This window comes from Metopolophium dirhodum, chromosome 6, assembly GCF_019925205.1.
Source record: "Metopolophium dirhodum isolate CAU chromosome 6, ASM1992520v1, whole genome shotgun sequence".
NCBI lineage: Eukaryota > Metazoa > Arthropoda > Insecta > Hemiptera > Aphididae > Metopolophium > Metopolophium dirhodum.
Window position 1 is genome coordinate 27,888,437 of NC_083565.1, and position 119,091 is coordinate 28,007,527.

A 119,091-nucleotide genomic window follows, 5' to 3' on the forward strand; every position below is an offset into this window, starting at 1 on the left:
AAATAATAATATTATACAATTAATTCAACTTATAGGCTATAATAAAAAATAACAATATAAAATAACCAGACTGACAAACCGTTTCCGCTCAGAATCGTTTTTCTTATACAATGATATTATAAAATCATTGAATTCAAGTTTAATACAATCCTTTATACATTTACCCACTTGTAACCTACTGTACAGCAGAGCGACATCCACTTACCAGCTTTTTTTAAATATCATATTATTATACCGGATTTATATGCACTTAAAATCTTAAAAATAAAATGTTTCTATGCTCTATAATTTCATCAAATAATCTCTTATATGAAAAAATATTCTTTTTAATAAAAATATATTTATATTGAAAAAATGAATAAAAGTAGTAGTTTATAAAAAATATTATTGAAGTGGGTCACTGTAGTGGATGGTGCTAAATCTGAATTCAATGATATTAAATATTGTATACCTACGAAAAATGATTCTAGCCGAAATAATATAATTAAGTGTATTTGATTGAGTTATTGTGATTAAAGTAATATATTTTACTATTAGGCAATATTACTATTACAACAATAGGTTTTTAATTTTGTTGTTCTATTTATATAATGTATCTAGTTATTTTCATATACCTATAAGTAATCTTATTAGGTATATTTTAATTGTAATCATAATATGACATATCTACCTATTAGATATTCATTATATTTTAGTACAACCGTTCAAATTAAGTTATAACATAAGTATACTTATATTATATTAATATATCAGTAACAGAGGTTTATTTAGTAAGTTATATCCTGAAAGGTAGATATATACAGGGGCGTCATTTCAGATTTTGAAAGGGTGGGGCAACATATTAAATTTGCCGACTTCATAATATTAAAAAAAATTTAGGTTACCTATGTATTTAATTTTATGGACGTACAGACTATCAATAAAATATTTTTTCGGAACAAAACATGTAAGGGATCAAAATTAGTAATGAATTATGATGACATGATGATAAACAATAAAGAACATAAAACGTTTCAATTTACCCAATTAAATAACAACATTAAAGATAGTAAAACATTAATTCGTTTACTTACAGGATTAGTTACCTATCGGCTATCAATAAGTTTATTGGAATAATAATATTATAAATCTAATTAAATAAATACTTATTATTTAATTATTTGTATATTTAATACTTTACAGCAGTTAAAATAACTTACAATGAAAACATAAAATTACCGTAGATGTAAATTATGTAAATTAACATAAATTAAAATTAAAAATTAAACGCATTAAACTATTAATGGATATCTTCGATTCTTAAGATTAGCAAACATATCGACAGCTTCTTCCAAGTTAACATGACTTGCATACTCTCCTTCAACATTAATTACCATTAAATCGCATAATCTTTCATCCCCAGTGTACTTATTAAGAATGATTTAACGCGTTTTAAAGAAGAAAAAAATCGCTCATTGGTAGCTGTAGTAGTGTAGTGACAGGCAAAGTTAATAAAATAGTCAAAATTTTTAGTGTTTCTTTAAATGCGCTTGGAAGTTCCGATAGAGTTTTAAGTATAAAATAAATATCTTGTTTTAGTATGTTTTTATAATATATATTTCTTTCAGTAGGTTATCAAAGTCAAATTATTTAATAATTACTTGTTTTTGGAAATTTTTTCGAGCTAAATCAAAAGGATTATTTGGTGCTCCGACATGTTTAACCCGTAGACGTTTTCCTCCATGTATTTTATTTTCGTGTTTGCTACGATAGTCGTCGTCAAACACACTGCCACAAATCAAACATTCTAGTTTAATTCTTTTTCTTTTTTTTTAAGAAACTTCACTCATTTTAATTACTAAGTAATAAACCACAATCACGTTTGAGTTATGAGTACAATATACAAATATATCAAATAAACAAGCACGTTACGTCGTTACACCGTCCAAAACATAAGCAATTTTTGACTATCATTAATTGAACACATATTATTATTCTAAATTGTATAATAATTAATAACAATAATAAAAGTAATAATACTATATAGTAGTACTGATTAGTGGTTAGATGTCATCATGGATTATGGAAGTCGGCAATATTGGCGTTCGATGTTATCTACACTAACAATTTGTTGTAAATCCATGATATCTATTTTTAGAATTTTTCTTGTTTTGCGCATTAGCGATTATCATAAACCGAGGAGCCAGTGTTTCCCAACATTTTAATAAACCATAAACCATTTAGATTATCTGATTTCTCAATACAAAATAGTAAATACAAATTTAGTATATTTTACAGATTTTAGCATTTGATCACCGGACAAAGAATTGCCGACTTTTTAAAATTTCTTAGAGTAGGGCATTTGCTATAGTCTGCCCCCCCCCAAATGACGCCCCTGGATATATATAATATACATTACGAATCCACACGCGCACGACGTTTAAGTCACGTCAATAATATTGTATACACATTACACATATTATTTATTATTTTACATAAAAATATAATATATATATTGAATTAATACATTAGGATAAAAAAAAATAGTAGCAATTAAACCACAATGTATTAGATATTTTAAATTATCACTTAAATAGTTAAATGTATTGGTTAATAAATTAATGAAACGATTTATTACAATAAAAATATAATATATAATAATCAATGAAGATAATTAAATAAAAAGAACATATTTTTTTGGTTTTAACCTAACTACTAACATTCAAAGTTATTATGATGCCTTGTGAACTAATTGTGGCATTTGAAACGTTGTTTTAAATTTCAAACATTAAAAGTTACAAAAAAAAAACGGAAAAATCAAGTGAAATTAATAAAAATATTATCTCATTATCTGCATATAATCAAAAAACAAATTTTATTTATCTAGATAAGATAAAAAGATACTCTGTATTTTTTTATTTGGATAACACACAATACACTGTATATTATATTATATAGATGAGTGTTTGTGTGTATGCGTGTTTTTGTGTTCCTACGACAAATGACCATACAATATATTGTAATGACGTTAACTGAATTCCATGAACACGTAATTTTATAAAAATGCACCAACTGCCTTATTAGCGGAGATAAAGACTAAAACATAATTAGGGATCCGTTTAAATGGACTTTATACAAACCATATGATATTATGTCATTGCTGTGCGTGTAATATTATTCTCATCGAAGGTTAGCGTGGTGAATATTACGATTACAGCTATTTGACTGAAGCTCAGCCACACGGCACTACTACAATCCGCCCAGAAGCTGAGACACGATTGAGCATAAAACTCATCTTTTGCGACACGATTAAGCCAATTTGTCGGCGTATCAAAAGAAAGCGGAATACAAAAGAAAACCTACACGATTGAGCATATAAAAACTGCAACGTTGCAATTTTTCATTTTAAGCTATATTATACAAAAATATTTATTTAAATAATTAAAATATTTCAAAATATATAACATATCAAAAAATAACATTATTTCTAGTGAATAAAATAGTCACATTTCGTAAATCTTTTTGATAATAATAATAATAATAGTTATGAAAATAATAAAATCAAAATATGATACGAATTAAAAAACGTGGGCAAGTGGGTGTCACTCTGCTGTACAGAAGGTGGTTACAAGTGGGTCACTGTAATAGATGGTGTTAAATTTGAATTCAATGATTTAATATCATTGTATAAGAAAAACGATTCTGAGCGAAAACGGTCGGTCAGCCTATGATATTACTAAGTATATTTGATGATATTATTGTGAATAAAGTAATTTATATACAACCTATTTACGGGGAACCTTGTTTTAAATTTGCAAACCGTCGTTTTCAATACGTATGTTTCAAAAAAAAAAATATATATGCGGGAATCATCGTTTTGGAAGTATTATATTCTTGAATCCTTTCACAGTTTGTGATTATACGTTTATATACATGCACACAACGATTGAGCATAAAACTCCTTTTTTACGACACGATTTATTATACAAAAAATATTTATTTAAATCATTATAATATTTCAAAATATATAACATATCAAAAAAATAACATGATTTCTAGTGAATAAAATAGTCATATTTCATAAATCTTTCTGATAATAATAAAAATAATAGTTATGAAAATAATAAAATCAAAATATGATACGAATTAAAAAACGTGGGCAAGTGGGTGTCACTCTGCTGTACAGAAGGTGGTTACAAGTGGGTCACTGTAATTGATGGTGTTAAATTTGAATTCAATTATATAATATCATTGTATAAGAAAAACGATTCTGAGCGAAAACGATCAGTCAGCCTATGATATTACTAAGTATATTTGATGATATTATTGTGAATAAAGTAATTTATATATAACCTATTTACGTGGAACCTTGTTTTAAATTTTTAAACCATCGTTCTCAATACGTATGTTTTTAAAAAAAATGCAGGGCGTATCTAAATTTATGCCATATTAAATTGTGTATTTGTTATATTTTTCAACTGCTATTGTAACAATATATCAGTGGCCTCGCATTAAATTTTCACGTTTTTTTACCCAACAAATAAAGTTTTAATAACAAGAAGAATAACTAGAGCTATACGCAAAAACCAAAATCGATGTTGTCAAAAACCGATTTTGCGTTAAAATTTTCGTTTTTCCTTAAATTTGTTGTTGTTTTTCACGGCCTCTTTGACCTCCCAAAAGTACTTACTAGAACTTTCCAATCGAACAAGATACTGAAGCTGAAAATCGAACATTATTTTCGACTACTAATCGTGTACACAAACACAAAAATAAAAAAACGCACATCATTGTAAGACCAATACGCTCCGCTCAGAATCTAATAATTGTCATATAAGTTTAATATTTTTCAATTGCTACTGTAACAACATACCAGGAACCTTGTATTAAAGCTTCAAGCTTATTTACCCAACAAATAAAATTTCATTGACATTTATATAAAAAAAACTAAAAAAAATTAAAAATTAAAAATGTCCCTAATATCTTAAATAAAATCAAAATATTTTGAAAATTTTATTAAGCAAATGGATAAAATAAATATATTACTCATGTGTTATTCTCAATATACGTCGTATTGTCTCTGGTCCCCTCTGATTTTACACTTATAACAGCGATGGATGTTTTTTTACTTGCATATTTTCACGATTTTAACATATTTTAACACTTTTTAGTGCATAAGAATCAGTGGCGGTTCTAACATGAATCTATTTTTACATGAGGCGGCCAAATATTAAATACACTATTGTATATTACTCCTACACAGTAACTCATAAGTCATATTGTATAATTCATTGAAATGTACATTATGGATGAAATATTAGCCAGTCGCCAGTGCCCAGTTATGATTAAATCACAAGTCGAGCGATAGCAGTGACAACGGCGCCTAGCTATGTGAGTGTAGTCTCCCATATAGCGAGTAGCTCGAATATATTCATCGTACCCGGTGGACAGCGTTTAGAGGTGGTAGATTTTGAACGCCTCGGTCGCTGTCTTACACATGACGTGCCATTTACACTATTTTACGTGTTTGCGTGCGCGTGCGTAAACGTATCTCGCATGCATTAAGAGGACGTGATACCAGCATGTGTTGTCTCCGTCTTACAAATTGCGTAACATAGCAAATTTTACGCTCAGCAGAACACGTGTAGCTCCGTTAGTTAAAAAATTAGAGTGAATTGACCTGTTATAAAACTTAAAGGGAAGATTATTATCTCGACAATGACATAGGCTTTTTATTATACTTTAATTTTAAAGCGAGTTATGTGTATTTTAAAATTGTAAACTAATTGTACATCTTAAAATACTCGTAACTCGCTTTAAAATCAAAATATAATAAAAAACCTACGTCATTGTCTAGATAATAATCTTACCTTTAAACTGTATAATAGGTTAATTCGCTCTAATATATAAAAAAAAAAAAACGAAGATAAACGTGTTCTGCTGAACATAAAATGTGCTATGTTACGCGTAGCGGAGGCGGCGTGGATCACATTATCAAAAACGACAACGGCTATAATGAATTATAACAACGCTACAGCGACGCGCAGCCGTTCTCGAATTTCGTACAAATTCTTTACAAAAAAAAATAATGCATCCAATATAATGCCCCACTCCCCACTTTCCTCGCACCAACACCGCCACTGATACGCATTCTACTTATAACGTACAATCTATGGTCGGAATGCCAGCGTCGAATACAATCCTTCGCCGCGCCGAGGCGCCATCTGTATCGCCGAATGCCAAAGGAGTGTACACTATGCGGTAGGTTAGTACTCTTAGTAGACATAGTACAGTCGTCGAGTACACTCGCGCCGCGCCCGTTTTGTTATATTTTAAATTCCAACGTTTTTACCGTAATTCTTTGTTTGCAAGGGTTCTTCAATCAGTGTCGCCAATCGCCGAGTGCTGTATTTGTACGACTGCAGTTTGTGACTTCCGACTGCAACAAGTATGTAATAAATTATAACTTGTAATCATAGATAATATACACCGTAAGTTATGAAAAAAAAATACTTTGATGGAGAGGGATAGAGGGTCTAACTTTTTTTTTTATTACTTTCAACAATTATAATTGTTGATAACTATGTTTAGTTTTTAACTTAAAAAAAGGTAATAATTTTGTTAATTTATGATTTAATTGTGTATCAAGTTAGTCGATAGGTACCTATTCACTAAAATAGATTTAAATTTAAGAAAAATTCAAAGAAAAAGTTGATAAGTTTTAAATCAGCAAATGTGAGATAAATTCAATTTTGTTTAAAAAAGTTGAATTTATTGCCCATAACTAAAATAATAAAAGAGTTAGACCTGCCATCTAGTTAACTGTTACGGACAAATCTCGGCGTCAGTGTATATCTAGATTTGTCAAATAAATCAACCTAGATGGGCAATCGCAAGTCGTGGATTTGATATATAACTTGGTATATTTTTTAACGTGGTTTAAAATAATACACTCTAAGCTTTTCTGATATCTTTAAAAATAATTGTTGAGGTTTTCATCAAAATCAATAAAGTAGTTTTGAGTCTTGAGTGTCTAAGCTAGTAAGCTACATACATATTACACACATTTGATCTTAAGATATAGTGTCCTTAATCAAACTTTGTAAGATGTTGTTATAATAGTCAATACCCTGATAGCCATCAATATTTCAGTTTAGTATCAGATATATAAACTCTGCAATACTTGCAGTGTTGCGATTACAAATCAGAACTTAACAGATAAGTATTTGACATATTTCTGATTACTCCCAATGTCCGCTTTTTCATGACATTTCAGTGAAGTCTTTCAGATAACTTTCTATGATTATGTTTCAGAGACATACCGAACCACACATTAAAGTATTTGTTACATTTGAAACATTCGCAATATTATAAAAAATACTAGCTGAAACTTAATTGAAACAAAACATTGGCTTCAGAACGATTTCTATATAATTTGTTATATAATATATAATATTTTTACATATTATATTATATAAACATGCATTTATGTAATTGCATTATGGTTTATATAACTATATGTATTTACTATTTTGTATTTATTTATTTGTATATAACATAGTTATAGTTATAACTATATATGGATACTATTATTATAGCTATCGGTAGATTAGTATATTAAATTCCTATAGTAGAATTATTAATATATAAATATATAATATATGTACGGGAGAGGGCTGTCAAACAATATGAGAGGTTCCCCGACACCTAGAGCTCTAAAAGGAATGGACTGTATGATGAGGAACTCTGCTTACACACAACCGTACTTGTAAACGAAGGGTTCGACTGCAGTGAACAAGGGGTTGGGTAAGACAGGTAAGAAACTTGGGGCAACCAAATAATAAAATAATAAATAATAATGTGTGGTGACAAAAAATATATAATATACTATATTAAAATGATAATTAACAGTGTAACTTAAATAAATGGTACTAGTCGTGCTATCCAATAATTAATAACACACAACAGTTGGGCATATAATGATACTAATAATGATTTAACTCACTCTGAGTATGGTTAACTAATTCAATGAGAATATAATAAGACTCACGGTACCGTGGATTGCAGGAACTGTCCAGCTACACTATTATTGTTACTACTTGCCTATTAAACTTACTACTAACACCAATACAATTAGAATTATAATAGTATTTACTACAGTATTAAGGTATAATATGCTAGTTGAATAACATTTTGACTTTTGTGTAACATTTTAAATTATAAAATTCACTAATACAACTATCTCTGTTGATATAATTAACTGAAAGAAAACTGATTAACATTATGAAACATACACTTCTAATAGCCATTATAATATAAGTTTAACAGTAATAAATGCAACACTATTGTGCGTGTTGTGCTATTGACTAATTCAAAAATACAAAATGTAACTTACTACATCAGACTTCTTAATAATTTCTTTCAACTACAATACTTAACATATTTTTTCGTTATTACAAAAAGATTGATTATAATATACATTTGATAATAGAGCGTCCCACCAGGAGGCCGACGGAGCGTAGTCACTTATAATTAATTTATAATCATAATATAACAATTTTACAATTTTTGAAAAACATAAAATAAGAAACACATTCTATTAATTATAAATAGAATACTTTTAATAATCTATTTATATTATGAAATAATATTACACACATTCCCTTATTTTATAATCATAATTTAACAATACCTATATAATATGGTTGTAAAATAAATAATTTAAATACAATTTCAATTTGTATAATAATTATATCATACAATATATAATCAGCTGATACAAAATACAAATTTTATAGTATATGTCATATACTTTATGTATGATGTCAAAATCGATGTATTCTCATTATTTCTAGCCAAAAGTTTAAAAAAATCACATTCTTTATTTTTATAATCGGAATGTTTTGTTTCTAAATGTCTTAAGAGCAGAGAAGGTTTCATGCAGCTATTCGCCAATACTTCACCACACACAATACACTTAGGTTTAGGATAGTCAAAATCTCCTACTTATGAAAATCCATATTTTACATATTCATCAGGGTATTTTTTCTTTTTACCTTTTTGAAGAACTGAAGACTGTGTATTTTCTGTATGTTGTACCAAATCTTTAGGTAAGTCTTGAGAAGTACTTGTTAAATTAATATTTTCTCCAACTTGGTCTAGTTTTTTTATTGCACCAGTTTTTAACCATTGATCCATATTTATCACAATGTACTTATTTAAATTAAATTACAGAATATTAAGCAACCACCGACAATAATTTGAAAACAATAGAAAATAACGAATTATAAAATATAAATAAGAAAAGTTTTAATATTGTACACAAACTGTGATTGTACACATTATATATTTTGTAAATAAATTAATACATATTAATATGATACGTACCTGCATGTATTACAATCAATTAAGAAATCATTTTTTAATTAGGTATCTGGTACCTCTGTGATGGAGCCTGCCAAAAAGAAACTCAAGATCACCAAAGGTCCCCAAACACCATGGGCATTGAACAAATGTGTGGCTTGCACAAAGCCTTTAGACTGTAGTTCCAAAATTTTGGATTGTCTTCATGGCATGTGCAAAGAATGTTTTAAATCAAATTCTAAAGTACCAGGTGAGGTGTTCTTAATATTCTGCTTATCTAAATATTATAGTTTTAATCATTAAAGGCGAGATAATATTCATCAAACATGATATAATGTGTAAAATTTGGTCAACAATATTAATATGCAAAATAGTTTTAATTCATGTATAGTACTAATTTCCATGCAGACAAAGCGGAATAAAGAGTAAAAATCAATGATTAAAAAAATATAGGCACAATTATTTTTTATATGCATTTAAAATTAAATGTTGACAAAATTCATTAAAACCCCAAATATGTGCAAATTATTTTTCAGTTAGAATTCAAAAAAAAAATTTAATTTTAATAGCTATCATTTGAAAATTTAATACAAGATTCCAAATAAGTTTTTTTACTTTAAACAAAAAAAAGTTTACTGAAAAGTTACACTATAGCTATGAAATATTTATTTTTGTGTCTGTCATCAGTGATGACTCGTCACCTTTTGGAAAAGCTTTGATTCTCAACTTCAGTATCTTGTTTGATGGGAAAGTGAGTATAGTTAATACGTAGGGAAGGTCAAAATTTTCAGTAGTTTTTAAAAACGCTGGGAAAAACAAAACAAAATAAAGAAAAAAACCGAGGAAAAATCGGAAATTTTTATGCAAATACGTTTTTATCAAAAACGATTTTGGTTTTTGGTGTAATTCTAAAACGATTTACCGTGGATAAATTCAATTTTTACTAAATATTTGTATTAGCATTTCATATACACGATAAAATTTCAAAATATCTTAACTCGATTCGAGCTGTTTACAGACATTTTCAATTTTAGATTCTGAGAGAAGCGATGAATGTATTGATTTTACAATGATGTGTGTTTTTTTTTTTATGACTGTCATCACCTATTAGGACAGTAAAAGTGCTTGAATTTTCTTCAACAGTAACTTTTCTGATAGGAAAGTGAATCTAGTTGGTACTTTGGGGGATGAAAGGTAAGCATTTCCCAGTAGTTTTCAAACGCGACGTGAAAAACAAAAGAAAAATTAAGGAAAAACGGGAAGACCGTTTGAAATTCATATTTTTACAACATTTGATATTCACTCGATATCTCATGTAACGATTTTTTTATTTTGTTGTAATTAAAAACGTATGATTGTAGATACTTGAAAATTTCACTGAATGTTTGTATTAGCATTTTCTATACACAATAACATTTTGAAAATAATTTGACTCTTTTTGAGCAGTTTACGGACATTGTCAGTTTTCAATCTTTTTAGTTTTTTTTTTCTATAAATATGAATAAAATTTTATTTGTTGGGTAAAAAAGCGTGAAAATTTAATATAAGGCTCCTGATATATCGTTCTAATAGCAGATGAAAAATATTAAAAATATATAGGCACAATTTTGTTTATAAACATTTAAAGTTCAAATGTTGACAACATTTATCAAATTTATAATTTATTAATTACTTTGTAGTTAAAAATGTATAAAATGTTTAACTTTTATGGCTAAGGATTGAAAATTTAAAACAAGGCTCCACGTAAATAGGTTATATATAAATTACTTTATTCACAATAATATCATCAAATATACTTGGTAAAATCATAGGCTGACTGACCGTTTTCGCTCAGAATCGTTTTTCTTATACAATGATATTATATCATTGAATTCAAATTTAACACCATCAATTACAGTGACCCACTTGTAATCTACTGTACAGCAGAGCGACATCCACTTACCCACCTTTTTTTAGTTTTTTTTCTATAAATATCAATAATATTTTATTTGTTGGGTCAAAAAGCGTGAACATTGAATACAAGACAACTGATATATTGTTACATTGGCAGTTTAAAAGTATTAAAAATACATAGGCGCAGTTTTTTTTATAAGCATTTAAAGTTCGAATTTTGACAACATTTAAAAATGATTTTGTAGATAAAAAATTATAAAATGTTTAATTAGTATACCTAAGGATTGAAAATATAAAACAAGGTTCCATGTAAATAGGTAAACAAATTACTTTATTCACAATAATATCATCAAGTATACTTACTAATATCATAGGCTGACTGACCGTCTTCGATCAGAATCGTTTTCGTAAACAATGGTATCAAATTGTAACAATGGTATTACTATCAAATTCAAATTTAACACAATTCTTTACAGTAGGGGTCTTCAACCTTTTTATGCAATAACCATATTATTTTCATTATATTATTGCACAATATACCTACAGTATAAAACAATTCCATCGGTAGTAAAAAATTTAAATTCAGAAAACCAAATTATGAAGTCTCGACGATTTGGAATTAATTTTCGGCATTTTAAAATAAATAGGTATTAAACTTTATACAATATAGAAACTCACTTTGGACGAAAACGAAACTAACCAAACGTAGAACACAACTGCAATTAGCGAAATTGTTCGATACCGACTCCGGCGACAACCTAACCTGTCGATAAGGCGATAAGGCACAGTAATCGAAATATCTAGAAGAACCCGCGGGTGAAAACCGGCTATTCCCGCCGCCGTCGGGATATCTATTATTATGCGTGTCGAGTCCCTTAGTATATTATTAGTATATAACGAAAAACATCAAATATGCACTAAAAGCATGAAACAAATTTCTATCTTACTCCGCATTAATTTAGATGTTATTAAAAAATATGATAAATGCATAAACATCCACTCCCTATTTATTAAGTATATTAATAATTCTGTAGAAAACTTATTGATGTTTATAGATTAATTTGTCGTAATTAAATTAAATAATTTAATTTACATGTAAAATGTTAAAAACATAATTTTGGGGGAATGGAAAATAGATTCATTTCAAATACAAATTTTGTTTTTTTGTTACAAATTATAATTATTACTTGTTGAATGAATTAGGATACCAAAGATTGAATAAATAATATTATAATAATATAATAATATACATAATTATTTATATGAATAAAAAGTTAAAACACATAATATTCAGAATATATATAAGGTATATTATAATACGTCAAAGCAATTTTATTATAATTTGAGTACCTAATATTTATATTTGATTTACTTTATAACCCAGCTATATATTATGTTTGTTTATCATAATGTTTTTTATGTTTTATGTAGGTCATTTTGTATGCAAATGTGGAAAGGAAACTGGCCTTTCAACCGGACTCATAAATTACTCTTTTATATTTGAACATTTTGATAAAGTAATCATAAATTTAGTTATATTATATATCAGATTTTATCGTTTATTCAGTATACGGGTGCAATTTAAATGAAAACTATGGTTTGTAGTAGAGAGGGTGACTTATTGTACCTATACTACTTAAGTAGATAAAGTTTTAACACACGTTATTAAATACGTTCGACGTTATTAATTATTTATTGAAATCTCTTCAGTAGGTATCTATTGGCGAAACCTTACACTCATACACCATTAAGCCACAGCCCTCTCCGACTCATAAATTGCGCTTGTATAAAATATTATTTAAATATTTTATAAATAACTATTTGATTTTAATTTTTCCTTCGAATGTTGTTTTTAGACTATTTTAAGAAATAATTATACTTACATGGGATACCATAAAAAAAAGTACAAGACGAAAGCCCCGTGTCCAAATTGCGTGGATGTAAGTACATTTACCTATATTATATGAATCAGGAATAAATTAAAATATATCTTTATTTTTAATAAAATACTTATTAAGCACTTTTATCTTTGACACAAATGTCTAAATCAAAATATATAACAGTTTTTTTCATTTTAAAAAAATTCATTAATTTATTGTATTAAGAACTAATTTAATTTAAAAAAATATTACAAAAAAAAATTTCAAGTTGAATATATTTGTTGTACACAAATTTGTGTTTATTTTAAATATTTTAAAACTCAATCCTATAATGAATCCCATATTTTATACATTCTACATTGCCACATAATTCAGTTTTGTAATTTACATTACAGAAAATCATTGAGGTATATTGTATTCCATGCGGAACATTTCATTGTGCAGTATGCCATTTAATGATTCATCAAACTCACAAATTTAAAAATATAAACGAAGTTATGGAGGAGATCCGGTCAAATTTATTTAAAAATAAAGTTGATTTATGGTATGGTTAAAATTTTTATAATTTCAATATATTTTTTATTTTTTTTAATTTATACTAATACAAAACACTATTGTTTGAATTTTTTAAGAATAATACATATTTTTTTAAACAGTGACAAATCAAAATTTGTGACTCTAACAAAATCAAATGCAGAGACAACTAAAGATAAAATAAACACGCAAAAGGGTGAAATAATAAAAAAAATGTGTATACAATATGAAGAGTAAGTATTATCTAATTCAGTAAAATTTAAACATGCTACAATTTATATTAGAGATGTTCCGTGTTATTCGGCAATTACTCGATGGCCGGGTACTCGATATAATATTTAAGCCTAAGCTCTTAGTCAGTACCCGGCGTAATACCTACATTTTTACCCGGACCTTACTCAGTACCTGGCGAAATATTACATTTTTACTCTACTTATATAGTTATAACCAATGGCTGATAATATATTAATAAATATATGCATACCTATAATTAAAATAACAAGAAAAATCTAAAATTCTAGGGTAAAAAATTATAGTTTATTTTGGTACATAACTAGGAATATACATGGGAATAACTGAACCGATTTACAATAGCCAGTTGATTATAAACAAATCATATTTTTCCTCTACGAATTACAAAAATAAATCTTGTGTTTACTGTCTAATGTTTATATAGTTGATACTTGATACTTTGATAATAGTATAATACCCATTTTGTATTTACATTTCTACTCGGCCTATACTCGATATCCGGTTAGTATAAAAATTTTATTATAATTTTAAGTATAATGTCTAATATATAAAATCCTAATTTGTTAAAGGGGACGCTTTTTAACCGCCGTCAGAGGAAGGGGAACTGAGTCCCCTTGCATCCCCTCCCACTTTAACCACTACCTAACCTATATTATCACAAAATATAATTGAAAAAAATTTTACCTGTATCTGCTCCAAGAAATTTTAAATTTTAATGATGTCATATGTTTTGCGCAAACTAAGGTTTATATTCTGCACTCAATAAGCCATAAGATTCACTTACCAATACGTGATGGTATACGATATAGGTATTCCCTAAAAATGCTGATTGATTTTTCTCAAAAGCATAGTACCTATCACAGAAAAAATCCTAACAATCAAGATAATAATTATAATAATAATAATAATAAAGTCCAATTATTGTCGTTCATAGGCGGACCCAGAGTCTTACATTTGAGTGTGTCCGGCCTTTTTTTCTAGTTTTTTTTTTTATAATACAGACTTGAGTGTTTAGACAAATTAACCCGCATTATGATTTTTTTTAGCTCATAATTTTCTTCTATAGAACGGTAATTACTATATAAAATACACTAAAGTTAATAATATATTTTAAGTATCCGACCCTTGTTCACTAACCAATACTATAATATTTATCTATATGGCTATTGGCTGATAAATATAATATACAATATTACTATATGTAATATGTAAGTAGATATTACTTATGATAATTTATTGTTTAATCTTATAATATATTAATTTATATCATGATTTAATATTTATTACTAAATAAACTGAAACCAAACCAGTATAATTTCTTTATGATAAAAAGTATTAGCTTATATTTGTTAATAACAATCGCCTTTGAAATGGCACAAAACTTTTAAATTCTTCTATAACTTCAGAAGCTTCAACATTAACCGTTAATTCCTGTTACATGTTTTACACAAAGTTAACAATAATATAAATTATGGTGTCTGTGAGTTGCTCGAATTACGACATCACGTTAAACGAAATACCAAACTTGAAACTACCAAAGTATTATTTCTTAACCATCGATATCAGCGCGGTGTCGGTTTTCGAGGAAAGGTAATATTTTTTCACTGAAAATAGTTATCACGGTCCGGCTTCTACCACTATAATTATACCGAAGTTTTCGTGTCGACAAAAATAACATTGAATATAATTTAAGAAATAATAGTCGATAAACAAATACGATGTAGTGATTTAAAGTCTAAACATCCAGGCTTCAATAACAATGTAAAATAGCAGTATTGCTAAAAATACATGCAATTATTATTTCAGAGAATTATTCTGAATACTTGCAGTTTTACTTATAAAAAATTGAAATTCAATTAATGTATATTATTAAATGTTATTAATTAATTTTTTTTACATTAGGGTGTGCCTTAACACACTCGGAACACTCCGTAGTTCCGCGTATGTTGTCATTACTCGTTACCTATATGGCTATATCGCCATATCGGTTACTTATTGAATATCATTACGCTATTTTACTGTATTATCTTAGTCCCACAATTGAATGTTTTATTTCATTGACTTGTATTAACATTACACACACTTTATTAAGACAAATGTTATATTATATTAACATATTACAAGCACGAAAGCATGTGCCGTGTATTCGTGTACAAAATACATGAGTTTGTTGTACAATAACATGAATATTAATATTAATAATAATTAATAACTTATTACTATAACATAATGATAATATAATATATCATGACTCGATTTCCGTGTCATGAGTGTTTAACTTTTAAATAACAAAATAATATCATATGCTTTACAGGATTCGTAACGAATTGTCGAGGAGCGAACAAAAAATGAAAAAATATGTAAAGTTGTATCACAAAAGAAAATTGGAGGAGATGACTAAAACTATTTCGAAAATAGACGGATTAAAGGAAAAATATGATTTTTATCTGGATTTTTCTGAGTGCGTCTTAAAGGGAAGGAACAACGCAGATCTAGATATTACACAGTACGGCACATATATTATCATTGAAATATTATATTATAATATATTAGATAGTAATCTTGGTACAGGTGTTAAAGGAATTCTGAGAACATATTTAAATTCATCATGAAGTTAACTAAAAATTAATTTTTCACTTTATTATAATTTAACGCTTAAACACTTAAAATATCAACAATATTGGTCTAAACTAATTAATTAACACATGTAATATGTAAGAAAGTAAATTTCAAATAAGCTTCATCTTGACTATAATTAAAATATTTTTTCAAAAATGTTATTGGATTATTAGGTTAGTTATTTTATACAATTGGCAAAAATTATAATATTATCAACCGTTATTGATACTTTTAGAAAAAAAAACAAAATTATTAATATTTTTGTAGTTTGATCACTTACTAGTGTACGCACACATGCACGCAAGGAATTAGAAATTATTTAAAATGTACCTCCTTAAAAAGGTGGGGCACCGAATAAGGGTAGACAAATAATCAGTTTTGTTTGATCTGATTAACGGACTACGGAGATTGAATAACCCTTGTTCCTGATCTCCCACTTGGAAAAAACTCATAAATCTAATGACTTTGACGATTGTTGCTTAATGGCCCATAATGTGCCATATTACACATTATTTTTATAGAATTAACTGTGTTTAAATGCTTAGCTTTTTCCAACTGATTTGTTTCATCACTTTCATACAATATTGGTTTATAGGATCGTTTTTCAAACCCAAAAACAGTGGACAATAACTGTGTTATCTCCTTGTGATGTGTAATACGGTAAAAACCGGTGTCCATTCTTTCCTTTGTCTTATAAGTTATAATAATAATTTTCGTATTTTACGGGTTAATAATACACGTACAATTTGTTATAGTTTGGTCAACAAACCACTGGAGAATGTCAGAAAAGATTTTTCAGATGACATTAGAAAATTGCATTCAACTAATCCGAATATTGATTTAAAAGTCAAGTTTGACGGTACACTGCATCAGTTAATCGAATGTGAGTATATTAATATATTATATCCGTTTGTCAAAAACGAATGGACTAATGCTGTCAGTGTGAATCGGTTGATAATGCATAGTTTATAATATTATATGTTCTGTAGCTGTTAAAAGAATTATAACTCATGATCCACACAATTATTATGAAGAAGAAATTAATGAAATTAATAAGAACGTGGATATTACATCATGTCCGGAATACCTCGATGCCACTATGGTAAGCTTTAAAACTTTAGGTACAAGTACAAAATATTACAAATAATCGTATCGAACTTGACACTTCCGCGGTTCCACTAAATCGTATGGATGTGAATAATTGAACATTCAGTAGGACATGTATTTTTTAAAATAAAACCTTGGTTTTAGGTTGGCCATATTGCCATAACAAATTCTGTGATATTATACCATCAGGCATATCTGTTAATTCTTGGAATAGGTACAATATATTCAGAATTCAGATATTATTATGTAACAGAATATCATTTTTGTTTCTCACAAATTATAATGTTTCAGCACACTGAATGGTATTACAAGTGTTGGTACAATATTAATAGTGTTAATAATAATTTTATAGTATAAGTTATATATTGATGATAACGAGATAATGGCATTGATAATGAGTTAAATAATTCTTGATTGTATTGTACAACAAATATTAATTTGAATAATTACAATAAAAATCAATAGTTATCGCAAGTATAGAGTTATAATATAGATGATGTTCAAGATAGGGGGGAGCTTGGTCCCTATAAAATCATTGGATACTATATCCACTATTCAGAGTATAATTTACTTAATTTAATATACTGCCAAGATCTAAAATCATAACAACACATTTATCTTCTTAGATTTCATTAATAGTTTTAATAATTTGTTTCAAACTTTCAAAGTATATATTATAATTTATATTGTTCAAACGTAACTTACTAGTCTTGTTTTATTCCTGGTATATTTGAAAGTGCCCTTTTTAAGGAGGTATATTATCTATTAGCATCTTGTATTGGAAATAATATTTGTCTAAAATTTAAATAAATAAATAAAATAAATCATTTTTCTTTATCAGTTTTGGTTCCCAACCGTCGCGTCGGCAGAAAAAAACATGTTAATTTTAGCAAATTGCGAGCTATATTATATCCTGTCCAGCGAGAGAATTTGAATTATGTACCAAATTTAATTAATTATTGTTAGTTAATAATAACAATGATATTTTTGATGCAATCAGTAATAAGTTATAACAATAATGTATTAGGTATTTATTAAAAATTCCATAACATTACTGAAAAAATTATTATTAATAATTGATTTAGCGTAGTGTATTGATATTTGAAAAAAAACAAAATATATAATAATAATAATTTAACAAACATTTTGACTTAAATATATTAACTAATGGTAAATTATGATGAACCAATTATTTTAAAAAACTCTTTTCTTATAATTAGAGTTAACAAATTAGGAATTTTTCTTTCTTGTACCAATTTTAAAATGCACACAATTAACTGGAGAATTTTTCACCAAGGATTTTTTATTTGGAATATTTATGATTGAGATTTTTTTTCCGATTACCTACCTATATGAAATACTATTTTTATTTTTCAGAGAGATAAATCCACGCCGCTAACTATAGTTGATGACAGTGAAATAAAAAAAATAACCATGTTTAATAGCGCCCGACGGGAGACAAAACGTTTGCAAAACATTGGGACAGGAGACTTGAAAAGTGAGTATAGACTATAGTTATTTACTGATGGGTTACACTTGGGAGAGTTAGTAAAAAAGTCGGGAAGTTAAGCATATTGCTTTTTATATTGTTATTTAATAACAACAATTTTTTTATGGAATTAAATTGTCATTCCTCACTTAGTAATCCAAACAATTTAATAATGGTTGTATTAAACATGTTCTTGTATACTAAAAGTAATGTTGATATACCTACATAAAAAATATTACTTTAAATAATAATTAAAAAATAAAGTATACAGCTTTTATATGAATTGAATTTTTTTTAAAGTGACTAGTCCAGCTGTAACAATAACAGCAACGACAACACCAACAACAGAAGCAATAACAACAATATCAACAACAACATCATCAACATGGATGGAATAATAATCTTCACTGACCACCGTTTTCTATAATACATCTCTGATGTAATTATAGTTTTGGACTAACCATAATAAATATCTAAAAAAAAACAACAATTTATTTTAGGATGTAATAAATAGTTATGTGTTAAGTGTTACAAGAAGCTATCTTTGATAACTAACAACGAACAAATAAGAGGTATTTCTACTTTAACCAACACATTTTTTTGCAATTTTCTTCCAAACATAATATGCGCCTATCTAGTTAGGTTCCACACATAAATATATATCTAAATAATATTCTTGTAAACATTTTTTAATAGTATAACATAATTACGGCAAGATTTTGAAATATATCCAATTCAGAAAATAAACTTTTTAGCCTCAAAAAAATTATATATATATGAATAATAACACCTTAATAGAATACTTAGTTAACAAAAGAGGTAAAGATAGGTTTTACAACTTTGTATGCAAAAAAATATATAATTAAATGTGTATATAGTCCACCGACCGAGTTTCGTCAGTGCTCCACATCTCCCACCAACTACCCGCTATAAGCTAGTACTACGGTGTAGACGTGTAGTATAAAGTTAATATAAGATAATATCATAATATTTTTATCAATGTACCTATTGGCTATTGGCATTCGGGCAATTTGCCTAGGAAGTTGGGAGTCTTAATTTAGCGATGTATTTATGATATTTTTAATTGCCGAAAGAACTATTTCGGAGGAACCTTGTCTTAAATTTTATAGCTTTTTAACTTAGTACAAATAAACCAAAAAAAAGAAAAGATCAAAAATATTTTTGCTGATTTAAAATACATTTGGTAAAAATTTCAAGTACCTATGGTTATTCATTTTTGAATCACAACACAGTAACAAATATTGCCCCCAATCCACCCAATCTACCTTGATCCAAATTCCTACAAAAAAACCTCGATGTTGAAAAAAATTTTCTGTTATGATATTTGTCTTCACACACAAAAAACAAGTATAAATATCATTGTTTACCTTACCTGTAGATTGGGAACAAAAAATTATTTTCCAACACTAAACACTTATAGTTTAAAATTTATATGATTTTTCTCAAAATATAAAATATTTTTAAACTTTTGTTTAACATAGCAGTAAATTAAATAGTTGTAATTTTTATAATCATTAAATTTCTGTAATAAAATAATGGAAAGTGAAGACTGAACTGTTCAAAATAAGGTTTTCTTTTTATTTACAAAACATAAATGTACAAAAATAACTATAATTTATAACAGGAAACACAAAAATACTTAAAATTAAGCTCTTAAAAATAATAATATAATACGAGTTGGTTAAGACTATATATGAACTGTTTCTTGGAATGGTATCATTGAAAAGTGTTTCTAATTACAGTATCACATTGTGGTTGAATATTGTTTGCACCCAATAGAATATTTAATCTAAAACATTTTTTTGATTTACACAATAATTGTGATAATTGTGTGAAAATAATTGTTATTTTTAATTAAATCAATTACAAATAAAATAATGACACTTATAAGTATAATATAAGTTATACTAGAGAGCCTTAATATAAGAGAGAGTGGCCAACTTGGTGAACTATTGGCTAGCTGTTATCATTGATAATGGAAGCCATTAATTGTCCAAATTTTTTTACATGAAAAATTAATTTTAATAATATGTAAGTATTAAAATTAACTTGTGTGTTATTTACCTTCATTAGTTTGAACAAATACTACCAAACCTGTTAATTGTAATTCATATATTGGTTCTTATTTTATTAGTATGTTATCTCAACTTAATTTAAATGCTTATGTTAATGTCTCCAACGATCCTGATCCATTATTGCCTATTGATAAGAACCACCCTGCGTTAAATATATTGTTTGACTGTAATCAATTTGACCTTCTTCTAAGAACCGAGTCATTCCATGATTTCAAAAACTGTTATTATATTAATATTATTAATTATTTAGGTGACTCATTCTCAAATCAGGTTTTTAATTCATCTGACGTTAATATTCTTATTAATCAATTATATTCAATCATTTATAAAGCAGTTGATAATTTTGTCCCAATAAAAAATATATTCCAAATTTCTTTCCCTAATTGGTATTCTAATAAGCTTAAGTTGTTGATATAAGAAAAGAAATTGCACATTTAGCCTATAAGCAAAATAATAATATAATTGATTACAACCATTTTTCTCAGATACAAGCTAAATGTAGAAGTCTAGCAAAACTTGATAATGACAACTATATCTTTAAATCACAACTTCTATTCAGCATAATCCAAAAGAATTTGGAAATTTGTCAGTAATCAATGAGATAAAAACGCCTTACCAAAAATTGTAAATTTTGATTCTGTTTCTGCAGGTAATGGCCAAGATATTGTTACCCTTTTGCATCTTATTTTTCTAAGGCCTATTGTAATTCAACTCAAACTAATTATCAAAATAATAACTTAAATTATAATATTATAAATTCAACCTTTTCTTTTAATAAATTAACATTCACTCAAGTAGATGTATTTAATGTAATCTCTAGTCTACCTCTTATATCAAGTAATTAACCTGATGGTATTCCACCGATTTTTCTTTACAATTGTAGATTCTTTTTAACGCTGATTTCAACTAATATTTTGAATACCTCTCTTAATAAAGGTATTTTTCCTGAATTCTGGAAAACTTCTTTTGTTTCCCCAGTCTTTAAGAAAAGCGACCCATCATCAATTCCAAATTATCGACCTATCTCGAAACTTTCTGTTATTCCTGAACTATTTTGTAATTTAATTTCATCTAAATTAACAACCATATCTTCTTATTCTCCATATCTTTATTAAAATCAACATTGTTTTATATCAAAACGTTCATTATGCACTAATTTATCTTGTGTAAAAAATTTAATACTTAATTCATTTGATGCTATTTTACAAACAGATAATATTTATACAGACTTCTTTAAAGCATTTGATCGTGTTAATCTTGTAACATTGTTCTGTAAATTACAGTATTTTGGATTCTTTGATCTTTTGCTTTCCTGGTTTCGCTCCTTTCTATCTGACCGTTTTCAAAAAGTTGAATATCTAAATTTTTGCTCTCTTAAATTTAGTGTTTCATCTTGTGTTCCCCAAGTTGGCCACTTGTCAACTCTCTTTGTTAATATTTTCATAAATAATTTACCTAATGTAATTAAAAAATCTGAATTTTTTTTATTTGCTGATGATACCAAGCTATTAAAAATAATAAAAAATAATCAAGATGCTACTGATTTACAAACAGATTTAAAAAATGTACAAAATTGGTGTGAAAGAAATTATCTCTTTTTAAATATTGAAAAATGTAAGGTTATGCGTTTTAATTTAATCAAGAACCCAATTATTTTTAACTATTCAATTTCCAATTTTAATCTTGAACATATCTCTAATTTCAACAATCTTGGGATAATATTTGATTCTAAACTAAATTTTTCTTATCACACTGAATTAATTAAGAAAAAAGAACAATATGTATAGGCCATCGCATGGTTCATATGATAATATTTTAAATTATTTAAATCTCATTCCGCTTAAAACTAGACGCTTACAGTTCCTCTCAAAATTTCTCTATAAATTGGTTTCTGGCTTGGCTGATTTACTTAATTTAGTTAATTTTAAATTTAATACCTTTAACAACAGAAATCCTGAAATTTTTATTTTGTTCATTCTGACAAAAACTATATGTTAAATTGTCCTGTTAATCTATTAATGATTGCAGGTAATAGTTATTCTTTTGATTTTAGCTACTTAAGTATATTTTTATATTGTCTTACACTACCTTATTTTATTAATTATCTTAAGAGTTTTATAATTATTATTCATAATATTTTTTGTATATTTCTCTTTGTGTACCTGACCTATTTTATTATCAATTATTATCTCTTACTGCTGTAATTTAAATAATTTTGTATAAGGACTCCATCCGTTTAATTATTATAAATAAACAAATAATGTATTATTTACATGGATTTTTTGCACAATTATAATAATAATCGTATTTCATAATTTGAATTAAAAGACTACAGTTATGCATTGTAAGTTAAGATGTAACAACCTATAGTTAGTATAGATGGTATATCATATTATATAATAATTTATTATTTTAGTTGTTGGTATGCAGTAAGCATGTTTTTTATATTTTATAAATTGGACAGTATATTAAATTATTTACTTGTTAATGCTGTTCAGTCTTTTTGGACGAAACATGGCTGCTATCTACTCAGATGGCCACTTTATTGTTATCAAGGCTCCATAGGCGGATATTGGGGGGGACTTGGGGGGCTTAAGCCCCCCCAGAACGTAGTCAAGCCCCCTCGGAAGGTTCTAGTATCTCTACTTCAATTACAACAAACAATATTGATACAATTGTAGAAAATAATCAAAATATTGTTTTGTAAGAATTTATTTTCAACTGTTCCCCTTAATTACCGCTGATAAGACCGTTATATTATCCTATCCATATCTTTAATATCTATGATAATCTATGACAGAGGACTAGAGATAAGGAGGCCAAACTCTGCTGGCCACCTGGAATTCCGCCCGAAAACCATGAACCATAACCATTGTTCTGGGCATGAACAAAAATATTACACTCTGATTTCTAAAAAAAGGCTGTTAACTCTTTGTTAACGCTTTGCAGTTTGTACGTTTTCTATGCTTCAAAATAAATTATATATATTTTCTAATTGACGATTGTACATGTTAATCATTTTTATTTTATGTAATTAATTTGTGTTGCGTGTGAACGAATTCATTTACAATGGCTAAAGTGTTTGACATTTTTAATATCAAAAAACAGAAAACAACACTAGAATCTCAAAATGAACAATTAACTGTTGGTATAGAAATTGATATAATTGCACAAAAAAGTATTGTAGATGAAGACAATGTCATTTGTGACTTAGGAACTTTAATAACAGGCCCTGTGCAACCAATTTTGACAGTAAGTAAAAATATTGGTAAATTAAGTTTAAGTTATGTTAATTTAAATTATATATATTTCAGTCATATCCACTAACTAAATTTGGTACACAAAATCGCGCTTTCAATAATAAGCATTACAAAATATATGAATGGCTTGAGTATAGTATATCGAAAGATTCTATTTTTTGCTTTGCTTGTAGAAATTCTAACACTGGAAATAGTGGCAATTTTGAAGATAGCTTTCTAGTTGGTTTCAGAAATTGGAAAAAAGCAAGTGCTTTGTTGTTTTGTATTTATACGTGATTCATAAATTTTTGTAATTTAATTATTAATGTATAATATAATTTACAGTTGAGTGTTAGTAATGGAACTAAAGGTGGGAATAAAAGTAAAATTAATAAATTGGATACACATGCTAAAAGTAATTTACATTTAACATGTATGGTTAAATGGTCAGCATATCAGAAGACAAAAGAAACTGGTAGTGTTTATTCTCAAATATCTTCGCAGCATACATTGATGGTTGAAAGTAATAGAAAATATATGAAAATATTAGTTGATATTGTTCTATTTATAAGTTGTCAAGGACTTAGTTTTCGAGGACATGACGAGACAAAAGATTCTTTAAATCAAGGTATTAAACTAATAATTAATAAGTAATAACTAATAATATTGCTATTATTCTGAAATAAACTTAAATGTAAAATACAAAATATCTAATTATGATAATATTATTATTATTACTATTTACTATATTATTTGTAAAAAATTCAATATATTTTCAGGAAACTTTAAAGAAATTTGTAAACTTTTAGCAAAAAATAACGAGGAATTTGCAAAAAAATTTAATCTGAAAACCAATTATTCGAGTCATATCATTCAAGATGAACTTACAAGTATACTTGCAGATATTGTGAAAGAAACGATTGTGAAAGATATTGAAGATGTTGAGGTATTTGGAATTATGTGCGATGAAGCAAGGTAAAATATATATTATTATGTTTTATACATGGTCTATAGTTGTTTAATTTTTATTAAATTCATTTATAGGTGTTACAAACAAGAACAAATGGCATTATGTGTAAGGTATGTCAAAAATCTAGATGTCGTTGAGAGATTTCTTGGTTTTATAGATTGTTCTAAGAAACAAGATGCTGAATCTTTATATCAACATATATTATGGTATCTGAAAAATTGTAATCTTAGTTCTAAACCACAAATAGTTGCTCAGTCATATGACGGTGCGAACGTAATGTCTGGGAAATTTAACGGACTACAAAGTAAAGTAAAAAGTCAATATCCTTACGCTATTTATACACACTGTATGGCGCATAAAATGAACCTCATTGTCATTGATATGTGTAAATATGTAAAGGTAATGAATATTTTTTTATACCTATTTTTATATCAATGATTTTAGTTTTTACTTATTATATTAATATTAGGAAACGAGGAATGTGTTTAACACTTTAGAATCCCTATACATACATTTTTCACATCCGTCAAAATATCAACATTTAATTGAGATTCAAACCAATCTGGGGATAAAACATAGGTCAATGATTAGACTCAGTGACACTAGATGGAATTGCCGCTATAGAAATATAGAGTGTGTTAAAGCAAGTTATAAAGCAATTATTCAAACTTTAGAAGAAGAAATTGAAAATGAAGATGATAGAGGAGTAAATGAAGCAATTGGTATATTAATATATTATTATAATAACTAATAAGTAATAATTTATAAATTAATAAAAAGTAATTATAGTCCTTTTTTTTTTGTTTTAGGAATATTAGCAAATTTAAAAAGTGGACCATTTATAGTTTATTTATTTATCTTACATAAAGTATTAATTCATATTAATATCGTTACCAACAAATTTCAAGAAAAAACTGCAACCTTAGGGCAATCTAAAAATATTATTCAAGGTGTGATGATGACTTTTAAAAATTTAAGAACAAAAGAATATTTTTCTCAGCTTTGGTGTGAAATAGAAACTTTTGCTAAAGATCATGACATATCAATACAAACACCGTCTAAAGGTGAGCCTTGATTATACATATATTTATTTATAATTCTTAATTTTAAGTAAATATTTACTTAAATAGGATGTAAAAGAAAAAGACAAGAGCCAACAATTTTTAAAAATTTTGATGTCACTGCAACCACAAGTGCTGAACATAGTATCAATGAAACTAATGAAACCACTGAAGGTTATTTAAAAAAAAATGCTTTCTTTCCTGTATTTGATGCTATCTTGGTAAATCTGGAAAAAAGGTTTTCTCCTGAAAGTCTCCAAATGGCTACAGCTGTTGATCAATTTTGTCAACTTAACTTTGAGGAAAGTGTTTTTTTTGTAGATCATTATAAAGTAAGTATTGATTTATCGTTTATAAAAATGAATTTCTACTTACACTCTAGTTTTCTATTTTTAAAAGTAATCCTGTATTTTATATATTTTTTAGGATTTGATGTGTGTATCTAAAGATTTACTGAAGTCAGAAATGGCAGTGGCAAAGAATTGCATATTGCAGTCTACTGACGAAGAATATATATCTTTAAATGATGTAAAAAAGGTTTTAACAAAAAGTGTTTTCCCTAATTTATACAAATTATTTCAAGTTGCTATAACAATACCAATAAGTTCCTCAACTTGTGAAAGAAGTTTTTCAGCAATGCGTCGAATCAAAACTTGGCTTCAAACTTCCATGTTGCAGGAGCGGTTCAACAACACATCAATATTGTATATTGAAAAAAACATAGCTAAATATATTAATACCGATACTGTTATAGATATATTTGCAAAAAAAAATAGATTTATAACATTAAAATAAAAAACATATTTAATAGCTTTAAATATTTATTTATTTATGTTCATAAAACCTATACATATTTTGGGCCTCAGATAGAATAAAGTAGGAGAGCTACTAGCTTGCAGGTTGAAGTGTCTAATAATGTGTTGACGCTAATGGATATGGTAAAAATGTTAAGCCCCCCCACGAATATGATCAAATATCCGCCTATGCAAGGCTCTCTAAATTATATTACCTTTTTTAATTTATTTTTTCTTTGATTTCAGCCAAACTCATATATTCTGTATTTATTCTGAGCTTTTCCTTATTTTCATCGTCTTGATGTACATAACTATCAATTTTGAACTATATAACATTTATTCAATTAAATTGAGTATTAATGAATCAGAAAACATGTAATGATAATGAACTTTATTCCAACAACAACATAAATAATATAAAAAAGAATGACGTAAAATACCCTAGGTTACATATTGCAGCACCCTCTAAAAGCAAAGTTGGTGCTGGGGGAGTGAGTTCAATATAATTTATTACTACCTTGTCAATGTTGAGTTAATTACAATATTATGAGTTTTTAATCGATCAGGCACATTTGACAACCCAGCAACAGCGTTTTTCCATGCATCCATTTCATATGGACAATCTTTTACTTCAACATGATCAATTTCCAAATGATTTGATGAATTGCCATAACCTTTACAACCACGAATATTGCAACTCCAACGTGTATTAGATGCTTAAATTGGCAAAAATAAAATGTTAAAATAAATTAACAATCATTATAGTGTTAATACTAAAAATTACATAGAACTATGAATAAATACAGGATAAATAGACAAACTACACATTTTAAACGATTAATGTTTTCATTTATTGCTTACTCTAGTTATGTACCTATAATTAATTACATGTAATACAAGAGTTTAGACTAAATTCATTAATTTAACTATATCTAATTATATATTTAGTAAATGTATACCTGGAGGCAGTTCAATTGGATGGTTAATTTTTGAAGACCATCCAACAGGATGAATATCTGGACTATCGTCTTCAACCCAGTATGCATAATCATTATCAAATCCATCATAAACAATTTTTAATTCATCGCCTCTAACATCTACTACCTCAGAAATTCTTAATAGTTTTGGCACAACAAGATCAAAAACCTCTATTATCATTTTATTTGAAAAATCTCGTAAAGGTCTGCGTACAAATGCACCTTCAGGCACAGGTTCACTATTAGTCTCTGCTAAATATTCAGTCCAATTAAAAGATTTTCTTCCTTTCTTAGCTAAAGAAATTGTAATAGTTTAGTATGCATTTAATGATGTTAAAAATAACAAATTACCTTTATAATATTTAGGTGGAAGTAAAGTTCGACCATTTTTTTCACACCACCCTATTGGATGTATATAGATTGATGTAATATCCGCCCAGTAATCAAAATCATCTGACCACCCATCGAAATGAATACGGATACGATTACCCAAGATATCAGCAACAGTAGCAACATATATTAACTGTTTTGGATGTGTACGGGTTAATTTGTCTAAAGCTTCTAATTTAGCTCCAATATGAAATTTATGTGGATTTTTACAACTCTATGTATAAAAAATAAAAAAATATTTTATAAATATAATTTAAAGCTTACAAAATTATGGTAATTACATTAGACCTCTATGCTATCTCTACCATTTTTGTAATGATACACATAATGGTACATATAATATAACAATATAACACGACTTAAGAAAGATTACAAAACTATCAGTTAAAGCTGTTTATATTTTAATAATACTTCCAACGGTATAACTGTATAAAAGCATGTCCAATTAACCACAAAAATAAGTAGATTTCAAACTAATGACAGAAAAAATAAAAAAAGTATGGGATATTACGTATGAAAAAGTCTTAGTCAGTCTATTTGTATATTTAAGTAACCAATATTAAATTAAGGTTGAATTTGAAGTTGTAATTTAATTACATTTTACAATTTAAAGTACAAATTTAACCTTGTAGTTAAAGATCACTACATAAAATAAGTTATTAACTGTCGCTTACATTAAGGTTTTTAGTAGAGACAAAATTGCATTTTGGAGCAGGTACGGCTTGACATTCTCTAAGATAATTAGTCCAATTAAATACATTCCCATAGTTGTACGGTGGTTGTAGAATGCGTGAATTCATTTCACACCATCCTGCATGAAATAAATCTGGGCAATCGGCATTTACCCAAAAATCATATTCAGATCCATAACCATCAAAATGTAATTTAATACGGTATCCTAAATAAAATATTATATATCAAACAATAAAAAATTCAATAAGGCAGAGTTATTACCATAATAGGATTACAACCATAGGCGCAAACATGGAATTGCTTAGGAGAGACAGTTAGCACCCTACTTGATTATCAGTATAGTTTATGTTTTTAACAGTCACCAGTAAACACAAATACATGTTGTATACAATATAAATTTTTAATTAGATATTTAATTAGTAATTTAAGTAACCTATTTGATACCACTAATACACTAATAAATGCATGGGTAATGACTACAAATTAACTTTTAGGATTTAATTAGTATTTGTAAAGATTATTTAAGATCTGTAGTTATTTAAATGTCATTAATATTTAATGTAGCAATAAATTCTTCAATCGAGTTGGCTACTTGTGAAAGGTAGTTTTCTGCCAATCCAAAAAGTGTAAAAATGAATCAGATCAACAATGTTAAAATAGTGATTTAGTGGATTAACAAAGGGTCACTTAACATTGAAAGATCTATAAATTATCTAAAAATAGGTCTAACAGGAAATCACTTGTAATATTTTACATAAATAATTAAAAAAATATATTTAATTATAGTAATGTTTCAAGTCAAGCCGGGAGTTTTTACCAGTCAAATTATAATTTTGTTAAAAAATAGTACTTAATCCTACTTAATGTAATTCTCTGTTTGAACCTATGGTACCAAATTTAATTCAACAAACAATTACCACAAACTTCTGATACAGTCATTACACAGAATAATGCTTCATATTTTGGATCAATTCCTTCCAGTTTTTCTCCTACTACAAATAAGTTCTTTTTAGTTGGACAAGGTCTATCAAAGAATTGTATAGGTGCAGATCTGTGTTGAAACCCTGACATATATTTCAACACATCTTCTACCAGAGGCTAAAACAAAATATAGACATATTGGCTTAATAAACATTTAAATTATTATGTATAAAATTATACTTTTAAATAAAAATAATTAATATCATCATCTATCGCTTCTGGATAAGTGATTGACAGCAGTGGTTTTAGAGGTGATTCATTTTCTTCTTTAGATGGTTTATTAAAAATATGTATTACCTGTTTATTAGAATTGTCATTGTCTTCTGGACAAGAAGTTTTTAATAACTGTTTCTTCTTATTAATTCTATTTTTTAATTTTGTTAAAATTTTATGATCAACTTTAGTTTTTTTGGTTAAATTGGAAGTTTCATCGATAAAATGTTCTTCTTCAGTTACTGTTTGTTTTCGAAGTTTACATTCCAAACTACAATATAAACCATCAATCAATAATTCAGGATCATCCATCAATGTACCACAATTTTCATATTCGCAAAAAATAAACTTTTCAGATGTATCAACTGTAAATTAACATATAAGAAAATGGTATTAAAAAAAAATTATACAGATAAAGTACACAATATATTTTTCACCTTTATCGGAAGAATCACTTTGAGCAACTAAATCATTAATTTTGTCAGGCAACGATACTTTATACTTATTTGAAGGTTTTTCAACTGATCTTATAATCTTTAAATTGTAAAAAAAATTTTAATTATGTTAACAGAATTTTAACTAACTCTAAATAATTCAAACAAATCATACCTGTGATCTACGAGGTTCACCAGTAGTATGACTTAACCGTAGACTATTTGATTGCTTTAAAGATTCTGAGTTGGATGATAGCTGAACAGACCTAGGTGATGGACTCATTTGTTTTTTTTGTACAGATGAATTTAATTCAAGTGACAAAGAAGCATTAGACTTTTTTTTCCCTGTCATATATTTTGTCAGACCTTTATCTTCTACCACAGGCTAAAACAAAATATAGACATAATGACTTAATTAAAAATTAAATTGGTATGTATAGAAATATACTTTAAGATCAAAATAATTATTATCATCATGATTGTTGTCATTATCTATCGCTTCTGGATAACTGATCGACAGTGATGGTTTTAGTGGTGGTTCATTTTCTTCTTTAGATGGTTTATTAAAAATATGTATTACCTGTTTATTAGAATTGTCATTTTCTTCTGTACAAGAAGTTTTTAACAACTGTTTCTTCTTAATAATTCTATTTTTTAAATTTGTTAAATTGTTAAGATCCACTGTAGTTTCTTCGGTTGGATTGGAAGTTTCATCGATAAAATATTCTGCTTCAGTTACTGTTTGTTTTCGGATTTTACATTCCAAACTACAATATAAATCATCAATCAATAATTCAGGATCTTCCACCAATGTATCACAATCTTCATATTCACAAGAAATAAACTTTTCAGATGTACCATCTGTAAATAAACATATAAGAAAATAGTATTAAAAAAAAATTATGCAATTATACAGATTAAGCACACAATATATTTTTCACCTTTATCGGAAGAATCACTTTGAGCAACTAAATCATTAATTTTGTCAGGCAATGATACGTTATACTTATTTGAAGGTTTTTCAACTGATCTTATAATCTTTAAATTGTAAAAAAATGTTTAATTATGTTAACAGTATTTTAACTAACTCTAAATAATTCCAACAAATCATACCTGTGATCTACGAGGTTCACCAGTAGTATGACATAACCGTAGACTATTTGATTGCTTTAAAGATTCTGAGTTGGATGATAGCTGAACAGACCTAGGTGAAGGACTCATTTGTTTTTTTTGTACAGATGAATTTAATTCAAGTGACAAAGAAGCATTTGACTTTTTTTTCCCTGTCATATATTTTGTCAGATCTTTATCTTCTACCACAGGCTAAAACAAAATATAGACATAATGACTTAATTAAAAATTAAATTGGTATGTATAGAAATATACTTTAAGATCAAAATAATTATTATAATCATGATTATTGTCATTATCTATCGCTTCTGGATAACTGATCGACAGTGATGGTTTTAGTGGTGGTTGAATTTTCTCCTTTAGATGGTTTATTAAAAATATATATTACCTGTTCATTAGAATTGTCATTTTCTTCTGGACAAGCAGTTTTTAACAACTGTTTCTTCTTAATAATTCTATTTTTTAAATTTGTTAAATTGTTAAGATCCACTGTAGTTTCTTCGGTTGGATTGGAAGTTTCATCGATAAAATATTCTGCTTCAGTTACTGTTTGTTTTCGGATTTTACATTCCAAACTACAATATAAATCATCAATCAATAATTCAGGATCTTCCACCAATGTATCACAATCTTCATATTCACAAGAAATAAACTTTTCAGATGTACCATCTGTAAATAAACATATAAGAAAATTAGTATTAAAAAAAAATTGATGTAATTATACAGATTAAGCACACAATATATTTTTCACCTTTATCGGAAGAATCACTTTGAGCAACTAAATCATTAATTTTGTCAGGCAACGATACTTTATACTTATTTGAAGGTTTTTCAACTGATCTTATAATCTTTAAATTGTAAAAAAAATTTTAATTATGTTAACTGAATTTTAACTAACTCTAAATAATTCCAACAAATCATACCCGTGATCTACGAGGTTCACCAGTAGTATGACATAACCGTAGACTATTTGATTGCTTTAAAGATTCTGAGTTGGATGATAGCTGAACAGACCTAGGTGATGGACTCATTTGTTTTTTTTGTACAGATGAATTTAATTCAAGTGACAAAGAAGCATTTGACTTTTTTTTCCCTGTCATATATTTTGTCAGATCTTTATCTTCTACCACAGGCTAAAACAAAATATAGACATAATGACTTAATTAAAAATTAAATTGGTATGTATAGAAATATACTTTAAGATCAAAATAATTATTATAATCATGATTATTGTCATTATCTATCGCTTCTGGATAACTGATCGACAGTGATGGTTTTAGTGGTGGTTGATTTTCTCCTTTAGATAGTTTATTAAAAATATATATTACCTGTTCATTAGAATTGTCATTTTTTTCTGGACAAGCAGTTTTTAACAACTGTTTCTTCTTAATAATTCTATTTTTTAAATTTGTTAAATTGTTAAGATCCACTGTAGTTTCTTCAGTTGGATTGGAAGTTTCATCGATAAAATATTCTGCTTCAGTTACTGTTTGTTTTTGGATTTTACATTCCAAACTACAATATAAGTCATCAATCAATAATTCAGGATCTTCCACCAATGTATCACAATCTTCATATTCACAAGAAATAAACTTTTCAGATGTACCATCTGTAAATAAACATATAAGAAAATAGTATTAAAAAAAAATTATGCAATTATACAGATTAAGCACACAATATATTTTTCACCTTTATCGGAAGAATCACTTTGAGCAACTAAATCATTAATTTTGTCAGACAACGATACTTTATACTTATTTGAAGGTTTTTCAACTGATCTCATAATCTTTAAATTCTAAAAAAAATTTTAATTATGTTAACAGTATTTTAACTAACTCTAAATAATTCCAACAAATCATACCTGTGATCTACGAGGTTCACTAGTAGTATGACTTAACCGTAGACTATTTGATTGCTTTAAAGATTCCGAGTTGGTTGATAGCTGAACAGACCTAGGTGAAGAACTCATTTGTTTTTTTTGTACAGAAGAATTTAATTCAAGTGACAAAGAAACATTAGACTTTTTTTTTCCTGTCATATATTTTGTCAGACCTTTATCTTCTACCACAGGCTAAAACAAAATATAGACATAATGACTTAATTAAAAATTAAATTGGTATGTATAGAAATATACTTTAAGATCAAAATAATTATTATAATCATGATTATTGTCATTATCTATCGCTTCTGGATAACTGATCGACAGTGATGGTTTTAGTGGTGGTTGATTTTCTCCTTTAGATAGTTTATTAAAAATATATATTACCTGTTCATTAGAATTGTCATTTTCTTCTGGACAAGCAGTTTTTAACAACTGTTTCTTCTTAATAATTCTATTTTTTAAATTTGTTAAATTGTTAAGATCCACTGTAGTTTCTTCGGTTGGATTGAAAGTTTCATCGATAAAATGTTCTGCTTCAGTTACTGTTTGTTTTCGGATTTTACATTCCAAACTACAATATAAATCATCAATTAATAATTCAGGATCTTCCACCAATGTATCACAATCTTCATATTTGCAAGAAATAAACTTTTCAGATGTACCATCTGTAAATAAACATATAAGAAAATAGAATTAAAAAAAATTTTATGTAATTATACAGATTAAGCACACAATATATTTTTCACCTTTATCGGAAGAATCACTCAATCTAAGCGATGAAGAATCATTAGACATCAGTGATGAACATCCTGCAGGTATTTTGTTGCTCATCATGCAATTGTGTTCTAAATTAACTGTAGCAGTGGGTGCTTTTTTAAATTTCTTTAAATTTAAAGAATTGTTCTTTTTTTGTCTTTTAAATAGGTTGGATTTTTTAGTAGGATCATACATAATATTTTTATTTATCTGCATCAATGGCTCAATTATTTCTAAATCTGAATCAGAGCCATCTTCTGAGTCATTATTCACAGTCATTTGGTCTTCAGGTATAGGCATTTTCATTTCGTTTCTTACATTTATAATTCGACCATTATTGATGTCATTCAATGAATCATCAACATCATCGTCTTCAATCACTATTGGTGATTCATTAAACAAAATGCAAGTACGGTGCGGAAAATTAGTTTCACCTGTAACATTATGACCATTATACAGCAATGAATCACGATCTTCGAATTGATCTGCACTCATTAGAGTTTCTATATTTTCATCAGATTCTTCCATGTTTTCTTCAGTAAAATTACCCTGCAAAATCATTAAAGAAATTTCAATACATATTTTATTATTCTACAGTCATGTTATTGAGAAAATATTTGTGGTACAAAAACCACAACAATTTATACATTTTATCAGAATTTTAACTTTTAAAAATTTAAGAATCGAATTAGTAAAATAATATTTTTGAAATGGTTTAATAATGTAATTTTTTAAAAGATACTCAAATTTTTATGTGTTCAGTTTTTATCTGAGTTATTAACATTAGTTCCAACTTTTAATTTGTTTCCTAAATTTCCATTCTATAATACATTCCTTTATACACCAAATAAATGTACTTACTGAAACAATTGCTACTAAAGTAAAAAAATATCAAAACTATACAAAATATTTTTTCTTTATGACTTCCAAGTATTCGACCTTCTAACAGACAAGAATACATATAAGATATGTGCTTATCAATTATATTCTCTAATCCACTACATAAAGAAACAAACTTATATATCTTAGGCACATCACATTTACTATAGGTACTAAAATTACTTGAAACATTAAATAGGTAACATTTAATGATTTCTAAGGTTAAAATTTAAATTGTTTCTAGGTATAAAGTTCATATTAAAATGTTGGTATTAAGTCCCGATTCACACTGCTACGAAACGCACAGATCGTCACAGCACGTAACAGTGCAACAAATTGTCCAACTATTCATACTTATAAATTTTTATAACATAAATACAATTAAAGTTATCAGTTTGAGAACATTAGGATTTTTTTAGTTTTTTTCATTTAGTTACTTATTAAAAATTATTAGTAAATGCTATCAAAAAAATTAAAACGCTTAAACACAGATAAAGTTATTCCCTATGCCTTGTGGAATTTTGGTAATTCTAGTATAAATACCGAGGGAGTGGTTCTATCCCGCGCAAAACAGTTTTTTGCTATGTTGTACATTTGTAAGACGGAGACAAAGCATGCGGGTATAGCGTCCTCTTAACTGGAACAGAGTATAGTTACTACAATATGATTTCCCATACCTGTTTTGTTTGATGAACTGAATCAGAAGCAATGTTAAATAATTATAACTTATTGAGTCAAAATATGACAAGACAATATAATCACTTAGGTACGTCTGTTACACAATCAAAATAAACTTTTGAATATTCGATATTGAAAAAATAAACAAGAATAGTCTCATAGGTATATTTAATTTATCGTCATGACATTGTTTATGAATAATATATTTGAATACAGAATGTACCTATACCTAACTATTAATTTATTAAAACGAGCAACAGAGTAGTTTCACTATAAAATATAAACTTTGTAATTATTTAGGTAAGTACAAACCTACAATTAGAAGCATAAATATTTGTTTAATTGTATTGTAAACAATTCATTACATTTACATAGAAAAAATATGGACACTGTAGTTGGTCTACAGACTAGTTTGTCACTGTGGTGTTAAATTTGAATTCAATGATATAATATCATTGTATACGAAAACAATTCTAAGCAAAGATGTTAAGTCAGCCTATGATATATTACTAAGTATATTTGATGATATTATTGTGGTTAAAGTTATTTATTAAGATATTTAAGCGGAACCTTGTTTTAAATATTCAATCCTTAGCAATAAAAGTAGAACATTTCAAAAATTTTTAACTACAAAATCATTTTTAAATTTTAAATTTGATAAATTTCCTCAAAGTTCGAACTTTAAATACTTATATAATTCAAAGCCTTGTATTACATTTTCACGTTTCTTGACCTAACAAACAAAATTGTATTGACATTAATAGAAAAAAAACTAAAAAAAATTGAAAATTAAAAATGTCTTCAAACCACTTAAAAAGAGTCAAAATATTTTGAATATGTTATCACTTATCAGGTACCTATAGGAATTGATAAAATAAATATATGGTATAAATTTAAAGTATCTACAGGTAATTAATTTTTGAATTACGGCAAAATAAGAAAATTGATACATTTTAATTCGGAAAATATCCAATCTTATAAAAATTAAAGAAATGCTTTTCAAACTGTTTTTAAACGTTCATAAAAATTTAATTTGACTTTCCATTTTACCTTTTTTAGATTCTGAGCGGAACTTGGGATCTAATGATTTTACAATGGTGTTTATTTTTGACATTTTATGTCTTTTCTTTGGCACATAGAAACGAAATCAAAAAACGTTACGTTACGAAAAAAATTGCAAAATATAATTTTTCTAATACGAGATACAAACTCGATATACACGCTTATCACACGATAGTTAGGTGCGACTGCACCGACGCTCGATGTGTTCGATACTTCGACCATTTGAGCATATATCGAATGTCGCGAAAATGTCGTATGTGCTACATATGATAGCAAAGACAACAAAGACATAAAATGTGGTACTTCATTGCAGACTGGTAAGCAATATGTTTTTGGTTTCGGTTTTAAAACGATTTATACCGGTTTCAAGCACTGCATTTTTTTTATTTTATAGAAATATAGAAAAATACGCATTTATTTATATTTACATTTTTTTAGGAACAAATAATATACTCCCTGGTATTTGTTTTTCAGGTTCAAAATGTATAATAATATTGTTATCACTATTTTTGTACCTACTCGTAATTAGAATATTTTATTCTGCCTGCTTAAATAATATCTATTCACGTTATTATTTAAATTTTTAAATATAATATGAATAAAGAAATACATTTAATTTCAGATTATTTAAATCGGTGATTATTATTTTTAGAAACATTTATAATTAGTGGTTTTACAATGGTGTTTATTTTTTTTTTCCTGTATGCAACATTTCTACCAGAAGGAGTGCTTCGATTTCAGCATATTATAGTATCTTATCTTTTAGCAAATTGGATCAAGATGGTTTAAAGAGGTCATTTTTCGATTTTCTCAATAGTTATTTAATACCACGGGAAAAACCACCGACAAATTAAACAAAAACCGCTAAAAATGGAATTAATTTCTAACGCATTTTTTATCACCATAGAAACGAATAAAAATAAAAATAAAGATTTTAGTTATTTTGTTGCAATTTATAATATTAATTTAACTTACAGGCTATAATAAAATATAAAAACAATATAAAATATTCAGACTGACATACCGTCTCCGCTCAGAATCGTTTTCGTGTACAATGATATATTATCATTGAATTCAAATTTAATACAATTCATTATAGAGTGAAAAATTGGAATCTGAAAATGTCCGTAATAAGCTTAAAACAAGTCAAAATATTTTGGAAATTTTATTGTTTATTCCAGATAGCAATTTTGTAATGATGATGTTCTATAAATATTGTGTTTTCATTAAAAAAATAAAAGTATGAAATAAACGTTTATGTGTTCATTTAGGTTATTTTCAAAATAATATTTAAAACCGAATATTTTTTTGATTTTAAATAACTATTTTGCAAAATAATATTTTTAATTTGATAATAGTTTGATGTTATAATTAAAATTGTTATATGATATTCAGAATATAAGAATTATATGGTTATAAAATCCAAATTAAATATTATTTTGAATTAATTATCATTATGATATAAATTGTTGAAATAACTAAATGATATTATGAAGTTATTATTTATAATGGTTCAATATAGGAATAAAATATTACTATTTTTAATAATCTATCAATAATTTATTAAAATTGAAATAACTGTATAATATTTTGATAATGTGTGTTTAAATATTATTAAAATTGTGAAATTGTATTAAAATAAAGTATAATTTTATACACATTTTACATTATACATATAATGTATAATGAGGTACCTATTACCTATATATACGTATATAGGTATTATACAATTAACTTTTTATAGCACTCAATAGTTTTTCTAATCTAAGTTCTAAATCTTCAATAATATATCATGTATAAACTTTCGAAAAAAAAAACGTTCCAATACGTATAAAAAAACTTATATATTGTTATGTTTATTTATGTAATTAAGGAAATATTTTAACACAGACTTTAAACGACTACATGAACTACGATGCACAAATTTCACAATTGTAATTTTCTTTTATATAATATACAAATTTATGACTGAATGATTATAATACTTTTGACTTTTGTTTCATACATATATATATTTACAATAAAATGATTGTATTTAGTATTAATAGGCAATAGCATATTAATTTTATTGACTGGAGTTTTAGGCAATTATTTCATATTTGGCCATTTGGGGTACCTACCTATCTTTATTTCAATTCAATAACTATAATGCTTATTTGGTAAATGCAATATTAAATTAATAAACTATTTATTCCTTTTTCAAATCACAAAATTATCATATTTTGAAATAGTACAAAACAATTACCATTATTTAAAAATAATAACTGATACAATCAATGATAATTTAATTCTTATAAAAATAACATTTGACATTCTGTTATCAACATTTTATAGTGGTTGGGCTGAGAGGAGGCTAGACGACGATTTTTAGAGGAGAATAAGCCCTCCCTGAAATACCGTGTCTGATTTTAGTTAAATATTTAACTATAATAGTAGGTAACTAGATTTTTGAATATATTTTATACTTCTTATCATAGTATTTTTTTAAATGTTTATTTAGAATTACCTAACTATTTTAATTACTATATTATATTTTGTAAAATATAAATATTAAAGATAAAACCCATTAGAAGGCTCCTATATAATATATATTATTAAGAAGTATTATTCATAATAATAAGGCTTACACCATAAAATTAACCTATCAAGATAAGTAATTATTATCCTACCAATGTATATAAGTATAAACAATATTTATAATTTATACATTGACAATTAATTATTTATTATTAATATATATACAATTTATGCATATAAAATCAAAATACCACTTAGTCACTGATCACCGTAACTCAATAACTACGCAACGTATTAACTTTAAATTTGAAATAGAGGTTCTTCTCATATTGTCACAGTGCAAAGAATCCTAAGAAAGGATTTGCCAAAATTTGTATTTTAAAGAGGTGTTCAAACAGGGATATTGAGGTTCACATTGGAAATTTAATTTTTATTTATTAATAGTTGCCATTGGTTATAGTCTACAGTAGATATTAGTGTTTATTTATTATTGGTTGCCATTGGTTATTCAGACAGATCAGGTACAAGCTTGCATCAAATCGAATTATTGAACATTGCTTACCAAGGTGAAAGAGTTGCCCTTTATCCGCGATCCGGCGTAGTTGGATTGCCTACCAAGGTGGTTAAGTTACACTTACTGCAGCAAGTTACACTTACACCCAAAAAGAATTGAACAGTCATAATTTTTTTTAGAGTTGCGTTTTTTTACGGGCAACTGAGTGTACGGATTCAGCTTCAGCTTTATAAATACACTAGTATAAATACATTTATCATTAATACCTACCACTAGAAACATTTCAATACGTTTTAATTAACCGTTTTTTATATTCACTTGCCGATTACATTTATCGATAAAACTTGAATAAAAAATTATACATATCATCGTCCGAAGGCAAAATAAACAACCTATCACGGGCGAAGCTGTGACGGGTCGGCTAGTTAAATTATATTATACCCGTTAAACAATTACAAAATATCAAAATTAAGAATGTATGAATGGCGAATGCTTTATGTATTTGTTTGTACCAGTAATAGGTACCACATTACATATATAAGATATTAATATTTTGTCGTCGCCAGCTAGCTATAAACTAGCATTTGGCCAAGGAACTATAATAAATAAAATAATAAATAATATGTGGTCTTCACGGAGCATGATGTGAGTAGTAGGGCGTGACGAGAAGAGAAATAATGATAAGCTAAATAGGTATTTTAAGTACAATAACAAATTATATTGTACGTCCAACCGAATGAGTGAAACTATTTGTATAGTGACTGCCGAAGAAGTCTCTTCGACCGAGCTCGACAAAACAACAATAACAATAACAATATGTACTGATTAACAATGATAAAAATATAATACCATATCGGGCATCGGTGCACAGGACGTCAACAGGTCGGCAATGATAAAATATTTCAATCAGCGGAGCTTGTGACTGCAGTTTGCTGTATGTTACGACGGTGGCGAGTATGAACGGCCCGGCTCGACAGCAACGACCAACGCTATCATGGCCGACTGCGACGGCGGTGATTGCGTGGAGGTAGGTATAGCCGTAGCGGTGGCGATGAATGACGGCACGGCTCGACCGATTATGTCCTGGATTATTCAATAATGATTCCGACGGCGAAGACGAGTGCCGTGTCACACGATACAATAATAATAATATGTGGAGGCTACAAAACGATAAGGACGATGACGTCGTCGGGAGACTGTACGAGTGTCGTCTCCGGACTGAGCGTGGACCAACGTTGAACGATACACGGCCGACTGCAACGGCAGTGATTGCGTGGAGATAGTGAACGCCGTGACAGTGTTGGCGACGGCGGCAGTGTCTGTTGACGAATCCGTGAGCGGCGGCGGTGACGGCGACACTAATAATGCATACTCGACGGATGGACCAACGGCCGTTGAAGGCACTAGCTCGACTCTCCGACGACAGCAGCTTTCCACACGCGGGAAAATCACAAGCCACAGGTATGGACGGCGACGACGACGGCGGCGTGACACGTCAAACGACACTAGAAGGACGCACAAGGTTACAGCAGCGCACAGGAGTACAGGACGCGCGAGTGTCGGCCCCGGTGTTGACGCCAAGGTCGCTGCAACAGCTGTCGCGCAAAAGTGACGGAGCGGACACGGCAAAAGACAAAACGGGCGTGTTATCAGTAGTGATGGCGTGATAGTGATTAGGGTACTTGTCCCGAAATTTCATGGAGGAAAAAAAAGAGAAAAAGAAAAAGATAACCCAACCTAGCCAACCGCCAAATGAGTTCAAATTTTCAATTCAGAAATTAGTATTCCTAAATGCACCGTCTTGAAATACATAATACTCAATTATGTATTTAATAATTCCCGCGTTTTTACATTTTATTGTTGTATTTTATAACGGTTTTTGCGAGACGTTTTTTCCAGTTTCCCACCACCTAGTCAACTCCCACCATCACGATTCACGATGTACGAGCAACGAATTACGAACGACCAACGGGCAACGATGAACAAGTAACGACGACTCGCTCTACAGCCTTTGGACTTAGCACATCTCAAGTGAGCTTCTCTCATATTTGTGAACTTTGCCCCCTTTGACATTGTTTGCCGTTTACGCATTTTACTGTCATTTAAAAGTTTGACCATAGTTCATACCTCCAACTTTGTTCATGCTGTCGCACGTCGTTCTAAAAGTTTAACATAGGTCATACGGTATTATACGGGAACGTCCCGTAATTCATGACAGTGTCCCGGTGTCCCCGTAAGGCCGTAACAGATCCAATATCGTAAAAATGTCCCGTAATATAAAATTCTCGTCCCGTATGTCCCGTAAAAATAGAACCCATTATTGTTTAATATTTGTATATAATATTATATTCAAAATGTGTTTTCAAATGTCAAGCCAAAAATATTTTTAACCATTGATTGACTGATAACATATTAACATAAATGTTTCCGGTCTATGCGTTCCTATCACTTACCGTTCCGTAAATAATTTGGAATCTGGTATTCTGGTTCCTAACATCAATACCCAAAGTCAAGATTGTACACGGACTAAGATATATCGTGATTGTGAACTACTGCATACTCGTTTCTTATCACTTATCAGTTATTTAGTTTTCAGTTATTCATACTTTTCATTTAAATTTGATAGATATTTATTTAAAAAAAATAAATATTTTGATCCTATCGTTTCTGTTCTTCGCATAAAGCCCTAATATTTATTTATTATAAACTCTAACGTCTCTAACAATAGCAACTATGCCTAAAGTTAAAAGAAAGTGCGTATTTAATGAAAATTTACAAAAAGAATACGAGTTTTTAAAAATATGTGTGAAGCCAGGAATAATCGACAAAATTGAATGCATCAAATGTGGAGCAATTTTCAGTATAGAACATGGAGGAAAATCTGACATTACTCAGCACATTAATACAAAACGCCATAAGCTTGCTGTTGAATCTGAAAAAGGTAATTCAGTTACTGATTATTTTACAAAAAAAAATTTTGGCTGTGATAAATTATCATACGCAAATGAAGGAACGTGGGCTTTTCATGTGTGCCAGCATAACCATAGTTTTATATCTATGGACTGTACTTCACAGTTGATACGTAAAATGTATGACAAGAAGTTCAGTTGTAGTCGTACTAAAACTAAAGCAATAATTGTCAATGTTTTATATCCATACGCCTATGAAAAATTGAAAACTTATTTGAGTAATGCAAATTTTGTTTCAATTTTGATCGATTCTTCAAATCACAAAGACTTAAAAATGATTCCTTTATTAGTCAGATATTTTTCTCCAGATAGTGGCTTGAAAACAATTATTCTTGAATTTACCGATTTGCCTGGTGAAACAGCAGAAGAGTTAACAAATTATGTTTGGACATTATTAAAAACTTGGAAAATTGATAAAAAAGTTATTGCCCTATCTGCGGATAATACTAATACCAATTTCTGTGGTGTTCTGAGGCGGGGAAAAAATAATCTTTTTTATAGACTCAATAATAATTTTGGTCACAACTTAATAGGTGTTGGATGTTCAGCGTATATATTAAATAATGCTATTCAAACAGCATCTGACACCTTACCTATTGATCTGCAAAATATCATATCAAAAATTTTTCAACATTTTTATATCTACTCTGTTAGAGTAAATTCATTAAAGGAATTTTGTTCATTTGTTAATACAGAATATACAAAAGTGTTAGGCCATTCTAAGACACGTTAGCTTTCTCTTCACCCAGCACTTAATAGATTAATTGAAATGTTTGATGGTCTCAAATCATATTTTTTATCGATAGATAAATGTCCAACAGTAATTAAATCATTTTTTGAAAATCCTATATCATTACTAGTTGCAACATTTCTAAGTCTACAAAGTGAATTGTTTTCATCAGTTATTCGTGGATTAGAAGGAGACAATGTATCAGTTATTGAAGTAAAAATACAAGTTGATTCAGTAGTAGAAAAACTTAAAGGTAGAAAAGAAGGAAATTTTATTACTTCAAAAGAGAGACTTTTGCTGAATGGATTAAAAGAAAATGGACTAATAACTGAAAATATATATTATAAGTATTAGTATGATTTTTATTCTACTTGCATAGAATACATAACAGAATGGTCCAAACCAACTCTTGACAAATTTAATAGGATATCTTGGCTTACTCTTAAAAATATAGAAAGCAATTTTAGCTGGGAAAATATTTTAAAAAGTGTTGAGCTCATAAAATCTATTTTACCAGAAATTATAAATGTTATTGATGAATCACAGTTATTTGATGAAATAACTCTACTCAAAAGTAATTTAAATAATGTTACTATAGAAAATAAGTCTTTGGAAGAAATTTGGGTAGAAATTTTCAAAGTCAGTTCTGAATGTGCTAATATTGATTTAAAAAATATAAAAAAGATTGTTGAGTTTTTGCTTTGTATACCTGGCACTAATGCATCAGTAGAAAGAGTTTTTTCTCAAATGAATTGTTTATGGACTGATCAAAAAAATCGTCTAAACATAGCGACAGTTAAAGCTATGCTTACTGTAAAAATGTTTTTCAAAGAAAATTGTGCTGAGTTTCATGCATTATTATCTACTAATGAAAATTTATTGAAACAAATTCAGTCATCTCAAAAATATGAAGGAAATCCGAAATAGTGACATAAGAGAAAACTAAAAAAAGTCTGAATCATAACCAAGTACAAAGTTTTTAAATTTCTATTTTTTAATAACAGTATACATTTGTTTTTTTTCTTTACAATTTTTTGCATGTGAATATTTATAATTTTTTTGTTTAATAGTATTCAAGTTTTAAAAACTGAGGTATAGGCCTACCGTTAAGTTTTAAAATTATATTTTAATTGTTTTCTTAAGCATATTGTTATTTATTACTAAAATGTTAAGAAAGTTCCTTAACTCTTGAGTCTTAACTATAACTCAATCATTTACCAAATAAAATATTTGTGATCATTTTAATCTTTAAATTATCTGCATAAGTTTATACAATTCTAATTTTATTATTAATAATGTTATGAAAATAAAATTTTTATGTTTATTTAAATAAATAATAAGAATTAATTGTTTGAATAATGAATATTATTAATTGTTGAAAATAATTTTATTATTTTTATTTAACTAGTTATTTTTTCTTACATTGTGAAATGTTTTGAGCCATATTTTTAATGGTTTCTTAAAAAGCATTTTTTCATAAAATAAACTGTATAAAACTTATCAGGCTGTAACATACTGGGATGGTAGGTACCCAACGTCCAACGTTTCAACCCCCCCCCCCCCCCAACCATAATTTAATTGTTTATAGTTTTGTCCCGTATTTTTTATTTTGAAATCTGGCATCCCTAGTCATACCACTTAAATATAAAATTTTGACCATAACTTTGTTAGTGTGTTTGGTTGTTACTTGTTCAGTACATTTTGTTTTTGTGTTTGATTTTTTTTGTTTTATTTTTCCTACCTACTTTTGGCGGTTCATCTAATTCTTTGCAATAACTAATTACTTTACATATAACTACACCTTTTTTTTGTATTTTTTGTGTACTCATTCTAGTTTTATATTAATAATGATGAACAACGAGGAAATAATTGCTCTCCCAGATTATTCGGTGGACCACGACTACTTCCTGCCAGTTGTATATGAAGATGATCATATAGTGCATGAAGAAGAAGTAGTCGAAGAAGTTGAGGTATTGAAAGAAGAAGAGGAAGAGGAACAAATTGTCGGAGTGTCGGAAACATATACTTTGATTCCTGGAGTTCATAACAGATCAAGGATATATGTTGACAACTTGGGATTCAAGTATTATAAACGACTAGTCCGAGGATACCGCGTGTATGTATAATAGTTTATCCAAAATAATTATCTACCTATTTGAGTAATGATAATATTATGTATTTATATTTTATAGGTCTTTAGTATGCGAACGACAGAAGAAACGGAACCAGTACTGCCCTTCCACTGCAACTGTTAGTACAAATTTGAATGACAATAGAATTCATCTAGGGTACTACCACGATCACCAGCCTGGAGTGATTGACCTGAATGTGCCATTTTTGAGAGAAACCATTGGTAAAAGGGGAATTGATCCAGCAGTTACAACCTCATTTATGAGAACTTTGTACAATAATGAAATTATCAAGTGAGCCGTATTCAAACTTACCTGTGTATTCTAAATTATTATTTGTTACTTATTAGTATTAGTTATCCCTATAAATAATGAGCAATGCAAAATAATATATTTTAAGTCAATTATTAACTGATTTTTTTGGTTTTGTTAGCCATTCAGAAGCAGCTCCCAACTACACATTTATTCAGGCTCAAGAACGAGTGAAAAAGATGAGACGTCGAAGATTTCCAGGACAACCCCTTGACATTGCAGTTGCACTGAATGAAGCACGTAATGCCATTTACGCTTCTATAGTTCAAAATCCCCCATCTAGGTAAATATAGTTGTTTGTTCTAAGTTAATAAATTATAACTAATAAGCTATTATATAATTAGTCACATATGGTAATAATATAACTTATAAGTAAATCTTATATTAATGTATTCAATTTTAAATAATAAGTACCGATAAAAATGTACATATTACTTACATAAGTGTATAGTAATTTATCTACTCTGGGTAGATTTTTATGAATGTATTAGAATATTTTATGGACACATTTATTTGTGTTTTATTTTTCTTGAATGAATTGTATTTAATCTCTATTTATTATCAAATTCTAAAATATTGCTATAAAAGGATATTGTCCGTTTATAAAATAATTGAATATAAATAATAATATATTATAAATTAATATACATTTGACATAATTCTCACATCAGTACATTAGTTAAGTAACTTAAGTATAATTTGTTTGATTTACACATGATTTCTCATAGTAGGTAAATGTTACTTTACTGTGAAATGAGAATTATTCACTATTTTAATATTAATATCAATATGAAATATATTAACCAAATTTTTTGTTATGTTAATTTTAACATTGAAATAGGAAAATTGTTTTTTTAGTTATTACATATTGTATAATGTATTGTATTGAATTATTTTTAGGTAAAATGTTCCAAATTATTACACATTTTATTTTAAACATTATTATTAGGTTCTTTCAACAAGCATTAGTCGTAGATGGAAGTAGTGTTGGTGTGATCTTCGCGAACATGGATGCAGTTGACAAATACAGAGAAGAATTGGCTACGGTGACATTGGTTGGGATTGATGGGACGTTCAAGACTGTGCCTCGTGTTCCAGCAGATTTAAAATGTTTCCTTACTATCCAGGTTGTTTTCAAAAGTGTTGTAAGTAATAATTGATATTAATTATGTATAGTTTAAATTCCTTTAATTTTAATATATTTCTCACAAATTTTTTTCTAGTCCTTTCCAATGGTGTATGCTCTTCTGGGGAGTATGACTGAACAAGTTTATGCGGCTCTGTTTAATATTGTACGAAATATTTTACCATTAAATTATCAACGGGTTTGTTTTATTACAGATTATGAAAAAGCTCTGATGTTAGCCGTTCAACAATCATTTCCAGAAAGCCAATTAAGATGCTGTTGGTTCCATTTTACCCAGATATAAGCACTAAGTGATAATTATATAACAAAACAAAAATAAAAAAAAAAATAAATGTTTTTTTTTCTAGTCAGTTGTACGGTATTGTCACCGAAAGATGAACAGTGTTTTCGATTTGATCCGTACAAACCCGGTAGCAGCTCGCGTTCTTAGAATGGTAAACCTTAGTTTGATATCTGTATTCAATTGTTTTTCTGTTTAATACTCCATTATATTTTTAGGTTTTGGCATTACCTCACCTACCCGCTACCAGGAATGACCCACACTGTTCATTTTCCATGGCCGATGGTTTCAGTGCTATCCTGGACTACACTAGACAATTTCCTGAAGTTGAACGAGGTATGAGAAACTTTTTAATTGGGTATGTGGAATATTATTGGAGTACATAAATTTTTTTTTGGGTTAGTTACAGATATTTTATTTTTCTAAAGCGTTGGTTATCTTGATAGAAACGAATAAAATGTTTTTACTTATTAATAGGTACATATTTATGATTCATAAATTGTCTTTCAAGTGGAAAATATTGAGTAGCCTGCCACATTTATGTCACACAATCACTATTTTATGTTCCATCATTAGATTTTTTTTTTAAACTTAATTAGATTAATTAATCACATTTCAGATTAGAGATGAAGCATCAAGAAGGGAACGAAAGAATACTACCACTGTCTTAGCAGGCCATGTGCAACAACTCAACCGAGATGAGGACCTCACAGGATTTTTGAGAAGAGCTGGACACCACAATGATGGATACGTACAAGGCATAATCGGACCATATCCACGGGTAAAAATATTTTTAATTTTATTTAAATTTTGTAAATTAATTAACATCATTGTTTTGTTTTTTAATAGAATCAGTAAATTGTCCTTGTTATGTTTGTCGTGCAGTACCATAAGGATCAATATTGTTAATATACCTTAAATCGTTAATACAATTTAAAATATATTTTATTAAACTTAAATTTGTTTTATCCATTATCCCTAATGAATTGTCCTGTAGTAGTTTTGAATATTTTGTTATTTTAAATAAATAAATTATTAAATGTTATGAATACCATGTTATTTGTAAGTTTATTTTACTCAGTTGCCTATTTTATATAACTTGTATAGTATTGTATAATTTAAAAGAAAAATCAGTATTTAATGTGATTCATTCAAAGGAATGTATTTTAAAAAAAGCAGTACTTTCAATCCATTGTTGTTCATAGACCTTAAACATTGCATAGGCTATTTTTATAGTCTAATATACAGTGCGGGTGTTTCAGTGTTATTATACATCCGATTGTGTGATACTTAAAATAAATTATTATTGTACTTTAAAAATATTTTAGTATTAGTTGAAAGTAAAATAGTTAAGTAGAGTACTAGAGACCTAAAAACAAACTAAATTCTTAGATAGGTATAAAAAAAATTACACATGAGTTTATAAATTTATAGTTTAGAATTATTGTTTCATCAGACATAATATAGTTGGTACATTAGTAAAGCATATTTTAATTAGAAAATGGTTATTAAAGTAAGTAAGAAAATGTACCAGAAAGTTAAACCACAGAAATTACGATTAGGTACTATATAACTATTAGATATTTTACGTATCACTAGTAAAGGCTGATAAAAAAGATTCTGCACTATAGTAATTAATTATTTAGGTACGTTATTATTTATTTTAATTATATTTTTAAAATTGAATCACTCATAAGAGCCTAATTCAATTTCCTAAAAAGAAGAACTGACTCCTTGATGTCCTTAATATTATCCTTACTTAATCAAACCTATTAGTGATTTGTACTATATCAAACAAGGTTTAATGTTATAAAATGTCAAATACAAATTTTAATATTTATTATTTTTTTTATAATTAGTTTATGGAATAATATTAATTGTTTTTTCTAGTTTGTTTATAAGCTGTTTAAATTATGTATTGGACTAAAATAGTCACTAAACTCCGTATATCATTATTCCTAAACATTCAGTTTTAAAATGGTTTTGCATAGACTAATTTACAATTCCCAACACATGTAATAATTTTTAATCCTAAAACTAGAATTTTAATTTTGGTTTTGAAAAATCGAACAAAAACCCAAATCTTACAATTTTGGGCGCTGCGAGCTGTTGTTTTAGTCTGATGTTATAGAGGACTTAGCACTGTATCGATGGGTACCAAGATCGAGATAATTCGACTTTTGGTTCGGGAGTTATAAATTTTTTGTGTGTTTTTTGTACTTAAAAAATTACGTAGTTCCGTGTATTTTGAATTTAGGGTTTTCGTTCGATCACTACGAAAGCCGAAATTCTGGTTTTCTGGTTTAGGAGGATTCAAAAAGGCTCTATAGTCGAAGTACGTACGACCATTATTTCGCCATTAATTCGAGTAGTAAAAAGTTGAAAAACTCTTTAAGTGATTATATTCGTATAAGTAGACGTTTCCTTATGGTAAACGTCTGGATAACGTTTTAAGCAATAATTATTTTGAACTTTTTTTTCGCATTTATCTTAGAAAGCTTATAGCTCATCATTAATTAATGTAAATCGATAGATATATATGAATAAAATATTCACTCTAATATATATATATATTTTAGCTAATAACACAAAATTGAATGTACATTTTGAAGTACTAGCTCATTCAATATGGATTGTATCGTCTTGAAATCTTCAAGGTTCAATGCAGTGACAGTGACACCTCTAGATGAAATTTCTGTTTTTAAAAAACCCACGTAGCGTATTTAAGTTTGAGAAATTGGCAAAACCAAATTTATTTTCTGCTTCGATCCTCGAAGGTTTCATAACGATAGGACGATTTATATTGAATGATTTTGGTTGTCGATATAATACGAATTTGAAAAACCTATCTGAAACCCTAAATCGTTCAATAAAAGTCCTATATCTTTATTAAACCTTCGAGGACCGAAGCAGATGCGTCCCTAGACCAGTTCCCAGTTTTTAAAAGTATATTAACTCAATTGTTAAGGGGGTAAATGTTGTGATCAAAATTTAAATTTTTCGACAAAAAAAATTGGTGGGAAATTTTGTTTTGCCAATTTGCCAATCTTTAAATCGATACGCGACTTTTTCGAGAACAGAAATTTGATCTAGATGTGTCACTGCATTGAATGAGCTAGTACTTCAAAATGTACATCCAATTTTGTGTTGTTAGCTAAAATATATATATATTAGAGTAAATTGACCTATTATTTTATAGGTTTTAATATTTTATTCATATATACTTATCGATTTACATTAATTAATAATGGGCTATAAGCTTACTAAGATAAATGCGAAAAAAAGTTCAAAATAATTATTACTTAAAACGTTATACAGACATTTACCATAAGGAAACGTTTGGTTATACAAATAATCACTTAACAAGTTTTTCAACTTTTTGTTATTCCGATTAAGGGCTAAATAATGGTCGTACGTACTTCGACTATAAATCCTTTTCGAATCCTCGTACACCAGTAAACCAGAATCTTTGTAGTGATCAAACGAAAACCCAAAATCCAAAATACACAGAACTACGTAATTTTTTAAGTACAAAAAACACACGAAAAATGTATAACTCCCGAACCAAAAGTCGGATTACCTCGATCTCGGTACCCATCGATACGGCGTAAAGTCCTCTATCAGCTAAAAATGGCTCGCAGCGCCCAAAAGAAGTGTCTGTGCCAAAAACCCAGAAAACCGCAAATTTTGATATTTTGAAGCCCAAAAATACGGAGAAAAACGGCTCCTATGGTCTCGACACAAAACGCTGAATTTAATCACCGACCTCCAAACTATACAAAGTTCGAGTTTCAGAAACGTCATACAAAGACTAAACCTATTCCAAAATACACCTATGGTTGGGTGGGGGGGGGGGGGGTCGAGGGAAGGGTGGTCAAGCTACAACAATCACATCCAAACCTTCATAACTCAAATCATATACGTTCTGTATAGTATTTAAATTCCTATAATGTATTATTTATTGGTTGTGATACATCTGAAACAACTTAACAGATACATTAAAATGATAATTATTTATCTAACAAAGTTGTAGTCAGATGTGTATCTAACGCCTGAGATTTTGTAATTGTTTAGGGCCAATATCATAGTCGATGCTTAAAAAAAAGTATTGCTTAAGCTATTCCTAATTATGATTCAAATGAGATTTATAAACGAGATTTTGGCCTAAGAAAAGAAATAGTATTACTTAAACTAAGGATCGTCGAGACCTACTTTAAGCATTGCTTTTAGTTACTATCATACATTTTTTACTTTTGAAATTACCAAAATTTACTTAAGCAATATTTATGCTTAAGCATCGTGTATGGACCTTACTGTTAAATTTTGTACTAATGGTTAATGATGATGGAGTTACTAATTATTCAAAATATTAAAAAGTTTACATGTTTATATTGTAATTTTTTTTTTCTCTTGTAAGGCATAGATAATTATAAATAATACAAGTATACGCTATAGGTTCACAACTATAACATAGGATGTTTGCCATATTATATTGGAACAAACTATGTGTTGGGACTATAAATAATGTTGATTGGTTACTATTTTACTACATTGATTTTTAATATGATATTGAGCCATTAAGTTAATACAATTAAATCAAAAAAATTAAAACAAAAAAATTAAAACAAAAAAATTAAATTAATTAAATTAATATAGTTGTTTTTTTTTTCAATTTTAGTCAGCAAGATATAGTAACTGGTATATGCATGTACCCAAGCCTATTCTGTTTGGAAAAATTTCTTCAGAAAAAACTGTTTCCACAAACAGTTCTGCATGGCGGTTTACGAGCAATGAAAAAAACGGGTAGGTATCTAGCTTCAACTTCTAGGTTCACCCTTGAAAAAATATCATTAAGTTATACCACATGCTGTCGTAAATATAGTTTTCATATATATGTTAATAAATACAGCATTACATACTCCGCAACAAAACATCTTGCTTTTTGCACGAATGCACGATTGTTGATCATGAGTTCATGACGATTAAAATAATAATAAAATGAACAATACAATATTGGGAATTTTAAATTTCGACCTCCTCAATGCACCAACATTATTCACATTCCCAACGAACAAGATACTGAAAATCGAAGTGTTATTTCGAACGCGTCGTCAAAGGGTTAGCGGTTACAGAAAAATGAGTCCAGACACAATTTTTCTGAAACCGCTACCGCTGCATTATTGGGGGGGGGGGGGGCTTCATAAAAATCATTTAATAAATTAATTTTAATTAATTATAAATTACTTTTTTTTTTTTTTAATTGATCATTTTAGACCGGCAACTATGGCCATTAGCTGTTTGTATGTTTATTTGTAGGGGAGGATACTGTTGATTGGTAAACACGTGTGTGTAGTTTTTGGCAGGTTTTCAAGTGGGCACCCTAACCTATGCCCGGGTGGGGGATGGCAGCACTTGTTCTCCGGACACCGTGACTTGTCCGAAGAAAAATGCCGCCCATGGCCGAGGAATCAAACTCGGGTCGGCTGCTTAGTCCGCTCGGCCACTCCGTCCCCCATATATTACTTTATTCACAATAATATCATCAAATATACTTGGTAATATCATAGGCTGACTGACCGTTTTTGCTTAGAATCGTTTTTGTTATACAATGATATAATATCATTGAATTCAAATTTAACACCACCCATTACAGTGACCCACTTGTACCCTACTGTACAGCAGACTGACATCCACTTACCCACCTTTTTTTCTATGAATGTCAATTAAAATTTATATGTTGGGTAAAAATGCTTGAAAATTTAATACAAGGCTCCTACTATATTGTTACAAGAAATTGATTAATATCTACGATATAAAAGTGATCAAGTTATTCTAAACTACCTACTAAATATATAAATATAAATGAGCTATAAACATATATTTTTACACCATGAAATACGTATTACTAATAATTAGGGCCCAGAATTATATGCTCGAAAACGTACAAAATGTGCATGCGTTTATATACTTATAACAACAATTATTGAGTCATTGGTTCTTTCCATTACACACTAGCTATATACTGAATATTCACCCACCAATATAATAAGTCTGTCGCGTGAGATATTGAATTAAGTCACCACCACACTGCAGCGGTGGCGTTAAAATTCTTTTGTCTTGGACTCATTTTTCTGTAACCGCTACCCCTGCAGTGTTTGAGGGGGGGGGGGTGGGGCCTTAATAAAAATAAATTAATTTTAATAGGTACAAACGCCGTCGTTGTTTCGCCAAGCCCCGCTTGTAGAATAAAACTATAAAAGTAGGTATTTGAAATAGAAATAGACATATCGTCGGGTGCTTGGACCATTCCGAAACTCGTTCGTCCCCCTTCAAATATTGTAGCATTAGAATATTAATAAATTATTTAAGTGATATTTTTGTTAAACGACGCGACATGGTCATTTAAATATAAAATAAAAATTCAAATATATCTCTTTTAAGATTTTTAATATTTAAAAAACTAACCGTTATGTTGAATTGCTGATACTTGTATCATCTTAAACACATAAAACCACACATTTATATGTAAATAAAATATTTAAGTTAATAAATTGTTGTGATGTCACTCGCCTTTTTTTAATTACTCATATGAATAATGTGAGTAGACACGTAAAACCTTTAACATTATTATAAAAATTTAAAATTCTTTCAAATTGAAAAAAAAAAACTTTTTTTGTTTTTTGGGCTCATTTAATACAGTCTAACTTGGTTAACTTAAAATTTGAGTTTATCACTCCCATTGCACTTTTAAATAGTGTATTTGGAAGTTATACAGATTATAAAATGTTATATTATATGATATGAGTATGATTATAAAATAATATTTAAATTCATATTCTTGTATACTATTAAATAGTCAGTTTTAGAGTATAGATTATAATTATTATTTTAAATTTAGTTTTTTTTTAGAGTTTTAACTCACAATGAACCGAACAAATACCATAATATTCCAATCATTATCACGAGTTATATGTTATTAAAGATCAAGATTCATGCGTTACAACAATAATAAACATTACATAGGTATTCAACAATTTAAAGTTATCACTTTGTATAGTAAATCAGTAAAATAGTATTAATTTTGATTTTTGACAGAGGAAAATTAAAACATAAAAGATCAACACGTATTTATTATTAAATTAATTGTAGAGTAGCAAAAAGTTAAAGAAGGTTATACATTTATAACACATGAAAACCAAAAGTAATTTTTTATAATTTATTTGGACAAAAATCTAAATAAATTATATACATCTTTCAATTAAATAATAATATAGTATCTATACAGAAAAATATTGACCAAAATTACAAAATAGATACTTAATTATTATAGATATAGCGAATAGCGATAGCTATATAGTCATATATTATCGGGCCATATACAGATCTATAAATATTCATTGACTGTCAACTCTAATTGAACATATTTCCTAATAAATTCACTAATTTGTAATCAGTTATCACTTTATCAGTAATGTCTACAATGAAATGCATTGTCTATATAGGTAGGGAAATATAATTTCAAATATCCGATATCTTATATAACCGTGGTGGTGATGGTAACACTGCAATTGTAATTGTTTACCTTTAATTTTAATTTAATTTCAATTTTTATATTTTTTGTAAATATTGCATAAAAAAAAATTATAAAATGTTTTAATTTTTATTAATTTTTATTATAATATATTTTTAGTTTTTAAGTAATTACGTATAAGTGAAAAAACCAAAGGGTGTTTGACCGGGTCGAAATTTCAAATAAATTAATTGTTTATTATAATTTAGGAAATCAGAAAGAACGGAGTTATGTTAATATTTTTTCCATATTAAATTTTAACTTACCGATCTTGTGTCTTCTTAACTTAACTTGAGCTAATTAGTTGTGAAAAAAAATAATTTTTTTATAGTCATAATACTAAAATTTTCTTTATAAGGATGACGTTAATAAAATGTGGACGTATATAATAACCAGAGCCAGAACTTTGTGCATTTGCATATTTCTTAAGAAGCTGCATATTAATTATCTGATTCGATACAAATTTGTTTCATAGTACATACGACCTAAATACAAAAATTGAGGTTGTGCATATTTTTGCGTATTTCACTAAGTTTACATGATTTTGCATATTTAAAGATTTTAAGCATATTTGTGTATACTATGTTATTGATTTCAAAAAATTAAAGATAAAGAGCATTGTTGTATTGTCTATATTTTGAATTATACTGTATTGAGAATTGATTGCAATTTATCGACCAGGTAAAAACGATTTACTTTTACCAAGAACTGGGTATAAGACATATATCACATACATTGTAATTGTTCTTGTAATCATTTGCTGTATTTGATACTTTCAAAGATTCTGAGCGGAGCGATGAATGTATTGATTTTCAATAACGTGTTTTTTAATTTTTTTGATTTTTGTGTTCGTTAACACGATAAGCAGTCGAAATAATTCTTCGATTTGCAGTATCTTGTTCGATGGGAATTTGAATATTGTTGATGCAATGGGGAGGTCAAAATTAAAAATTCCCAATAGTTTTCAAAAGCGCCTGGAAAAACAACATAAAAATTAAGGAAAAACGGTAATTTTTACCCAAAATCGATTTTGGTTTTTGGTGAAACTCTAAAACAAATGAACGAATATATTAATTAAATTATCCTCCCAAATATTAAGCCAATTTAATGTATTTTCAATGATCTATTAAAATATACGAACAAAAAATCTCACCCAATGGCCTATGTTGCCGCGGGTTACCCAATAAAAAAAAAAAAAAAAAAAAAAAATATACGAACAAATCAATATAATTCTGGATTAATTCATAAATACCAAACTATTAAATATTGAAATATTATGAAATCTATCTGGTAAATATGGATCTTACATACAAGCAACCAGTGGAGGTTTTGACCATGAACTATTGACTTTTTGTTAAATGTTGAGGTCTATAGGTCTATATCTAACCATACTAATATATAAAATGATAGCGTTTGTTTGTATGTTCGGGATAAACTCCGAGACTACTTATTCAATCATCGTGCAGTTTTTTTAAATTTAAAAGGACATCACCGTGAAGGTATAGATAAAGTTAATAAATAATTAGTTATTATTAATTAAATGAAACTTGTAAATTGTATACCTATATTATATTATACATATTATGCGGCACGGCGGCCGCGGATTTCCAGCTACCTGTAACCTGACCTTTTTTCTTTTGTGTGGGTTTTATCGGTGAGTAGATATGAATAATTGTTCCGAGAAGTAAAATTCAACAATATATCTATATAGTATGGGTAATATACGATTCTGAATAAAACGATGGCGAACGGACCTTTTCTGATAACACGATGGCGAACGTTTTTACCTGCCTTTAATCGTGCGGTGTTGTCATATTTGGTGTTAGTTAATAACAAATTTATAAATAATAATTTAAAAAATAGGTTTTCTGCTATCCAGAGAGCTTTCATAGGACGTACAATGGTCAGTTTTATAGCACCCATCCTCCAACACACGTCGTGATATCAGTTTTAAAAGAAACACAAGTTCAAACTTTGACAATAATAAATTCAATTAAAACAACGTATATAATCCTATGGCCAAAAAAGATAAATCTAAAATTGAATTAACATTACAAAAATATAATGATTATAAAATACACAAGGATCTAATTTTATATTTATAAAAAACTGGAAATTCCTACCAGGGAAAAATTTAAAAAAAGCAAAAATGTAGAAAACAATTTTTAAAAACCATTATTTTGTATGTATTATTTTATTTATTTTTCAGCTTTTAACGTAACATTAACACGTAGATTTTGTAATAGTATTATTAATATTTATAATTAAAATATATTTTATTTTATTTTAGTTTGTAACGATAGTTTTTATTTAAAAAAAAAAATTTGTAAACCTGGCAACGTGGTCTATAAAAACGTTTCAGCTAAAACACCAAATTCTCTGATAAGCGTCATTCGTTTGCAATCGTGTTATAAAAAAGGTAAAACATTCGGAATCGTGTTGTACCCATAGTAAATAACATACATATATATGTATATTTAATTGATTACTATATTACATTAAAATATTGCGACATTACAATAAATATATAGGAAAGTATCGCGCGTATGATAATACTAGCAAGACTCTTCGATAATAATAATAATTATTATTCGTAGAAATGATGCGATCATATCGCACGTATGTATAAATACATATATATATTATGGGTACATTTATACCTGCTACATGGAAATATACCTGCAAACAATAGCCGACGACCGTCGACCATTGACCGTAGACGGTACGACAGTACGACGGATCCACGGAACGAAAAATATGAGAATCATAAAACTGCAGTTCTTATGTCTGTCTCTCACTATCCTCATTTGTGTGCTGTTTTTTCTCGGTGTTTCTTCAATTATTACTTGTTATACGGTAGCAGGTATGTTTAATTAATATTATAAAATTACATAAAAATAACTAAAATCGTTATTCTTGGTTATTTAATAGGTAATTTTGTCCAAAATTTTAAATTAAAATAACTATAAAAATCTAAAAATATATAGACACAGTTTTAGATTCTGAGCGGAGCGAAAAAGCTAGTGGTTTTACAATGATATTCAATTATTTTTTTTTTATCCTGTATACGAAATTTTTACTAGAAGGAGTGCTTCGATTTCAAAATATAGTAGGTACCATATAGTACCTTTTACCTTATCTTTTAGCTAAAATGGGATTTTAATTTATAACGCTTATTTATTTATCACCATAGAAACGAATAAAAAATTATAATATTATAATATCAATTCAGCTTACAGGCTATAATAAATAATAACAATATATCCAGACTGACAAAACGTCTCGGCTCAGAATCATTTTTCTCATACAATGATATTATATACTATACAGCAGCGTTTCTCAAACTGTGGGTCGCGACCCATTGGTGGGTCGTCAGTCAATTTTTGGTGGATCGTGAAAAATGTTTTGAATTATATAGATTCCAAGAAATTTATGTTAAATTAATATTAAAAAAAAATATACTTATATTATTATAGTAATATAGTACCAAAAATAACGTGGATAATAAATAATAATTTGCCGTATATTTATTTATTACGACGGGTACTAATACGCCTCATTTTAAAGTACATTATTTTGTAAAAATATATTGACTATAAACCTATAAAATAATAAATACCTAATAAAAGTAATAAACAAATTTTGTTCTTATATAACTCCTTCTTGGAAAGTTAAATCGCGTGGGTCGTGAAAGATTTTTCGGGGGAAATTTGGGTCGAGGTACGAAAATGATTGAGAACCACTGCTATACAGTGTACCTACTCGATAGCGATACTGCAAAACTCACATCTGCAACTCATGTCTCACATCCACCGATCAATCATATTTTGTCCGTCATATGAAGCGTTTTTGCAGTACCGTCTAAAGTATCATCATAATAATGTACGGTATTAGAGTTTGAATATAATATAATCGTATAAACTGTAAATGTTAAACATAATAATAATATACAAATGTGTCTATATTTTCAAGTTTTATTGTAGTTCCTGTATAGGTAAAGTAGTATAAATATTTATTAATTATTATTTGTAAAATATACTTCCATTTTCATGATTTATCACATTATCTTTAAAGTAAACAAAAAATTGATATTCGAAATTGTCCGTAAACAGCTTAAAACAAGTCAAAATATTTTCAAAATATTATGGTGTACCTATAGAAAATGATAAAAATAAACATATGGTGTTAATTTCAAGAATCTACAGTTATTTTTATTGGAATTACGACGAAATAATAAAATTGCCTTAGATTTAAACCTATTAGATTTAAAATGAAATTTTTCATGATTTTTTAACTCAAAATAATTTGCACATATTTGTGATTTTTACGTAGGTATTTTGTCGAAATTCTAAGAAATACATTTAAGTAGAACTTAGATTTAAACCTTAGATTTAAACAGATATTTTTTAGGAATTATAAAGTATAGTTTCAGTTTTACTACTTTTTTGTACGATTTTATAATATAGCTACTAATATATTATATTATTTATATTATAAATGACTAATAAACATTCATTATTTAATGTTAGTATAATATACACTTTACAGTGTGCCAGATATGATTCACAAATAATTGACCCAAAATATATGTACCTATTCAACGTATTTTAAACACATTTCGCTCCGCTCAGAATCTATAATTAAAAGAAAAAAGTTGGGTAAGTGGATGTTGCTCTGCTGTACAGTAGGTTACAAGTGGGTCACTGTAATGGATGGTATTAAATTTGAATTCAATGATATAATATCATTGTATAAGAAAAACGATTCTGAGCGAAAACGGTCAGTCAGCCTATGATTTTACCAAGTATATTTGATGATATTATTGTGAATAAAGTAATTTATATATAACCTATTTACGTGGAGCCTTGTTTTAAATTTTCAATCCTTAGCCATAAAAGTTAAACATTTATAAATTTTTAACCACAAAATAATTAATAAATTATAAATTTGATAAATGTTGTCAAAATTTGAACTTTAAATGCTTATAAAAAAAATTGTGCCTATGTATTTTTCATATTTTTCAACTGCTATTAGAACGATATATCAGGAGCCTTATATTAAATTTTCACGCTTTTTTACCCAACAAATAAAAATTTATTGATATTTATAGAAAAAAAAACTAACAAATTGAAAACTGACAATGTCCGTAAACAGCTCAAAAAGAGTCAAAATATTTTCAACATTTTATGGTGTATAGAAAATGCTAATATAAACATTCAGTGACATTTTCAAGTATCTACAGTCATTCGTTTTTTAATTACAATAAAATAAGAAAATTGTTACATGATAAATCGAGTAAATATCAAATGTTGTAAAAATATAAATTTCAAACGCTCATAAAAATGTTATTTGACTTTCTTGTAGACATTTTTTTTTTGGTAAAGGTAGACGAACTTATGGATAATTTCGTATTACATTTTAAAATCTTAGATTTAAAAAGAAACATTTTTATGAATTCTCAACTCAAAATAATTTGCTAATATTCATGAATTTTCCGTATTTTGTAAAGATTTGAACTTTAAATGCTTATAAATAAAAACTGTGACTAAGGATTTTAAATATTTTTTAAACGTCATTGTAATAATATGGTAGGAGCCTTGTATTACATTTTCAAGGGTTTTTACCCAAGAAGCACAATTTTATTGATATTTGTAGAAAAAAAGACTAAAAAAAATTGAAACTGAAAATGTCCGTAAACAGCTCAAAATAAATCAAAATATTTGGAAAATGTTATGGTGTATAGAAAATACTAATATAAACATTCAGTCAAAATTACATGTACCTACGGTCATTTGTTTCAGAGTTGCACCAAAAACCAAAATCTATTTCCTCAAAAACAGATTTTGCGTACAAATTCCCGTTTTCCCTTAATTTTTCTTTTGTTTTTCACTACTGAAAAATTTTTACTTTTGACCCCCCAAAGTACCAACTAGATTCACTTTCCTATTAAAAAAGTTACTGTTGAAGAAAATCCAAGCACTTTTACTGTCCTAAAAGGTGATGACAGACATAAAAAAAAAAAAACACACATCATTGTAAAATCAATAGATTCATTGCTTCGCTCAGAATCTAAAAGTATCCCGCAGAGTAAAAAAAATCCATAGATTATTTTAATTTAAAATTTACTAAAAATATTGTTTTCAACATACGTTTTCTACTGATGTTTAAAACATGACGAGTTTTAAACGTTTAAAACAAAATCAATATGTTTTTTCCTGATGTCTGAAACTCGTTTTAAACGTAATAACCCTGCGTACATTACAATGCCACTCAACCTTTGAACCGCAATATCCGATTACCCATTCATATAATAAAGTTACGGTAATAATTACTGAATAGGACTACATAGGTACTAGTTAGAGTTGTGAGTATGAAATATTTCGCACGGAATTTTCACTTTGAAATATTGTCTGACGTTTGGACGTCTCGTTTCGAAATTTAGGTAGGTATAATAAATAAATGAAAATTGAAAATCGCTGTATATAGTTCAATAAAAATCTGTGGTTATAATATAATTCAGCATAACTCACACCCAAGTGAGTCTAGATAAAATATATGGAATTTCTTGTATAATAATAAATACATACCATACAATTAATATTAAAATTATAAAATCTGAGACTATTTATGTAGGTACCTATTAACTGTTTCCTTCTATACAGTGTGTCCCGTTTTAAATGTACCACTAAATATCTCAGCCCGATAATCTTAGATTGAAATACGGTTTGCTGCAATAGCTAAGGGGTACTGAAGTACACATTTAAGGACAAATTCCAATTTTTTAACTCTTGTAGTATGCGCATGCGCAATACAAATTTTTTTTTTTAAATTGCAACACCTATTTTTGTCCCCGGATATGGATAGATTATTTTATTCTAAGTAATTAGGTACATTATGAATGCACATTGTTAAATTTAAACTGAAATTCATTTATTCTTAACATATACAGTTTTACCAGCTGATTAGAATTTTCTTTTTTGTTCATTATCCGGTTACGTTCTATAGAAATATTAATTGTTAATGAAAAATATGTGAAAAGTAAGTATAAATCTATAATTAAAATAACTAGAAAAGAAAATGTTAGAAAATAATTTTGTAACAAAAATATTTTAAGATACAAATGTTTGTTTAGAAAATATAAAATAATACAATTATTGTGATGAAACATTTTTAAATAAAGGTGGTTGGAAATAGTATATTTATTTCACGTTTAAGAGATATAAGCCTGAAAAGATTACGCATAAGTATTTAAAATAATCAGATTTGAATTCTGTAAAAAGATTTGATCGACCTATTTTCTAGGTTATTGCGGAAATTTCTTTTTAGATTTAATTAAAAATTGTTCTTAAATATTATTTCGTTTCTTAATTTTTTATTAGTTTTTAGATTAACCTTAGTGTCTTTTTTAATAAAGTTCTAAAATCGACTTCCACAATAACCTAAAAAACACAACGATAAGTACCTACAAATATTTTTCAGAATCTAACAAATAATAGATTTCTGTACATAAATATTTTAAGAATTAGGAAGAAACTTCTACTTCAATAATTTTTTAGGGTTTCTGTCATTGCACAATGTAATGGTTTTACTATGAGCTTTTTCTTTTCTTTTCTTTTATATTTTTTTTCATTTTTATGATATTTCCTAATTATAAATTATAATTATAATTATATAATATTACCTATTTATATAAATCGTTCTTAAGCTGTTCTTAATACACTTTGTTTATCACCATAGAAACGAATAAAATTAAATAAAAAAGATTCCCTCGTCCGCTCAGAATCGTTTTTTTATCGAATGCAATCATTGTATTCAAATCGAATACAGTAAAATTACACTATACTGTCCGAGGCCCGAAGGGACGATGGACAAACATCCACCACCGAAATGCGCTGACCTACTTTTTAATAAACTATTTGTTGACGGAGACTCAAATATCATGAAAAAATTATCATTGTATAAATTTACGGACCTTATGTATTTATTAAGAAAATATAATTAATAATACTATAATATACTATGATATATATAATAACAATAATATATAATATATTATAATCTACCTTACATTATCATTTATCATGTAATTCAGGTGTGTCATTACAACTACCTTACATTACAGTGACTAATCAGTGTGCACACATTTGTAGGCATTTAAATATATTTATGCAGTTATTTAATGTTAATCAAGGTGTATTGATAAGGTGTCGTCCCTTGTTTGAAAACTTGATTGAACATTTTACTACAGATAGTCGTCACCACCGGGAGCGCTGTATGTCCTGAAGAGGCTGATAAATGAACAGTTTTGTACACCAAAGCTATAGACAATTGAAAATATATTATGATTTAAGAAATAAAATTCAAAATGTTTCATTGCATAATGACTTCTATGTTCTAAATTATTTATATGTATGTATTTAAATACTTTCTTTTAATCAAAAACAATTATTAATATTATTAAATATTGTCATTTTTAAATTTCGTATTAAAAAAAAAATATATGAAAAGTGTGAGAGTTAATTTACTAAATTATTATACATAATGCTTTCAAAGTGTTACAATTAACAAATAATAATTATTAATTATTAATTAATATATGGATTTTAAATACAATTCATAATATGTTGATATTGAGGTTAATATTAGTATTCATATTAACTATGTGTTACCAAAATGCATATATTTTGATTACCTTTTTATAAGCATTTATTACTCAGTTGTACCTATCACCATTGATTTTATAATATATTCATAGTATTTATAGTATATTATAAAATCAATGCTATATTACCTATATATTATTATATATTATTAACAGAGATTCTGGGGATAGAAACATATCTATATGCTAAATGGTTGATAGATTTATATGGTTCTCCTAGATCAGTGCTTATTTTCTTTAGACTTTAAGCGTTTATGGAAAAAGATTAAATGCTTAAATTTTAGTACTATTATTAATATTTTTCAAAAGTTTATTAAAACATTAATTTACTATACATTTTAATAATTTATCTGTGTGAAATAGTACATGTAATTTTAGTATATATCTAATCTAGAAAAAACAATTAATAATTTAGATTAAAGGAACCTTGACAGTTTTACATTAAATTTAGGGAGCCTCTTGACAAAAAAAATTTGAGAAGCACTGTCCTAGATTATACTCTAAAATATCTAAATATATATAGCTAGCAGTCTCGGTAAACGATCATGTTTGTAATGTTGCATTTCAATTTAAAAACTTCATATACATTTTCCACTGTTTATTTTTCTAACATAATTTGTAGTTATTGAAGAAAAATATAAACAACATTCTTGACAAAGGTTGGTTGCTCAATACACTGTCAAATATTAACCAAATATATCATAACGCATTTTGTCAAAACAAGAATAATATTCACTTGCAAAAGAAAAAAATTAGCAAGTTGCTAAAAACAAGAAAACCATAAAAACTAAACAATTTTTCAAAATTAGTTTGAAGTTTATAAGATAACTATTATTGAATAATATTATAATATAAATAATATACCTAATCATATAATAAAATATGCAAAATATTTTAAACATGTTTTAAAGTTTTTTATGAGCACTAGAAAATAATACTCCACTCTACCAGACTACTATTAAAATTAGAAGCAGAATCATAATAGTTTTAATTTAATTCAAAGATTTCAATAAGGTTGCAAATATCCCAAGAAGTGACTAAATTATACATCATAATATTTCATAATTGATGTCTACTTGATAAAAGAATATTTAAAACAACAATGCAAATGTAAATTATAATTACAGGCTTCAATTATTATAAATTATAATATATATTAGATGACAACACCAAAAAAATAACATTTTAATTCATTGTTATAAGGCAGTTTGCATTTAACAGTATGAAAAAAAAGGCCTTCATAGAACAGGGAGCGCGTTTTGGTGTCTATAGAACTGTGGTAATATTTTCAATCAAGAGTGTATACGTATAGTGGTTCAGAGTGACGACACCTTATCAATACACCTTGATGTTAATCAAGAAAAAAAAATGTAAATGTTAATTAATCTGTTAATATATTGTAAATAATTATATACATTTCCATTTGTGAAACACTATTAAACACTCTGCCATCCCATCATACAAACAACTGTGGAATACCAAAAGAAAAACGTGACAATATACTTTCAAATTTGAATCAAATTCTACCAAACAATAGAAAACAATTTTGGGAAAATATAACGATATGTGATTAACTGAATTAATTAATTAAATTTTAATTTATATTATTAGGTAAATAGATATTAATTTTTATTATTTAGATTTTAAGCTAAAGACATTGTAAACATTTACTAATTGACGTGTTATTAATTATAACTAGAAATTAATATAGATAATATACGGCGTTATTTCTTTAACCGTTAGTGATCAGTACATTTTGATATGCTAGGTAAAAAAGCCGTAATCAGAATTTCGGCATTTTTGCCAAGTAAAAAATTCTGAATAATTAATAGCTTACTTAGTATAAATATCAAAACAATGATATCTTGGTGGAAGAAAAATTTAAAATAAAATTGAATAGTTATATTGCATTCATCAGGTATATTTCCATAAGAAATTATGTATTTTACTTTGAAAAATATTATATTTATGAAAATAAAACTATCAAAAACTACTAAACATAAAATGTCATTTTTCTCAAAATGGCATGGAGGGAAATCACGGCGTTTTGTCTTAGGGCGGCGGTATACGACGTTTGATGATAATGTGTTTGATGTCGATGTAGACCCTGTATGTGGTGAAAAGGGTTTGATTTGGTTTTTTGATTGAAGTATGATTTGGAATATAAGATTGGATAATTTAATGAATTTAGGTTTTGTTGATCGATCGGTTATTCTTAGTCTTACCTTTATTATTATTTATTATCTAGCTCTCTACTTCCTACACATTATATTCTTTTGTAAATAGTAGCTACCTACTAGTACCTAAGTAATGTTAGGTTAGGTCTCTATACATTTTCAAATAATATTTAAATATCTCCGTCAAATTTACTATTCTAATATTTAAGTAAATGTATTTTAAATATATATCACATGATCATTTCTATCAAAGCTAAAAAAATACAAACAATTTTACTTGCACTCATCTTTATTTGAATGCATAAAAATAAGAACAGAATTACATTATTTTTCAATAGTAAAATTACAAAAGTTTTGAGCAGGCTTGTTAATGAATATTTATTTTTAAATGTATAATACTATAATATTAAAAAGGTAATTTGAGTGTCATTTGTCATTTTTAAATTTTATGAATTTTTTTTGCTACAAGAGCGTTTGCCTAATGATTGCATATTATCTAGAGATTGTTGAACAACTAATAGATCGGATGTTACTCTATTACGTATTTTAGCTTTGACTTCAATCTTATCCATACTTTTGGATTTATTTGATGTTTTTATATTAAAGTGTTTCAAATGTTTTAACTTGTTTTTTTCATCAGATTTACTATTTTCAAGTTCGTCATTTGTACTCATAGATCTTCTAGTACATGAACCATCATCTGACCCAACTTCATTTGTTTTAGCTGGAGAGCTTTGTAATAATGTTGAAGGAATTATCTCATTGAGATCTTCCTTGGAATCTACAGAAGACATAGAATTGGACTTAGATCTTGTTGTACCACTCCAATATAATAATTTCCTCTCATTAATTTCATCATTTAAACCTTTTGAAATAATATTAATTAATATAAATCAAGACACTACAATTTAAAAATCAATACAATTTACTTACATTCTTTATTTAGATTTTTAATTTTTTCTCCTTCTTCATCAATCAACTGGTCAAAATCTTCTGGTAAAACAAAGTCCTTCTCACTAGTATCAAAATGTATACTTTCTATACAATCCTAAAAATAAAAAAAAAGATTAGACTCACATTATGTAGAAAGGTAAATCATTATCAATAAGGTTATTTATTATTTACAGCAGCTCTAATATCCCATTTAGTTGACATATAATTCCATAGAACTTTAATTGGTATATTAAGTTTTAATTCTTTATACATTTTTTTTTTTAGTAGAAGCATACTCAAGTGTTTGTTAATTCCTGAAACCAAATACAATATTTTATTTATTATGAATATAATGTGTGTATTTATATGCATTATAATTGTACAGTAGAACCTTAATCATCTGAACTAATAGGGCACCTAATTCAGAAGACAGAATTTATTTAATACTATATAATATATACATGCAAACCCAAAAGTTCCTAAATTTTACAAACATTTTGGTGCGAAAAATTCCTATTCCTATACACTTATAGGATTCTCAAAATCAATATATTTGAATTTCATAGTTTAAGACATTTTAAGCTGTATTTTAAACTCATAAATTTAAACGAAATATAAATTGTATAAACTTGACGACTTTTTATTAATATTATTTGTATGTAATATTGTTTTTGAGAACTCTTTGAAAGCTCTCCACCACAGGAGGGTTGCAAACGTATTATTTAAATATCTTCAATTTTGTTTTTATTGTAATCGATATATTAAATACTGTAAGATATTATGTTGTATGTACAAAAAGAAATTATTTGGTAAAATAATTTATTATTATTATTATTATTATTATTATATAGGGCTCGGATTTGAAGGCAAATGCATTTGTTTTTTATACAACAATATAGAAATATAATTTTTGAACTAAAATGTGTTTCATTTAGTTTGTTAGATAATGGGTAAACATTTTTTGTCTTTTTTTGACCTATTAATGCCCTTTGCTTTTTTCTCTTTTGTAATTTGTATGTGTTTAAAATATATCAATTGACCTGACATTTTTTTATATTAATATTAATGGAACAAATTGGTAAGAGGTTGTGAAGACCTATGTAAAAACCTATGTTATGTTTGAAATTAGTTTCAATGGAATTTATTATCATATATTTGTTATGGCAAGTTAATTTATCGTTTTTTATAGATGGTATTTAATTTTTTTTTCATATAAACTTCTTAAATGAACTGAAATTTATTTAATTTTTTAGTAAATTTTGTAATTGCTTTTTAGTATGACTTAAATGCTTTTTTTCACCTTTTTTCAGATTTTAAATACTTTTTTATTGATATATCTGAAACTTAATAATATAGTATAATAGAATGTGTATACTAAATACAAAATATAATTAAAATAAATATATAACATTTTTATTTATACATTTGGTAAGATAATTAATTTACCTAAACAATTTATAATAGAAATATTCATTATTAGTTATTAGTGAATAATATAATATAAAATTAATAATGAATTGATTTAAGTAACATGACCTGAATAATACAACCATGATGCATATAAACAAAAGAAAAGGGTGAACAGCGGTGCATTGAACTTACCACTAGGCTTCAGACCCGCCATGTTTCGTAGCAAACATTTCTCAAGTCTTAAAGTCCATTTGAATGTTTCAATTGGCTTACAGCCAATGAGATTGTTGTTGCCCGTCTCTGAACAATTAGTCATGTCTGATGTGGATGGTGATTGATTTGACATGACTTTAAAAATGAGAGTTATGTGATAATAGTGGTGGATGTGGTCAAACGATTCGATTACACTGAAAAAAATTAAGACAGTATTATAATATAATATATGATTTACCCAACTACTATATAGAACACTATATCATATCAGCATGTCCATGGTCGGACGGCGGACACTTACATACAACACTATAGTCACAATGCGTCGTTTGAATCATTGTTTATGAAAAATAATAATTGTCGGTCACACAACAATAACTTGGGTGTCGTTTCGTCAAAGTTGGAGTGATCAGACCGTTATTTCTGTCCGCTTGGGAGCACAGGCAGTCCCTAACTATTATTATTTTCATAAAAACTATAATAATAATAGCAGGGGATATAATATATAAATATATTGTTATTGTACCGCCCTGTTAACACCACAAACTTTGCACATGTTACATTGATATTGCCAATATGGCCGAATTACCCAGTACCCATAATTATTTTTGGTACAAGTTACAACTGTAAATATTAATTTGTGTTTAGCATTAAACCTTGTTGTTAAATTTATGTCAAAACATGATAGCAGGAATACTCACCTTGGCCGTTTTAGCTATCATCTACCGTCACCGTCTGAGTGCATTGACCGATGCCCGACAGCGTACTAAGTACTATACATTATGATCCAGCCAACAGTGTGAGAGTGAGTTGCATAAACGTTAATTAATTAGTTAATGTATCGTTAATAGTAAAATGTATAATACAGAAATGTGTTCTCTAAATATACTGTCTGTTGCATAAACGATTTTTATCGATCCGAAATACGAAATAGAATGCCATCTATTGGTTCGATAATTATTAATAAAAAGAACTCAATCGAATGATATTAATGAAATGACGAAGTGACGATAATATTATTGTCATAAATTCATACGACGCTTCTTATAATGTTATCCACGTTTCATATTTATGACGATAACAAATAACGACTTCGTCTTATCATTTATTGCATATACCATAGCCAAGGTGGAGATATATATATATATATATATATATATATATCCACCTTGACCATAGCAACAAATAGTCTTATAACGAATATGTGATAAGAATTAAGAACGGTTCAAAACAAACCGTCATCACGGTTCACCCCGTTTAAATTACACAGGCAAGAAATAATTTAAACCAGATGTTCATTTTTAATATATTTATGTTCAATTCTCAGCCTAATAACCATTCTTCATTTATATTATACTTGTTTTTTTCAAATTTTAATTCAAAACCTTGAATATTGGTGTATTTATCCGTGAGAAAATCGAATTTTATAAAAGTAAATATTGAAGCAGAATAATCTTGCGTATAGACTACCAGCTACTACTTCAATAAATAAAAGTTAAGTGTACCCAATATGTCCCATAATTGTTTTAATTTTATTAAAATAAATTATTTATTGTCTTTGATAAAATGAGTTTAAATTTTTTAATTGTTGTTGAGGCTGTAAGAAGTGTGTAATTATTTCTTAACCTAATCCATAATTTAGGAATTGATGCATTGTTGAAGGTTCTAGATTTTAACTTTTGTTACTTTCTTCTTAAAAACTTTCAACTTCGTGAAAAAAAATTTGTGTAAATACCTGATTAAACAGAGGTTTATTTTTTTCTTGTAATTTAAAAATATGACTTCGCATACCATAATCAAGTTTTCTTTTGTAATTCATTTTATTGATGACAAAAAGATTTTCTCGAAGGGAGAAAATTAATTTGAAAGTGGTCATGTGGTATGCTTTAATTATTTATCTGATGTTGGAATCTTAAGTGTCCAAGTTCATGCTAGCATGAAAAACAAACTGTATGATGTTAAGGTAGGTATTCTATATGAACATAATATGTTTAATTTTGATCTATTATATATTATAAATACTTACTCTTATTCATAAACAGATATTCTTCAAAGATATTGATTATGCTACTTGTACTTGTCCAACTGGTCGTACTAATTGTCATCATATGGTATCTCTGCTTCTTCATGGACACACGAATATATCTGTGACAGACGTTTCGTGTAGTTGGTCGAAAAAAAGTATTAAAAATAGTGAAGATATTCAGACTATTGATGAAATGTATCCAAATGATTTTAAAGCTATTGTAAAGGAATTGGTCTTTCGCATTAATATAATATATGTATAGGTAATCTAGGCACGTGTTAGTATATAATTGCTACTCGAGGCACAGCGTTTATCCTTGAGATATGACTTCGTACCTGTGAAATATTATATTCCATATAAGGAACATTTCGGCAAACCAATTAAAAATACACATTTGCAAACTAATCAAGATGAGCGGGCACAACATAATTGTCATTACGAGAAGGCAGTTTCACTGACTGTGAGAATATCTACTTTATAACGACCACACCTAAAAGATGCGCGCCGATTCTGTCTAAGGAGCTGGCATCGTATATAGGAGGGCCAGGAACACAGCATAATCAGATGTACCAGAGCCGTTAATAAAAAGTGCTACTTCACTACTTGGCCATATTCTGCACGACGAACGACGATATTACACATTTATTTTGTTCTAATAAACAACATTGCATTTACTGTTCATAATACTGGCGCAGTCAGTATGATTTCTTTCAAAGGAGGCAACCGTCAAAGGCTACCGTTGACAAGGAAGATCTGCAGTATTCCTTGCCAACAACTCTGAAGAAGAACCAAACACAAACATATCAATGTTGCAGCACCATTACATCCGAAAAGAATGTCAGCATCAAGAATCACCGCATTATTGTAAATAAATAATTATTTAAAATTTGTACACAAATGTATACTACATAAATTAAAAGAACATAAGAATTATTTAAGTAGTCGTGTATAAAGTATAATGGTGTAAAACGTGTTATTGTATTGAATTATTATAAAAGGCATTTGTTATATTGAAGTCATATTGAGAATTTATAAAGAATATTATTATTGAGGGCATTCTATTATATTGAAGTTTATTATATTGAATTTATTAAGGGCATATTATATTTTACGAGAAGTTATATTGAGATTTATTATTTAGAAGTTATATGGAGAATTTATTTATGAGGATTATGTAAGCATATCATATTGAAGTTATTATTATTAAAAGTGCATATTATGAAGTTATTGTGAATTATTATGAGATTACTATTAAAGGCACATTATTGAGATTATATTATTTAAAATTAAAAACGTATTAAATGAGTTGTGGAGGCATTTCATGGACAAAGAAGGTACCCTTGAACGTAGCTAATTCATTGTATACAACACGTGTAGATTTAAGAAACTGATTAAAAGGCCATGCCGATTAGAAGTCCCTAGTCAAGTAAAAGCCGAGCCCAGATAAAAGAAAAAGATATAGAAAAATTAATTAGTTGTAAATTACGAAAAGTTTTGAGTATTGAAAATAAAATAACGAATTAAAATGGCAGTAGCCATAACATTTGAGGACGCTTATAAATTGATACCTTTGTACACAAACGAAGATGATATTTTTCCGTTTATAAATGTATGTCATATGGTAATAAATCTGGTAGAAGAAAAATTTGTATCAACGTTAGTTGGATTTAATTGAAATAATAATAATTTAAAGCGATCGAGCAGTAAAACAGGATTAAATAGTTAGCATAAATTTCCAAAAATTAAAAGATATAATTTTGATCTACAATATAATGGCTATGACAATGTTGATAGACCACCAGAATATTAAATTAAATCAAAAAGACAAACCGAAAATCATATAATAATAAATAATAAATAAATATATAATAGTTTAAAATTTAGAAGGAAGAATTTACACGGAATAAAACAAAATATTAAATCATTATTAGAATTTATATTACTCTGTGCATTTAAAGTTATAATATTATAGGTATATACATCATAAGCGAACGAACATTGTAAGATATAAAAATGCACTAGTACCTATATATAAATATAAAATCGTAGGCATAAATTATAAAAATATTGTAAGACGGCATACTAAGACACGAGTTTCTATAAAAAAATTATTAACAGATATAACAAATAGTTAAGTAATTATTTAAAACGCTGAAAGTGGAAAAATAAAAAAAACACGTGACCTAGCACGTGACACCTATATTCGAAAACATGTAGAGAAAAAACCAATCCCGCGAACTTAAATATTAAGTTCACGATATAAAATTGTTCTACATATAATAATTGCTAGTATAATAGTCAAAATTAAAAAAAATATTTACTCACGAGAAACGTATTGCGATATTCACCGTCAAAAAGGATACAATATTTAGTATAAATCATTAACGAGTTAAAAAGTTAAAGTTAAGTTAAAAAGTTAATTTCATTTTAACTTTTTAACTAACTAGTTACTATTGGCTTTTCATTAACTTAACTGTTAACTCACTAAATTTCTTTTTTAATTAATGAGTTAATTTTTCACTTTAAGAAGTAAGTTAAGTTGATTTATTTTGTTTTTAATTTTATAAAATTTCACTATTTCAGTCTATTTTGTTTTCATGTCAAAAATATGTATCGTAAATTGTTTGAAGTTAAAAATTTATATCATTCGAATCTAACTTATATGGAAATACTGTATGAAGTATAAACACTATATCCTGTAATTTAGTTTTGGGTTGGAAACAAATTAAGGACGCTAGCGTTGTATACACAAATTAACTTTTTTTTAACTTAATAAAAAGTTAACAAAAAGTGTAGGTATATTAACTTTTAACTTAACCGAGTTAACCTATAGTTAAATTAACTTTTAACTTTTAACTTTTTGTTATTGGTGCATATTAACTTAACTTAACTGAGTCAAAAAAAATCATTAACTTGCCCAGTCTTGGTATAAATGTTAGATAATATAATATTGTAAATGAGAAAAAATAAGTGTTTAAACGAAGACGAGTTAATAATAATAAAATGAATCTTAGAAACGCGAATATGTATAACTAATTAATATGTAATTTGGAATACTGTATTAAATCGACCAAAAGAGTGAAATCCGAATTAAATTCCCAAGGCCAACTTCTAAAAAGAATATAAAAACAATTTTAAGTTATGACAAGAAAATTTGAAAAAAATATACAGCGCGATCGTAAAACCAGTATTTTAAAGACAGTAAATTTACATGAAGTAACAAAATCAAAATCATTCAATACATTAAAAAAAACATTTTATGTTTTGAACCAATACTTAATATCCGAATTCTACAAGACTTTCATATTAACTACGGACGCAATTAATAAGCAATTGCATTGTTTCGTAACACGAACAGTGAATGAGAGTGAAATAACTATTCTATATCTGAGTTAGAATGTCTAGCGATAAATTTTGGTGTAAACAGTTCATACAAAATTATGGAAGGAAAATTATAATACTTAAATGTTAGTTAACCTGGCTTTCAATTAAAAGTAATTAATTTAACCTTTTTTAACAAAAACATTTAAAATATTTAAAAATTGTACAGAGAAGTTTAAATAAAAATGCATGGGATGAAGCAATAGATGTTACATAACCATTTAACTAAAGCCTGGTACAGCTGATTTGATTATTATTTTTATTAATCTATATAAGATTTAAAGGGTACCTATGGTTAGATTTAAAAAATTAGAAATGTGCTATTTAAAAATTTTAAATTTGATAATAATTAAATTATGGTAGTTGTTACTTGTTCGTTGTGCGGTAGATTGCATATTGCACGAATGCCGTTCAATACCAATGAAATAAATCTAAACTCTAATTATGAACATTTTTTTTTTAACAAAATATGAGGTCTATAAATTAATAGTACGTTTGGACAATTTTTATTACCTGAGTGATAAGTACTTAGATAATGTAAATCTGCAATAAATGGTCTACTCTCAGTAAACCTAATACTATAGTACCACCATTAATTGTTATAAAATATCATTACTAAATAATGCTAGCACAACATTCATTGTAAGACCCTTCCTAACATTTGGATTCAAACACATATTATCTTTACATACCACATGGGTACATTATAGTTTCGGAATTATGAAGAGGGGGTTATGGGGATATATCCCCCCCCAGAGGCTTTTTTTTATAGAATTATCATAATTAAATTCCCGTAAGCACTTGGCTTTAAAAGATTTTAAGATAAGAAATATTTTAAAATGAGAAATAAGAATTCATGGATATTATCATAGTTGAGATTATTTTTATTTTACTAGTAATTATAAAACTACGATAGCTCAACAGTTACAACATATGACAAGACAATTATTGTTCTTACAGCTCACGGACTAAGATAAAATGGACTGTTGACGACATGGTCTGTGGGGGTCGGGGGACGGCCTCGAAAAGTTGTTCGTTACCTTTTGTACATACATTCGTAGCAGCTTAAAGCAGCTTGAATGGACTAACGATGTTATCAGTACATCGGGGCATTAAGTTAAACCCCGATGACGTACTGGATATTTTGGAGAAAAAAACAAAAAGGAAAATCGACTTGATATTATAATAATTTATTAAAAATACATTTAATCTTATTTAATTGTTTACTTTACTGTCTTTGAAAACCATTATTTACCTCATTTAATTTATAATAATAAATTAATATAATATTATGATATATGAGATTTAATTGTCAAGGGGGTTGCGGGAGCTTAGCCCCCCCACTAGAACGATAATATAAATGTATATCCCATCCTAGAACCAATTCCAAATTACGCCACTGGTACATTATCAGGTACCTGAAGGCATTTTTGTAAAACCACAGGATTTTTGTTCAACAAAGCTATAGCTTTGTTAATTTAAAAAACTTCGTATTAATAGTATAGTGTACAAGTGTTTCAATATTTTCCATAGATTACTGGATGGGACCATAGAACAATGGGACTAATGTATCTACATTTTTGTGATAAGAAAACGGGGCGCTACTACTTCTACGATAATCCACTACCACGATAAAATAATATGACTGATACAAAATAACAAGAATTGGTTTATAAGCACACATTTTAATGATAACGGGAATATCTATCGTTATTACCATAATTTTCAATCATTTTTGTACCAACATTTTATTTTTTATTTCGTTTTAATTTTGTCTTCTTTTGTTTCATTGATGTAGTAATATATATTTATATATTTATATATTGTATTGTTTGTAAATAGCAAAACTGCCTATTACATGTTGAATTCGAAATCTGCATTCAATATCTGCCATGTGAATTACAAGACTCCTGACACGATGATGTCTTCAAAGAGGTAAATACTGAAATATCAAACGTTGGTTTCCCAACCGTTAGTTAATACATGATTTTTATTTTTATTGTAGTGAATTGAAAAAACTGTCTGAAGAAAGCTTGACCAGGCAGCCAGAAGAAGTGTTTGACATAATTTGTAAACTTGGAGAAGGGTAATATGGTTATGATTTTTTATGAAGACTACCTCCTAACTTCTGTTTGTTCTCAGATCCTATGGAAGTGTATTTAAAGCAATACACAAGGAATCTGGTCAAGTACTTGCTATTAAGCAAGTATTGGTTGACACCGATCTTCAAGAAATTACAAAAGAAATATCCATTATGCAACAATGTGACAGCCCCTATGTAGTTAAATACTATGGTTCATATATTAAGAATACTGATTTATGGGTAATTCATTTTTTTTTATTATTTACCTAAAGCCGCATTCCCACGACTGGTGTACTTGGCCAATATTTGGTACTGGTGGTTACTTGCCATGCCATCGGATCGGCATACTTGTACAATTATTTGTCATTGGTGCCGTTCCTGATGATTGTCGGTAAATGTGTCACAAGTCAAAGGAACAGCCAATATACTTGTACCACTGATCACACGACTGGTTCGTGTAGACCAGTAAAAACAGTAGCATGATAATGTTATAGTAGGTATTAATAATTCAAATAATATAATATTTTTTCATTGTACATTAATGTATTAACAATTGTTAGAATTTTTTTTTGTTTATATAGTTGACAATGTTTATATTATGCCCAATTTACATGTTTGAGATTCGATTAGCATTTTTTGTTAGAATTGTATGTAGGTACTACTTATTTTATATGACCTATGTATACTTACTTACGTTTTATTATAAATGGGTACAATGTATTATACGCAAATAATATATGATAGGTAATATACAAATTAAATGAATAAAAAATAATAACTTTTTTTTGGTATCATAGTATAGGTACCTAACTAACCACCTGCGTACCAACTAGGAATAATCTGTACTTCTTCATATTTGATATCAAATAACCCATTTGGTGAAATTTTGAAGAAGAAGTTTGACTTCTTCTTAAAAAATTATGTAATAATAATTATTACATTTTCGGGTTAGGTTTTCTCATCACACAAGAAATTATTCCAAACGTATTCCGAACCGGAAATAATTATAGAATAAAAAAAAACTAAAAATTAAAGAAATATAATAAAAAAAAATTGTTAAATTTATTATTTAATAAAATATACAATAATATGTTTATTTTTCATCTCAGTGGGTTTCTTATAGGCTATAACCAAAAAGTATATACTAAAATAAAATTAGTTAAAAAATTTAAGGTTTTAAAATAAGATTTAAAAATATTATGATGGAACATTTTTTAAATAATTTTTTGAAACAAAAATGTTATTTAACAGAATTAGTATTCTTAAGGCACAATTACTTCTAGTTTTTAAATGACCATATATTTTTAGATTCTGAGCGAAGCGATGAATGTAATGATTTTATGATGATGTGTGGGTAGTTTTTAAAAAATATATTTCTTGTCTGTATACATGATAAGTGATCAAAATAATGCTTCTGTTTTCAACTTCATTATCTTTTCCAGTATGAAAGTGAATCTAGTTGGTGAATTTGTGAGGTCAACATTTATAACCCCAAGCACCTATCTATTTTCCAAAAGCATTAGAATTAAAATTTTTTTAAAAAAATTATTTAATTTTTCATAGATAAAAAAGAGTTATTTTTTACTAGATTTTCATTTAGCGAGGTAGATTTCCGAAACTGGAGAACGGATTTTGTTGTTAGGGGTCTTGTTGAATTCACATTGGCTAGGAGAAGTGCAGTGAAGATTTTCCAAACTTTATCTCCAATTGTTAGTTCACTACAAAGCTGTAAAGCTGAAAAACATCAAAAAACGCCCAATAAAATTTGTTTTAATTTTTTTTTATGTTCTATAGTGAATTAACTACTAAAGATAAACTTCTGAAAATCTTCATTACACTTCTCCTAACTAATGTGAATCTAATAAGACCCCAAACAACAAAATCCGCTGATCTTAAATCTGATCCGAAATCTGGTTTTGGAGATCTATCTCACTAAATGAAAATAAAAATTATTTTTTGTGGGGCTGTTCACACTGACATTTTTCTGGATTCAAAATGTTATACCGCTCGGGTGTGATTTTCTAAAAATTAAAAATCAAGAAAGTTTACATGCCGATTCCCGACTTGGCAAGCGTTTTTTATATGCGTCTGAAGTTCAAATTTTGTCAAAATTCGTAAAAATCAAATAAATATACTAATCATTTTGAGTTAAAAATTCATAAAAAAAATATTTATAAGCATTTAAATTTCAAATGTTGAATTTATTTTTATAGCTTTAAGGATTGAAATTTAAAACAATAGGCCCACATATATAGTTCATTCTGTAACTAAAAAATCTAAAAAATATATAAACAGTTTTTTGATAGATATTTTAAGTTCAAATTTGGATGTAGTTACTAATATTACTAATAATATAAGTACCTATTTAATTTAAATACTTAGTAGTATACTGTAGGTACAATGTATTATTGTAGATCCGTAGATCGTAGTACCTACTCACATGCACGAATAAGAGTAAATCATCTATGCAAAATAGCTTATATTTGTATGGTTGCTATAATGCTGTTATAATGTTTAAGTATTAAATGGAGATGGACATATGTTGTAAATAATTAAGAACAAAATATAAGTATAAGTTAATTAATTAATAGTATTTATGTAAAATATAGGTGAATGAAAACTGTAAGCAGTTTCAACTTATAATATACTTAGATAGTACAACTTTTTTTGAGTAAGGAATAAATAAATACCTATTTGGCTATTTAATATTCTATTACATATCTAGGTAGATATATAGATATAAAACATAACAAAGTTACTTGTTACAAATTTGATGTAGTATCATCATCCACCACCTTCTCTTCTTTGGACTTCTGACATTTTTTTAATATTTACCTCACATAACAATAAATGCGAAGAACAAACTAGTGTTATGTCGTTGTCACTTATCATGAGCGCTCGACTTAACAAAATTAAAGTAGGAGGACTGTTTACTTTTCAAAAAAGAAAGACCCCATCACATGTTAAACGTTATTGCCCCCACACACCCCTAATACCCTTTTTAAATCATGAAAAATATTTATAAATTATCATTTAAAAAAAAAAAAAAATACAAGTTAATATAAGACTTAGGTAATATTACTCTATATACTATTTTATAGTATAGTATAAATAATAAAAAACTCAAAAGAATAATAAAAGTAAATTAATTAATAGTTTATAGTTTACTAATAATTAGTTAATATTAACTAATTTATAGATCCGTATTCCGTAGTCATGAAATAATCCATATTCGATATTTTATAAGATAAATTCTGATTGTATCTTGCGCATTTTGATAAATATGCAGAATAATGAAGTGTCCTGAAGTCCCCTACGTTCCCCTAAAAAATAATAGTAGGAGTAAGCTAACATTTCTGAAAAATTAGTTGGGATTCTCCATCCCCCTACGTACCCTGACCCCCCCCCCAAACTCGAGAACTACTTATCATGGTCCCGATAAATTATTGATTAAATTTAAATTTAAATAATTAGCTATTTAGTAGGTAAGTCTTTACCATACAACGATTATGACTACAAATTTCTAACTTAAAATTAAAAAAAACATAAAAGTAAAAATATTATAAAAAATAATATATTAAATTATTATTAAAATGTGGCCCCCACCACCAATATTTGCTATAACAGCCAGCTGTGGGAACAGTGTACTTGGCTACTTGTACAAGTGCTCAAGTATTGGCCTACTTGTTAAGTACACCAGTTGTGTGAACACCGTAATAGTGCACTGGTCAAATGTACAATTATTGGTGTATTTGACAAGTACACCAGTCGTGGAAATCCGGCTTAATACTATATATTTTTTCTGAAATGTTGACTGTTTTGTAAAGATTGTTATGGAATATTGTGGTGCTGGTTCAGTATCTGACATCATGAAATTAAGAAAACAGACACTGTCAGAAGACGAAATAGCTACTATATTGTCAGACACACTTAAAGGACTAGAGTACTTACATTCAAGGAGAAAAATACATAGAGATATTAAATCTGGAAATATATTGTTAAACTCTGAAGGACATGCTAAACTAGCTGATTTTGGGGTTGCTGAACAGCTGACTGTACGTGCCTATTAAATGTATATAGGCGTTAAACATTAAATAGTGTATGTATTATTATTATTTAGGATACAATGAGCAAAAGAAAGACTCTAATAGGAACTCCATTTTGGATGGCACCTGAAGTAATCTCTGAAATAGGATACGATTGTGTTGCTGATATATGGAGCTTAGGTATATTAATTATTAGTTCATAAAAATAACTCAAATTGAGTATTTGAATAAAGAATAATTTATTTCAATTACAATGAGTTATATTATAATATATTAGGAATAACTGCATTAGAAATGGCTGAAGGCAGACCTCCATACAGTGATATACACCCAATGCGCGCTATATTCATGATACGAACTAAACCACCGCCTACGTTTCGAGAACCAGATAAGTGGTCCCCAGAATTTATCGATTTTGTCAGTCAATGTCTAATCAAAAACCCAGAGGAACGAGCAACAGCCACAAAAATGTTAGATCATGAATTTATTGGTAAGAAGATAATACATATTTATTATTTAATTTACAATTTTATAATCAATATAGTGTTTCATTTCTGATAATTTGATTTTTTCTTGTTAAAAATTAGGTAACCCAATGCCACCAGAAATTTTAAGTCAAATGATCACTAAAACAAAAGAAATTCAAGAGAATCAAACTCTCTGTTCTTATACATCTTGTTTAGTCAAATCAGCTGAATCCAAAGATCAAAAATTTAAAGTATTTGCCTTGGATGAGTAAATTTTGTAATTAAGTGGATATATATTTTAATTTATTTGTCTACTTAGGAAGAAGATATTGACAGTCGTACAATGATAGTAGATGATAGTACCCTTGTACCGGATAAATCAAAAGAGACAAGTTTAAAATGTAATTCATTAGTAGAAGAATTGAGAACAATGATAATTAATAGTGATGGAGAAGGTGATTCCACATTGAAAAGTATGTGCATTAAATATATATGATTGAAAAGACTTAATTTTTTTTTTTATATAATCTTTTTGGTATTCTAGGACATGATACAGGACCTGAAAAATCGGGTAAACAATATAGACCCTTATTCTTAGATCATTTTGATAAAAAAGTTGCAGAAAAATCTAAAGTAATTATTAATAATTAGTATCTTTAATTTACATTAAATATTATACTTGTAGCTCCTATTTTTTACTCTATAGAATATTAATAGTTATTTATGGTATATTTTATATTAATATTTTTTCTATGATTAATTTAGAACGATAATTTTGATGTGGGAAACAAATTATTTGGTGATAGACCAGATTCTGCTCAAGATGGTTCTCAAGTAATGTAAATTATAAATTTCCATTTTGAAAATATATCTAATACCATTTTTTATAGATTGACGAATCTAAAAAAACTAAAACTTTAAATCAAATTCCTATGCCGCAAATAAATTGCAAACCTAATGGTAAACTACCAACAGCTCTTCATCAAAACCGATACTACACACCAAACGTTGATGGAAATTTTGATTTTGTAAGTTTTATTGATATGTTAATAATAATTTAGAGATCTTATTTTAAAAATTGTATTGAACTCGCGAATTTAATTAATATTATTATATATAATATATTCTTCTGGTTAAATATTATAGTTAATGTTATATTACAAACCGTCATAAGAGATAATGAGACAGTGTCTACCATCATTTATATTTGATGAATTATTAAATTAAAAAATGACAAATCTAGCACAAATGTCAATTAATAATCATAATTTTTTTTAGCTTTTTAAGTAATTTCAGGCATTCTTATTTAATTTTTTTAATTTTTTTATTTTTTTTTTAGTTGAAGTTTTTAAGCTTTGATGACTTGCAACAAAGAATGTCCAATTTAGATTCTGAAATGGAACATGAAATTGATGAGCTACGACGTCGTTATCAAACAAAACGCCAACCAATACTAGATGCAAGGGATCAGAAGCGTAAACGACATCAAAACTTTTGAAATATTTAAAATTTGTACAGTTGCTGTGTTAATACCATAGTTAGGTTATGGTAGATTTTCCCCAATTAAGGTGCTATATGTATAATATGTAGCCTGTCAGTAATAGGGCATGTAATATTTATTAGACCGACTCCCTGATTAATTTTTGAAACATAGGTAATAAAACTGATAAATATTAATGTATAAATTATCATTATAATAGCCTTAACAAATATCTAAATCATTTATTCTGTTTTAAGTATTATTAAAGGTCAAGTTGTTTTAATCATCTGATAATATCGGGAACATAACATAACAAGTTTAGAAATCAAATATAATTTGACTTGAACCCTTGACTTGAGCCCTTTCACATCATGGCTGAAGACCTATTGCATGTAATTTTATAAGACATGCCCTTTGTCATTAAAATTAGTAAAAATTAGTGACTTAGGCCTTTTCTCATAAAAAATTCTGTATAACGACTTATTGCCATATGCATTCTACTTTATCTCGTAAAGCAAATCCCACATGGCATTTACAGTAATACCATTCAGCGCGGCTTGAAATTTCAGACAGAATTACTGTATAAACTAAAAATTTCCAAAATTGACTTAAGCCATTTCTCTTAAAACCGTCCAATTATGCCAGTATAGGATATAATATTATTATTGTTTATATAATTTAAATTTTTCCAATAATTTTTTGTCTTCCTTCATTTTTTCCTGATTTTTAAGTGACATCACCTTTTTTTAAAAAATAATATTAGACTTTGCCATTAAATTATAGTTTATCATGGAGATAGTATATATTTATTTTAGATTGATAAATAATACCTTGTATTTTTGGGCTTTTATAATATGTGGTTGTACTTTCTAGAAATCAAAACAATACAATATATTTTATCGATGTTTATATTAGAAGAACTTAATCTTTGTATGAATAAAATATGATAAGATTAATAAATCTAATAATTTACGGTTAAAAACAACACTACTTTATATTATATCATTTTTATATTGTTTATAATTATTATGGTAATATAATAAAAAAAATTACTAGATTCTAAATATATTTACAGATGATCAATGAGCATTATTATACAATATGAATGAGTCAGTGAAAAATATTCTATTCTTAAAGTTAAAAATATTATATAAGTTAGGAATTTATGTAGGTGATAACAATTTCTACAATGAACCTAAGGTTATTATTTTTACTTTATTTGTTTTGTTTATTTATTTAATTATTTATATTTATTCCTATTGGAGTTTTGTCATTTTTCAAAGAACCAGCTAGAACGAGTTTTGTGTTTAGGATAGTTCATATTGAACTTTATAAAATCTGAAAGTTGTATTGAATATATAATTGAGGGGCAAAAATCCAAACCATAAGTAAGTACTATTGCCAAAACACTGATTTTCAAACAATTTTCTATATCTTAAACATTGCTAATAAAAATAAACTAGGTATAAATAAACAAATCATTTTGAAGATAAGATATTTTTTTATTATTTAATGATATATTATTTATATTTAAAACGATTCTAATGTGTTCAATATTCGGGTCATATTTTTAATTTAATTTTAAACTTAATTACAATTTTTAAATTAAATTTTAGTATGTTTTTATTGACTATATTAATTTACTTTCCTATACCTACAGCACGGTTAATAGTGTAATGCTAAATTTTTGCATAACATAAAAAAAATACGTTTTAGAATAGTTTACGAAAATAGTTCATTTTGGTAGATATAGTTAATAATTGGTGCCTATTATTTTATCAAGGACATAATATAATACATTAGTATCTAGGTAGGTTTTGGCGTAAAACTGGAAAAAGTACGATTTGATTATCTAAATATCATTTTTATGTATGGATAAGATTCGTTTTGGATTAACCAGTCATTTTGAATTGTGGATTTAGCCAGGAAATAGTAGGTACCTACTTTAGATCTAGTCTGACGACGCCAATCACTATTTTTTAGTGCAAACGTAAATTTCAGGTATAAATTTCTATGTAATAAATTGCGCTCAATAGAAATATTATTTTCATGATAGCCATTTAGCGACTCAATTCGTGTTTTTACAATATCATTTAATATCCATGTTTCACTGTTGCACGTAAACGGCTTACTAAAATATTACCTATACGTAAAGTCGTAAAGGCTAATATCATAACGATTATAGCGATAAACGTTCGGCTTATCCACCAATAAATGAACAACAAAATTTTTTAAATACACATAATAGGTAACGATGAATTCAAGGTTACTTAGATAATACTATGGGCGCAATTTACTAGCGCCCATTTTATCTATAAGATTCTGTAGACTGTAATTATCGAATTCCATTTTGTCCATTTTGGCAATATAGTAGGCTACCGTTTTGGATGTCCACCTCATTTCCAATTCATGTTTTGTAATTTCAGATTTTTCACAATGGCGAGGATTGGATGATTTGAAAATTGAAACAAATCCAAAGCAAACCATATTTCATCCAAAAATAATTTTGCCAACTAATATTATACCTACGTTTGAATCTCACTTAAAAAAAATACATAATGCATAATTTATAAAAAATATAAATTAATACCAACCGTTAGGAAACTTTTAAGAGGACTCTACACAGATAGCATCTCCATCTTACAAACGCGCAACATGACAAACTTGCATACCGTAAGTTGATTAGACAATTAACTAACTAGTTAAGTTAAAAAGTTAAGTTTTGTTTAACTTTAACTTTTTAACTAATTAATGCCGACTTTTGAATATTAGGTATAATATTAACGTTTGTATGCCATTTAACTCGGGAAATAAATGAAATCACTAGTATACTCATACAATATAATATATTTTATTATTGTAATTTTTAATTTAAATTTTTTAATATTATATCAATATAATATCTATCATCGAATTATTATTACTATAGAATCAATAAATAAACTCATTATTTTATATAATTTTATACGATGTATTTATTGTTATATAGATGGCGGGGCTATCACAAACATGCATACTAGGTACCTACCTAGGTAGTGTACCTATTTGAATATGTCTTACTCTATGATTTAAATATTGAGTGTAGGTATCTAAAAAAACCTTTACATTTTTATAAAATGACAATTTTCGTAACTCTTAACCGCAGCTATCACGTTTGCGTAAATATGGATAGGTGGGTATAGTATAGGTATCTCAGACCTCGGTACTATAAATATTAAATTATAATGTATCATTTTGAATTTTATTGCGTGTTAGAACACCAATAAATGTTGACAGTGTTGACCATGGATAAAATATGTCGATATACCTTAATTTGCAACAGACGTAATATGGTTGGACGTTTAGGTATTAATTTTGGCAATCGGTCAAAATATCCAAATTTATCCGTTTTTATGAAAATTAGTAGATTACACTTAACTTTCTAATAAAATTAGCTCAAATATCACAAAATATACTGCACAAACATAAGTCAAATACTCAAATAATATAAAATAATATATATAGTTAAAATGTAAAATAATTTTAAGTATTTTGACAAAACAACTTAAAATTCTATAAATAAAAAAAATATAATAAAATAGAAAAGGATCTATAGGAACTAATACGGTTTTTATATAATTCTATATCTCCCCAATTCACCCCTGCGTTGAATTTTTAATTGTTGTTGATATTTATATATCTATATATATTAATTACAATATTGAATATATATAAATATAACATTAACAAAGGTCGCCAAGCTCAGCTCATGGATTGTCCCCCACTGCGGCCTCTGGATTTTTCTTTAAAAAATGCATAGATATCCAAGAAGCATGGGCAAGTTAATGATAATTTTTAACTGAGTAAAGTTAAGTTGATCGAAAACATTTTAAAACGTTCAAAGTTAACAGTTAACCTAATTTTTTTTTAACTCAGTTAAGTTAAAAGTTATATAAACATTTTCAATGAACTAATTATAACTTAAGTTAAGTTATTATTATTTTTTTTTAATATCTATATAAATGCCTGGTAATATGGTTTAAAATACTAAAAATCATAATTATTATTAAACACAGGAAATAGCCAATAGCTTTTCTATTCATAGAATTAAAATATTAGGTACTGAATTAATAGAATTATGTAGTAGGTACAAGGAGCCAAAAGCATACGAAATTGAAAATGCTGAAATAAATACAATCTTTTGATTTAAAAATAAATGAATTAATAATTTATGGCAAAAATATTTTATAATATTATCTTCTTGATAATTGTACATTTGACCATAGATACTTGAAATTTTCACTGGTTGTTTATATTTGCATTTTCTATACACCATAACATTTTTAAAATATTTGGATTTGTTTTAAACTGATAACGGACATTTTCAGTTTCCAATTTTTAAAGTATTTTTTTCTTGAGCTGTTTACGGACAATTTTTTATTTTTTTTTTTATTTATATCAATAACATTTTATTTGTTTGGCCAAATTCGTGAAAATTTAATGCAAGGCTCCTAATAGTAGTTACAATAGTAGGTTAAAAATATTAATAATACAAAGACACCATTTTTTTTTATGAACATTTTAATTTCGATTTTTGATAACATTTAACAAATTTAAAATTAAAAAATGATATCGTAGTTAAAATTTATAAAAAGTTCACCTTTTATAGTTAAGGATTGAAAATTTAAAACAAGGTTATAAAATGGGTGGAAGAAAGCCCGATGTTCCACCTACTCAGATTATAGATGCCTTGTTATACTTTGAAAATAAAATCATTTTATAAATTGTGACAAATCATGAAAATGGAAGTATATTTTACAAATAATAATTAATAAATATTTATACTACTTTACCTATACAGGTACTACAATAAAACTTGAAAATATAGACACATTTGTATATTATTATGTTTAACACTTACAGTTTATACGATTATATTATATTCAAACTCTAATACCGTAAATTATTATGATTGAGTTACTGTAGACGGTACTGCAAAAAACGCTTCACATGACGGACAAAATATGATTGGAGGATATGAGACTTGAGTCGGTTTTGTAGTATCGCTATCGAGTAGGTACACAGTATATAATATCATTGTATAAGAAAAACGATTCTGAGCCAAGACGGTTTGTCAGTGTGGATATTTTATATTGTTATTATTTATTATAGCCTGTAAGTTGAATTGGTATTTTAATATTAGAATTTTTTATTCGTTTCTATGGTGATAAATAAATAAGCGTTAGAAATTAAAATCTCATTTTAGCTAAAAGATAAGGTAAAAGAAGGTACTATGGTACTATTTTTTGAAATCAAAGCACTCCATCTAGTAAAAAATTTGAATAGAGGATAAAAAAAATAAATAAACACCATTGTAAAACCACTAACTTTTTCACTCAGCTCAGAATCTCAAACTTTGTCTATATATTTTTTAGATTTTTTATAGTTATTTCAATTTCAAATTTTGGACGAAATTACCTATTAAATAACCAAGAATAACGATTTTAGTTATTTTTATGTAATTTTATAATATTAATTAAAAATACTGGCTACTGAATTAAAACTAAGTAGTACCAATTGAAGAGTCTCGCTACAGATTCCTTTCTGTGCGTAAGAAACACCGAGGAAAAACAGCACAAAAATGAGGATAGTGAGACTATTATACATTGAGTTTCGTATTTGTACTCGGATCCCTCACTCACACGGGTTGGTTGTATGCAGAGTGCGAGAGAGACATAGTTAAGAACTGCAGTTATAATATGATTCAAATTTTTCGTCTTATCTGTGGATCCGCCGTACCGTCTTATCTGCGGTCAACGGTCAACGGTCGTCGGTCATTGTTTGCAGGTATATTTCCAGGTAGCAGGTATAAATGTACCCATAATATATGTTATACATATTTATATATATTTATACATACGTGCGATATGATCGCATCATTTCTACGAATTATTATTATTATTATTATTATTAATATTATTAGTTATTACTATTATATTATTATTATTATTATTATCGAAGAGACTTGCTAGTGGGGGGCTATAATTGTGCGGAAAATAATTCAACGGGACGTAATTTTGCGGAAATTAAATTTGCGGAGCGTAATATTTTGGAATGTTTAATCACGGAATGTAAAACCTCAGATCATAATATCTCTGACTGTATTATCGCGGAATGTAAGATTCCGGACCGTAGTATCACGGACCGTAAAGTGACGGAATATAAAATTTCTGACTGCAATATCCCGGACCGTAAAACCACGGACTGTAATATGACGGAAATTTATAGTGTGGAACGTAAAATACCGGAACGTAATATTACGGAAAATAATAATTGGTTCCTAAAATATTAAATGCTAATTGCCTCTAAGGTCCGCTAGGGGTCGCCATCGCTTCTAATTTGGCGGCCGAGGCGGGCTATTGGAATAAGTACCCGATTTTCGACGACTGTGCTGTCCTAAGACGGAAGCCATAGTATTATATTTCTAATTTATTCGTATGCTGTCAGTCAAGTGTACGTTACCGCAGCGCCATCACCTTTTGTTATCACGTTATTTGTTGGTTGTTATACCAATTAATATTACCTACTTTATAAGCTTTTTTTTTACCAAATGTTTAAATGTTTCTTACGAAAATCGTTTGAAGGACTTGTTCAAAAAATTAAAAAAAGTTGTATCAACAGTGACAAGACACATTTTAAATTGTTCATTATTAAATTTGATTTCATATCCAAAGGTGGGCATTAACTAGTTAGTTAATTTTATAATCAACTTGTGAATTTAACTAGTTTAATTGACAGTTTAAATAACTTAGCTTTCCTCAGTTTGTTTAAAAATAATCAGCATCAAGTTAAACATTTTTGAAATTTTTCGTTTTTATGGTTTCATACGTAAATATTAATACTAAAATAAAAGTAAAAATAAAAATAAAATAATCCAATACTATAATATTACAAACATTTCTGTTATTTTTCTAGATAAAATAATTTTGTAAATGGATTTTTGTTATAATAGGTTAGATACGCATAGTTGATAATAAGTATTATATGACCTTAAATTTTTATTTGGTATAATAAAATTAATATTTATTAATTTATTTATTGTGATGAGTAGAACGTAGGTATTTAAATAGGTATTTAATAATCATGTAAAGTAAAATAGGTATAATTACTGTACATTACAATGAAAGTTCAATAACATTGTTTATTATAATAATTTAGGAAATTAGAAAGAACGCAGTCATTATTTATGTGATCCACATACTAACTAAAAAAGTATATTAACTTTTTTTTAAACTGAGTTAAGTTAATATTTTGTCCCTATCAACTTTTACATATCGAGTTAAATGTATGATTTCTTAACTGTTAACTGTCAACTTGTCGATCTTATCCTCGCTTAACTGAACTTAGCTTGAGTTAATTGTTTTCATTAATTTACCCATCTTTGTTCATATCCGATGGATATACATGTTCAAATAGATGGATTAAATATTTTAGAAATTTGTAATACATAATATGCTTATTATTATGAGTAAATTAGATTTTTATCCTGATCCTATGGACCAATAAAACATCTAATAAAATATCTTTTGAAAAACTCGGAAAACATTCTGAAACAGATTAAACAATTTAAAGCTTTCTATTGAAATTGCAGAGAGGTTAATTAGTCTATTGAATGTATTATAAAAAAATTATAATCGACTAATTTTATAAGTAATACCATCTATTTATAATACTAGTTATACCAATAGATTCCGTAAGATTTAAAGGGTGTTTATAGTTTACTTTTTCTACACCCAGGTAGCTAAAATACTAAAACGGCTAACCTTATTAGTATCAAAAACCAAATGCAAAAAATCGTTTTTTGATTCAGAACTATTGTAATAGGTATCACACTATGAAATTTTTGTTTGCTAAATGACATATTATAAAATCTGCAAGTGTGATGATGGTGTGATGCGAACCGACTGTGTTTTACCTTACTTAATCTTCCTAGGTACCCAATGGCCAATCCTATACCATATGGTTATTTAAAAATAAATTTTCCATAATTTTGAAATTGAACTCTTTAACCTTTCAAAATTAGGTTTTAGATTCTGAGCGGAACAATGAATATTGTATTGATTTTACAAAGATGCGTGTATTTTATGTAAATTATAGGTAGGTGTACATAAACGATTTATATTTTAAAAATTGGATTTATTCTCAGTACTTATCAAAATTAAAAATAGTCAGGATAAACAACATCCCACCTCACATAATTCAAAATCTAGCTATACCGCTGTACCAAAGAATATAAGTAGTGAAAGAAGATATAAAAAATAATAAGGTATCAACTTAGTTTTTGTTTTTTTAATGTGGTCACCTTAATGTGATTGAATATTGCTGGGTGGTATAGATTATAGGCTATAAAAGCTATACTCCGTTCACGTTATAGAATACCTTACTTGTATCGATTATTAGAAGTTATATTGTGATACTAGTGATGTAAGTTGAAACTTAAAATTACAAAATTAAAAAATACGACTAGGTATATTATAAAAACTATATTAATAATTAAATTATTAGGAAAATAATAATTAATTATTTCTAGAGGACGCTATACGCAGCTCATGTGGTGTCTCCGTCTTTCAATTAATGTAAAACATAGAAAAACTGTTTTGCGCGGGTAAGAATCACTCAGACTGTAGTCCAAGCTAAGCAACCAGATTTTCACACTATAAAGAGGAGAACATATTTAACTGTGTAACGTTGATTTTATTTTTTCGATATCAGAACTAAAAAATAAGTTATTCAAGATCGAAAAACTCAAAAATAATGAATTTTTTAACAATAAAAACTTTTATCGTATTTGTGATATCGAAAAATTAAAAACAACGTTGCAGTCAATTTTCTCTTCTTTCTAGTGTGAACATTTGGTTGCTTAACTTGGACTACAGTCTGAGTGGTTCTTACCCGCGCAAAACAGTTTTGTTATGTTCTATATATTTTATAAGACGGGAACAACACATGCGGGTGTAGAGTCCTCTTAAAAACTAAAAAACGATGATAATATGAAAATATGATAAATGGCCAGTGTTGAAATAAAAAGTAACGTCAGAGCAAAAACCAAAAACCAAAAATATGATTAAAATATTAAAAACCGTAAATATAAGCCAACATATTATCAACAAACGCCGATTATCAAATTTATATATTGAATAATGGTAGAGTTTTATTATTATGTAACCCGTTCAGACGTTCTAATTTTAAGTTCGAAGAATCGGGCTGATATTGGAATTTGGAAATAACGTTGAAAAACTAAACAGTGCACTCAGTGCAGTCTTATTAATATTATACTCATATTATAAGAATATACACAACCACATTAATATATTATCAGCTCGTTAATAGACATAGCCGTATAATAGACGTCAAACGATTCAATCGATTCGCATACGTTATTGGTACTGCAAATTGTTAAGTGTGAATTTCTGGAGTTTTTTTCCGATTTAATTACAATAAATTATATATATAATCATGTTCTTAAATGGTTTTATGTACAGGCATAATGGGAAAAAAAATGGACCTAACCTAACCTTTAAATAGGTCTTTTAGTACTTACCAACACTGGTTACAACTTACTAGATAAGATACAATACAAATTATGTCTACTGGCTAGTAGGTCCTAGGTATACTATGTAATATAACCTTAGGTAATATAGGTACCTACTTAACATTTTACTAATAGCTTAAGCACTTAATACTAATTAGATACTGAATAGTGAATAGGGTCTGCTATTTAGTTATTAGTTAAATAGATCCATGACAACACAATATAAATACCTACACTTTATATTACAAAATGTCTTAAGTCAAATGAAGTTATGTCTAGAATTGTAATGGAATGTTTGTATTGGCGTTGAATATTCTGTGTCTTTAGTTAGTACGTAGGTACCTAACTTATTATTATTAATTTTGAATTAATAATAAATATTATTTGATTTTCAAAGTATTTTTTTTTCAGTCGAACCTTCCCTGACATCTTCCTAATTAAACTTATGAATTTATTACGTACAAATCAAAACATTTCTAGACTAAAAAATGGTTGATTTGTTTATATTTATATTATAATATGGTTCAAAACTTCAAAATAATTATATTTATTTATGTGGTATATTTCAGATCTTAAACTAAATAGCTAGGTAGGTAGTTAATTAACCTCAAAAATGTATTTTCAATTTATCAAAAAGTCATGTTAGGAGGCACTCTTTGTGCCTTCCATTTAAGATGAAATTATATGTTCCCAACTGTCAGTAATTTTGTCAATAATAAATCATTTGTAGGAGATGTAAAAAAAAACCGAAGTTACTTCGACCATTTTGTAATTAGAAATACCTATGTTGAGAATCATTGGTTTATGGTATTATAAATTCCGTAATTTCACTTTCCGCAAAATTACGGTCCGTGATGTTACGTTCCTGGATAATACAGTCCAGGGAATTACTATCCATGATATTACATTCCGCATTTTTCTGGTTCCGTAATCATATGTTCCAAATTATTTTTTTCCGCATTTTTCAGGTTCCGTAAATTTACGTTCCGCGACATTATGGTTTGAACAACTTAATTCCGTTATTTTACGTTCCGCAGTATTACGGTCCGTAATTTTACTTTCCGTATTTTTTATCATTCCGGTCAATTATTTTCCGTAAAATTACGGCCTCCTGTACAAATGTGCAATATACGTATTTTGAAATCATTAAAATCGCCAATAAAATACTCGAGTTGCATATACAACTTTTATATATACCGGGTGATCCATTTCACCTAAGATGCTCATCATTACATCAAAAACTAGGTATTGACTTTTTTGAAAATATTTTTTACATAATCTTAAGTCATTAGGTACTTACTAAGAAAAACATTTTTCTAACAAAATATATTTTTTATCGTCTGCATTTTTTAAACTAATTGCGTTTTTTAATGAAAACGTGCATTTTTAATTCACTATTTTAAAAGAGAATATTGTTTGGAGTATTTTAATACATATAAATTGAATTTTGAAAGAGTATTTAGTTCCCTTACACCTATAGTTTATGAGCTATAAGTATTTAAAGATGAGCAGAGTGGAGTGTAGTACAGGGCTAGATAGGTACTCTTCGCAAAATGTTGGTCCTCTACTCCGCTCATCTAAACTTTAAATAGGTACCTACTTATAACTAATTAATCACTTGTTCGTTATTTGATTTTCATACATCGAAATAATCTAAATAATATTCTGCTTGGGAATATGAAATTAAAAATGCGCGTGGTCGTTCAAAAGAGTAAAAACTTAAAATCATAAAATAGTTTAATTTTTTCCAAAAATTTTGTTTTATAGGCTTATTATTATAATCACGTGAATGAAATATTTGAGAAAACTTTAGTGATAGTTAGAATAATTGTGCTTAACGTTAACAGATCACCCGGTATATAAATATTACAGAGCTCCCCCGCATTAAACGATTCGTTATATTCGAGTAAAGCGTGGTAGGTATTGTTATTTTGTTCAGTCGGCGGTGGTGAAGGTAAACATAAATATTATTATAATAACATTTCGGGAGACGTTAACGCTCGTGAACAGTAAAAACAAATTTAATAGGATTTATGTGCGGACGCATCGCGTGGATTATATTATGATATTATATCAAACACTTTTCGCGGAATCGCATGAGAATACAGCTTATCGGTTAATTTTCAGTGTCGTTAGGTATACCAAAAAAACCACACAACGCCAAAATTGTATAACAGACAAAATGCATGACTATGACTCATGACGATGAGTGATGTCAGTTTCTTTCGTAAAAACAACACGATACATACTTTTGTATATAATATATAGGTACACGCAACGACTATCTACAAAATGCTAATAATTAGCTAATTATTGCTAATATAAGCTAGGTACCTCTATTATGTAAATTTACCAGTAGGTATAGTGGTGTTAAGGGCGTGTGACATAGGGGGAGTGGTTATAAACTAAGCCAGCTTTCAAATAAATTAAGATAACACCAACCGACTGCAGGCTATCAAATCGATTGAGAATTATAATAGTTAAAGAAATAGCTGTGGTAGCTGTGTGTATGTCAACAATATTTTTTATATTAGCTATGAGTAGAATTAATTTTCGAGAAAATTCTGAAGATAAATTTTCACTAGATAGTTTTCAGTTTTCACCATTATATTTCAAACACAACTATAAGTTCTAACTAAAAAAAGGAAGTCAAAACTAGTCCCAAGTTTGATGGTTGTTTTGTGGGATACTTCTAATTTTAACTATAGTCAAAATCAGTTTTACAGACGAGAGGGGGTTGTAAAAACTAGTGTTGACAATGGTAAAAACTAGGATTAACCTGCAGGGCCACTCTCAACGTTGAGGCTTATTAGTATATTGATTTGGGCACTTTTATTAGTTAGAACCAGCTATGTCCGAAATATAATTATATTATAATGTTGAAAACTGAAAACTATCTGGTGAAAATTGGTTTTCAGAATTTTCTCACAAACTGGTTTCGACAGATTTCGGGTTTTAACCGTAACATGTATACCTATATGTACACTGTCTATATAATATAACCAACGCGTATAGTTGATATTGTGTAAGCTCGTGCTCGGTCGAGCTATATTACAACACACATCGCAACACACATCGCGCACAGTCAACTATAGTTCAGCGGGCCAGGTGGACACAGTCACCTCTGTGTGTGTGTGTGTGTATATATATCATATTATTATTATTATATATTATACGATACAAATCTCAAGCATATATATTATATACAAATAGGTAGATAGGTATATTATGCCGCCGCTGCAGCTGTTTACAGTTTCCACCTGTCGTCGTCGTCGTCGTCGTCACTGACGTGTATGTGTTTACTCACAAGCAGATCTAAAAACCGTATAGGTAGTTATATACTGCAGGTGACGGCTGCAGCTGCCAACCCTTTTGGCCGTCCTCCGAGTCCACACGTATATATAATATAAGCTATTTTTTTTAACTACGCGTATGTGGTAACGCTTATATACGCATGCAGCTGGTATCAAGGCCATATTTGAACATTTTCCTCCTCCCAAAAAGTTATTTCTTAAAATGTGAGGTACCTATCATTTTCGGTCATAATTTATGACTCATAAATGTGGTTGGATTTTGAAATTTTTTTTTTTGGAAACCTTTATATTGTTTTTCAACGAGTTAATAACAATCAGTCATGCTGAATTTATCTTTGTTTGTCATAATATATTTTTGATATATTTTATAGCTTTCACAATAACTTACTTAAGAACAATTTTTCTCATACGATTTTTGATATTTAATTGAAATTTTATTCAAAAAAAAGTATTCATCGGCTCATCGCATATTATTTATTTCAAACTCGTATTATATCTAAAACCTGAATCATTCAATATAGGTCTGATCTTTATAAAACCTTCAAGGATCGAAGTAGAAGTGTACCTAGATTATTTTCCAGATGGTAAAAGTTTTTAAACTCTATTATTATGTATTCAAAAAATAAAAATGGCAAATTTTTTTTATTTTGTTAATTTTCCAACCTTAAGGTCGATACGCATATTTTTTGAGAACAGAAATTTGCAAAATTTGCAAAATGAAATATTTTAAAATCTAGTTATTTAAAAAGTCTATTGGTTTCGTAAAAATATTTATTTCATGCAATCAATTTAAGAATTGACAATATTATATTCCGTATCCGGGCTATTACCTACCCACATTAGTTATTATTTTTAAATATACAGGTTGAATATACAGGTTATGCATATCGACTCGGATTGTTATTATAAGAAAAAATGGATGCGTAAAGGAATATCACTAATATCAATTTTTCTTATCATCAAAAATACCTCGACAGAAGCTAACAAATTCAAAATCCCGCGCTTACATGATTATTATTGGCTCCCTTTACGCTGCCATTTTTGTTTTTATCATAAAATATTTGATTGAGAAGGGGTATATATGCAATAACCTTGTATATTAATTCTTGTATTATTAATTTCAATGAAATAAATATGATTGAAAAATCGGGCCTAAGGCGGATACCTACCTGTTTATAAATATATATTTATATAGATATATCATAATATAGGCAATATAATAATATTATGTACTTATTTATCAATAATTTATAATATTGTAATAATATAATATCATTCACATTTTATATTTTTTTATTAATTATTATTTTTGATGGCTGTTTCCAACAGAGAGCCGACAGGTATAGGTTCGGGAATTAAATATGCCGACATTTTTTTTCCTAGATTCATTTATTTCATATTAGAAATCGCACAAAATGTGTTTTGAAAAATATTAAATAGTCTGTTAACAATTTCTGTTTGTCGCTAAACCGTCTTCGTAAGGACCGTAAGGTTAGGCTTTTAAATATTTTAAAATGTCGAAAATAATTGCTTAATATAACTATTAAGTCATTGGTGCCTATATTTTGAATGATGAGTATATAGTTATGTGTAATTTGACGTAAAAAGGTGTACGAGCAAACAATTTTTATTTAAACCTGATTAAAATAATAAAACCTAAACGATAATACAATTGAACATAATATGTATAGAGATTCTTGTACAAGTTGTTAAAACAATTACAATTAATATAAATCAATGGCATAATGACTGTCACAGTACAGGATCTAGGGGGAGGGGGGGCGAACCGACGCTCATGTCCCGAGCGCTAATCATAAATGGGCGCAAATTTAAAATGTTAAACTCATAAAGCATATGATATAGCATAGGGGTGCTAATATTATGTTATGCCCTGAGTTACATAATTTGTAGATCCGGTACTGGGCTGTCATAAATATAGTATACTGGTGAATTTACAAAAATAGAATAATGCGGTCTACCGGTGGAAAAAAATTATTTATTTTAAAAAAAATGCACTTTTCCTAACGTATGTACACATTTATCTCACTTCCACACTTATTATTACATTAGATATTTCATTGTTTGCCAAAACATTTATATTAATTAAAAAATTGACGTTTGACTACTATCACTACTATCACTACTTATGAGTTATGATTTAATAAAAAAATATGTGACTACGTGAGTGCCAAAATAATCTGTAGGTTTTGAACGTCTGAGTCAGTTACGGTGGAAGGTTTACTTGGGAACCTGCACGAATAAAGTTGTAAGGTCTCTAACCTTAAAGGCTGGTGAATTTTAAATTTTCACCTCCTCAATGCACCAACAATATTCACTTTCCCATCGAACAAGATACTGAAGTTGAAAATCGAAGCATTATTTCAACTACTTATCGTGTACACACACACAAAAATAAAGACCACTTCATTGTAAAATCAATATACATTCATCGCTAATTTTCATACAGAATCTATTCTCATTTTTTGGATAATAGACAATAGGTATTATTGATTATTCTAGTCCAGACAGTGTTAGAATATAACAATATTAGTATATTCACAATATTCTAATAACCTTGATTATTGTCAATATCAATATATCACCATCACAATCGTATATAAATTATCAGTTGGTCATTATGTACAGTTATTGAGTTTTTCATAAATGTAAAGTGGCCAACTGAAAAGTGAAGAAACCAATTATTGGGGGGTATTATAACCACCCTACCCCCCCCCACACTAGGATTGCCCCTGGGAGAGTGTCAGGACCGCGGCGGACTTTGTGCCGCTGTCCGACGATTCTTTTCCATTTTCACCCAGTGGCCACGTTTGAGTCACGTCTCCGGTCACCGCCGATTCCGTAGAACTAACAGCTGCCTTTGCTCGCTCAGTGTTTTCGGTCACCGTCGCCGTCGTCACACAGCAGTCGTCTTCGGTACCTGTGCATCGTCTATGCACACGACATCGCGCACTAGCCGCTCGCCGTCAACCCATCTCATCGCTCACGTAGCTGTCGTGGTCGGGCCTTCGCCCGCCGTCATGATGGTCGTCACCCACGAACAAACGCGCCGTTTATATTTCAAACATTTTTCAAAATTAGGCCGTCAAACTATCTAAACTTTTGATTATACTTAAACTATAATAAATATATTATAAAATTACATTTGTTGAATACACAATACAATTGTCTATACAAAAACAAAATATTGTTTCTTTTTTTACGTATTAGAGTGTATTTGTATATTTATTTATTTCAACAGCCTGTAACATTACTAAGTAGGTAGGTTTATTTAATGATATTATTGTGATTAATTTTAGTATTAGACGTTAGTAGGTATCTACTAAAGTAGGTAAAATTTATTTTTGCCAAAAAATCACATTTGAAAATGTCATTGTGTAGACTTATCAGTAAGACCACCATCCGTAATAATAAAATAAAAAAATAAAAATTATCGATCGTAATTCCAATCAAGAGAAAGCTATTAAAATTTACCAAACAGCTGGAATTGCTAGAACTTACAAAACAGTATCTAGCTCGGTATTCGATTAGCAAAGACTCAGTTAAACAAATCGTTGAACGAAAAAGAAAACCTATTTTAAAATATAAAGAATCACAATAATTTTTATATTTAAATTTAAATCTGTAAATAGGTAATTAATGTATAACTTTTAATTTTGATGAATGACAAAATGTTTAATGTTTAATTTTTTTATATTTAAATTTAAATTTGGAAATACCTAATGTCTAATTTTTAAGGTTGACAAGGTAAAAACCACGTAAAACCTACAATTAAGGGGGCTGCAGCTCACGTATTTTTCATACGTTTTAGACCAATAAGTAGTGGTAAATTACACATACTTCGGAATGTCCGATTTAAATTTTTTATACATGTTTGAATTCATTGATAAAATATCTAGGTTTCTTAGGAAGTCGATTTTCAATTTTCATTTTAAAATGACCTTAAAATAACCATTTTTTTTATAGAAATCCCATGAAATAATTGCATTACATTTGTATTTATTTTGAGCACATCTGATTTTAAATAAAAAAATTGATTCCTAAGAAACATAGTCTAGAAGTTTATAAATTCAACCATTTTTTCGAAATTACAATCGGACTTCGGGAAGTATGATTAATTTACTACCACTTTTAGTAGTTTTTATAGTCATGCAAACAAGAATATATTTCATTTTTCGCGATCTATTTTTGAGCTGTTTATTGACATTTTAAAGTTTCAAAATTTCAATTATTAAGTTTTTTTTTCTATAAATATCGATACAATTTTATTTGTTGTGTCAAAAAGGTTGGAAAATTAATACAATACTCCCGATATATTGTGACAATAACATTTGAAAAATATAAGCATTTAAAGTTCGACTTTTGACAGAATTTATCAAAATCTCGAAAATTATTCATTGTAGTTAAAAAATTATAAAAATTCAGTTTTTTTTTCTTTTACCGGTTTTTTTTTTTGTATACTAAAATGCATTAATATGCTTAAATATTAACAGATACTACTCATTTGTTAATTGCATATATGGGGAAAAGTCATATATTGATTTAGATGTACAGGAAGTAGACGTTGAGCGTGTATAGTATACAGTAGTATTACTGTATACAGTACATGTTTTTGGAATATCATCTGATGTCAATGGCAAGATTAAAATTTTATCCTGAGATGTCATACCAAAATATAATTATAAAAAATTATAACTGATGAAATAGGTACATACATAATTATTATAGTATGTTTTGATATTTTCTGAAGTAAAAAAGCAAAAGACACAGACAAACCTCAAACTACATAATATTATTATTATTTACATTATTATTTTGTTATGAATACTCGTGTATGAATGATAACAAAGACTGCTAACTGGGAAGACGCAATTAGCAATTAGCAGAATTCGCGCGACCAACGCGATAACGGATTACGCACACTAATGTTCATTTACTACCAGGGCTTGCAAACGTTATAATAACGTTATGATTATAACGTTATATTTGACAAATAACGATTGCAATTTGTAAACGTAATTATAACGGAAAACGATAATCAAAAATAATTAAATACCGCAAAACAAAACATAACGATTAACAATATATATAATATATCATTAAACAAAAAATATCGCAAAACGTAATTTATAGAATATCATTACGAAAAATAACGCAAAACAAAATTATTTGAAAATTTAAAATCCATTTATTTAAAGGTATTGAAGGTATATTGGTTTCGTAGAAATATATTTTATTTCATGCTATTTATTTTTGTCTTAGAAAAAAATCTAAGAATTGGTTATATTATATTCCGTATCTGGGACATTACCTACTCGCATTTTTTTGGAGTTATTGATAACTTTTAAACTGAATTGTCATTAGCTAATACCTAGTATAATAATAATGATTAATAATGCCCCGATAATTGCGCTGTAGAACTGTAGAAGTATAGAGTATAGATTTATTTTGTATTCGCTATTCACTCTGTACTTTGTCTACTCTGTAGTCTGTACTACTGCGATCCTCTTAGTATACTGTTATTAAAACATCCGTTTTATTTGTATTACCTAGCTAAATATTAAAACAAAAACGCTATCATGGGTAGTATCATATATATACTTGAATACATTACTATTTACTTACATATTGGTGTTAGTATTTATTCCATTATTTGTGTATATAGTAATAGGAATACTATAATATTATAGTCTATACTCAATATTTCCATAATTTATTAGGCAATTGTAGCAAGGTATAAATACATTTCAGGTAATGTATTTCATGTCATTTCAGGTATATGTCAAACTAATCAGTGCAAATGTGTAAAACATAAATTACTGTCTAATTTTAAATGATATTTACATAATATGAAATGTTGTAAAAATGACTATATAATTCTAACACTTATAAAACTATAAATAAATAATAATGATTGATGATCAATAAATATATCAATCAAAATAAATATAAAAAAAGGTGGGCAAGTGGGTGTCGCTCTGTTGTATAGTAGGTTACAAGTGAGTCACTGTTTTAAATTTTAATTCAATGATATAATATCGTTGTATAAGAAAACGATTCTGAGCGAAGACAGTATCAGCATATGATATAACTAAGTAGGTGTATTTGATGATATTATAGATTCTGAGCGGAGCGATGAATGTATTGATTTTATAACGATGTGTGTTTTTTTTATTTTTTTTTTTTATTTTTGTGTCTATCATCACGGTTTGGGGCAGTAAATCTGCTCCGATTTTCTTCAACAGTATCTTGTTTGATGGGAAAATGAATCTATTTGGTGCATTCGGAAGGTCAAATTTTCAAATTTTTATTTAAAAAATCGATATTGGTTTTTGGTGTAACTCTAAAACAAATGAACGTATATACATGACATTTTCACTGGTTGTTTATATTTGCATTTTATATACACCATACAATTTTCAAAATATTTTTATTTGTTTTTAGCTGTTTAGGAATATTTTCTGTTTCCAATTTTATTAGTCTTTTTTTCTATGAATGTCAATAAAACTTTATTTGTTGGGTAAAAAAGCTTAAAAATTTTATACAAAGCTCCAACTTTATTGTTACAAATATTAAAAATCCTTAATCACAGTTTTTATTTGTAAGCATATAAAGTTCAAATATTGACAAAATATGGAAAAATCACGAAAATTAGCAAATTATTTTGAGTTGAGATTACATACAAATTTTTCTTTTTAAATCTAAGATTTGAAAATATAATGCAAGATTATCTATAAGTTCGTCCACCTTTATCAAAAAAAAATGTCTACAAGAAAGTCAAATTTAATTTTTATGAGCGTTTGAAATTCAATTTTTTTACAACATTTCTCGTAACGTTTTTCTTATTTTGTTGTAATTAAAAATCGTATGACTGTAGATACTTGAAAATTTCACTGAATGTTTATATTAGAATTTTCTATACACCACAAAATGTTAAAAATAATTTTACTCTTTTTGAGCTGTTTACGGAAATTGTCAGTTTTTAATTTTTTAATTTTTTTTTTTCTATAAATATCAATAAAATTGTATTTGTTGAGTAAAAAAGCATGAAAATTTAATGCAAGGCTCCACGTAAATAGGTTATATATAATTTACTTTATTCACAATAATGTCATCGTTTATACTTAGTAATATCATAGGCTGACTGACCGTTATCGCTCAGAATCGTTTTTTTTATACAATGATATTACCTATATCATTGAATTAAAATTTAACACCATCCATTACAGTGACTCACTTGTAATCTACTGTACAGCAAAGCGACATCCACTTTCCCACCTTTTTTATATTACATTTTAAAATCTTGCGTATTTTTCAAGATTTGAACTTTAAATCCTTATAAAAAATTGTGATTTTTAATATTTTTTAAATATTGTTGTAACAATATATTAGGAGCCTTGAATCATTATATTAACAAAATAATACGAAATTCGTAACAAAGAGCCACGATTTCTATACTACACCACACGGACTAAGATAAAATTAAATAACGTCCGTAAATCATAATATTATATTAAATCATTGGGTCATTACAAAAATACTTAATCTACTAACTCGAAAATCGTATTTAATTTTATTTACTGCTAAAATTGTATATTTTATTTAAATGTATTCATGAATTCATGTTATGTTGCGGTTACGTTTAGTTGGTACAACAAAAAATGTTGTGCTCGTCTTTGTTTATACTAAATTCATTACATTTAATATTACCATTTATAATGCACTTTTTACCATGACGTGTTTCAAAAACTCCAGTTATATTCACATTCATGGTTCTTAGAGTTCAGTTAGGAAAAACAAATCAAACTGAGGTACTGTGTCTGAGCCATTGAATGAAGTAGAAAGAATATTGAAAGAAATCTGTTGTCATATATATTATATTATTAATACAGGTGTAGTAAAGATACATTGTCTACTATCGTTCATGTATTATGTTTACCTAAACGTTCTCTGATTACACTGATTTACCAGGTAAAATTATAAAATACCTTTTATTTTATGTGTTCAAACATTATGTCTATTTGTACTCAAACGTGTTGGATTTTAGGTCCATGTGCGATGTGCCTAAACGACAATCACTCAAAGTAATACGGCCAATGGTCTTAGGCAAGGCTGGGCATTAACGAGTTAAAAGTTAAAATTAAGTTAAAACGTTAAGTAAATTTTAATTAAGTTAATTAACTCGTTACTTTTTTTTTAAATTAACTTTTTTTTCTAGATTAACGTGTTAACTTCAAGTAAATTTAATTTAAAAAATATCTTAATTAAATAATTTTTGTCGGAAGAATTATTCAAATTTTTGAATGTGTTTTTACTTTGATGTATCATTTTAAATTTCCCCAGCAATTTTCTTGAACGCAAAGAAAAACTATCTAATAAACCATATTATGTGTCTCAAATTTTTATTTTTTCAAATTAGCAAATTTTAACTTTACACTAAGTTAAGTTACTTTTTTTTCAAAGTTAACTTTTAACTTAACATACGAGTTAACGAAAATTAATACGAGTAACTTTTAACTTAACGTAACTTAATTAGGTACATAAGAATAACTTAACTTAACGAGTTAAAAGAAATCGTTAACTTGCCCATTCTTGGTCTTAAGGTTACACCAAAAACCAAAATCAATTTTATCGAAAACCAATTTTGCGTAAAAATTCCAGTCTTTCCATAATTTGTATGTTGTTTTTCCCGGCGCTTTTGAAAATAATTGTGAATTTTAAATGTTGACCTCCAGAACGCACTAACTAGATTCACTTTTCCATCGAACAAGATATTGTTGAATATAATCCAAGCAGTTTTACTGCACCAGACGGCAGTGACGCACATAAATTAAAAAAATTAAAATTAAAAATAAACATACATCATTGTAAAATCATTATCATACATTATCGCTCCGCTCAGAATCTAAAATATGCATTTGTGAATGATAATAATATAATTAAAAAATATATTATAAACGATTTGACTACTAAAGTACTCAATAAAATTTAATAATGAATGTCAACGTTGACTGAAAAACATGAAATCCGAAATCCTACGATTATATTACAAACAAATGTGAACCAACAGCAACAAACAACTAATAGTACTAGGCACGCATATTGTGGTACTCCGCGCCGCCGCCGCCGCCGAGACACGCGAACAAGGAAGTAGCCAGTGACCAATATAAACCAATATTATATTTTTGAATGATTATTGTCACAACATCGCGTAGTTTGTATGATTATGTAAAACCAATAGGTGGAAGTTCAAAAATTCTGGTCGACTTCGTAACTCAAAGTGCCATAATAGTTGTGTATGTGATAATAAAAAAAGTAATATTATGCTATCATAATATGATTATGAATTATATTAATATATTAATTATGTGTCTTATATTACCTTTTAGTAATAATAATTAATTTAAATTTAATAATAATCAATAATATTCATCAATCATCTCATTAATGCCAAACCACTTTTATATAAAAAATATTAATTCTTAAGTAGGAGGTACCATATTGAATAATAGATTTAATAGAAATAATAAAAAACTTATCAATAGGCAGGTCACTGACCCTGGCACCACAAAATTAACATTTTGTTACAAAAATTTCCGGCGCGGTTGCCCGACTCGACGTGACAGCGATTCTCGGAAACAATTAGCAGATAAGGATTAGTGGATAGGTATACAAGAATAATTAATAGGCAACAATAATAATCAATAATAATAATAATATTTTTCCAAAATTAAATACAACCAACATATAATATACTACCTCTGAATCATTTTATTTGAACACTACACTCTGATTAGTAAGGTTGTCTGTGAGTTTCCGGTGGTTTGTGCTTTTTTTTCATTAATTTACAAAATGGGTAAAGACTGGCGTTTTGGGCGAAAAGCTAGGTGTAAGTTAAGTGCACCTAGGTTAAAAAAACATCGATTGAACAATTTACAATCAAGATTGAAAAAAAGTGACATAGATCAAAGCTGCGATGATCAGGTAATTATATAAACAGATATAAAAATTACAATAATATAAATATTCTAAAAAATTGAAGATTATTCACTACTTATTCATTATTCTTTTATTTTAATTGTAACAGGAAAAAACACATTTACTAGTGTCCGAAAATGTTTTGATAGATGATGTGAATAATATAGAACTTACTACTGAAACTAGGCAAGTAAAACTGTTTTTGAATATAAGTCACTGTAAAATTGGTAAATGATAGTTCTAGGAAAAAATAATTTATTGGGAAGGTATATTGTATATTATGTTACATAATTATTAATCATGCACTAACCATTATCATAATTATTAAATTGTATTTTAAAATTACTTGCATATTAAATTATTACATTAAAATGAGTTAGTAAAAGGTTAACAAAAAAATATTTTACTATTTATTATTATTATAACTTACTATATGTACCTATGTAAGTTAATTATCACATGTACCTATAGTAAGTAAATTTGAGTATACAGAGGCACAGAGCAATTAAAACATATTATTTGAAAAAATTACTATTTAATAATAAAATATTTTTGTTTTATAATTTTTTACGAACTAATTTTAATTAAATATTTTTATTTCTATTTAGTTATTAATATGTATTATATAATTTTTTCTCGGACTTTTTTTCCTTTCATAAAAATATATAAGTTGTATTAAAATTTTTATAATTTTGAATAAAAGCTACAACATAAACAATTCTTTAAAAATTACCAAAAATGCAAAAAAAAAAATATAAATTACATAATAAAAATTCATATACAAATGTGCGTATTATCAAGAATAAGTATCATAGTTACTGAAGATACTTGAAAATTTCACTGAATGTTTATATTAGCATTTTCTATACTCCATACAACTTTGAAAATATTTTGACTATGTTTGAGCTGTTTATTGACATTTTAAAGTTTCAAAATTTCAATTATTTAGTTTTTTTTTCTATAAATATCGATACAATTTTATTTGTTGGGTCAAAAAGGTTGGAAAATTAATACAATACTCCCGATATACTGTGACAATAACAGTTGAAAAATATGAGCATTTAAAGTTCAACTTTTGACAGAATTTATCAAAATCTCGAAAATTATTCATTGTAGTTAAAAAATTATAAAAATTCAGTTTTTTTTCTTTTACCGGTTTTTTTTTGTATACTAAAATGCATTAATATGCTTAAATATTAACAGATACTCATTTGTTAATTGCATATATGGGGAAAAGCCGTATATTGATTTAGATGTACAGGAAGTAGACGTTTAGCGTGTATAGTATACAGTAGTATTACTGTATACAATACATGTTTTTGGAATATCATCTGATGTCAATGGCAAGATTAAAATTTTATCCTGAGATGTTATACCTAAATATAATTATAAAAAATTATAATTGATGAAATAGGTACATACATAATTATTATAGTATGTTTTGATATTTTCTGAAGTAAAAATGTGATTAGATATTTATATTCTAAGTACCAGTAAATAATGTTGGCTCAGCATGAGGTTTGAGCCTATTCTTTAAATCATTTAGGAAACATTGAACATCTATAATGATTGTTATATAAGATTAAATATTATATATTGATATATTTATATTGAATTTTTTACCTGATTGGATCTTTAGGAAAAGAGAAATAACTAGTACGTCGATTTTCTGACATCTTATTATTACATAAGGTTACAATGCATTTAATCCATACCGTACTGTAGCAGTCTTCATTGCAATAAAATAATATAGTAATAATTAATGTTTAAATAAACAGTGAAGTAAAAAAGCAAAAGACACAGACAAACCTCAAACTACATAATATTACTATTATTTACATTATTATTTTGTTATGAATACTCGTGTATGAATGATAACACAGACTGCTAACTGGGAAGACGCAATTAGCAATTAGCAGAATTCGCGCGACCAACGCGATAACGGATTACGCACACTAATGTTCATTTACTACTCACACATAGATACAGTATTAATTTATATGTCACATGAATTGCCTAAATAGTACTCCTTAAAGTATGGTATGCTCCAGCCCCCTTAAATATTAAATGTTTTATAATATTATACAACCATACTCGACGATACGGCTCTATTATTTAGTTATATACTTATATAGGTACCTACTGCCAATATACATATTATTGCGCAGACGGATTGAAAAAAAGTTTTATATCAGTTTTATTATGTGGTACCTACCTAACCTAACTCCATTATCGGATATTATTATTCGTCAAATCATCGAATAAGAACGATCGCAGTGTGATTTTATCAGAAATTTGTAACATTATCATAACGTTATACCTTATACATTACATACCTATACCAAATATAGTCGTCTGTATTTTGTTTAGTTTAATTGTTTTAGTTAGTTTAACTAAGAAAAATGGAGTTTACGCCAAACGAAAGAGGGAAACAAATGGTTGTAGACAAGGCCACAAGGGCCAAAAGTATATATTGATATATATTGTCTATTGGCTATATTGTACAATGTGTATTATTTATATTAATATTGACTACAATTTGAAAAAAAAATTGTGTTTTATTCATAATTATTTTGAAAAATGTGTATATTGTTGTCTTTTGACTATGTGCAATGTGTATTATTGTTATTAATATTGACTATAATTTGAAAAAAAATTGTATAAATGTTTATTATTTAAAAAAAATTTGTGACAAAAAAAATGTCTACAAGCAAGTCAAATGAAATTTTTATAATCGTTTGAAATTCATATATTTACAACATTTGATATTTACTCGATTTCTCATGTAACGATTTTCTTATTTTGTTGTACTTAAAAAACGTATGCTTTCTATACACGATAAAATTTTGAAAATAATTTTACTCTTTTTGAGCTGTTTACGGACATTGTCAGTTTTACATTTTTTTAGTTTTTTTTCTATAAATATCAATAAATTTTTATTTGTTGGGTAAAAAATTGAAAAAGATATTATGGGAGAAAATCGAAGCAGCTGTAGTACCCCCCAACGGTGATGCCAAACACAGAAAAAATGTATACTTACTAATTTTAATACATTGACACAGTCCAAATACACGTATCATCTACTTAACTTTTCATATTATTTTAGTGTCAAATACAGAGGACTATAATTATTATATAATTATAATATTATGTATATGTATAATGTATATATATTATTATTGTTTAAGAACTAGGTTAGGTTAGGTTTTATCAAGAATTGCCAATATAATGGAAAAACAATTGAAGTCCAGTCACTATACTAATTGTCTGGGTATTTGTTATAGGCTCATAGCTATATTGCTAAGTTTTTATAGGTACTATATTAATCTTATATAACTAAAAAAAATGGTTAGGTTTTAACAATAATAATAATATGATATATTAAGGGGCTCCAACGTATCATGTTTTGAGGAGTAATGTTTTGACAATTCACATGACATTATGAACATTAAGGCTATGTCTATGTGTGAGTAATAAACGAACATTAGGTAGTGTGTATTTCCGAGAATCGCTGTAATTAGATAATAATATAATATGTTAGACATAGCTCACGCACGTGCACGCCCATGTCAATAGTTCGGAAAAAAATGAAATATATTCTTGTTCGCATTGCTATGAAAACTACTAATAAAGGTAGAACATTAAATATGCTTCCAGAAGTTCAAATCTTTTCTTAAGAATCACTTTTTTGATTTAAAATCATATTATGTGCCCAAAATAAATACAAATGTGATGCAATTATTTCATGAGATTTTAAAAAAGATTTTTTTAACCCGTCGTTGGTCGCGTCTTTTTTTTTACTCATTTGGTCGTGTGTCGAGCGATGCTCTCACTTATTTTAATATGTCATAATATCTTTTAAACTAATATGTTTTAAACCAAAATACATTTATTATGTAACTTAGGTCCCATAGGTCTAATTTATCTCTGTACCAAATGTCATCGCAATCGGATGAACGGTTTAGGAATGCATTATAAAGAACACACATTCATTTTTATGTATATAGATTTATATTAACTATATATTCTGTTTTGTGCACTTACAAACTATTTATATTTCAGTATTTATGTTTTTAGATTAAATGTTTCTGATAAGATATACCATAACTAGTAGGCAATAAACAAATATAAAAGACAGCGGTGACTAAAATAATAGGTATCGTGGCGAGAGCATCTTTCATCACGTGAATAACGACGGGTTAAGGTCTTTTGAAAATTGAAAATCGACTTTCGTAAATCCTAGATATTTTGTCAAACATATGTGCATAAAAAATTAAAATTGGACATTTATAAGTAAATTATAATTAAAATATCTAGGAGCTTTAAGCATTTCTGAGAGTGCTGAAGAGCAATTAAGCCCCTCTAGTTACACAAATGTATATTAGTATTAATGTATTTAATTATTTTAGATTTTGAGAAAAGCAAAATAATTTATTAATTTTACAATGATGTGTAAATTATTTTGAAGTTCAAAGTTTATAAAATTTTCAATTATTTGTAATAGCTCAGAATTCAACATTTAAAACAAGGTTTCTCATAAGTAGTTTAAAAAGTTCAAAAATATAAATATTTAAACCAAGGCTGGGCATTAACGAGTTAAAAAGTTTAAGTTAAGTTAAAAAGTTAATTTAATTTTTACTTTTTAACTTAACTAGTTACTTTTGGCTTTTCATTAACTTAACTGTTAACTTACTAAATTTCTCTCTTAATTAACGTGAAATTAACGAGTTAATTTTTCATTTTAAGAAGTAAGTTAAGTTAATTTATTTCTTTTTTAATTTTATAATATTTCACTATTTCAGTTTATTTCGTTTTCATGTCAAAAAATATGTATCGTAAATTGTTTGAAGTTAAAAATTATATCATTCGAATCTAACTTATATGGAAACACTGTATGAAGTAAACACTAGGTATATCCTATAATTTAGTTTTGGGTTGGAATAAAATTAAGTGACTTAATAAAAAGTTAACAAAATGTGTGTATTAACTTTTAACTTAAATGAGTTAACCTATAGTTAAATTAACTTTTAACTTTTAACTTATTGTTATTGGTGCATATTAACTTAACATAACTGAGTTAAAAAAAATCATTAACTTGCCCAGCCTTGATTTAAACGCAGTTTTCTTTATAGATATTATAATTTCAAATTTAGATGAAATTCGATATTTAAACCAGGGCTTGAAATCGATTTCAAAATCGATTTTAAATATCGATAAAAATCGTTAAAAATTTTTTAAAAAATCAAAAGTAATATCGAAATCATTAATGCTGGTTAATGATTTCCAAAATTTATATTAAAATTGAAAAAAGTTGAAATCGATAATTTATATCAATATCGAAATCATATCATAATAATATCGATTTTAAAGAAATTACAAAAAACATTTAATTTAAAATTAAAAAGTATACAGGCATACAGCCATCAGGTCTATTTATATTTTATATTGTTAATAGGCACACGCATTGATATATTGGGTTATAAGTTATAGCATTGACTATTATATACTTACATAATTACCATATTGCGTATTATGCACAATAGTAATAACTAATTACTAGTAATAATTAATAACTTGTGTCTAATATTTTGTTTTCTTGAAAGTTAAAATAGAATCTTTACAATATAGTGTACCTACATATTATAGGATAAAAGGAATCAGCGTTCGACAGGCGATAGTTGTTGTTATTGCAAGTTTTATTTCCATACACACATTTAACTTATTATTAAGTAAAATGCTTGGAAAAATAATTTTTCCATTATCGTACATTATTTATTCCGTATATAGATATTTTGTATTATGGAGGTAAGATAATAATATCTTAGTGCGTGGCGCGTATGTTGTTAAGTTTAAACCAATAACCTAAAATACTAAAATAGTTTTAATAATTTAATTTGCTACGCGTCGTCAATCTCAATCATTACATTTTGTCGATTTGACTGTTCAGTTTGCTGAAGCTTGCCGTGTATGCCGCTCATGCCCGGTTATTAGTTATCACGTTGTAAAATTGTCATATTATATAATTTTAAATGGGTAGACCTCAAACTAATCCCGTGAAAAAATTATTTTTTTCTTACAATATTGACAAAAATGAGTCCGTATGTAAGATTGAAGGTAAAATTGAAAAAGCATAACAATCTATTGGGTAATATCTTTAATTTTGGTGGCTCTTAAGTGTTTTGTTATTAAAAAAGTCTAAACACTAGGTAAACGTTAGATCTTGGGCATTATTATTTAAATTTTAAATGGTTGCGACCAGGCCCGTATTAACAAATATTGCCGCCAGGGGCTAACCTTCATTTTACATTTTTGACCATTTCAATATTTTGCCGCCCCTAAACCTAATTTTTATACTGCCGCCAGGGGCAATTGCTCCTCCGAGCCCTCCCTTAAATACGGGCCTGGTTGCGACAGAAATTTAATTGATAAAGTTAATCAATATCAGAATCTAAAATCTAATCTAAATTTCACATTGATTGAAATGTAAAAGTAATTAAGAATAATCAAAAATGTATAGTTAAAGTTCATAAATTGAAAATATTTCAGTGACATTGAAATAATAATAGTATAAATTTGATATTTAAATTTTAAAATGTAATCTAAAATTGAAAAAAAGAAAATTATATTTAAAATCAAAATCATAATATAATGAAATCGATATATTATTTTTAAATCAAAATCAAAAAATACTAAAATTGATATATTATTTTTAAATTGAAATCGAAAAAAACTAAAATCGATAAATTATTTTTAAATTTAAATCAAAAAGAACTAAAATCGATAAGCAAAATTGAAATTAAAATCGAAAAATTTTATTTCGATTTCAAGCCCTGATTTAAACGAAGAATAAAATGTATGGTTATTTTCTTGTAGTTTATAAATATTATTTATAAAATAAATGAGGTACTATAATAAATTGCAAAAATATCATAAAATATCTGATTCGCTTCACACTTTCTATAAATTGTGTACCTATGTAAAATATATTTCAAGGTATATGTAATTTGTGAGCCACCAGGTCCGTAATAAAAATGTCGTTAATCCTAAAACATATTTTTTTATAAATTAGAACAATTCCCAATGAGTCACGCAGGTATTCGTCTAGACACGTTAATTTATGTTTAATGGACGTGATTATTGGTAAATAACTGATGGCACCAGTCGTCTCAATCTTATGTCGAATTGTTTAAATTGTTAAAAAAAAGTAGTAAATACATAAAACCTTACTAGTTTAAATTCTAAACGATGAATGTATTGATTTAAGAATAATGTATTTTTTTTTTAATTTAAAATTTTTATTATTTGTGTCTGTGATCACGATAAGTAGTCGAAATAATGCTTCAGTTATCAACTTTAGTATCTTGTTCGATTAGAAAGTAAATCTAGTGGTGCATTAGGGCGGTACAAATTTAATAATTCCAGTAGTTTAAAATAAAGGCGCAGGGAAAAAGGGAAAAATAAAAAAAATTTAAGGAGAAACGGGTAATTTTACGCAAAATCAGTTTTTGATAAAATCGATTTTGCATTTTGGTGTAACTCTATGAATGTCGATAAAATGTTATTTTTTGGGTAAAAAAGCTTGAAAATGTAATACAATGCTCCTATTATATTGTTACAATGACATTCGAAATTTAATAAAAATCTATAATCATAATTTTTTTATAAGCATTTAAAGTTAAAATCTTGTCAAAATACATAAAAATCATAAGACTATTTTGACTTAGAAATTCATAAAAAAATTTCTTATTAAATCTAAGATTTGAAAATATCAAGGCTGGGCAAGTTAGCGATTTTTTTTAACTCGTTAAGTTAACTTATTTTAAAATAATTAAGTTAAGTTAAAAGTGACTCGTATTTTTTTCGTTAACCCTTTGAGTTAAAAGTTAACTTTGAAAAAAAAGTAACTTAACTTAGTGTAAAGTTAAAATTTGCTAATTTGCAAGAATAAAAAAATCCAGACACATACTATGGTTTATTAGATAGTTTTCTTTACGTTCAAGAAAATTACTGGGGAAATTTAAAATGATTTTAAAGTAAAAACATATTCAAAAATTTGAATTTTTTTCGGACGAATATTAACTTAATTTAGATAATTTTTAAATAAAATTAACTTGAAGTTAACACATTAATCTTGAAAAAAAGTAACTTATTAAGTTAAAAGTTAATTTGAAAAAAAAGTAACAAGTTAATTAACTTAATTTTAACTTTTACCTCGTTAATGCCCAGCCTTGGAAAATATAGTATACGATTTCTCATGAGGTTGTCTACCTTTATCAAAAAAAAAAAATGTCTACAAGAAAGTTAAATTCAATTTTTATGAGAGTTTGATGTTCATATTTTTACAACATTGCATACTCACTCGATTTCTCATGTGGTGATTTTCTTATTTTGTTGTAATTCAAAAACAAATAACAACTGTAAATACATTAAAATTTCACTTGATCTTTATATTTTCATTTTTAATATGTAGGTATAACATAAAATTTGAAAATATTTTGACTCATTTTGAGCTGTTTACGGTCATTTTCGATTTTTTTTTGGTTTTTAGTTTAATTTTTTGTGTAAAGTTTAATTTCTTTATTGGAATAAAAAGCGTGAATATTTAATACAAGACTCCTGATGTATTGTAACAATATCAGTTGAAAAATATTAAAAACACATAGGACATTTTTTCAAAATGTCATTGTTAAAGTTTAATATCCATGTAATAGTGTGTACCTCATTGTTTACCGAGTCTATAATAATTTCATCCGGTAACAGTTTTTTTTTAGGCACCTATACAAAATGTGGGTACTTATGTAAAATATTTTTGATTTAACTTTAAATTCTAAGTGTAGCTATGATTGTATTTGTTTTTTTTCTGTCTGTAACCAACTAATGGGGTACCTACTTAGTAAAAATGATACATTTTTCTTCCGATGTTTTCTCTCTCAGTTATGTTGTCTGGATTAATGGCATTAGTTTATATTGCTCGTTAATCGTCTGACGTATTCACTCACCGGCCTTTCACCGGCCTTTCACCGCCCCGCGCGCCCACCGATAGTCGTATCAATATATTATGCCCTTCGCCGCTAACACTGACGAGCGTGATGTCTGCCGAGCACGAGCGTATGTTTCATTAATGCATTATCTCTTCGACGGCCTGCGAGTCGCATTCGACGTTACACTCGCTACCATTGTCCACCTGAATTCTTGGACGGAACGGAAGACGACGACAATACGCACCACCATCGCCGGACGACTCTTTAAACGATAACCGCAGAGGTGCTGTCGCAGAGCTAAGCCCTCGTTCCGGCAACAACAGACCACGCACCGAGTAGGTTCGTATAAGGGTTTTATTTGTTTTGTTAATATTATTGGTGCATGTCCCACGAATGATCGTGGGTGGACGATGTTGAGGTGATGGATGTCGCCTGGCGCTATGTTACGCGGCTCGGTCGCAGTAGTTAGATCCTAGAGGTGTCTGGTGCACTACTGCGCCGAACCCACGCGTTTATATAAAGTAAAATATAATAATTACAAAATTAATATTATAGCACTTGTATTATATTACATATTCTAATATAATTTTAAAAACTTAATATTATAATTTATTTATTATAATATTATAAAAACGTGATCTATTGAATACATGTCACAGAAAATCCTAGCAAGAAGAGCCAAGTCCAAAATTAATATGCATCAATTATGTCCAAGTCCGTACAAGAATTTTGGAAAATGATCTTAAATCAAATAATCGGCTTTGGATCATAGTTCATAAAATCAAAATAATTTTTATCAAATTGTTATCAATTATTTATATGTTTGGACTTTGCTCTTAATGTATCATATTGGTTAAAATGAAAACAATTTTTGATAATAAAATTGTTATGTTAAAATGTTAAATATATTATGTATAATAATCGTATTATATTATAAATTTTAAAATAGTCCACTGGATGTGATGCCGTCTCATCATAGCTCGTTTGACAATGGTGGACGTGGAGGTCGTGGTAGCTGCCCTGGCCGTCTTGGTCGATTTTCCAAAAGAAATAGTAAGTATATTTAATACCTACTACTTTGTTTTTATAGTTGAATTCTATCTACGTAAATGTAATATTCAGGTGTATCAAACGTTGTATAATATGTTACACATATAACACACCACATGTAATACACCACGTTATAAATTTTATTAGAGATGTTCCGGGTACCCGGCAATTACTCGATATCATACTTAAGACTAGGATCTTACTCGGTACCCGGCGAAATACTAAATTATTACTCGACTCATATCCAATGGCACTTGCTGATAATATATTTATAAATATATGCATACCAATTAATATAACTGGACAAATCTAAAATTCTAGGGTAATAAAATATAATTTATTTTGGTACATATTGGAATAACTGAACCGATTTACAATATCCAGTTGATAATAAACAAATCATGTTTTTCTTCTACGAATTACAAAAATAAATCTCGTGTTTACTGTCTAATGTTTATATAGTTGATACTTGGTACTTTGATAGTAGTATAATACCAATTTTGTATTTACATTTCTACTCGGCCTACACTCAATGTCCGGTGTAATACCAGATTTTCTACTCAGAACATCTCAATTACCTATCACTAAAACTTGACCTGTAGATGTATATTTTTTCTTTATAACCTACCTATTCAATATTCATTAAGTACTTATGTACTATATTGATTTGGATTTTGAACTTATAAAGTTATAACCATAAACTCTTTTTATAACTTTTATATTATTTATACCTATTAGTTATTACTATATTTAGTGTAACCAGTGAAAGGATATTAGGGGTTGTATCTATCTGTGCATTGTCCATTTTTTAGTCGACTTAAGATAAATTATTCAAAATTTACCTACATTTGATTTTGATATATAGTTTGGTTACATTCACTTTATTTTACTTGAATATAAAAAATTATTGCTTTTGTTTATATTTCATATTTTCAAACTTATTATTATAAATTAATCAGTTAGTAATGTTATTTTATTTTATAGTAATATTACTCTTTGTATATTATAACATTTAATTTAAAAACACCTTTTATGTCCCTCAAAATTTGCTGAATGAAATGATGGTATCCCTTTACAGAAATGTGGGCTTGCCAATGTTGTTTAAATTAAAAAAAACAATTCGACATTTTACCATGGAAATATTGTAATTTAAATTCCTTTGATTTTCTAGGGTGTAGTTTTTGCAGAAAACGGGGTCACTTTGAAAGTGACTGTTGGTACAATCAGCCAACACCGGTCACTGAGGAAGATTATGCCACAGTGTCAGTTTCGAAAACTTCAGTCTTAGCGTTATGTGAACATTTAAGACATGAGCATCTGCAGCTGCGGCGTCTGGTAATGGTGCTAATTCTGCTGCTGCTGTTTCTACTGGTGCGCTTAAACAGCACCTAACAACAGCAGATACAACACCTATAACAGTAGCTAAGACAATAACAACTACAACAACAAAAAACTGTGTCTGAGAAAAATAAAATTTTTTTTTTATTAAATATTTATTTTTATTTCCTGGTCAAAATTATGACTAAAATTATGTATTAGTTGAGGTGATTTATTTGTAAGTATTTAATAATTTAGAAATATGAGTGAATATAATGATAATGGTGTTCAAAATATATCATGATATATTCATAAATATTAGATAGTAACTTTAATATTTTTAATCAAATATTTAACAATATTGTTGTTAAGTCTAACAAAAATGTACATACAAATTTCAGTCGTTGAGTATTCTAAAGATAAAAACACATTAAATGTATATAGGCACATGTATGTTGATTGGGCATGTATACTGGGGGTTTTGTGGGTCCCTACCCCCACCAGAAAATGAAAAGTTGTGTAATTTATTTACTATGAATCTCCCCCCAAATACTTCTATGAACTACACTCTTTCTCCCGTCTATTTTTTTTGTGCATGTCCCTGATGTAGATAAATGTAGGAAATGGAACTATTAGAAATATTTTTAAATATTATATTCTTAATGGATGTATTTTGTATCTATATTCAAACACAAACTTAAAATTATTTTTTTATGAGACATCTTTACCACAAACTAAGTCAATCAAATTATGAGTACAGAGTTAGTTCATAAATAATGGCAATTAATTTAATTGTAGATAATAAATATTATAAATATTATATAAATTATTATAATGCATTGTTTGTATAATATTTAAACAAGTACAGTGGTAATTCATTGTGTTTTGCTGAAATTCTGTAAAAAAAGCTGTACATTTTTGCTTTCTGATAGTCAAGGTGATCTAGTGGTAACCTTTCCTTAAGTAATGTTTTCAATCAACAGACTAATAAGTCTTAAATCCATGATACATTTTGGGGTTATTTATTATTCTTTATACTTTAAGGATAAAAATAAAACACATTCATAAACATGCAAACTATTAAATATGAAATTACTAACTGATGAGTTTACTACCATAACCATACGTCTATAAAATTAAACAGTCAACAAATAGGTAGGTACCTAACAAATCTCCATCAAAATTGTTATATAGTGGTAGCCGTGTCAGTTAGGTATAGGACAATTTAGGTACCAAGATACTCTTTTTTCAGTATGTACTTTATCGTCTTTATATTTAACTTTCCAGCCTTAGACCATACATGTTTTGATGCCTGGTATAATATAATCTAAATAGTTTATGTTGTAGTTCCTGTAGGTACTGAATTTAATACTATCATAAGTCGCTAAGAAGATTAATGTGGCCAAGTCGTTCTTCAATTATTATTTGTACTTTACTTAAGGGAACTCCAGCATATAATGTTTAATATTTAGGTGATTCACATGCCATGAACATTTGGGCTATGACTACGTGTGAGTAGTAAATTAACATTATTATAGTGTATGTTTCCGAGAATCGCTATAATGCCGGGTCAGGCAACCACCGCCGGACACAACTCTCGAACGTGCATGGACATATTGTCAATGAAATATATTCTTGTTTGCATAACTATAAAAACTACTAAAAGCTGGAGTTAACTAAACATTCTTCCTGAGGTAAGATTATAATTTGAAAAAAATGGTTGAATCTATAATTGTCTAAGTTATGTAATTATTTCATAAGATTTTTGAAAAAAATCTTAATTTTAAGGTCCTTTAAAATTTAAAATTTAAAATCGACTTCCTAAAAAGCCCAGATATTTTTTCAAACAGTTCATACATGTAATAAAAATTAATAATGTACATTATCGGGACTATACTATTTACTTATTGTGTTTGAAATACAGATTGCAAATTTGTCCAATAATATATTATATAAAGTGTAATAGAATAACCTAACAAATAAAATAACAACTATTCTAATAAATATTTAAAAAAAAAATGTTTTGTATTTATTTTATTAACTTTTGCGTCTTAAGTACAGTATACATTTTTTTATTGTACTTTTAAGTACTGAAAATAACAATTAAATGTAATTAATGTTTTTAAGAAAAATTTGAATTAGCCAATTTTGTAAGTCTTATTTTTAGAAAAGTGTTGATGGTAAAATCGTTTATTTTCCAATTTATTTGAAATATTAACATTTTTTTGGACTAGTCAATAATGATTTGAAAACTTTTTTTAAATTGTACTTTTTGGGGATTTTCAGGTATAAGTAAATCTTAAATTATTTATTATCCATATAATGTTCATAATTTGTTTCATATGCTTAACTAGTATCAATTTTTATTTGTCAGGCCTTTATGTTAGACCTATATATTATATACTTAAATTTTTTTTTATATATCTTAAACCATGTTTGAAACAAAACAAATAAACTAGAAATG

General features: G+C 27.5%; 7 protein-coding genes and 1 pseudogene across 8 annotated transcripts; 6 read left to right on the plus strand and 2 right to left on the minus strand.

Annotated features, from left to right (window-relative positions):
- Positions 1-6,341: 6,341 nt before the first annotated feature.
- LOC132946642 (uncharacterized) lies at positions 6,342-19,533 on the plus strand. Its single transcript, XM_061016687.1, has 11 exons — positions 6,342-6,427; positions 9,409-9,592; positions 12,667-12,752; positions 13,092-13,175; positions 13,511-13,659; positions 13,772-13,882; positions 16,216-16,407; positions 17,276-17,403; positions 17,510-17,622; positions 19,005-19,125; positions 19,417-19,533. The coding sequence occupies exons 2-11, from the start codon at positions 9,427-9,429 to the stop codon at positions 19,512-19,514; spliced, it is 1,248 nt and encodes a 415-aa protein (XP_060872670.1). The 5' UTR covers positions 6,342-6,427; positions 9,409-9,426; the 3' UTR covers positions 19,515-19,533.
- A 4,748-nt stretch (positions 19,534-24,281) lies between these two features.
- LOC132947621 (zinc finger MYM-type protein 1-like) lies at positions 24,282-25,932 on the plus strand. Its single transcript, XM_061017906.1, has 5 exons — positions 24,282-24,464; positions 24,527-24,715; positions 24,797-25,079; positions 25,231-25,426; positions 25,496-25,932. The coding sequence occupies exons 1-5, from the start codon at positions 24,282-24,284 to the stop codon at positions 25,857-25,859; spliced, it is 1,215 nt and encodes a 404-aa protein (XP_060873889.1). The 3' UTR covers positions 25,860-25,932.
- A 489-nt stretch (positions 25,933-26,421) lies between these two features.
- On the plus strand, positions 26,422-27,277 carry LOC132946055 (uncharacterized). The gene is made up of 3 exons (XM_061015876.1): positions 26,422-26,485; positions 26,552-26,814; positions 26,909-27,277. The coding sequence occupies exons 2-3, from the start codon at positions 26,743-26,745 to the stop codon at positions 27,275-27,277; spliced, it is 441 nt and encodes a 146-aa protein (XP_060871859.1). The 5' UTR covers positions 26,422-26,485; positions 26,552-26,742.
- A 375-nt stretch (positions 27,278-27,652) lies between these two features.
- Positions 27,653-42,081, minus strand: LOC132946641 (uncharacterized). The gene is made up of 20 exons (XM_061016685.1): positions 41,233-42,081; positions 34,724-35,282; positions 34,362-34,642; positions 33,957-34,166; positions 33,785-33,890; positions 33,424-33,704; positions 33,019-33,228; positions 32,847-32,943; positions 32,484-32,764; positions 32,078-32,287; positions 31,906-32,002; positions 31,545-31,825; positions 31,140-31,349; positions 30,968-31,064; positions 30,615-30,895; positions 30,254-30,434; positions 29,318-29,541; positions 28,605-28,857; positions 28,236-28,547; positions 27,653-27,992 (listed from the first exon to the last, which is right to left on the minus strand). The coding sequence occupies exons 1-20, from the start codon at positions 41,242-41,244 to the stop codon at positions 27,790-27,792; spliced, it is 4,386 nt and encodes a 1,461-aa protein (XP_060872668.1). The 5' UTR covers positions 41,245-42,081; the 3' UTR covers positions 27,653-27,789.
- Positions 42,082-43,047: 966 nt separating this feature from the next.
- Positions 43,048-48,677, plus strand: LOC132947396 (uncharacterized; annotated as a pseudogene).
- An 18,053-nt stretch (positions 48,678-66,730) lies between these two features.
- Positions 66,731-69,893, minus strand: LOC132947473 (MRG/MORF4L-binding protein-like). The gene is made up of 5 exons (XM_061017780.1): positions 69,617-69,893; positions 68,895-69,109; positions 67,485-67,606; positions 67,293-67,407; positions 66,731-67,224 (listed from the first exon to the last, which is right to left on the minus strand). Exons 2-5 carry the CDS (start codon positions 69,046-69,048, stop codon positions 66,806-66,808), a joined length of 810 nt encoding a protein of 269 aa, XP_060873763.1. The 5' UTR covers positions 69,049-69,109; positions 69,617-69,893; the 3' UTR covers positions 66,731-66,805.
- A 6,213-nt stretch (positions 69,894-76,106) lies between these two features.
- Positions 76,107-83,375, plus strand: LOC132946831 (serine/threonine-protein kinase 3-like). Its single transcript, XM_061016922.1, has 12 exons — positions 76,107-76,257; positions 76,328-76,408; positions 76,465-76,645; positions 80,233-80,460; positions 80,526-80,631; positions 80,729-80,941; positions 81,039-81,169; positions 81,238-81,391; positions 81,463-81,551; positions 81,684-81,752; positions 81,809-81,946; positions 82,258-83,375. The coding sequence occupies exons 1-12, from the start codon at positions 76,181-76,183 to the stop codon at positions 82,414-82,416; spliced, it is 1,626 nt and encodes a 541-aa protein (XP_060872905.1). The 5' UTR covers positions 76,107-76,180; the 3' UTR covers positions 82,417-83,375.
- Positions 83,376-114,402: 31,027 nt separating this feature from the next.
- LOC132947925 (uncharacterized) lies at positions 114,403-116,769 on the plus strand. Of its 2 annotated transcripts, XR_009664965.1 has the most exons (3): positions 114,403-114,599; positions 115,210-115,313; positions 116,482-116,769. XR_009664965.1 is itself a non-coding variant. In XM_061018183.1 (2 exons), the coding sequence occupies exons 1-2, from the start codon at positions 115,223-115,225 to the stop codon at positions 116,700-116,702; spliced, it is 312 nt and encodes a 103-aa protein (XP_060874166.1). In that variant the 5' UTR covers positions 115,169-115,222; the 3' UTR covers positions 116,703-116,769. The 2 variants fall into 2 exon arrangements, 1 of the variants encoding a protein (XP_060874166.1); XM_061018183.1 differs by lacking the exon at positions 114,403-114,599 and having other exon boundaries at positions 115,169-115,313.
- The last annotated feature ends 2,322 nt before the right edge of the window (positions 116,770-119,091 follow it).

Coding starts and splice junctions, on each gene's coding strand:
- LOC132946642 (XM_061016687.1), top strand. CDS start 9,427: ATGGAGCCTGCCAAAAAGAAACTCAAGATCACCAAAGGTCCCCAAACA. Junction 9,593..12,666: donor ATCAAATTCTAAAGTACCAG/GTGAGGTGTTCT, acceptor TGTTTTATGTAG/GTCATTTTGTATGCAAATGT. Junction 13,660..13,771: donor AAAAATAAAGTTGATTTATG/GTATGGTTAAAA, acceptor TTTTTTAAACAG/TGACAAATCAAAATTTGTGA.
- LOC132947621 (XM_061017906.1), top strand. CDS start 24,282: ATGGCTAAAGTGTTTGACATTTTTAATATCAAAAAACAGAAAACAACA. Junction 24,465..24,526: donor CTGTGCAACCAATTTTGACA/GTAAGTAAAAAT, acceptor TATATATTTCAG/TCATATCCACTAACTAAATT. Junction 25,080..25,230: donor AAAAGATTCTTTAAATCAAG/GTATTAAACTAA, acceptor ATATATTTTCAG/GAAACTTTAAAGAAATTTGT.
- LOC132946055 (XM_061015876.1), top strand. CDS start 26,743: ATGGCTACAGCTGTTGATCAATTTTGTCAACTTAACTTTGAGGAAAGT. Junction 26,815..26,908: donor TTTTTGTAGATCATTATAAA/GTAAGTATTGAT, acceptor TATATTTTTTAG/GATTTGATGTGTGTATCTAA.
- LOC132946641 (XM_061016685.1), bottom strand. Junction 29,542..30,253: donor GACTGTATCAGAAGTTTGTG/GTAATTGTTTGT, acceptor TATTTTATTTAG/GATACCGTATTAAATTACAT. Junction 28,548..28,604: donor TCCACCTAAATATTATAAAG/GTAATTTGTTAT, acceptor CAATTTCTTTAG/CTAAGAAAGGAAGAAAATCT.
- LOC132947473 (XM_061017780.1), bottom strand. CDS start 69,048: ATGTCAAATCAATCACCATCCACATCAGACATGACTAATTGTTCAGAG. Junction 67,408..67,484: donor AATGGGATATTAGAGCTGCT/GTAAATAATAAA, acceptor TTTTATTTTTAG/GATTGTATAGAAAGTATACA. Junction 67,225..67,292: donor TAAAAATCTAAATAAAGAAT/GTAAGTAAATTG, acceptor TTATTTCAAAAG/GTTTAAATGATGAAATTAAT.
- LOC132946831 (XM_061016922.1), top strand. CDS start 76,181: ATGTTGAATTCGAAATCTGCATTCAATATCTGCCATGTGAATTACAAG. Junction 76,258..76,327: donor ACGATGATGTCTTCAAAGAG/GTAAATACTGAA, acceptor TTTTTATTGTAG/TGAATTGAAAAAACTGTCTG. Junction 76,646..80,232: donor TTAAGAATACTGATTTATGG/GTAATTCATTTT, acceptor TGTTTTGTAAAG/ATTGTTATGGAATATTGTGG.
- LOC132947925 (XM_061018183.1), top strand. CDS start 115,223: ATGCCGTCTCATCATAGCTCGTTTGACAATGGTGGACGTGGAGGTCGT. Junction 115,314..116,481: donor TCGATTTTCCAAAAGAAATA/GTAAGTATATTT, acceptor TTGATTTTCTAG/GGTGTAGTTTTTGCAGAAAA.